This window comes from Rhizophagus irregularis, chromosome 10 (genome assembly GCF_026210795.1).
Source record: "Rhizophagus irregularis chromosome 10, complete sequence".
Taxonomy (NCBI): domain Eukaryota; kingdom Fungi; phylum Glomeromycota; class Glomeromycetes; order Glomerales; family Glomeraceae; genus Rhizophagus; species Rhizophagus irregularis.
This window is the reverse complement of record NC_089438.1, coordinates 2,734,139-2,878,317: the sequence shown is the minus strand read 5'-3', so window position 1 is coordinate 2,878,317 and position 144,179 is coordinate 2,734,139. Positions and strand designations below refer to the sequence as shown.

General features: G+C 25.4%; 33 protein-coding genes across 34 annotated transcripts; 21 read left to right on the top strand and 12 right to left on the bottom strand.

Moving 5' to 3' along the window:
- Window positions 1–3,027: 3,027 nt before the first annotated feature.
- Window positions 3,028–6,433, top strand: OCT59_002138 (uncharacterized protein; the record flags this gene model as incomplete). The annotated part of the gene is made up of 5 exons (XM_025323772.1): window positions 3,028–3,130; window positions 3,216–3,616; window positions 3,751–4,789; window positions 4,859–5,674; window positions 5,754–6,433. 5 exons carry the CDS (start codon window positions 3,028–3,030, stop codon window positions 6,431–6,433), a joined length of 3,039 nt encoding a protein of 1,012 aa, XP_025189949.1.
- Window positions 6,434–14,095: 7,662 nt separating this feature from the next.
- Window positions 14,096–14,683, top strand: OCT59_002137 (uncharacterized protein; the record flags this gene model as incomplete). Its single annotated transcript, XM_025323773.2, has 1 exon — window positions 14,096–14,683. One exon carries the CDS (start codon window positions 14,096–14,098, stop codon window positions 14,681–14,683), a length of 588 nt encoding a protein of 195 aa, XP_025189950.2.
- Window positions 14,684–14,942: 259 nt separating this feature from the next.
- On the top strand, window positions 14,943–16,268 carry OCT59_002136 (uncharacterized protein; the record flags this gene model as incomplete). The annotated part of the gene is made up of 6 exons (XM_025329311.1): window positions 14,943–15,141; window positions 15,214–15,843; window positions 15,934–15,972; window positions 16,054–16,086; window positions 16,175–16,198; window positions 16,261–16,268. The coding sequence occupies 6 exons, from the start codon at window positions 14,943–14,945 to the stop codon at window positions 16,266–16,268; spliced, it is 933 nt and encodes a 310-aa protein (XP_025189951.1).
- A 2,986-nt stretch (window positions 16,269–19,254) lies between these two features.
- OCT59_002135 (uncharacterized protein) lies at window positions 19,255–20,622 on the bottom strand (the record flags this gene model as incomplete). Its single annotated transcript, XM_025331020.2, has 2 exons — window positions 19,255–20,133; window positions 20,203–20,622. 2 exons carry the CDS (start codon window positions 20,620–20,622, stop codon window positions 19,255–19,257), a joined length of 1,299 nt encoding a protein of 432 aa, XP_025189952.2.
- Window positions 20,623–24,205: 3,583 nt separating this feature from the next.
- OCT59_002134 (uncharacterized protein) lies at window positions 24,206–27,170 on the top strand (the record flags this gene model as incomplete). Its single annotated transcript, XM_066144300.1, has 6 exons — window positions 24,206–24,257; window positions 24,344–24,373; window positions 24,519–24,916; window positions 24,999–26,061; window positions 26,128–26,949; window positions 27,034–27,170. The coding sequence occupies 6 exons, from the start codon at window positions 24,206–24,208 to the stop codon at window positions 27,168–27,170; spliced, it is 2,502 nt and encodes an 833-aa protein (XP_065995475.1).
- Window positions 27,171–27,250: 80 nt separating this feature from the next.
- Window positions 27,251–29,032, top strand: OCT59_002133 (uncharacterized protein; the record flags this gene model as incomplete). Its single annotated transcript, XM_066144299.1, has 6 exons — window positions 27,251–27,866; window positions 27,935–28,567; window positions 28,692–28,727; window positions 28,816–28,839; window positions 28,921–28,941; window positions 29,013–29,032. 6 exons carry the CDS (start codon window positions 27,251–27,253, stop codon window positions 29,030–29,032), a joined length of 1,350 nt encoding a protein of 449 aa, XP_065995474.1.
- Window positions 29,033–30,759: 1,727 nt separating this feature from the next.
- On the top strand, window positions 30,760–31,053 carry OCT59_002132 (uncharacterized protein; the record flags this gene model as incomplete). Its single annotated transcript, XM_066144297.1, has 2 exons — window positions 30,760–30,820; window positions 30,878–31,053. 2 exons carry the CDS (start codon window positions 30,760–30,762, stop codon window positions 31,051–31,053), a joined length of 237 nt encoding a protein of 78 aa, XP_065995473.1.
- A 540-nt stretch (window positions 31,054–31,593) lies between these two features.
- On the top strand, window positions 31,594–32,301 carry OCT59_002131 (uncharacterized protein; the record flags this gene model as incomplete). Its single annotated transcript, XM_025309746.1, has 1 exon — window positions 31,594–32,301. One exon carries the CDS (start codon window positions 31,594–31,596, stop codon window positions 32,299–32,301), a length of 708 nt encoding a protein of 235 aa, XP_025189955.1.
- Window positions 32,302–32,337: 36 nt separating this feature from the next.
- OCT59_002130 (uncharacterized protein) lies at window positions 32,338–33,441 on the top strand (the record flags this gene model as incomplete). 2 transcript variants are annotated; one of them, XM_066144296.1, is made up of 2 exons in its annotated part: window positions 32,338–33,145; window positions 33,209–33,441. In XM_066144296.1, 2 exons carry the CDS (start codon window positions 32,338–32,340, stop codon window positions 33,439–33,441), a joined length of 1,041 nt encoding a protein of 346 aa, XP_065995472.1. The 2 variants fall into 2 exon arrangements, with proteins under 2 accessions (XP_065995472.1, XP_065995471.1); XM_066144295.1 differs by having other exon boundaries at window positions 32,476–33,145.
- A 3,346-nt stretch (window positions 33,442–36,787) lies between these two features.
- Window positions 36,788–37,531, top strand: OCT59_002129 (uncharacterized protein; the record flags this gene model as incomplete). Its single annotated transcript, XM_025333383.2, has 2 exons — window positions 36,788–36,806; window positions 36,873–37,531. The coding sequence occupies 2 exons, from the start codon at window positions 36,788–36,790 to the stop codon at window positions 37,529–37,531; spliced, it is 678 nt and encodes a 225-aa protein (XP_025189957.2).
- Window positions 37,532–37,633: 102 nt separating this feature from the next.
- OCT59_002128 (uncharacterized protein) lies at window positions 37,634–39,903 on the bottom strand (the record flags this gene model as incomplete). Its single annotated transcript, XM_066144294.1, has 4 exons — window positions 37,634–38,538; window positions 38,626–38,725; window positions 38,795–39,481; window positions 39,565–39,903. The coding sequence occupies 4 exons, from the start codon at window positions 39,901–39,903 to the stop codon at window positions 37,634–37,636; spliced, it is 2,031 nt and encodes a 676-aa protein (XP_065995470.1).
- A 2,915-nt stretch (window positions 39,904–42,818) lies between these two features.
- Window positions 42,819–43,213, top strand: OCT59_002127 (uncharacterized protein; the record flags this gene model as incomplete). Its single annotated transcript, XM_066144293.1, has 2 exons — window positions 42,819–42,929; window positions 43,094–43,213. The coding sequence occupies 2 exons, from the start codon at window positions 42,819–42,821 to the stop codon at window positions 43,211–43,213; spliced, it is 231 nt and encodes a 76-aa protein (XP_065995469.1).
- A 2,158-nt stretch (window positions 43,214–45,371) lies between these two features.
- Window positions 45,372–45,614, bottom strand: OCT59_002126 (uncharacterized protein; the record flags this gene model as incomplete). Its single annotated transcript, XM_066144292.1, has 1 exon — window positions 45,372–45,614. The coding sequence occupies one exon, from the start codon at window positions 45,612–45,614 to the stop codon at window positions 45,372–45,374; it is 243 nt and encodes an 80-aa protein (XP_065995468.1).
- Window positions 45,615–47,203: 1,589 nt separating this feature from the next.
- OCT59_002125 (uncharacterized protein) lies at window positions 47,204–48,000 on the bottom strand (the record flags this gene model as incomplete). Its single annotated transcript, XM_066144291.1, has 8 exons — window positions 47,204–47,217; window positions 47,299–47,328; window positions 47,411–47,440; window positions 47,521–47,550; window positions 47,631–47,670; window positions 47,742–47,781; window positions 47,862–47,869; window positions 47,989–48,000. 8 exons carry the CDS (start codon window positions 47,998–48,000, stop codon window positions 47,204–47,206), a joined length of 204 nt encoding a protein of 67 aa, XP_065995467.1.
- A 1,483-nt stretch (window positions 48,001–49,483) lies between these two features.
- OCT59_002124 (uncharacterized protein) lies at window positions 49,484–51,116 on the top strand (the record flags this gene model as incomplete). Its single annotated transcript, XM_025333384.2, has 4 exons — window positions 49,484–49,537; window positions 49,625–50,029; window positions 50,163–51,019; window positions 51,098–51,116. 4 exons carry the CDS (start codon window positions 49,484–49,486, stop codon window positions 51,114–51,116), a joined length of 1,335 nt encoding a protein of 444 aa, XP_025189962.2.
- A 3,474-nt stretch (window positions 51,117–54,590) lies between these two features.
- On the top strand, window positions 54,591–60,706 carry OCT59_002123 (uncharacterized protein; the record flags this gene model as incomplete). Its single annotated transcript, XM_066144289.1, has 14 exons — window positions 54,591–54,879; window positions 54,964–55,596; window positions 55,673–55,705; window positions 55,800–55,829; window positions 55,911–55,949; window positions 56,150–56,547; window positions 56,619–57,720; window positions 57,788–58,612; window positions 58,692–59,525; window positions 59,610–60,245; window positions 60,362–60,400; window positions 60,472–60,507; window positions 60,611–60,634; window positions 60,696–60,706. The coding sequence occupies 14 exons, from the start codon at window positions 54,591–54,593 to the stop codon at window positions 60,704–60,706; spliced, it is 4,929 nt and encodes a 1,642-aa protein (XP_065995466.1).
- A 948-nt stretch (window positions 60,707–61,654) lies between these two features.
- On the bottom strand, window positions 61,655–63,334 carry OCT59_002122 (uncharacterized protein; the record flags this gene model as incomplete). The annotated part of the gene is made up of 6 exons (XM_025312359.2): window positions 61,655–61,746; window positions 61,822–62,127; window positions 62,572–62,683; window positions 62,761–62,980; window positions 63,243–63,249; window positions 63,322–63,334. The coding sequence occupies 6 exons, from the start codon at window positions 63,332–63,334 to the stop codon at window positions 61,655–61,657; spliced, it is 750 nt and encodes a 249-aa protein (XP_025189964.2).
- A 3,171-nt stretch (window positions 63,335–66,505) lies between these two features.
- Window positions 66,506–67,383, bottom strand: OCT59_002121 (uncharacterized protein). Its single transcript, XM_066144288.1, has 4 exons — window positions 67,244–67,383; window positions 66,898–67,170; window positions 66,774–66,776; window positions 66,506–66,681 (listed from the first exon to the last, which is right to left on the bottom strand). The coding sequence occupies exons 1-4, from the start codon at window positions 67,296–67,298 to the stop codon at window positions 66,641–66,643; spliced, it is 372 nt and encodes a 123-aa protein (XP_065995465.1). The 5' UTR covers window positions 67,299–67,383; the 3' UTR covers window positions 66,506–66,640.
- Window positions 67,384–75,054: 7,671 nt separating this feature from the next.
- Window positions 75,055–76,830, top strand: OCT59_002120 (uncharacterized protein; the record flags this gene model as incomplete). The annotated part of the gene is made up of 7 exons (XM_066144287.1): window positions 75,055–75,274; window positions 75,479–75,639; window positions 75,723–75,744; window positions 76,261–76,488; window positions 76,576–76,587; window positions 76,670–76,717; window positions 76,823–76,830. The coding sequence occupies 7 exons, from the start codon at window positions 75,055–75,057 to the stop codon at window positions 76,828–76,830; spliced, it is 699 nt and encodes a 232-aa protein (XP_065995464.1).
- Window positions 76,831–81,771: 4,941 nt separating this feature from the next.
- OCT59_002119 (uncharacterized protein) lies at window positions 81,772–82,113 on the top strand (the record flags this gene model as incomplete). Its single annotated transcript, XM_025323776.1, has 1 exon — window positions 81,772–82,113. One exon carries the CDS (start codon window positions 81,772–81,774, stop codon window positions 82,111–82,113), a length of 342 nt encoding a protein of 113 aa, XP_025189967.1.
- Window positions 82,114–85,609: 3,496 nt separating this feature from the next.
- On the bottom strand, window positions 85,610–87,099 carry OCT59_002118 (uncharacterized protein; the record flags this gene model as incomplete). The annotated part of the gene is made up of 5 exons (XM_025323777.2): window positions 85,610–85,804; window positions 85,878–86,003; window positions 86,069–86,216; window positions 86,290–86,368; window positions 86,442–87,099. 5 exons carry the CDS (start codon window positions 87,097–87,099, stop codon window positions 85,610–85,612), a joined length of 1,206 nt encoding a protein of 401 aa, XP_025189969.2.
- A 157-nt stretch (window positions 87,100–87,256) lies between these two features.
- Window positions 87,257–88,629, bottom strand: OCT59_002117 (uncharacterized protein; the record flags this gene model as incomplete). The annotated part of the gene is made up of 2 exons (XM_066144286.1): window positions 87,257–87,801; window positions 88,011–88,629. 2 exons carry the CDS (start codon window positions 88,627–88,629, stop codon window positions 87,257–87,259), a joined length of 1,164 nt encoding a protein of 387 aa, XP_065995463.1.
- An 89-nt stretch (window positions 88,630–88,718) lies between these two features.
- OCT59_002116 (uncharacterized protein) lies at window positions 88,719–89,611 on the bottom strand (the record flags this gene model as incomplete). Its single annotated transcript, XM_066144285.1, has 2 exons — window positions 88,719–89,519; window positions 89,591–89,611. 2 exons carry the CDS (start codon window positions 89,609–89,611, stop codon window positions 88,719–88,721), a joined length of 822 nt encoding a protein of 273 aa, XP_065995462.1.
- A 5,184-nt stretch (window positions 89,612–94,795) lies between these two features.
- On the bottom strand, window positions 94,796–97,318 carry OCT59_002115 (uncharacterized protein; the record flags this gene model as incomplete). The annotated part of the gene is made up of 6 exons (XM_066144284.1): window positions 94,796–94,804; window positions 95,047–95,884; window positions 95,949–96,431; window positions 96,498–96,720; window positions 96,793–96,828; window positions 96,949–97,318. 6 exons carry the CDS (start codon window positions 97,316–97,318, stop codon window positions 94,796–94,798), a joined length of 1,959 nt encoding a protein of 652 aa, XP_065995461.1.
- A 378-nt stretch (window positions 97,319–97,696) lies between these two features.
- On the top strand, window positions 97,697–98,639 carry OCT59_002114 (uncharacterized protein; the record flags this gene model as incomplete). The annotated part of the gene is made up of 4 exons (XM_066144283.1): window positions 97,697–97,756; window positions 98,026–98,341; window positions 98,409–98,429; window positions 98,497–98,639. The coding sequence occupies 4 exons, from the start codon at window positions 97,697–97,699 to the stop codon at window positions 98,637–98,639; spliced, it is 540 nt and encodes a 179-aa protein (XP_065995460.1).
- Window positions 98,640–103,761: 5,122 nt separating this feature from the next.
- OCT59_002113 (uncharacterized protein) lies at window positions 103,762–104,547 on the top strand (the record flags this gene model as incomplete). The annotated part of the gene is made up of 7 exons (XM_066144281.1): window positions 103,762–103,813; window positions 103,891–103,932; window positions 103,995–104,060; window positions 104,125–104,172; window positions 104,252–104,317; window positions 104,384–104,452; window positions 104,540–104,547. 7 exons carry the CDS (start codon window positions 103,762–103,764, stop codon window positions 104,545–104,547), a joined length of 351 nt encoding a protein of 116 aa, XP_065995459.1.
- Window positions 104,548–105,810: 1,263 nt separating this feature from the next.
- Window positions 105,811–107,332, top strand: OCT59_002112 (uncharacterized protein; the record flags this gene model as incomplete). The annotated part of the gene is made up of 3 exons (XM_066144280.1): window positions 105,811–106,061; window positions 106,141–106,489; window positions 106,676–107,332. The coding sequence occupies 3 exons, from the start codon at window positions 105,811–105,813 to the stop codon at window positions 107,330–107,332; spliced, it is 1,257 nt and encodes a 418-aa protein (XP_065995458.1).
- Window positions 107,333–109,905: 2,573 nt separating this feature from the next.
- Window positions 109,906–110,246, bottom strand: OCT59_002111 (uncharacterized protein; the record flags this gene model as incomplete). The annotated part of the gene is made up of 2 exons (XM_066144279.1): window positions 109,906–110,099; window positions 110,174–110,246. 2 exons carry the CDS (start codon window positions 110,244–110,246, stop codon window positions 109,906–109,908), a joined length of 267 nt encoding a protein of 88 aa, XP_065995457.1.
- A 1,905-nt stretch (window positions 110,247–112,151) lies between these two features.
- On the top strand, window positions 112,152–113,661 carry OCT59_002110 (uncharacterized protein; the record flags this gene model as incomplete). Its single annotated transcript, XM_066144278.1, has 3 exons — window positions 112,152–112,402; window positions 112,482–112,770; window positions 113,017–113,661. The coding sequence occupies 3 exons, from the start codon at window positions 112,152–112,154 to the stop codon at window positions 113,659–113,661; spliced, it is 1,185 nt and encodes a 394-aa protein (XP_065995456.1).
- A 3,194-nt stretch (window positions 113,662–116,855) lies between these two features.
- On the top strand, window positions 116,856–118,346 carry OCT59_002109 (uncharacterized protein; the record flags this gene model as incomplete). Its single annotated transcript, XM_066144277.1, has 2 exons — window positions 116,856–117,999; window positions 118,132–118,346. 2 exons carry the CDS (start codon window positions 116,856–116,858, stop codon window positions 118,344–118,346), a joined length of 1,359 nt encoding a protein of 452 aa, XP_065995455.1.
- Window positions 118,347–121,718: 3,372 nt separating this feature from the next.
- On the top strand, window positions 121,719–122,783 carry OCT59_002108 (uncharacterized protein; the record flags this gene model as incomplete). Its single annotated transcript, XM_066144276.1, has 5 exons — window positions 121,719–121,749; window positions 122,273–122,374; window positions 122,474–122,515; window positions 122,590–122,640; window positions 122,722–122,783. 5 exons carry the CDS (start codon window positions 121,719–121,721, stop codon window positions 122,781–122,783), a joined length of 288 nt encoding a protein of 95 aa, XP_065995454.1.
- Window positions 122,784–124,010: 1,227 nt separating this feature from the next.
- OCT59_002107 (uncharacterized protein) lies at window positions 124,011–127,306 on the bottom strand (the record flags this gene model as incomplete). Its single annotated transcript, XM_066144275.1, has 6 exons — window positions 124,011–126,187; window positions 126,272–126,331; window positions 126,497–126,602; window positions 126,687–126,862; window positions 126,939–127,002; window positions 127,085–127,306. The coding sequence occupies 6 exons, from the start codon at window positions 127,304–127,306 to the stop codon at window positions 124,197–124,199; spliced, it is 2,619 nt and encodes an 872-aa protein (XP_065995453.1). The 3' UTR covers window positions 124,011–124,196.
- Window positions 127,307–129,853: 2,547 nt separating this feature from the next.
- OCT59_002106 (uncharacterized protein) lies at window positions 129,854–134,349 on the top strand (the record flags this gene model as incomplete). The annotated part of the gene is made up of 5 exons (XM_066144274.1): window positions 129,854–130,078; window positions 130,161–130,236; window positions 130,315–130,493; window positions 130,598–130,922; window positions 131,125–134,349. The coding sequence occupies 5 exons, from the start codon at window positions 129,854–129,856 to the stop codon at window positions 134,244–134,246; spliced, it is 3,927 nt and encodes a 1,308-aa protein (XP_065995452.1). The 3' UTR covers window positions 134,247–134,349.
- Between the last annotated feature and the right edge of the window lie 9,830 nt (window positions 134,350–144,179).

Here is a 144,179-nt window from a genome sequence, read left to right as displayed (position 1 = left end):
CAGTTTGTACAATGCAACCATTTTCTGAACTTTTAGCCCAATTTTTTTTTGGGTTTTTTGGTCGAACGCCAAAAAATAACCAACCAAAATTAGATAATTTCTATTTACGTGACATTTAAGGAAAAAATATATATCAATATAAGGAGTTCGAACTAAATTTCAATCTAAAGCAGTTCAATTTGCGATCGAAAATAAAAAAATTTTATTGGATAATTTTGTACAACAAAATCTGACCGAAAAATGCAACCGACCGGAAATGAACAGGGCTATTGTTTTAAAAATTTAACTGATTAGGCGAAAGTTTTAAATATGATTTTTATTTCCTTAAATGTTTTTTTATAACATTAAAAAAAAAATTATAACATGTTCTTTCAATTCAGATAATTATTTCTAGGAAGTTGCGACAGGGCGGATTAGCGTTAGGAAATTCGTCACATTTTTCACCGCCTATTCTAAGAACAGAATTTTTTACTATGAAAACATTATTTGTCATCCACTATACATCACATGGTATAAGGGGTTAAAGTTAGATTTAGTAGGTTTGAAAGAAATTATATATAATAACAGTCATTAATTTTATTTATTCTTCACTTTAAATAATATATTAATATAAATATTGAAGATGAAATAATTTTTTATGCGTTTAAGAGCTAGGAAATAATTTAATGACTAATGAGTGTATTTAATCACAAAAAAACAAATAAAACATGTATATATTTAAACAAAATGATGTACCTTTTTAAACAATTCTTGATAAGAACCATTAATTTGACTATTATAAAAATAAATTATATAGTTAAACCACAATAAGATGTTGATAATTTTGAAAATGTAAATAGGAATTATTATTAGTCCTAGATTTTATCTTTACCTTATTAATTTGATTCATCTAAAAATCAGACAAAATGTTATGTATGAATAAGAAAAAAAATTATATTAATATTAAAACTCAAAAAAATTTACCTTTAGAGTTAATACCCAATTTAGTAAAATCGGCAAGAATCTATTTAATACATAAAGTTTTTATTAGTATTTTTTTTTATTTAAATATTTAATATTTTAATCAAAATACCTGAAAATTCTGTGTCAAATAAATCATCGTAATTATAAGCATTGTTTTGGTTCGAGCAGATTTTTGAAATCGAGTAATTTACACAGCTTCACTATGCGTAACATTCTCTTCATATGAGGTTGAAGTATTTGATATCTCTTGATAATCTTCACAGTAATAATCATTAATAAATTTATATCAATAATTTATTACAGTATACAACTAAATGTAACCCGTTGCTTACCGGAAACTAAAAATAATTAAATTGTATACGTGGTATTTAAATTCACATGAACATTTTACCGGTCATCACAAAAAAATTGGATTTTCAAAAATGGTTAACCTAAGACGAAATTTTGCAAAAAATTAATTGAGAACATTACCTCTTCACCTCTATTATTAAAATAAATAAAATACTATGCTCCATATTATTTACTTATGCATAATAAAGAAAATTATAAAATTTATAATGTAAAGGCAAAAGCCAAATTTACACCTTTTTTCTGAGAGGTTAGATTGATGGGCATACAAACGCTCAAAATCCAATCTGTTGATCCGAAGTCAATGGAATCTGTCGATCAAAATTTCTAACTATAAAAAAAATATGAAATACTGTAGATCAGGAGCAGATGAATCACACAAATTATTTACACAAGTTAATCTAAATTGAATATCGGTTATAAAACAATTTTTGTCCGAAGCGTTAGCGAGAACTATTTACCATACTGTACTAGCAAAATTTGTTTTAACACCCGTTTTTGTCCCTGTCACAACCGACAATTTTATTTCCTTTTTTTGAATATGTATCGCGATTTATGCAACACTACCTATATGACCCCAAATAAATAGTATATGACACTTAGATCACGTAACACTTGCGAGTTATGCAACGCTAAGGAACTTAAACTGTTTCTGTTTTCCTGGTTTAGTTACATAGATTCTTTAGCTGTTGGTCTTTGATATAGATCAGCCTATTAGCCAATTTACTTAAAACTTTTAGGGTTACTTTCCTGAGTCCTTCACATATTTTCTTTGCTAAGAAACTCATCATGTCCATCCAATATGGCAATATCATGAAAAGTTGATATTCTCAGCCATAATTATACCAACACTATAAATATCAGTTGATAAACTATAGGGCTTTCTTCTGAGAATTTCTGGGGCAACATATACCATACCCGTATATTTTATTTGATTTTTGTTTATTGGTCCATTCTGTATGATATTTCCAACGTGAAAATCTTTATGAATAACTCTTAATTTATGTAAATTTTTAATATTTTCCGGTAAATCACATAACAAAGAAATTTTATCTGTCCAAAAGAAATTCTCAAATTACTCGAAAGAATACTCCTCAAATTTCCTTTATTTGCAAATTTTATAATCATAATAAATTCTTTTGTTTTTGGATCCTTAATTATTCCATAAAAATCTAAGAATTGTAAGTATTGACTTCTTCCTAATTTATATAAGTTCCAATGTATTTAATCTATATATAATAAATAATAAATGTAAGCATGTCAATATTAAACAAAACGTATAAATATAATATGATACATACCCATTTAAATATTCAGCTGACATATTCTGTGATATAATTTTTCGAAGCAACTTTCTTAGATTCAGGATCTAATTTTTTTCATTATCTTCATAATAAAGTGAGTTACCATCTAGCCAAGTCGCAGAAAAACTTCAGCAAATCCGCCTTTAGCAATTTGTCTTAATCTATAAACCTATATATATAGTGATTGGCGTTATGATTGCGCTTCGTTGATTGATCGTCGAATATACATAATATCAAACGCTAAAAACTCCGTGTGTAACAATAACAAATGAATCAAGTTTTAAGTGGGACATGAATTGGTTGTACAAATTTTTACAAGTTATAAATTATAACAAAGTTTTTAAATGATCTACAATTTTGTGCATATCTCGCATTACCTTAACGGCACTTAGTAGTTCGAATAATACGAATAATGGAGCTGAATAAAAATAACGATTCACAGAATTTCAATAACCAAATTTTGAACAACAAAGTTGTTGTTGAAGAATCACAAACTTTATTGGAAGAGAGCGAAGGTATTGCACTTTATTTTTCGAAAATAATTCAAGTGCTTATTAATGTACGTAATCCGATTTAACTTTTTTTAAAAAAAAAATTTAGAAGGATTGAAAGAAGTGAAACCAATATATGGAATATGCATGAAATGTAAACAGCCAAGAAGTCATTATCAATGGTGTCAACCGTGTGAACGAAAACAAATTGAAGAAAATCTCACAAAATGGACTAGCGGAAATAAGGAAATTGATGAATTTCTTCAAGAAACACAATTGAATTCTATAAAACCTCAAACTTTCCTAGAATGGATTCCTTTTGGCAAACTTGAAAATATAAGTATTTTATGTACAACATCAAGAAGTACGGTATATTCAGCTTTTTGGAAAGATGGACCAAGAAAATGGGACCAGCAAAACGAACAATATAAGAGATCTGGAATTCAAGTTATCATCAAATTATATAAAGATAGCAATGATATTGATCAAATCAACGAAATTCTAAACGAGGTAAGATTAATAATCTAATTTAATTATATAAATATTTATTAAGTAATCGCACAATGATTTGAGTGCTAATTCTTTCATTATTCCGATGCGTAATATATCTTAACTTTGCATGTATTTTCTTTTTTTTGGTATAGCTCAAAATATATTTAGATTGTCACGCTCAAGAATGTGGTTTTTTATTTCAATTCTATGGGATCTCTAAACAACCTGACAGTAATGATTATTTTGCTGTAAAACAGTTCCCTCAAAATGGTTCACTATTAAATTACATTCCGCTTAATTTTGATAGTTTATACTGGGAGATGAAATTACATTTACTTCTTTGTCTTGCTGAGGATTTAAAAGTATTACATGACGCTGGATATGTTCATAGATATTTACACCCATCTAGCGTATTAGTATTTGATGATAATTTTTGTGCCATAGGAACATTCTCAAAATGTTGTAAAGTCTCATCAAATACAGAAGAAATAGTTGGATGGTATCATTATATGGCACCAGAATACTTGCTTCAAAGTCCCTATACAAAATCTAGTGATATTTATTCATTTGGGATGATAATGCATACTATTGGAACCGGAATTATTCCTCATCGTCCATTGTGCATTAGTCAGTCTTTAAATCTTGATATTTGTTTGGGACTAAGACCACATACTCCACATAATATTCCAAAAAGTTTCAAAGACTTAATGGAAAGATGTTGGAATACTGAACCATGCTTACGTCCTAATATCCATGAAGTGTACAATGTTTTATTGAACTTGTGGTCATCAATTTATCATAATAACCACTTAACTTCATTAAATTCGAAATGTATAGAATTTCTTGTTGCAGATAATAATGAAGATTATTCAAAATCTAATTCTCAAGAAATAATTACTCAAAAACCAGAAAATAACAATTTAGAACCGTTAGAAATGATCAAATATATTAGAGAATCTAGTTTAGTTAAAGTTTTTAATATTGATGAATTAACAATGATGACTCCTATTAATAATGACAAATTTTGCAAGATTTCAAAAGCCACTTTGAAAACAAAAGAAACAAATATGATAGTTGTTTGTAGAAGAATTAAATGTAATCAATTAGATAGACCCTTTTTTCATGAACTAAATAAGCGCAAAAGACTATATTTATGCTTAAGAATCTTACGTGTATTAGGCATAAGTTTAGGTAGGTTTTGTCAAATTTAGCATTTTTATTGCTTTATGATAACAAATGTTCATTTACTATTTACTACAGATAAAAATACCGAAGAGTATTTACTCGTTATGCAATTTGCTGATAGTGGAAATTTACGCTGGTATCTTAAAGATCATTTTTCAAAATTAACTTGGAATGATAAATTGAAATTTTCTTATCAAATAACTGAAGGTATAAAATATCTTCATGATGAAGATATTTGTCATCAAAGTTTGCATTCTAGAAATATAGTAATACATAGTAATGAAGCTAAAATCATCCTTTATATTATGAAAAGTATAGAAACTGATTATTTGAGCGTTTCTGATGAAATGATTCCATACGTTGATCCCAAACTTTTAGAAAATCAATCTTATGAATATGATAAAAAGTCTGATATCTATAGTTTGGGAGTTCTTATGTGGGAATTAACTAGTGGTTATCCTCCTTTCATTTATAATGAAGCTGAAAATCATTTAGTAATCGATCTAATAAATGGGCATAGAGAAAAGTCAATTCCTAAAACTCCTAATGCATACTTGGATCTATATGAATCATGTTGGGATCCTGAACCAAATGAAAGACCATCTATTAATCAAGTTTTCAGCAAATTAGGAAAAATGTATACTCAAACCAATACAAATTTGAAAATGTCAGAAATAATTAATTTGATTAAAAATAATTTTTTAGTTAGAAGAATTATTAATATAGGTGAACTTTCAGACATTAATGGAAACACTACTTGGAAAAAACAGGCGGTTATTTATAAAAAATATAAATTTGATCAATTAAATGAGGCTTTCATTCATGAATTAAAGATGCATAGAAAATTGAATTTTTATTCAAGATTTGTACAAATATTAGGAATAAGTTTAGGTAAGTTCATATTACCATTATTTATATTTATACAATACATACCCCTATAATGAATACCCATTTATTATTTCATTTGCAGATGAAAGTGCAGAGGAATGTTTACTCATCATGCAGCATGCTGAAGATGGAAATTTGCGCCAGTATCTCAAGAGTCATTTTTTAGAATTAAGTTGGGATGATAAAATAAAATTATCGTATCAAATTACCGAAGGAATAAAATATCTTCATAATGAAGACATTCTACATCAAAATTTAAACCCTAACAATATTGTAATACATAAAAATGAAGCTAAAATTGTGCTTGATTTCGTAAAAATTACGGAATCTGGTTACTCTAGTGATTATGGAATGATTTCATATATTGATCCAAAACTTCTAGAAAATTATTCTTACGAATATGATAAGAAGTCAGATATTTATAGTTTAGGCGTTCTTATGTGGGAAATAACTAGTGGTTATCCTCCTAAAACTGAAAATATTTCAAAAAGTCATAATATAGATGGTTGTAGAGAGACTCCAATTCCTGTTGAATACTTGGATTTATGTGAATCATGTTGGAATAATGAACCAGATAAAAGACCATCAATTAGTCTAGTATTTAATAAGTTAGTTGAAATGAATAAAAATTCAGCATCACAGTTTATTAATTTAATAAAAAAACACACTAGGATTATTAATAGAAATGAGTTATTAGATATGGAAAAGATCGACGGAGGTCATTTTGGCATTATTTCAAAAGCTACCACCCCATTAGCCTGATCGGCAAAGGATATAACCTTATCCATCGTGTCTCAAATGCATAGGTTATATCCTCTATGGAAACCACGGTTTTTATTGGCCAATATTAAGCAGTGATCATGTGACCTTATCAACGCGGACATTTTTGCCCTCAATATTTTGAGGACATTTTTGTCCTCACAATTTTGAGGAAATGATTTTGTCCTCACAACTATGAGGACATGATTTTTGTCCTCGCAACTATGAGGACATGATTTTTGTCCTCGCAACTATGAGGACATGATTTTTGTCCTCGCAACTATGAGGACATGATTTTTGTCCTCGCAACTATGAGGACATGATTTTTGTCCTCGCAACTATGAGGACATGATTTTTGTCCTCGCAACTATGAGGACATGATTTTTGTCCTCGCAACTATGAGGACATGGTAATTGTCCTCGCAACTATGAGGACATAATAATTGTCCTCACAACTTTGAGGACATGATATTTGTTCTTGCAACTATAAGGACATGATTTTTATTCTCGCAACTATGAGGATATGATATTTGTCCTTGCAACTATGAGGACATAATTTTTGTCCTCGCAACTTTGAGGACATTTTTGTCCTTACAACTATAAGGACATGATTTTTGTCCTCACAAGTCACAACTATGAGACATTATTAATTTTTTGTCCATGTAATTTAAGGACATTTTTGTCCTCATAATTTGAGGACATTATTGTTCTTGTAATTTGAGAACATTCCTGTTCTTGGAACTTGATGACATTTTGTCCTCATAATTTTGAGGACATTGTTGTTCTTGTAAATTTAAGGATATTTTGTCCTCATTTTGAGGACATTTTTGTCCTCAAAATCTTGATATTTTCATCCTCATAAATTTGAGGACATTTTGTCCTCATTATTTTGAGAACATTTTTGTCCTCATATTTTTGTCCTTGTGACTTTGAGAACATTTTATTCTTGTAAATTTGAAGATATTTTTGTCCTCAAAATCTTGTTTCTTAACATTTTTGTCCTTATAAATTTGAAGATATTATTAACCTTGCAACTTTGAGGACATTTTTGTCCTCACAATTATGAGGACGTTTTTGTTCTTGTAACTGTAAATATTGTTAATTTTTTGTCCTTGTAATTTTAAGGACATTTTTGTCCTCATAAATTTTTGTCTTCATGATTTGAGGACATTTCTATTCTTGTAACTTGATGACACTTTGTTCTTGTAGTTTAAGGACATTTTTGTTCTTATAACTTGAGGACATTTTTGTCCTCATAATTTTGAGGACTGTTGTCCTTGTAAATTTAAGGATATTTTTGTCCTTATAATTTTGAGGACTGTTGTCCTTGTAAATTTAAGGATATTTTTGTCCTTATAATTTTGAGGACATTGTTATCCTCATAATTTTGAGAACATTTTTGTTCTCATATTTTTGTTCTTGTAACTTTGAGGACATTCTTGTCCTCATAATTTGTATATTTTGTTAATTATTATATAATATAATTTTTTTTATATTTTAATTAATATATTATATACTATAGTATTAGAAATTACTTTAACATTACATATATTATATATATAAAAAAATATACTGATAATTTTAAAATTAATAATTAATATATTTTATTATTTACTATATTTTGCTAATTTTTACTTAATATTTTAATTAATATTATTAGAAGTTACTTTAATATTACATATATATATATTGTACTAAAAATTAATAAAAAATAAAACATACAAATAAATTTAAAATTAATAAATCATTTTTTTATTAATAATTATATTTTACTATTTATAATATACATACTGTATAACATCCTATTATTTATTTTATTTGTAATACTCTTAAAAAATTTTGACAAAAAAAAAAGTTTATAATACAATGTATGATTTTAAAAAATAATGTTATGAATGTAATCTTACCTACTTTGAAAATGACAGATAATTTTAAATACTATTTTTGACTTATTTAATAAAAACATGCAAAGAAATTTCCTTTTTAGAAATTTGTATAATCTTATGTAATAAATTTTCCATTTTTAGATTTGTGTAATATTACATAATGCAAGCTGGCCAATAAAAATATACCAAATTAGATTATTATAAATAAAAATATATAATAGGTTATTACAATTAAATTTTTTTTTTTTTTTTTGCTGCAGCACAAATAATTCCTTATTAAGATTTTAAAGAGTTAAGCTAATACAATACACATACAACTAAGTTACAATTAAATTTAATAATTAATAAATATAATAATTTATTAACAATTAATTTTAAAATCATTTATTTTTAATAATTATAATATTTCCTTATAAATTTTTAATATAATATATATATATGTAATATCAAAATAACTTCTATAATATAATATTAATTATTTATTTATTAAAATAATAAAATATAAAATTTCTAATTTTAACCAAAGGGGAAATTCCTTCTGTAATGAATTAGAACTAAGTGACAAATAAGATTTTTAATAATAAAAAAATTTTTTATTCCTAAATTAATTAGCAAAAATAAGGACATATATAAATGTAGGTTTAAGTTTGTTTAGCTAAAATATAAAAATTTTTTCCTAAAAGAGATTTATTATTGCTTATTTGATAACATAATTTTAAAATAGTCAGATATAATTATGTGTAGCAAAGTATTAAATTATTAATAGTTAGATATAGCAGGATAGATTTTTTTTAATATATATAAATATACATTTACATTTTTTTACATTAAAAAAATCTAATAAAATATGTAAACAAATTTATAAACATGTTTTTTTTTAAAAAAAAATAGTAACGTGCTTTATTAATTTATAAACATGTTTGTGTAAAAGAAATTTACTATTTTTAACACAAAGAATAAGTTAATTGTATATGTGATACAGGAACCATTTTTAGATGTGATCGTGTAACGTGTTTTTGACAAACAAATACGCGTCTGCATAACATTAAAAATATAAAAACATATACGCGTCTGTGTAACACAGAAAAAATATAAATTTAAAAGAAAGGGTAAAATAAGTGTTTTTCTGTTTTTTTATAATTTTACACTATAATTTTTGTAATAATCAATAAAAGTTATTTCATTTTTACTTATTAAAAAATTTTTTATAAATATTTTTTTTAATAAATTTTACAGTAAATTTTAAAAATAAAAATTCCGCGTATTGGTAGCATTACAAAACATGAATAAATCCATAAATATCTATTTAATCATGATAAAAATTTATATATAGGTAGATTCAAACCTGCTGAACAACTTTACTTAAGAAGGTTTCGGATGTGTCCTTTGACTGAAGTGCCTAAATTACGCTCTGAAGTCACAGAACAGATATATGAAAATATTTATAAGAAACATTTATTAGTTGTAATATTACAAAAAAATAATAATAGCTTTATCCATGCATTATTTCAAAAATTTTTGTTTTTTTTAGTTTTTTTTTATATACTGTACATATTTTATAAAAAAAATTATATATATATATATATATGTGTCATATAATAAGTTGCTAAGTAGTATAAAAAATTTATGGGTTAGATAAAAGTTTGCTTAGCAGACAAAAAATATTTGCTTATTGACCTTAGTAAATTTTAAATTTTTTATCTGACCTATATATATATTGTTTGGGTTCTACTATAGGGTGTGATATATTGTAATAAATAAACCTAACTTCTAATCTAATTTTAATCTAACCCTAAAGTTGCTTGTCAAAATTAGTGAATTTTGTCATATCAAAATTGTTAAAATTATTTTTACATTTTGATCAATTTTAATAACTAGAATAATTTTGTTATTTCATTATATCAAAATATTAAAATTATTTCTACTATTTTGGCAATAACCTTTTTATTTTCGACAAGCATTTTTATCTAACCTAACCTAACTCTAATCCCTACTCTAATAAATATTAGGAAGAGAAATTTCCCTTCTGATTAAATGTAGTTATTTTCATAAAATGTAATAATTAATAAAATACAATAATTTATAATTATTTGTATATGTTTTTATATTAACATATTTTTATATAAATCATTTATTGATTTTAAAAAAATTATTTGTATTTTTTTATAAATTTTTAATATAATATATATAATGTAATGTTAAAATAACTTCTAACATTAATTAAAATATTAAAAAAAATTATATTAAAATTAATAAAATATAAGAATTAATTTTAAAAATTATTTGATTTATATAAATTTTTAATGTAATATATATTAATCATATATACTATGTAATGTTAAAGTAACTTCTAACAATATGTAATATTAATTAAAATATTAAAAAAAAAATTATATTAAATTTAGCAAAATATAATAAAAATAATTTGTATTTTTATAAAAATTATATTGATTAAGAAAAAAATATTTTTTTTTATATCTGCAAAATGTTGCATTTTCATTTTTTTGGTAATTTTTATATATTAATTATGTTGATCATTTCAATCACATGATTTCATTAAGATTTTCCATTTTGGATCCTGACAACTTACAAATAAATTAAAAAAAAATTAAAAATTATTTTTATTTAAATAAATATATATATAATATTTTGTTACATATTTTATTTATAATATTCTCTAAAATAAAATGACAAAAAAAAAGTTCGTAATATATTAATATATAATATAAAAAATAATGAAATAATATATTTTTGTCTTTTTTTGCAAATTTATTAAAGATGACAAAACTGGTTTTAGATATTATTTTTGATTTATTTAATAAAAAGCATTTTTTTATTAAATAATTTGCAAAAAAATTTACTTTTTTTGAAAAATTGTATAATCTTGTATAATAATTTTTTTGGGATTTGTGTAATATCATATGATATGAATTGATAAATAATAACTAATATGCCATTTTAAAATATTACAAATAAGATATATAGTATGGTATTATAATTAAATTTGTCTTTTTTATTTTTATAAATTTTTATTTTTTTAATATAATATTTATATGTAATGTTAAAGTAACTTCTAATAATATATAATATATTAATTAAAATATTAAAAAATATATATATTACATTTAGAAAAATATAATAATTAATAAAATTATTGATTTTAGTTTCATGTAAATTTTCTTTAAATAAAAAATATTGCTTTCTTTGAGTATAATTTATTAAAAATAAAATTATTGATTTAAAAATTATTTGTATTTTTATAAATTTTTAATGCAATATATATTATATAATATTAAATTAATTTCTAATAATATGTAATATATATTAATTAAAATTATTTTCATAAGTCTTTATTTTTACAATTTATACAATATAATATTAAAGTAACTTCTAATAATATATATTGCATTAATAAAGAAATATGTTTTTTTTGCACTTGCGATATATCGCATCTTCTTTTTTTGGTAATTTTTATATATTAATTATATTGATCATTTTGATTACTGACACTTATTAAAATTTTCTATTTTTTAAAAATCCTATCATGAGACTTTATGCAATTACTATATTTTATAAGAAATCTTATATTATGTATATTTTTGACTGCTCTACAAGTTTTCTTAATATATTAAAAAGGATTTAGAATGTCATTTTTGACTTTTATATTTAATATATTATAGGAGTGCAGCATAATACAGATGCAATAAAAAATAAATCCTTAATTAAAATATTAAAAAAAATTATATTAAAATTAACGAAATATAATAATGATTAATAAAATTATTGATTTTAGTTTCATATAAATTTTTTGTAAATAAAATATATTGCTTTCTTTAAGTATAAATTATTTATTTTTGTAAATTTTTAATGCAATATATATCAATATTATATAATGTTAAAGTAACTTTTAATAATCTGTAACATATATAAATTATTTTATTTTATAAATTTTTATTTTTAATATAATATAGTGTAATGTTAAAGTAACTTCCAATAATATGTAATATATATATAAATTATTTTATTTTATAAATTTTTATTTTTAATACAATATATATAGTGTAATGTTAAAGTAACTTCTAATAATATGTAATATATATATAAATTATTTTATTTTATAAATTTATTTTTAATATAATATATATAGGGTAATGTTAAAGTAACTTCTAATATATATATATATATATATATAAATTATTTTATTTTATAAATTTTTATTTTAATACAATATATATAGTGCAATGTTAAAGTAACTTCTAATAATATATAATATATTAATTAAAATATTGCAAGAAAATGGCCAGAAATTAAATCATTTTCTAAGGAAGAAGGGAATGAACTTAGGGCATTAAAACCATAGTACTGTAATGTTATATATTTTCCATTTTTAGACACTTGTAGAGTTGTAGTTAATATAATTCTGGATAGAATTTATTATTCTATATGAATCGATTGATGTGACCCTAATTGATCCTAATAAAACATATTTTGTGAATAACTTTTGATCTAGCAGTCCAATAGCTAGTCCAATATATTAATTAAAATAATGCAATACATACTATATTAAAAAAAAATTATATTAAATTAGCAAAATGTAATAATTAATGGAATATATCAATTTATTAATTTTAAAAATTATTTTTATTTTTTATAAATTTTTATTTTTCAATACAATATGTATTATGTAATGTTAAAATAACTTAGTAAAAGTATCCATTAGACATACAATGAGTTAGTGGATAAAAACTGTTGCCTAATTTAGATAGAACATATAGATAAAACTAATCTCAAATATTTAAGTGGAAAAATGTCTTCAAGTTACAAGGTAAAAATGCCTTCAAGTTATGAGAACATATAAGAACAAAGATAACCTCAAGTTATGAGAATGACAATGTTCTCAAAATTACAAAGACTAAAATAAGGATAAAATATCCTCAAAATTATGAGAAAAAAAATATTCTCAAAATTATGAAGATAAAATTGTTTTCCTCAAAATTACAAGAATAACAATATTCTCAAATTATGAGGACAAAAATGTCCTTAAATTATGAGTCTTCAAATTATGTAAACAAAATTACAAAAACAAAAATGTCCTTAAATTATGAGAACAAAAATATTCTCAAATTGTGAGAGTAACAATATCCTCAAATTTATAAGGACAAAAATGTAAAGATTTTGAGAACAAAATGTCCTTAAAATTATGAGAATAAAAATATCCTCAAATTATGAGGATAACAATGTCCTCAAAATTATGAGGACAAAAATATCCTAAATTACAAGAACAAAAATGTCCTCAATTACAAGGAAAAATGTCTACAATTACAAGAACAGAAATGTTCTCAAATTATGAAAATGACAATGTCCCTTAATTACAAAAACAGAAATGTTCTCAATTAAATACAAAAATGTCTTCAATTATAAGGACAAAATTGTCCTTAATTATAAAAACAAAAAGTCATCAAATTACAAGAACAGAAAATGTCTTCAAATTACAAAAATAGCAATGTCTTCAAATTTACAAGGATAACAATGAGAAAATAATATCCTCAATTACAAGAACAAAATTGTTCTTAATTACAAGGACAAAAATGTTCTCAAATTACACAGAAATGTTCTCAATTACAAGAACAAAATTGTTCTCAATTATGAGGACAAAAATGTCCTCAAATTATGAGGATAATAATGTCCTTAATTACAAGGACAAAAATGTCCTCAAATTATGAGGACAAAAATGTCCTCAATTGCAAGGACAAAAATGTCCTCAAATTATAAGAACAGAAATGTCCTCAATTACAAGGACAGAAATGTCCTCAATTAAGGATAAAAATGTCTTCAATTACAAGGACAAAATTGTCCTCAAATTACAAGAACAGAAATGTCCTCAAATTATGAGGATAACAATGTCCTTAATTACAAGGACAAAAATGTCCTCAAATTATAAGGACAAAATTGCAAGGACAAAAATGTCCTCAATTGCAAGGACAAAAATGTCCTCAAATTATGAGGATAACAATGTCCTCAATTGCAAGTACAAAAATGTCCTCAAATTACAAGAACAGAAATATCCTCAAATTACGAAGACGGAAATGTCCTCAATTAAGGACAAAAATGCCTTCAATTACAAGGACAAAATTGTCCTCAAATTACAAGAACAGAAATGTCCTCAAATTATGAGGATAACAATGTCCTTAATTACAAGGACAAAAAAAGAAATGTCCTCAATTACAAGGACAAAAATGTTCTCAATTACAAGAACAAAAATATCCTTAATTATAAGGACAAAATATCCTCAATTGCAAGGGCAAAATTGTCCTCAAGTTACAAGGACAGAAATGTTCTTAAATATGAGGACAAAAGTGTCCTTATAGTTGGACAAAAATCATGTCCTCATAGTTGCGAGGACAAAAATGTCCTCAAAGTTGCAAGGACAAAATATACTCAATTTACAAGGACAACAATGGCCTTAATTACGAGGATAAAATTGTCCTCAAGTTACAAGGACAGAAATGTCCTCAAATTATGAGGACAAAAATGTCCGCGCTTATAAGGTCACATGATCTCTGCTTAATATTGGCCAATAAAAACCGTGGTTTCCGTAGAGGATATAACCTATGCATTTGAGACGCGATGGATAAGGTTATATCCTTTGCCGATCAGGCGAATGGGGTGAAAGCTACGTGGAAAGATACAAAGGTTATTTGTAAAAAATTAGTGAATAATGAATCAATTTGTAATAAACCAATTGAAGCACTTCGTCATGAATTAGAAATGCATAGAAGATTGGATTTTTGTCAAAGAATAATACGTATATTAGGTATAAGTTTAGGTAAGCTAATATAATTTAGAAATATTATTACTTATCATGATAATTAATATTCATCTTCATCTTTTATTACAGATGAAAGTACAAAAGAATATTCACTTATAATACAATATGCCGATAGTGGGAATTTACGTAAATATCTTGAAAATAATTTTTCGACATTAACTTGGAATGATAAAATCAAATTGGCTTATCAGATTACTGAAGGAATAAAATTTCTTCAGGGTGAAAAAATTCTTCATCGAGATTTACACTCTGGAAATATAGTAGTACATCAAGGAGAAGCTAAAATCATTGATCTTGGTATAGCAAAAAGTACTGAAACTCATACAAATATTCATTCAGGTGTATTTGGGTCACTTCCATATATTGATCCTAAAATTTTAGAAGATCATACATATAAATATAATTATAAGTCTGATATTTATAGTTTAGGAGTTCTTATGTGGGAATTATCTAGTGGTAAACCTCCCTTTTTCGGTGAAAGTGAGAGTGTTTTAAAATATCGCTTAGTATGTGGCCATAGGGAGAAACCAGAATCTGATACACCCGATGAATACTTGAAATTATATATTTTATGCTGGGATTCTGATCCAGATGCAAGACCATCAATTAGTCAAGTTTTCAATAAATTAGTTAAACTAGGAAGAATGAGAGGTATTCAAGACTTTCAAGATATCAAATGTGACGATGATGGTATGCAAGGTAAGAACATATCAATGAAAAAAATAATAATTTGCAAGTGTGATTATAATTACCGTATACTAAAAATAATATTATCATTATGTATTAAAGATATTCAAAATGACAATGATAATGATCTTGATACACAAGGTATGAATTTTCTTTACTAATAATAATCAAATTTTGTAAATAGTAATTTTATTTTTACTTAATAATGAATTTCTACAAAAGTGAATACGGAAGAGAGCATTTATGATGCAGCAGGTAATTGAACAATACATTTACTTTTTGTTTAAATATTGTTTAACTATTTATTTACAATTGCTAATTAATTATATAATTAAATTTATAGAAGATGATAATTATGATTTAGACAGTAAGTTAATTTTAATAACTTATTGTTTTAAGACATTAACTAAATAATTCTTATATTTTTAGTTGATTAAAGTGGCGAAATACTATTTATTGGATGATTTTTACGTAACAGGTTTTTGTTTACATTTAAAATATAGAATGATACGGAAATGTTTTTATTTTTCTAAAATATTTGTGTTAAGTATTTATATTTAAAATTGGGCTTACAAATGTAAACTTTAAGTTTCAGTTTATTTATATATTTTACAAGTTTACAGAAATAAATTCATATCATATTTAAATATTTGTATTCATTCAATGGGAAACGACTTTTATTAAAAAATTACAACTTGCATTGGAACCTGATGTTTTTAATTAGTAAAAGAATTATTTATTTGTTTAATTCACTTAAACAAAGTCTTTTATAAGTTGTCCTTTTGTCACGAACTTTGAACTTTCATTTAGGCTTTACATTCTGAAAACTTCAAATATTTGCATCAAAAAATCAACATTTTTAACACTATTAAAGGGAATAGGTTATTTATTTACAGATTAATGAAATCAAACTTGCCATCTCGGAATTAATTGTTGTTGATCACGAATTCCTTATTCGCGTGTTTATCCTTGCAATCCAATTGTGATTATCCAAGACAACAAAAAAAAAGTAGGGAGTACCAAAAAAAAAATCGTGTAGATCTTTCCTTTTTTAGATAATTTTAGATAATGCCAGGCAAAATATATTACCTATTTTAGTAATTGACTGTCCTGAAAAACATGCGTACAGCTAACCTGATATATATTCCGCTTATCATGTGTTTTTAAGGATACGCAAGAATTTTTTTAAAAAAATTATTATAGAATTCGAGTCCATTTGATAATTTGATAAAAAGGTTTAATAAATTTAGTATCACATTTCTTTACTCTTCGTTTATCTAAAAAAAATATATTGTTGCATAGTAATTTATTATATACACACGTTTAAGCAATAGTTTATTGAAAGTTTACATCAGATAGATAAATAAGGTAATGCAGAATTTAGTTTATCATATATTTATCTGTAAATGGTTTATTTAATTTTATTCGATGTAAGGTTAGCCCATTGGTTAATTGTAGTAAATTTAATGACAACGTAGGAAAACTGTGCCAAATTTATTGATATTGGAAGAGGGAATTATATACTATATTGAATATCAAGTTTATTAGTATTATAAATCATTTTAATATGATATCGTATGAACTAACATAGTGTTAAAGCACATTATTAAATTTTTTATGAGTGTTCAAACTTCAAAATAGACCTAACAACAAGTTCACTAAATATTAATAATTATTACAATGTGAAAATTATTCTTCTTCAAAACAATAGAAGTAAAATACCATAGTGGTACAATTAGCTGCATTTCCGAATGAAGTAGATTAACTTATTCATAGTAGCGATAGGTAATCAAATTACCAAAGAAAGGAAAGTTGGTAAGCGACATGAGATAATTTTTTAGTTTCATGTCAAAGGTTTGTTTTGATTTGATCCGCCCATTCAAATTTTTACTTTTTAGGAACAAAATTTTTTATTATAAACCAAAAAAGGACTTTTTTGTAAAAGAAATTTTTAATATTTTTTCTCTGAGACATATAAGTGCATAAAATATAATATACAGTAAGTACCCTGTAAAAAAAGCCGATCCGTTTTTATATTCCATCTTTTTTCCATAAAAGCTTATCTTCCCGGAATTAATAACCTTATATCACGGAATTTATCGAATTATTTACATTTTCCGTAAATGGAACCGTGAAAGGCTCATTTTTACGGAGTTTTTACAGAAATAGCAGATAAAATTTTTTACAAGGATAAAAAAACAAAAGCAATAGTTCTTACGATATTATTGATGGTAAGTTAGTAAAGACTAATCATCACTATCTTTGATATTTTTTGACTCAGCTAAGATATGAAAATCGAAAATTTTACAATATGTATCGCCTTATTAATGCATCATACGAAGAATGTGTTAAAAAGCAAACCATAAAAGAAGTCATACTTCCAATAAAGGTTTAGAGCCGTATATCATCAGATAAATACTAACTAACTTTAAATGTGAACTTTTTTACAGCTTTTGACAATTGTAGCAACTATCTGAAATTAAAATCATAAATGTTAAAACAAGTTTAACATTTGGTTTTGGTTAAGTCGGCGTAGCTACAATGGTTTTAACTTTTATTGTCTCGTATGACAGTATAGGACCCAGAAATATATATAAAAGGGTCAGGTTTGAGTTTGCGTATTTTGAACTAAAAAAATCATGAAAATCTTTCCTTTTTTAGATAAATTTTGATAATGCCAGTCAGAATTTATTTCCTATTATAGTAACTGACTGACATTATCATAATTCCGGCCCTGAAAAAATGCGTACAGCTCATAGTAAAAAATTTTTTTCATCACCTGACCCCTATATATATATTTCTGGGTCCTACAGTATAAGTTAAAATTAACTTTTGTATACAATAATCATTCGATAACAATACATTCCAAAATTGTTTTCATTATTGAAAAATAACAAAATGCAGTAATAAGATCAAATTTTCTATTGATTATGAAAAAGAGTTTATTGTATGTAGATGTTAGTGATTTAGCAAGTTAATTTCAATAGTGTTGGTTTTTTGCTTAAATATTTACATATCGCAATAACTCAGATCTTAGCGTTGGTACTTAATAATATTGTAAGGTTTATAATTTATTTATTTTTTTAAGACTATTACAAATGCAATTACATAAACGTTTGTACTCACATATCTGAATCTGATTTATTTATCTGTTCGAAAAAGGTATGTAAACAATCGTATTTAAATGTGGACCCTACGATTGATACCTTTTAAATTGTAAAAAAAATACAAACAAATAACTAATAAAAACAAAATTTAAAATATTTGAAGTATTGAAATGTTTAGCTATCTATATAATTTTCATCAGAAACCTCCAAGTCGAATAATTGTAAATCTAGGCATTCAAACCGCAATCCATAAACACTAGTTAGTAATTATTATTAAAATTATTTAAAATTTATAGTGTGGAATATAATAAATACCTTAATTATCCTCTTCATCAAGATATGACGTAATTATAGATGAATTAAGAGCACTTGTTAGATCAAATGTAAGTAATCTACTTGTATATATAGCATCAAGCTCTTTTTCGTATGAAGTTAAAATGTTTGGTATCTCTTTGTCGGCCTCTTTAAATATAAATTCAATTTCTTTTCTTTTATAACCATATTCTTCTTTTTCTTGATAACCTTTATAATAATAACCATTCATAGATTTATGCCAAAAGCTTATTATAGAATATAATTCTTCAGCTGTTGGTCTCTGATTTGGATTTGAATACATGCATATAAGAGATAACTCTTTATAAATTACTGGAGTTCCTTTCCCAAAGTCCGGCCTGAGTCCGGTGCATATTTGTAATGCCAAAGACTGATCATGTTCTCTTTTATGAAAAGGTGGTTTTCCAGATGATAATTCAGCCATAATTACACCAATACTATAAATATCAGAAGAAAGAGTGTAAGGTCCTCCGTATAAAATTTCTGGGGCGATATATGGCAATACTCCACATATTTTATCATTTGATTTTTGTTCATTTGCTGGACCAGAAAGTCCAAAATCAGTAACGTAAGTTGCAAAATTATCTTGTAGGATATTTCCACTGTGAAGATCTTTATGAAAAATTCCTAATTTATGTAAATTTTTGATGTTTTCTAGTAAATCACATAATAAAGATATTTTATCATTCCAAAGAAGATTTTTAAAGTTATTCGAAAGAATACTCCTCAAATTTCCTTTATTTGCAAATTTTATAATCATAATATATTCTTCGGTTTCTGGATCCTTAGTCATCCCATAAAAATCTAAGAAATGCATATGCTGACTTCTTCCAAATTTATATAAGTTCCAAAGTATTTTAATCTATTTTATAATAAAAATTTAAGCATGTCAATATTAAAACAAAACGTATAAATATAATATGATATATACCTCATTTAAATATTCAGCTGAAATATTCTGTGATCTTTTTAATTTTCTCAAAGCAACTTTCTTAGGTTTAGAATCCAATTTTTTCCAACCTTCATTATCTTTATAATATGATGAGTTACTATCTACCCATATCGCAGAATAAATCTCTGCAAAACCACCTTCACCAATTTGTCTTATGTCTATAAACCTATTATATGGTATCCATTCGAGGAAAATATCGTCAATATTTTGTCTTGCATTATAAATTGTATCTTTTATAAACTTATCGATATCATCATTTCCGCTAGTCCATCCTTTCATTATACGACGAGGATCGCATTCTTTGCACCATAAATTTTCGGTAAATGATTTATTACAATATGAACAATTATTTTGATTGTCATTTACTGCTAAGTTATTAAATTTAGTTACTGTATCCATTTTTTTTTTAAAAAAAAATAAAATAAATAAATAAAATATAAATGAAATTATTAATAACCCATACGGAATAATTTCTCCGATTAGTATAGGATCATGTGATCAAGTGTTCGTGTGTATCGTAACACAAAGCTTCCTGCATGGCATGGTTCAACAAAATGGTCAATCAAGCTTTTCATTTCCAAATTTGGTTTACAAAGAATTTTTGTGTGTCAGGTTGGTGGTACAGCAGTGACAAATAATTGGGGACAAATAAATTTTGGACCACTCAAAAGAGAGAAAATATGAACAATGCAATCACGTGATATGCGACGGTTAAACATCTACCCCAGTATCGCCAGAAAATTTTTTCACCCCCACGTGACTTTGGCCGGCATTATGAGATTTGGCTGGAATTAAGAAATTATCCATGTGTCGAATAACGTGTGACGAATAGGATTTTAGACACCGAAAAAAATCTAAGTCCCCAGAATACTTATAAAAAATGAGAAAGTGGAGGGATGTGACACGAGTGACAAATTATTTAGGGTCACGTGGGGGTGAAAAAATTTTCTGGCGATACTGGGGAAGATCGGTTAAACAATTTACCCAATCATTTTCCACTCCACGTGATTTTAATGGCGTTTAAAATTTAAATTGGCTCAATTAGTTTCACGTGTAATATTTATCTTAGAAAAAAAACCACAAAAAAAGAAAAAAAGAAAAGAAAAAAAGATATATTTTTCTTAAAATATTATATAAAATAAAATTCTTTTATTGCTTTTACAGTAAAACATCTAAAAATAACTCTCTCATTCTCTCACACTTTACTAAATTTAATAAATAAAACAAATTAAGTATGCGTAGAACTGTCTATGTATTAATTTTTATCAAGCTAGCTTGAGTATTTATGGAGTAATTTGAATTTTTTACAATCAAATATTTTTAAAACATTATTGTCTTTAAAAAGTGTTTATTTATTTGTTTAACAAAAGTACTAAAAAATTACGCTATAAAGTGAAAATACCCACCCGCGAATAGTACTGTAATTCCATACAAAAATATTAATATTTTTGCAAATATTCAAGATATTTTGATAAAATTAATATTTAAGTAGTTCTATACCCGCTGAATAGCATTATTTAAGCTTCCTAGACCTACTTCATTTAACTAAGTGTCAAAATTACACTATAAAATTAAAAATAAATGTAAAACAATTAATTTTAATCAGAAAGACATAAGCAATATCCAATGAATAAATACTTCCATACCTGTTAAATAACCCTACTTAGTCCATTCAAGTCTATCATTTCAAATTAATAATATAAATTCTAAAAAATAAATAAAAAAAAACGCGTTTAACGTAAATAAAATCATTTACAGCTTCATAAAAGTATTATATACTTAAGCCTTTCAAAAATTTTTATTTTTTTTATTATTTAATGAATTTTAAAACATTATTTTAATGTGAAAAAAAAGGAATAAGAAAGAAGGAGAGAGAGTTTTGTTATAATGGGTAAACAATATTAGTAAAGCTCATCATGCCACACAACATTTAAATAATAATTGTTTATGCATTATATATGCATTATGCCTTCTTGAACATAAATTCAATTTTTTTTTGAAATTCATTATGATATTCTAAATAGTTTAAATAAAAAGGTATGCTGTAATGTTATTCAAATATAACATTGTGTATTCCCTGAATGTTAGTATATACACTACTAGTACTACTAAATGTATTTTCGTCTATTTATTTGAAAAATAGATTAGTTTTTATGAAGCGTTAAGCCGTTAACATGAGCAAGTAATTTTATTTATGCACCACTCTTAGCTTTACAAATAAACTGAAGCTAAACATTAAATAAATTTATTTTCATTACCAGAAATTTCTGTCAATTAATAATGAATCTATTAAGCCCATAAAAAAACTTTAAAATTAACATTATAAAATATAACGATAATATTTTACAATTTCTCTTCACAAGGATACATGAATTAAAGATTTTATTAAATTACTAAACGTAATTACTCTATTAATATAGCATCGGAACATAAATTGTATAATTATTTTGTAAGATATTTCCAATGTCTAATTTATGTAAATTTATAAGATTTATTGATGAATTACATAAAGAAATGTTACCTATCCAAGAACATTGTTAAACCACTTGAAAGAATACATTTTAATTATAAGTTTCTTATTTCCAGGATCCTTTGTCATATCTAACACATATAATGTATTCTAACCTAAATGTTACATAATAATTAAAGCATGTTACGTTAAAACATTTTTACAATACATACTGTACCTCCTTCAAATACTCAGCTGATATATTTAATCTTTTCAAGGCAAATTTCTTAGGTTTAGAGGAGTCCAATTTTTCAATTTTAACTATTACATAATATGATGGCAGAATAAACTCTAGTGTACCACTCAAATCTACTAAATGACACTTGTTCAATAAATATGTCATCAATATCTTGTATAAATTGTATCTTTATAGGATTATTAATATCAGAATTTCATCCTTCCATCATACAACTAAGGTCGACAATAATTTTTAGTAAATAGTTTTTTTAAAAAAAATTACAGAATTCACGCTATTAGGATGGCGGAATAATTTCGAAATACTGTACGGGCCGAGCGCTAGGTGTCACGTTGAGTGTACCAACAATTAATTAAATCAAAACTTATGTAACGTATCATATAAAAGTTTATTATTAGAAATTTTTTTGACGATCATTATAATTTATTGTAATCACTGTTATTGTTTTCATTCCAATTCTGTGAGACGCTCCAATTAGTTGTTTTTTTCACATGATACCTCCCTTTTCAAAAAAAAATAAATAAATAAATAATTCAAACCTTTTAGCTTTTTTAGATACTTCTCGATAAGAAAAAAAATGTTTTTCTTAGTATTTTTCAAAAAAGCGAGGTATTACGTTATTCTTTGGGTTCTCGTATTTGTCTAATTGCACTAAGACTAATAATGCATGGTTTATCGAATTTTAAAATTTTTAAAATTTTAATGGCTTCTATTTCAAAGTGTGCGCAGATAAATTACTTTCTGAGATGTAATTTATTAATTTCAGAAAATAAAGTTAAAAAATCTGAACTGATGAATCTAAAATACCCAGTATTCATTTCATAACCGGCATAAATTAAATCATTTCAAAAAAATCTCTAATATAAATAAACGTTTATATGCTTACATATGTTATGATTTAATTAGTTGATGGTACACCCAGTGTCACGTGTATCTTCTGCGTAAATTTTTGATCTTCAATGGAATTTATTGGAACTTCTACTACAATCTTCCTGATCAGCTCGATCATCGTTCTTTTTGTAATACCACTTGAACGCCCCTTTTTTTATACAGTAGATTTAACCTTTTTAAGTTCAGATCTTACTAAATTTAAATCTTTCCGTACTGATCCTACTTCATTAGTTATTCCCCTATTTTTCTGAGTTCCGTTTCCTTTTTTTTGTTCTTTTGCTACGTCTCACAAAGCCAGTTGCGAAGGTGTCTCTATATCCTTTCGATACATCTTATAAGCTATTTCTGCATTACACTTTAATAAAAGCTCTACTGTTTTCATATTCATGCACATTCAAGGTATTCAAGATGATAATGATAATAATGTTGGTACAAAAGGTGGGAATTTTTTTTTTGTTAATAACTGAAATGAAATTTATAAAAATAGTAAGTAACTTTATTTTAATAATAAATTTCTACAAAAGTGACTGCAGAAGTGAATATAAACGATGCAGGTAATACAAAAGTGACTACAGAACGATGTGAATAACTAATATAAAATAATTGAACAATGCATATTATTTTTTTTAAAGCTATTTAATTTTTTAATCTATAAATTTTAATCATTTGCAAATACGATTAAAATTTATTCATTTTTAGGAAAATTGAAAAAAGGTTTATACGGAACATGTATAGAATGTAAACAGCCAAGAAGCCATTATCAATGGTGTCAACCATGTGAACGAAAACAGTGTGAGAAAAAAATTAAAAATTGGACTAGCAGAGATAAAAAAATTGATGCATTTCTTCGAGATGCACAATATAATTCTACAAGACCTCAAACTTTTTTAGAATGGATTCCTTTTGATAAACTTGAAAATATCTTAGATATAAAGTCAGAAAATAAGACAAGTACAATTTATTCGGCTATTTGGAAAGATGGACCAAGAATATGGAACCAACAAAACGAAATATATGAAAGAATTAAAACTGAAGTTATTATCAAATTAAATAAGGATAAAAATGATGATGTCCAAATTAATGAAATTTTAAATGAGGTGATTTAATAGTAATTTGTTTTAATTGGAATTTCATCTGTTAAAAAAATAATTTGTTTTAACTATTATTATAATTATATAGCTTAAAATATATTTGGATTGCCATACACAAGAAAGTGCTCTATTAATTCAATTTTACGGAATCTCTAAACACCCTGTCAGCAATGATTACTTTATTGTAAAACAATTTCATAAAAATGCTTCATCATTAACAGATTACATTTCTCATAACTTCAATAATTTAAACTGGGAGATGAAATTGCATTTACTACTTTACCTTTCCGAAGATTTAAAAGCATTACACAATGCTGGATATGTTCATAGATATTATAAGCATCCATCTAGCATATTAGTAGTTAATGAGAGCTATTGTGCAATAGAAACATTTTTGGAATGTAAAGCTCTACCTTTATATACAGATGAGATGGATGGATGGTATTCTTATAAGGCAACAGAAATTTTGGTTCGACAACCTTATACAAAAGCATGTGATATTTATTCATTTGGAATGATCATGCATGCTATTGGAACTGGAAAAATTCCTCCTTATTACTTCCCATCACGTTTTAATCATTTTAGTCGAGATATGAGTTATGATATTTGTTTTGGATTAAGACCACATATTCCGGATAATATCCCAAAAAGTTTCAAAAACTTAGTAGAAAGATGTTGGAATACTGAACCAGATTTACGTCCTAATATTCATGAAGTACACAATACTTTATTGAATTTATGGACGTCAATTTATCACAACAAATACTCAACTTCATTAAATTTGATGTGTTTAGATTTTTCTGCTGCGGACAACAATAAAGATTATTCTGACTCCAATACTCAAGAAATAATTACTAAAAGAGCAGTAAGTAGTGATTTAGAAACATCAGAAATGATCAAATATATTGAAGAAAATAGTTTAGTTAAAGTTTTTAGTATTGATAAATTAACAATGATGACTCCTATTAATAATGACCATTTTTGCAAGATTTCAAAAGCTACTTTGAAAACAGAAAAAACAGATATTATAGTTGCTTGTAAAAGATTTAAAAGTACCTTATTAGATAAAACCTTCCTTCATGAATTAAAAATGCAACATAAAAAATTATATTTTTGCTTAAGAATTCTACGTGTATTAGGCATAAGTTTAGGTAAGTTTTTTTAGCTCAAGTATTTTTATTGCTTTTAACAAATTCTCATTTGTTATTTATTTGCAGATGAAAATACTAAAGAATACTTGCTCGTTATGCAATATGCTGATGGTAGAAATTTACTCCAGTATCTTAAAGGTCATTTTTTAGAATTAACTTGGGATGATAAATTAAAATTTGCATATCAAATTACTGAAGGTATTAAATATCTTCATGATGAAGATGTTCTTCATCAAAATTTACATTCTAAAAATATATTAATACATAGAAAAGAAGTCAAGATTATACTTGATATTGCAAAAAGTACAGAATCTGATTATTTGAATGAAATGATTCCATATATTGATCCCAAAATTTTAGATGATCGGTCTTATGAATATGATAAGAAATCAGATATTTATAGTTTAGGAGTTCTTATGTGGGAATTATCTAGTGGTAGACCTCCCTTTATTTATAGTGAGACAGAGAAATCTTTAGAAATTCAATTAATAATAAGTGGTCATAGAGAAGAATTAATTCCTAATACCCCTAATGAATACTCGGACTTATATAAATCATGTTGGAATCCTGAACCAAGTGAAAGACCATCTATTAATAAAGTTTTTAGTAAATTAGGAAAAGTGTTATACACTCAAATAAAAACAAATTTGAAGCCAGAAGAATTGATCAATTCCATTAGAAATAATTATTTAGCTATAGTTGTTAATATAGATGAATTATCAAATATTGATGAAAATGCTACTTGGAAAAAAAAAGACTGTTCCTTTCCAGTAATTTGTAAAAAATATAAATGTGTCCAATTAAATGAAGCTTTCATTCACAAATTAAAGATGTATAGAAAATTCAATTTCTGTTCAAGAATTGTACGTATATTTGGTATAAGTTTAGGTAAGCTCATATACTGTAATCGTAAATATTATTGTTGTTTATATTTATATAATGAATATTCATTTATTATTATTTTATTTGCAGATATAAATGCTAATAAATTTTTACTGATTATGCAACATGCTAATGGTGGAAATTTACGCCAGTATCTCAAGGATCATTTTTCAAAATTAACTTGGGATGATAAAATGAAGTTAGCATATCAAATTCTGAAGGAATAAAATTTCTTCATGATGCAGATATTATTCATCAAAATTTGCACCCTAAAAATATAGTAATACACAAAAAAGAAGCTAAAATTATGCTTGATATTGTAAAAAGTATAGAAACTGATTATTTGAATAATTATGAAATGATTTCATATATTGATCCTAAATTTCTAGAAAACTATTCTTATGAACTTGATAAGAAATCGGATATATATAGTTTAGGAGTTCTTATGTGGGAATTATCTAGTGGTCATCCTCCTGAAGCTGAAAATATTTCAAAAAATCAAATAATTAATGATTATAGAGAAACCCGAATTCCTAATACCCCTAAAGAATACTTTAATTTATACGAATCATGTTGGCATTCTGAGCCAAATGCAAGACCAACAATTAATCAAATTTTTAATAAATTAGAAGTAATGAATAAAAATTCAGGGTTAGAGATGTTTGATTTTATTATAAAAAATAAATTAGTTAAAGTTATTGATAAAAGTGAATTATCAGATATGAAAAATATTGATGGAGGTCATTTTGGCATTATATCAAAAGCCAAATGGAAAAAAACAAATAATTATGTTATTTGTAAAAGATTAAAAAATAATGAATCAATTAGTAATAAGCCAACTGAAGCTTTTATTCATGAATTAAAAATGCATGGACGACTGAATTTTTGTCAAAGAATAATACGTATTTTAGGTATAAGTTTAGGTAAGCTCATATCAAATTATCAATATTATTCGAATTGTAATAAATTAAATTTTATATTTTATTTATAGATGAAGAAACAAAAGAGAATTTACTCATAACAGAGTATGCTGATGGTGGAAATTTACGGATGTATCTTAAGGATCATCCAGAATTAACTTGGGATGATAGAATCAAGTTGGCTTATCAGATTACTGAAGGAATAAAATTTCTTCAGGGAGAAAAGATTCTTCATCGTGATTTACACTCTGGAAATATAGTAGTACACCAAGGAGAAGCTAAAATTATTGATCTTGGTATTGCAAAAAGTATGGAAACTCAAACAAATATTCATTCGGGTGTATTTGGAGTAATTGCGTATGTTGATCCTAAACGATTAGAGAATTATTTATATGAATACAATGAAAAGTCTGATATTTATAGTTTAGGCGTTCTTATGTGGGAAATATCTAGTGGTAAACCTCCTTTTGCTGACGGAAATATTAGTGAAAATCTTTTAAAGTATGATTTAATAAATGGACATAGGGAAGAACCAGTACCTGATACACCTGACAAATACTTGAAATTATATAAATCATGTTGGGAACCTGAACCAAACAAAAGACCATCAATTAATCAAGTTTTTAGTAAATTAGTTAAATTAGGAAGAGAGATGAGTATTCAAGACTTTCAAGATATCAAATGTGATGATGATGATATGCAAAGTAAGAACGTTTAACTTGCAATAATAATTTTTACTAAAAAGACATTAATTATTAACGCGATAAATAATTTTTTAAATTTTATTTTATAAATAATTTATTTATTGTATGATAAATTAATTATTAGGCATTCAAGATAATGACAACAATACTGATGCACAAGGTAAAAATTATTATTTTAAAATAATTAAAATTATAATAAGTAGTAATTTCCTTTTTTTAATAATAAATTTCTACAAAAATAACTACAGCAGCAAATATTAATGGTGAAGCAGGTAATCGATCATATTACTCTTTGTTTTGAATTTTTTTTTATAATTTCTAATAAATTATTTGCATAATTAAATTTATAAAAGATGATAATTATGATCTAGACGGTAAGTTTATTCACAATAACTTTATTATTTTAAAATATATAGAATAAATAATTCACTTTGTTTTTTTTTAGTTCCCAATGGCACTATTTGATTCAAATGATTAAAATAACTATAGATTTGATCATTATACTCTGTAAGTTCATAATTTTTATTCAGTAAAGTCATTAATTAAATACAGTATATATAGTAGATTACTATTAAAAATAATATATTTTAACTTTTTTGGGTGATCAGCATAATAATCTTTATAAATGTAAACTTTAGATTCGATGTTTATATATATTTACTTACAAATTTATGAAAATAAAATTTGATTTAAAATCAGATTGAATGAAAATAAAGTAAAAAACAGAAGCATCTGATTATTTGATGAGATTAACCTCGCTACTTACTTTGATCTCATGCAAACTTAAATAAATTGATTCTATTAATAGTAGAGAATTGTCAGTTGGAACGTTTAAACGAATCATATATTTATTAACCGCTCTGAAATTTGTAAATTTACAAACATATACACAAGTCATATTGTTTTAATTTTTGATTGTAGGAAAAAAAAGAAATGAAAATCTATAATTTTTTAGATAAATTACAATTAGGGATGTAATTACAATTGATTATTGCTACAAAGTCAATTGATAATACTGAATAAATTTAATATGAAATAAAGTTTCTGGCCTATTTGCTAATAAAGAAATACTAAAGAAATAGTATCAAAGTCACATGATAAAAATAATACATACAAAGGTCATATGACAAAAATGTATATTAATTCCGGATTATAGGAATTCTCTGAAGTGTAAGTTCATCATATCTTTGATGGACAAGGACAAAAGATACACGATAGTTTACTTTAGTTCGCAGGAAGACCTTAATAATTTATAAAAGCCGAGCACCATTGGAAATCGCACACTCTGACCAAACAATCTAAAAAGTCCAATAAGGACAAAAAGCAAAACTCGACGTCAAGCAAGGGGAAGACCACGGGTACACAACCAAAGTCTTTGACACGTTCGCGCAATAAATCCAAACCTCAACAAAGGACTGATGACACGTGTTCCTTGCTAACACAAATCCTGAAACTTCTGGTGAAATAGACCGTCAAGTAAAATAGGACCCATGGCAGATGTTGTCTCGGATTTTTTTTCAGCTTTCGCTTTTTTTATTTTCCCCTCTTTTTTCTCATATTCCTGGTCCCAGTGCGTTATTTTTTTTTCTTTTTCTTGGTTCAGGTGGTCCTTCCCTCAGGGAGGATCATCATGGTTCATTCATTTCGATAACCAAGGTGAACACTGTCATTTCTTGGCAGTTTGGCTCACAGTCTCTGGAAATTGCTTGTGGTTCTATTATATACGTTGAAATAAAAAATAAAAAAAATAATATCCAATTGTACCAGTTTGGTTATCCAAAACATTTGATGATCTGCAAGATCAAAAACACTTATAACGAATTTCACGATATAGTGAATCTTTAATGTGGCATGCATTTATTTATATGAAAATAAATTTGTTATACTGAATTTTACTAATAAAATGCAGTATAACATGAACGAAGAAAAACTTATAACTTATAAATTCATTTATGTAAGTGACCCTTTTATAACGAATCTTTTTTTAATATAACAGATTTTTGCAAGACAACTTTTAATATAAAGGGCAGTTTGATCTTAGTTTTATGAAGTTTTCTCAAATAAGTAATTTTACCACTTTTAATTTGTTTTACCAAAAGATGGATGATTATGTTTTGAAGTTTCATGAGCATGATGTTCTACAAATGTATTGATTACTTCTATTTTACTGCATTATACCAAATTTTTCCGCTATGTGCACGAATACAATACTGAAACGCTTCTTGCTCGAAGAGACTGACACCTGGGGAAAAAGTAGATCAAAAATATAAAAAGACCGAAGAAATTCCTAATCCTTTCGCGGTCTCAAAGAAGATATAAAAGAAGGTAAAAAGCGGGTTATAGGTAAACAAGGTGACAGAAGTAAAGCGGAAGAAGAAGAGAGTGACGAAGAAGAGTGGACAGTAAGTATCAACAAAAAAAGAGGAGGTAAACCTGGAAGTTATGGAAAAGGTAGAGGAGGTAGACGTAAACACATTAACAAGTAGTTTCATTGTAGTTGAGAAGTATTTTAAGTTAGACGTGTGGGGACTAAGCAAGAGATTTTGGTACTTGACGCCATCAATTTCAATGTATTTCTTTCGTTTAATCTGTAATTTGTTCTTAATCGCACTTACATAATAAAGAAATGCGTTTACGCGAGTTGTCAAAAAAAAAAAAATTCCGCTATAACGAATAATTCGTTATCAGTTATAGCATTAACGTATTACTGCTGTTTTCATAAGACCTGAGACAAAATAAATTTTTGAACCTGACATTTTTATGGGCACGTGATCCATGATTTGTAAAATAACAACTGAACCGCAGGTCTTATGGTCGCCTACCGATTGTAAATCACGTTAAATCACGTGTAATTAAGCACTTGTTTTTACAGTATATCAAAAATTCCTTAGTTGTCAAAAAAAACTAATCTAGGTAATTATTAGAAAACTCTTCTGGACGATCATTCAGACCAAAAATTCACAGGAAGAAAAAATTTAAAAAATACTTTGTTTTCTAATAAAAATACTTTTAAAAAAGTCAAGGAAATGGAGTCATACCTACACCAGGACGAGTTCGACTCAAAAATACTAAGGGAAGTCAGCACTTTGGTGAATAAAAATTTCAAAAATGCAGAAACAAGGTCGTCAGAAAATTTGCAAGGCGAGCTTGATAAAATTTTTTTCAGAACGCTGCGAACACATAAAGTAATAGCAGATATAAGTGAAACTACGGGGATAAAGGGAGAGATAGTGAAACTACTCTTAAGAGGTTGCTTAAGATATGCATATAGAGAATATGATAATGACGTTAAACAGATAGGAAAACAAAATACTAGGCTTCGTTCATGGCTGCGCCAGGCGCAGCAAAAAAATCAGCCACATGAAGAAGTACCAAAAAAAGTAAATGATAGTAAGTTTAAAGAACCTATCAAAATTCAGAATGAACAAAGAAAAGTTGCAAAAAAGAAAGAACGTGGTAAAGAAAAAGTTAAGGAAATTGCACTACCTGAACCGGTTGATCAACAGCCGATCGTAAAAAATTCAAGGGGCGTATGTGCAACATCACGTGACATAATGTTTTACGATATACCAGCGCGGTATAGTGAAAATGAAGTGGTTTCAGCCATTAAAAATATAGGTAATGTCCATAGAATAAGGATTAAAAAGCACTACAAATACCAATCGGTGAGAGCTGAAATCAACTTATTTGAGGAATATGAAAGTGAGTCTGTTAGAGAAACATGGAAGGTATAACTCTTAATTGGAAATAGTGAAAAGAGACAAACCGCGATGCAAGTTCGTTGGTTTCCAGGACAAAGTACAGTTAAATCTATAAAAGAAAAATGTAAGTGGAAGGCATACAAAATAATTCGTTCGAGTTATTATCAAGATGTAGCTAGAAAAAATTACTCTTTTAAGTACGGCAAAATGGCGCGTTTTGGAAAAAATTTAGTATTTCTTGCATACTTTAAAGACAAAGATCAGTTGGACGCAGCTATGGCATTAGACAAAGGAACAGACGATACTTGGATTATTCATGGTAAGGGTTTGGGCAATCAATCGGCAGAGATCTCAAAAAGGGTCTCAAGTAGAGATTTGGTCAGCACTACGCCAAGAAATAATGGAAAAGCAATGCCTGCAACAAAAGAACAAGCTATGGCCACGTCGACAATTATAGATAACGTTAGTACAGATGAGGTGGTTGACGTAGTAAATAAATATAGGAAAAATTTATTAGATGAAGTTCCACAAAATATCACGTCAACATCAATAAAAGATTACGCCTCGCCAGAGAAAGTTGTAGACATAGTATTGGATTTAAGAGCAGAAATAAATAAAGAGTTGTCACAGGATGAAAAAGATGACGAAAAATGGATTGACCGATGTAGAAATGGATATGCCGTGCTAGTTACGGATTTAAAAGAAAGAAAGAAGAAGATGGAGGAAGCAAGGGTGGAACGTGATACGCTACAAAAGAAAGTGGACGAAGCTCAAAACAAAGAGCAAGAAACAAAATCCACCAAAAATATTAAACAGGTATCACCAATAGAATTACACGAGTATAAATCAATAAATGAAACATGTAGCAAGAGGCTAGGTGAAAAAAAGAAAGAAAAGATTTTTACTCCAGAATATATAAAGTGACTAGATGGGATGATAGATACTTACAAGAAGGTGTTAAAAGAAGCAAAAGAAGCTGCAGAACAACGGAAATGCTTAAGAAAGAAACAAGGTGACCGTGTAATGGAGGAAGAGGGAATAGAAAGTGATAGTGATGAAGATGAAGAAGATCAAATGGTGGTAAGTACAGAATCGAATAACAAAAGAGGAGGAAAACCAGGTAGTCGCGGACAAGGTAGAGGAGGTAGACGTAGATTAGTTAAAAAGAAGTAGTTTCACTTAATATAGACATTGTATAGTGTAAATAGGTAAATATAATTTATAGATAGATAGTTTTTCTTGTAGTTGTGTGGTACTTTAAGGGGATCGTGGGTTGACCGAGCGGTAGGCCGAAGCGCCCGGTATGGAGAGGTTGAATCAGTGCTTGCACTGGTTACTTCAATGTGATTCTTCAGGTTGATTTTGTAAATGGTGCGCTTTTTACGAATTTAATAAAGAGGTTTCACATTTACGCGAGTGAAAAAAAAAAAAAAAAACTAATCTAATAAAAAATGTAATTATGTATTAATCAAAAAACCACCTTTTAACAAAAATAACGAACTAGCAAGTAAATTTATAACTCACAAATTAATGAAATAAATAATGCAAATAATAATTTTGGACTTTTTATCAAAATTTGATTATTCCTTATCGTTATACGTTATGTGCTATAAACTTATGGCAAGGTTAAAAAAAAATCTGCTGTACTTGATGAAAAGAAAAGGATATTAAAAGAAAGCAAAAGATAATGAATTAACAATAGAGAACATAACTGCAGTTGCAGATTGGAGAGGAAATAACAACACACGTTGATTTTAAAGAAGGTTTAGTGAAAATGAGGAACATTGAGAAGGAGAATTTACTGATGAACTGATGAAACGTATAGATCAGAAACTAGTGAGGAAGATGAAAATTCCGGGGAGGATGATGAATTATCAGAAATTTCTTTTAAATCAAAAGCTAAAAACAGTCCTGCAAAACGGGATAAAACAATTCTTAGACATTTTTAAAAGAATTAAATGAATATATCAAGCAACAACTAGATCAATGGATCGAATATAATGATTATATTATCAGGTAAATGATAAGAGTTTAGGTACTCAACTATTAGATGAAAAGGACTGGGAAGTTTTTTATTGGAATATCAAAATTCAATTCACATAATAAGGAGACGCTATAATTAGGTCTAATGAAAATGAAAATGATAAAATTTATACATGAAGGTATATGATATAATATTAATACATAATAATAATTTATGCTTATAATTACTTTATTCAGGAAAATGGTGACATAACTAATACTACTGATGCTACTACCGATACTGCACAATCATCAAGAAAGAAAAAGGAAAGATCAAATACTATTTCAAAAGAAATGAATCTTTCTGATGAAAGAACTAAAATAGCGACAAATAATGTCGTTAACTCAATAAAATTATTGTAACGAATATGATAGGGCGTGTTACGACTGTTACGTTATCGGATCACGTCATTTACCTTAACACCACAATATTTACCTGGGCCGCATCAATAGTAAGTTTTTATTTATAACATTTAAATTTATATTTATTTTTCTTGTTTGTGTAGTATATATTTAATATTAAAACTTATAAACAATAATAATTACAAAATTTAATTTAGGAACATAATTTAGCAACCCACCATATTGGTAATAAAACGATAAAAAGTAATAAAAACATTTCATCCCCACCTTGAGCATCTGTACCACAACATACTTTGTTTTTGCTCTTCTAACTAATTTTTTTCTAACAAAGATATAATAAATATTTTTTTTCAAATCAATGATCTTTTTATTATGTATATTCTGCTCTTTACAAATAAATTAGGTATCTAATAAAAATTTTCGCCTATAATGATTTTTAAAATCTTTTCTATATAGTTTTAATTAAAGTAAATTGATTTTTCAAAATAAGATTCGCCATCATAGGCGTTATCTATGAAAATGCTGCTATAATAGAAAATTCAGGATCAGGACAAGTTTCCATAAAATCCTTATTTCTTTTAATCCAACTTTTTACTGTAGAAAATGCTAATTTTATTGGATTGAAATCAAGAAAGTACGGGAAAAAAATAATACCCTACAACCAACACTTTTAATTACATTGATCAATTATTCATCATGGTGTATTTTAGCGTTACCCATCACCAATACACTGTTCTTTCCAGGGCAAGGATTTATAAAAGGTGACTATAAAATTAAAAATAATTAGAAATTAAGAAATTAAATCATCAGAAAAACTATACATTTGCACAAACGAAACGTGATCACAAACGTGATCGCAAAGTTATACGATCGCGAAAAATAAAAAAAATACTTACAATTTGAGATAAAACAAAAGAACAAAATCTCTCTTTAGGACAACGACCTTTCATAATTTCACATGCAATGAATCCATCTAATGTAAACGCAGGTAAAATAGTATACCTAACGCCTCTCAAAAAAACAATCTTTTGAGATATTCTCTGATTTTTAAATGAATATCCATAAGTCCGTGATAAAGATCTTTCATCTTTAGAAGTTTCATCCAAAAAAATCAATTGTTCTGCTTGATATTCTGTACCATCAGTAAAAATATAATCAGCTCTTAGCAATTCTTTCTTTTACAGCGTTTCCAACAAGATTTTTAAAATAATAATGGATTGATTAATAATTTTAACAATTTTATAATAGTTAAAATATACGAAAAATACAATATATACTTAACCTTCTTTCTTGCTATTCCACAATATTTTAAAGATCTCTAATCTCCATAAATCGGGTATAGAAAATTTTTTTCCAGTTTATTAATCATCTCTCCAACAATTTCATCCAAAATAATATCTTGTAAAAATTTGTTATAAAGTTATTTATAATAACCAACCCTCATATCAGATCCACTAAAAATTTTTCTCCCTTCTACTTGTTGCAAAAATGGATTTGTTACGCACCTACATTTGATAACATTTAAGAATTCATATTTATATATATATATAGCGTACTGTTGGAATAAAAATTTTAGCAGTTGTGAAATTTCTTATAAATTATAGTCGTCACAAAATAAATACACTACCCTCCACCTTAAATCCTCGCTTATAATACGTCCCATTCCCTGAACAACAACTTTGATTAAGCTAATTAAAGTGTGATTCTTGTGTGAGCTTATACAGTATTGTAGTTTTGGACTTTTGGTATGATAAAGTAATTAAAGTATGGTTTTGAAGGTAAAACTATAAGTATAGAGTTTATTTTATAATAAAGAATAAGTGAAACTTGCCAATATTATTTAAATACATTATTTTTTAGTTTCATGAACGTAAACCATTAAAAAATTTTAGGATTAGATTAACCATATCGGCTAACTATCAAAATTGGGCCTAATTTTATATAGTAATTTTGATCAACGTTACACAGCTACAATTAGTAAAAAAAAAAATTCTCATGATCAAATTTAGCGAACGCACCCTTAAAAAAAAAATAACATATTAAAAAACGCGTCTAACCGATGAGCGCAGTCTAAAACCGATGAGTTTGAGTAGTGGAAGACCAGTAGAAGGCAATTGGCATCTCGCAATTTCGAATGTTACCAGTTATTAGTTGTAAATAAAATTAGTTTTTGCAAAACTATTTTTTATTTTTATTAAAATATTTTATATTTTTTTCAGATTCAATTACTAATATGTCAACACTTACAACGTCTTTTACTACTTCTGCATCAGAATTTATCTGTCCTACTTGTCAAAAAAGATATAAGAAACAAGGTGGACTTTCACGGCATTTGAGTATTGTGAAAAGATATAATATTTCACATAGTGATTTGGATAAATTACCAGAAACAAATAATGAAAAATTCAAAAGTATTCTGGTTTATTTAATTCACCGCAAACTTCCACATGGATTTAAAAAGGGAGGTCGTCAATTAGTGTCGCTTGCATGTACTGAACATCAGTTTTTTGATATTTTCAAAGGGTATATCCATCATCATAGCAATAAAAATGTCTACAAGTGTATTTTCCGAGGATCTGCTGGATATCAAATATTAAGTGAAATCTTGAATAATCCATTGTGGGGTCGAAAATTTTATGATGAAGAACAACAAACTTATGTTGTTTTATTTAATGATCCACCTGAGCATTTGAAAAATAATCCACTGGCTATTGCAACTCGTTGTGCTACTGAAAGTATAGCCACTCATAGACGCAAATCTAGATATAATCCTGGAGAAGTTATTATTGAATGGAAAATTAAAGGTGAAAAAGATGCAAAAGAGAATTATTGTGAAGCAGGATTTATATACATACATTTTTGGGTGAGACAAATCTAAAATTTTATTGTAATAGAAAAAAAAATTATATACATATGTTTAGAATTTTTTCTTTTAATTAGAGACAATTTTTTCAATGTATATAAAATGTATTAAAAGAAATTATAAAATGTGAATATATTGAGGTTTTGGATAGGAAAGAGAGATGTTATTTTGAGTATAAAATAAAAGTCGGTTTTCATGTTCCAAAATTTCACAAATTGCTGATGTTTTATTTTGAAATTTTCCGCCATTCTTGAGAGTTTTCTTAAAAAAATAACAGACATGATCGTGATTCTTTTTTTCAACAGCACTACACGAAAATGCATTTAATCCCCACCTTTTATGGATAAGCATAAATTCCCAAACATGTGATACTAAAACATGTATATAAGGGGTTATATCTGATGATCGATAAAGTCCTTGTTCTAAAATAGTATTAGTTTTGGAATCTATTACCGTTTTTTTCAAAAATAATTCACACCATACTTTTGCTTTTAAACGAAAATATTGTGGATCTGTTGTTTTTTCTCCTAAAAGATCATATAATTCAGCAAATCCATCCCACAAACTTTTAATTAATGCGGCTCGTTCTGGATCAAAAAGTTTTGTCAAATTAAAGTTTCGAAGAACACAAAGCTTATCATCACCCATTAAGGAAGTGTAATTCCAATTATTAGTACCATGAATATTCCAAAACTCAAACCTGATTTTTAAATTTTCCATCTCCTTAATTATAATATTCCAAGTTATGTCATTAAATAATCCCTCATTTTTGATTTCTTGTAAAGCTAACTCCCATAAACGGTCAGTAATACGTAACATTATATGAAGTTTATCTGGAACATGATTTTTAAGTGAAATCATATTGAAAAGTGGAGGTAATTTATGACCAGGGTATGCTGTTGGATTTTCATTTAAACTACTCATTAATTTACTAATTGTCCAGTCATTTTGCCCATTTCCACGTTGATTTTTTGTTATTTCACACCATGGGCAAAAATTATTGGAATTTGCAGCATTAAAACCTAAACAGGTAGCGAGAAATTTCCAATCTGAGCTAAAAAAAAACTCAAAATTTCAAAGAGTATTATTGATAACTATTCCTACATTACTCAGTTCTTGCAATTCCTGAGTAAGAGCATTTGCTGCAACTTTTAGAGTTGGATAATTTTCACTTCCCGGAAATAAGATAGTTGTATAATGGTAATTGGGCTTACAAATGTTTATTGAATCATCCAATAGTGCTATGGTAATCATCACATGCTTCACCTTTCATCCTACGTTCCGCCCATCACCAGATATTCGAAGATGAATAGTTGGTATTGCAGGATCTAATATTCCCTTTTCAACATATGATGGTATTATACACTCAAGAATTTTTTTAACACTTCGGTAAGCACCTTTTCCAGTTGCATTAATAACTTGTTCAATAATTAATGGATCAGTTATATCAGGTTCTTCCGAAAATCCTTCTTGCATAATGGTAGAATTTAAATCAATGAAATTAATGGGTATTAATTCTTCCATATATGCATTAATCTCTTGACGGGTTTGAGAAATAGCATATTCTCGTGGTAATATTGATTCTACAGCTGCAAGATGACGATATGCATCACGAGGTATATTTTCTACGTCTTGTACATATGCAATTGATTGCAATTTTTGTTTTTTTTTAACATAATTCTCATCACCAAATGTTACATGGTATTCTTTATTTTCTACAGTAAAATCTATAGCCTTTAAAACTACACGATCTTTGGGATTGTAAAAATCTTTAATTGTATTTTCAAAGTGCACCTGTTCTTTTTTTGCAAGACCTTTTGCACGTTTAATTTGTGTAGTTTTGCTTGATTCTTTATGAAGTTTCAATTCACGTGGTCTACCTTTGCGATTTCTATTAATGCATTTTAATTGAAGTCCAAAAAGATGAACTCCAGAAACAGCAGTTCTCCTATCCGGTGTTATAATCTAATAAAGTATATATATATTAGAATACCTTCTTTTATGATTTTTTTTAAAATTTTCTAAATAATAAACATATAATAACTTACTTTGTGTAGTTCAACAGAAGCATCAAATGGTGATTGAGCTGAAAAAACTTGATATTGTAAATTATCTCCAAAACAAATTAAGTAATGAGGTTTTTCTTCTACATAGTAAATAGAACATTGAATAGTACGGCTGTTATTAGCCCGACCCCAGGTAGTTTTAATAGTATAATTATCAGGTATAGGAAAATAATTAGGCGCTTCAGTATAATTCACAGCCGGTGGGTAGATACCTTCTTGAATGACAATATAAACAAATTTTCGGTCACCATAGTATATTATTTCAGGTGAAATAGGGTAATTTTCTTCTTCATAAGGTCTTTGCTGATTAGAATTTGACATTTAGAAAGTAACAGTTTTTTTGACGCGTTAAAAAAAATTAACATGATATAAAAAATTGTACAACGGATCTACAAAAATGTGATAAGTACGGTAATTAAAATTCAGTACGAGTCTCAATATCATATTTCTTTACTGCTATAAGAGAAAAATCGAAACAATATATAAAAAATTTTGTGTCATTGGTGTTACCATAATGTCAGGTGATTTGACTATCATTATGATTGGTTTACAAAATTTGGGGTTATCTCAAAAATTTAGGGTTAGGGTATAGATTAGCGCATATGCGATTGCGATTTTCTGATCATTTTGTTTAAAGAACCTTATAAAAATCAAATGAAAGTGATCAAAGCTAAACTCATAAGACAATTTATAATTTATTATAATTTACAAATATTAAATTAAATACAAGTTAAATACGAATTAATAGTTTTTCTTAAATATAATTGATATTGATTTTAATATTCATATTTCATTAGTAATATATGCTGATATTACGTTCATTTATTAGACAGCGATATAAATTTAGGCTCAATATTAATGTTTATATGACTAGTTAAATCTTTTCTTAAAGCGATCAAAGGATTGATCAATATTTACGAGATTAAGAAAAGCAAAAAGGTTTAATTATAAAATCGGAAAAGATTTGAAAGTCGGCAGTATATCGCAAGTGAAAATCAAATAAAGGGTTATGTATTAAAAATCATATTTTTTTTTACATTTTTTTTATTTAAATTAGAATGTATAAAAAAATTATGTATTCAAAATATAACCTTTCGAATAAACCTAACCTTTCCTAAAAAAGTTAGTGTTTAAACTAAAAATGAATTTTTTATGCTACAATAAATCACATGACATTCCATATGTATAAGCGATAACAAGTGATCTTCATGTATTTTTCTTCTCACTTGGCAACCTTATGGGTTGAAAGAAAAATACGGATTAGTGCTTGTCATTTAATTGATTTTATTTTTTTCCGGTGGGGTACCTGTTCCTCTATTGGTAGTAATTCAGGATCAGTCTATATAACAAGAAGTATGGGTCCGTCCAGATCTTTGGGTGGATGATGGACTAAAGGTTGGGCAAGGTCTTTTAGATTCTATGTTCTCTTAAATAGTCTTTCCGGCTTCACATAAAATAAATAAATAAATAAATAAAATATTTTTCTTCTCACTTTTACGATTAACCGACGCTTATCAGTTTGATTTTGTAATTATCATAATAATTCAAAGAACAAGATCAATTCATCCATTTATTAATGTTTACAAAGTGGTTACAAAGTCACCACACTTTACGTTAAACATAATAAAGGTAGTTAAGTTATCTAACTTTTTTTATTATTTATTTATTTCAAAAGTCGAATTTTCTGAATTCAAATTATTTGATTTACTAATAAAGATAATTATTCTCCTAAAAAAAATTTTTTGAACAGAGATGGTCCTTTAGAAAATGGACATTCTTTAATGTGCAAACTTTCCGACATCTTAAAAACACAAGTTTAATAATACATTGTCATCATCATATTAATGAATAATTATTATCGAGGAAAATGTAATAACAAGTTGTATTTGCAATTTTAGTGGATGTAAAGAAGAAATTTATTAGGAACATTTCTTTGGTTATTAGTACCATATCGTATAATAATTATAATGATAAGGATAGGATTTTTATATTAGAGAAATTATATATTAATTCAATCCACTTGGTTATCTTCAAGCAAGACGAAGAGGTTATTTAAGATCAAACCTCAAGAAGTTATTCATCCTTCTACAATAATATATCTAATGTAAGTGAAAAAAAAAAATATTGGAAAGTGTCGTAGTGTCGTAATTCACAAGGCGTAGTACTAATCATTTTCTTAATTTTATATTTCGTGCGATCCATATAATAATCGTACGATTGTTAGACCCAAATTATACTATGGCAGAAAACGAGTGAAATTAACTCAACATTTTTTAAAACAGAAAAAAAAATGTGATTAACTAATGAAATATTTTTTTTTTGTTTAATCGATCAAAGTTGGTCAAGAGAGTTAGTCATTGGATTAGAATTATTCAGCGTTAACGTTAAAGATCCATTAGCATAAGTAAGTCTTTATTAAATTTAAATTAAATTAAAAAGAAAAAAAAAATTTTTTCCCGTTTTTAATCTCTTCTCAATTTTTTTATCAGTTTATACAATTCCAACAAAAGAATCAAAGAATAAATTTACAAATAACAATAGAAGTCCACCAAATATATATAGTAGATATAATAGATTTGAATTGTTAATATCGCCAATATCAATATTGTTCCCATTCGCATGGATGACAGTGGATATTAATGATTTAGATAAAGCGAACTCAATTCGTAGGATACATAGTTTAATTTGGGCAATACGGGTAATGATCTTTTTAATAAGTTGGATTTATAATTGGTATAATTATTATTTATTGTTATATGGGATCGTATTAAAGAATTAAAACGTAAAGAAATTGTTAATACTTCTGATATACAATGGGCCGTTTCTACTCTTAAGACGTGCTGCAATTTATGTAAGTACCACGTTGATTTAAGTGTCACCTAAAAAATTGTTTTTTTCTCAAAATTTCTTTACTTCTTTCTTTCTAGTAATGTTTGCAATTTCTTCATTAGTAATTTTAATAGTGTCATTCACATATGGATATTTTCACCTATCATACATTATTCAATTATAATACGAATATTACATACGAATCGTATGGAATTTTGTAATACCCAATATTACAAATTTTGTTCAATTTCTTTCATATACAAGTTATATATCGCTTCTTTCTTTACTATTTAACCCTCCCGCAACAAGAATAATAATTATTTTTTTTTATAGTAATAAACCGAAATTGGACAATAATTAGTAAATTTGCATTAACGAGTGCAGCAAGAAAAGATGATATAAGAGGGATGGATGATTCCTTACGTGATGATGAATCTTTAATAGGAGGTGGTGGTGACACGATAACAACTACTTCTCACATAAACACAACCACAACTACACCCGCGTTGACATCACAAGTATGAATAATATGGATCATTTTAATTCTAGGCTGAATGATGCTGAAATAAATTCAATGTTAAATAATACTTAATAAATTAAACCTAGTATTGAAACAAATCATAATGAAGCGTATAAAAATTAAATTCAAGGAGATCTTTACCAAGATCTAATCTAGTTATAGATTTTAACGTCTACTATTGGAGAATATTCAAGTGCTGAAGAGACTCAAGAGAGTAATTCAATACATCCATCATTTTTACACCAAAACATGATTGTTCCTATTTCCAGATTGATTAGATAGTACTATTTTTAGTAATGTTAGTAATTGTAAACATAAAAATAGCAGCATTATAAAAATAAGTGCGAGAACAAATACGAAATTACGAATACTAGTATTAATGATAATGATACTTCGAGTAATTTATAAGATTTCAGTACACATTAAACATCTAAAATCATAACAGATAATTGCTGAAGAAATTCTGATGTAACTCATCGATCAATCATGACATCGGCAAGTATAGTATGTCTCATGAAATAATCTACTCAACAATATGATTTGTAAAATACTACTGCTGCGTATGTATAGTAAATAATTATTGTATGATAATTTATTAAACTCTTACACGAAAAATATTATTATTATCTTGCTCATTGTTTCACGCGAAAAATATACTATAACTATGGATATTGATTTTGCTTATAGAGAAGACGTCATTTATGAAAAGGATCTTATTGAGGTATTGTTATGTGAATATTTATAGTAATCAAAGATAATAATAATAAAATGTTAGAACAAACTTTCTTCTTTATTAACTTCTTCACAATCACTTGGCTATAAAAATAAGTGGGCTTTAAAGCTTAAAGAGCTTGAATATCGGGAAAAAGATTTAACTTTTAGCATTAAAAGAACGTGAACTTGCTTTAAGGGAACGTGAAACAAAAATAATTGTGAAATGGATAGTTAGTTGAAATTGGCTAATTAAGAATTAGTATTAACTACTGAGCAGTCACCCGTTGCTTCGCACTGGGACCAATGAGTTTGTTTAAATAGAAAAATTTAGTATTATAATGTAATACTAAGTAAATTAAAGATGGTTGCAGTAGTTTTTTGTTTATAATTAGGAATTTAATATAGGTATTAATTAGTTGACAAAGAACAATAAATAACATGTATTAAATTATATTTATAATATTAGAATGATATCAATTATATTTACAATAATGTAGTTATTTATATATATTAATGATTTGACGTTTGAGTGTAGAATGAAATTTGGATTAATTAAGGAATCATGAAAAAATAATTATCAATAAAAATTGATTAATTTTTTAGAAGCCCTATAAAAAAAGAAAATTCAGAATTTGTCCTGAAAAGTATGGAAAATGTCCAGAAATTTTCTGTGCGTCCGGAAAACATTTGGAAACGGTCACGTTTTGGAACACTTTCCGGACGCACAAATTCCAGACATTTTCTTGACACTCCAGAATTTGTCCAGAATTTGTCCAGAATCGAGTGTCCAGAAAATGTTCCCAAACATGGCCGTTTCCAAATGTTTTCCGGACGCATGAAAAATTTCCGGACATTTTCCATACTTTTCAGGACAAATTCCGAATTTTCTTTTTTTATAGGAAAGTATTTTCGAAAAAACTTTAATATTATGGAAATACTACAAATATTTTTATTAATTAATTATAAATTTTATAATTATTTCTTATTATTTTATTCTATATTACGTCAATCTTAAACTTATAACCAATTTAGGAAAGATATTTGAACATTTAAATTTATTAGAATCTGTTCATTTCATTTATTATTATTCTTTTGATACTCATTTTACTTGCTAAATTATTAATTTAATTAAACTATTTGAATTAAAATCTTTATTCAAAAATCTGGCGATTAGGCCAGACAAAAAAAAAAAATTTAGATTCTCGTGACCCGGCCGGGTCAATTTTTCGAAAAATGGAATTTTTTTTTTAAAATTTTTATCACGTAATTTTAAGTTTTTGGCCAATGTACGTAACATATATAAAAAAAATGCCGGCCGGCCATGTCATTTTTAAAATTTTATGTTATGAGTATCTAAAAAATTTTTTTTCCCGGCCTTATTTATTTTTATTATTTTTTTTTTTACAACTCGCGTAAGCGCATTTCTTTATTATGTAAAGTGCAATAGGATAACAAATTACAAAAATTAAACAAAAAGAAACACATTGAAATTGATGACTGCAAGCACCAACAAGCGCTAACAATCTCTCCATACCGGGCGCTTTGGCCTACCGCTCGGTCTCCACATGTACGATCACCTCAAAATACTACTCAACTACAGTTAAATTGTTTGGTAATGTAATGAAACTACTTGTTAATGTGTCTACGTCTACCTCCTCCACCTTTACTATAGCTACCAGGTTTACCTCCTCATTTTTTGTTGATACTTACTGTCCAACCTTCTTCATCACTTTCTTCCTCTTCCGCCTTCTTTTATTTCTTCTTTATCAGAAGATGAGACCGTGAAAGGATTTGGTATCACACCTGTTCTTCTATACTTTTCCGCCACTGTTTCTTTCTCTGTCAGTCTCTTCACGCAAGAAGCGTTTACAGTTTCGTATTCGTGCATCTCAACAGGAGTTACTGGTTTAATACTTTTGTTCTCCACTTTTGCTGCATGTGCTGCTTTAGCTTCTTCCAAAAGTTTCATTTTTGTTGCCCGACCTTATTTAGAGAATTTGAGATATGGATTTGTGTTATAATAATCTATTATTAAATCAACAATTTCTTCAATTAATTAATTAATTATAAAAGATTGTAAAAATATTTGATTTTTATGAATTTGAAAATCAAAACTATTTATCCAGCGTTCAATTAACTGAAAAAAATCTTAATCATCTTTCTACTAACGTCGGTCAATTTCCTACATGTTATATTGATTTTTTTTTAAAAAAAATACTACGGCCTAACGGTTTTAACAAAAATAATTTTTCAGTTTGGGAAAAAAAATTAAACCTAAACGGGAAAAAGAATAAGAAAACAAAACTGAAAGAAAAGGGGAAAATTAACTGAAATTGGATTAGTTGATTGGAATGCACACAGAAAGTTTTTGACCATAAATAGATCAGGCGGTGTCACGGGTTTTAATTATATTTCAAATCCAAACGTACGTCAGATAAATTTTTTTTTAATTATTTAGATTAATAAAAATTCACTTAATATGGCAGTTGAGTATAATTTAATATAAATAAAAAAAATATAAATATAATACTTTTTTCGTTTGAGTATAGTTAAATCATACTCACTCAAATATCGATTTCACATCATACTATACTTACTCGACACTCCTTTTTGTCTTACCGATTACTGACTACTACTACTGTAATAAGTCCCATATAAACATTGAAATAACCCTGATATTAATGATTATTTGAATGCTGATGGAAAAAAAAAAATATTATTAGATTAATGGAAACACATAAATGATCAACTAAGCATCCCGTATCTCCTCTTTTGGAAGAAAAACTTTGTTAATATCTAATTTATAAAGAAGAGTTTCTAGAATAAAAAAAATTATTTATTTTAAATTGTATTAATTTATTTATATACAGTTACCCCTCTCTACAGCAAACCTCGATATAGCGAATAACACGATATAACGGATCATACAGTGTGGTACTGATTTTAAATATGAAAAAAACCTTGATATAACGAAGTTTACTATTTATTTACCATATAACATAGTACGAAGTAAAGTGTATGAATTTCTTATATAAAAATGCCTCTCGATATAACGGATTTTTTTTATAACGAATTTTTTTCAGTTATAACGAAGAATTTCTTTATAATTAAATGTAATTATTAATAAATATTGATGCATTATGACATTAAATATCACCCTGTGTTTTATATTTAAATTATGGATCAGGATTGTATCAGGATCGTATCAGGATTAATAATTCTGGCTATTTTATTTAATATTTAGGCAGAATTACATTAATTTACATTAATTCGGTTGTATTAGGATTCGATGTGAATTGTTATTAATTTATATTTATCACAGGGGTAAGGACACTCCTAGTTAAATTAATATATCATTAATAATTTATTTATTATATAGTCAGTTATTGTTAAACAGCATTCCTACAAAAAAAAGGAATTATAATAAACATTTTTATATAGAACACTTCAGGAAGCATTCCTTATAATAAAAAAATAAAAAAAGAACATTAGTAAATGTTCTTAAACGAAATTAAAAGAAAAAATTGAGTTGTCCCACTTACTTCTTATCTCAAGCGTTCATTTCGAAGTTTCTACAATAAAAAAAATAAAAAAGAATATTAGTAAATGTTCTTAAACGAAATTAAAAGAAAAAATTGAGTTGTCCCACTTACTTCTTGTCTCAAGCGTCCATTTCGAAGTCCCTACAATAAAAAAAAATAAAAAAGAACATTAGTAAATGTTCTTAAACGAAATTAAAAGAAAAAATTGAGTTGTCCCACTTACTTCTTGTCCCAAGCGTCCATTTCGAAGTCCCTACAATAAAAAAAATAAAAAAGAATATTAGTAAATGTTCTTAAACGAAATTAATAAAAAAAATTGAGTTCCCCACTTACTTCTTGTCTCAAGCGTCCATTTCGAAGTCCCTACAATAAAAAAAATAAAAAAGAACATTAGTAAATGTTCTTAAACGAAATTAATAAAAAAAATTGAGTTCCCCACTTACTTCTTGTCTCAAGCGTCCATTTCGAAGTCCAGGAAGTTCCCTATAATAAAAAAATAAAAAAAGAACACTAGTAAATGTTCTTAAATAAAAAAAATTGAGTTCCCCACTTACTTCTCGTCTCAGGCGTCCATTTCGAAGTCCAGGAAGTTTCCTACAATAAAAAAAAAAAAAAAGAACATTAGTAAATGTTTTTAAACGAAATTAATATAAAAAACCCCAGTTCCCACTTACTTCTCATTCTAGGCATCTATTTTGAAGTTTAGAAAGCACCCCTATAAAAAAAAGATTTAAAAAAATGTTAAATTATCGGTAATCAGATCAACAAGTCACATGATCTGTATAACCGATATTCCTATACCGAAGAATTCATTATACAATACCGAATAATTCGTTATAGTGTTAACGAAGTTGCTTATAACGAAGCCCTGATCAGCTGGAACCTAGGGTTCGTTATATCGAGAGGGGACTGTATGTATGTTTTTTATTATTTATCTTTATTTTGATGGTGTGAGTTTTCCTTCAATTTTTTTTTTGATATATTTTCTTTTGTTTGGATTTCTCCAATAATATATACTGTATGTAATACATGCATTTGTATTTAATATAAATATGTAACCACTATACATGCTGCCCAAATTATTTTGGAATGCCATAATTATAATTTGGGATGCCATAATTCATTTAGTTTATATATAATTTACTATGTAAAGTGCCAAAATAATTTGGGATGCCATAATTGAATTTGGGATTTTACTTATAATTATGGCAGCCCAAAATAATTTGGGTGGCATGTATAGTAACCACGATATTTAAAAATAGACAAAATAAACTTTTAATTCTCTTAGAGAATATATGTTATCACATATTAATACTTTCCAAAATAAAATCATTTCACTCACTTTAATTTACGTAAACATTTATTTATTAATATAAATGAGCGTAGTTTTTGTCTTAACATCTGTTATCATATGTTATTTTACCAAGAATATAATTATTATTGAGACAGCTTGTGTTGTCACAGTACTGCGTATACATTTGCAATAAATGGGTTACACAGCATTTTTTATGATTCTTGTAGAACGTCGGTTTTAGACGAGCAGCCTCAGTATTTTCAATTATGAGTGTGTTACTTGTACTCATTATTGGTTTTTGTCTTTGCAATTTAGAATATAAAGAAGAAAAAAAGTATCAGTATAGTGTATTTGAACCAATTCTATAATCGTTAAATTGAGAAATATTATTTGTAAAGTATATTGATTTTGTAGCAAACTTAAGTGTAACAATAAGGATGCACTATCTTATTAAAGTAACCATTACAAGTTAGATTACTTAGAACAATATTAATTTTTTTTTTTGTGATGATATTTATCTATATTTGGTCTTGTACAATATTTTTTTTTCTGCATAGTTTAAACTTAGTACAATGGTTGTACAAATCTATTTATATTTTTATATTTATTTTAGGGAAAAAAATATATATATATATTTTTTAAGAATACTGATGAAAGAAAAAATTTTCTCTCTTTATTGTAATCATCGGGACAATAATATATTAACTCAACGTCTTATGCGTAAGAAGACAAATACATCTATACAATAAAGATACTACATCCTGTGGTGACTACAAAACTAAACTTACTAAACAAAGATAAAAAAAGCCTATCTAAATCCTGAAAAAAAGAAAGTTAAAAAGAACTACGTTTACTTTGCTTAACTACAAATTTTTGTTTAACTAAAATTTGTGTATTTTTATTTGAATTTTCCTTATAATTCTGGGATTTTTTATTTGATTAAATTATTCGCATATATAGCCAAAATTAAAATAATACTTATATAATCCAAATTAATTTAGTATGGAAAAAAAGCAGAAGAATTTATGGAAGAGAGTTATTTTCGATGAATATCAGGTAATATCAATTCACATTATTAATAATTAGAGTATATTTGATTTTTATAGTTAAATAATAATTTTTTTTTTTTTTTGATATTATCAGCTCCATGTCACAATTTCTACTATTAATTCAACTACTGAATCAGATGATGCAGATGAAAGAGTAGTTTATCTGGAAGATTTAGAAAAAAGAAAACAAGTATATGGAATATGTGGAGAATGTAATGAACCTGGCACAGGAGAATATTGGTGTCAACCTTGTAATGCTAAAAGATTTAAGGATAACTTTAAAAATTGGACTAGTGGAAATAAAAATATTGATGAGTTTATACAACAATCGCAACTTAATGCTACACATTATTATAAATATTTTGAGTGGATACCTTATGAAAGATTTCAAAATATCACTTATGTTGCCAAAGGTGGTTTTAGTAAGATTTACTCAGCTGAATGGCCTGAAGGACATATTGAGTATTGGGATATTGGAAATCAACAATGGTATAGAAAAGTAAATGATAAATATGTATTGAAACGTTTGATTGATTCTTCTGATATTTGTTCAACTATTTTAAATGTGGTAATTTAATTTATTTAATCTATACTTGCATTTATTCATTAACAAAATTTATTTTATCAATTAGGTTAAAGTTCATCTTCAGATTTATACTTATAATATTGTTCAATGTTACGGAATAACTTTAGACCCAAATACTAAAGATTATATAATGGTATTACATTACTGCAGCGAAGGAAATTGGAGGAATTATATAAATAGTTCTAAGAATTATATAGATTGTAAATTAAGAATTGATATGTTTATGCAAATTGCAAGGGGGCTTTTAGATATTCATAATGCTGGATTAATCCATAAAGATTTTCATTCAGGTAATATATTAATATCTTATAGAGGTTCATTTATAAGTGATTTAGGAATGTGTCAACCAGCAATAAAGCAATCAGTTAAAGAAGAAGGTATTTATGGAGTATTACCATATACGGCACCAGAAGTTTTACATGGATATCAATATACTAAAGCAGCAGATATTTACTCATTTGGAATAATAATGAATGAATTTCTTTCTGAAGAAATTCCTTTTAATGATATTTCTCATAATGAATCCTTAGCTATTAAAATATATAAAGGACTTAGACCAACAATTTCTAAAGATGTACCAAAATTACTTGCAGACCTAATTTCTAAATGTTGGGATACCAAAATAGAAAATAGACCAACTGCTAATGAATTGTATCAGATTTTAGAAAAATGTAATAATGAGATTTGGAATGTTGAATTTAGTAAATATATTCATGATGATAAAAATAGTCAAAATAGTGAAATTTATTCTCAAATAAAAGAATTTGATAAAATTGGAGAGATAAAATTTAATAACAGGTCAAATGAAGATAAATCCAAAATTACTCAAACACATCCACAAGCTATTTATACATCTCGGTTACTTAATCCTTATACTGAAGGACTTGCAATTGATTTTACAGAGTAAGTAATATTCACTTAAATCTTCTTATTTTCAACTTTCTATTAATAAGAAACATTGAAATTTTAAAATATCAATAGGTTAGATGATGAAAAATGATCAGAATTAATTTTACTACAAAAATTATCAACTTATTTTACTTATTTTCTGCTTATTATAAAAAATGTATTTTATTTATTTTTATAAATATTCATTATAAAATCATGTTAAATATGAATTTCATTATATTTTGTTTCAACACTGATATAAAGTATGTGTAAAACTTTTTTAGTTTTTTTGAACAATAAAATTAATACAGTTTTTGAAATGAGTTTTTTGTTGTTATGCATCATCAATTATTCCACTTTCTATGGCTTATTATCATAACTATAAATAAAATTTTTTCATATTTACTTTCTAATCCTGAAGAAAAAAAATAAATTAAATACTTATATATTTACATAATTCATATTATCATGACAGATTATGAAATATCCTAAGCATTACAGTATACTACTTTTGTTAAACTTATGTAAGTTGTCAATAAAGAGAAAGGATATTTATTTATATATAAGTGCATAAAATAAAGGAAATAGACAAAGAAATTTCAAATTACACCATGAATCATACTACAGTATGTTATAATTTCCATGTGAACAAAGTCACGATACAAATTACAGAGACAAACTGTTCGTAAGACTAAAGTAATTTTAAACTAAATCGTGAACCAAACTGCCAAATCTGACAGCACCACCCTGGTGTCAAAAAATAAACCTGTAGAGGGACATGTCTGAACACGTTCCGCCCACTACGCATGAGAGTAAAAGGCTAAGGAAAGAAAAAACAAACTACACACTAAACAAAATATAAAATTAAGTTCTTTTGACCGAAGTCACTACCTGTAAATACTGTTAAATGTAGAATGTTTCACACTATTCTATATTGTTTTGTAATGTTAATGATGTAAATATATGTTACTTGTCTAGTGTAATTGCCGAAAAAAATTAAAAAAAAAATTAAAAAAAAATATTTTAGATTAGTAGCGTCTTTACACAATAGATAGATTTTTATATACGCCTATACTATATACTAGTTGAATATTTGTGTTTAGTAATTTAACAAGATCGTTAATCCATCTTCATAACAGTTATTATATTCTACAATGTCGATTCAAAGTATTTTTATGGGCTTAATATATTCACTATTAATTGACTTGGAATTTTCTGGTACTGAAAATACATAAATTTATTTTATTTTAATACTCGTTAAATTATTTGTAATCTATTTGTTATTCGTATCATTTTTCATAACAAAAGAGTGGAATAACAATATATAAATTGTTAATAGATAAGTAAAAGAAAATTTGTAATAGAAAAATTAATCAAGATCCAATAATTTGTAATTACTAACTACTACCAGTTTTGTTATTTAATTTGAAGTTTACTACTTAATGGCACTATTGTGTACATAAACTCTTTTTTTCAATAATAAATATTATGATTTTTAGCTTATTCTGTTTCCTTGAATATATGGCAAAACTTAGACATATCAATTAGATTTACCAGTTTTTTGGTTTACTTATCAGTAACGTTAGTGAAAACATCACATTATGTCTTTACAGTACCACAAAAATTTTACGTACCACAATTCCTGTATGTAAAAAGTCTTTGACGACATTTTAAATTTAATATCATACAAAAAGTAAACCTGTAAAAGTAAAAATACACATTATATACTTTAGTTACCTAAAGTTTGCACCAAGTTTTATTCAAATACGGACACCATTCATTTGCGATCAATTTTAGGTTTTTAATATATCCAAATTACAAGAATCTTTATATATATACACGATATGAATATATAAAATAATTAAAATAAACGAATAAATATATTTGTAAAAATTTGAAATTATTAAATATTTAATAAGCCTTATTAGAAATAAAAAAATCTTAGGTTAAGAAAATTTTATTATAAAAAAACATTTATTTTTTGGTTTGAAAAAATTAAAAAAACTAATTTTAAAAAGAGAAAACAATATGCTATTTATAACCAGCGATAATAGCATCAGCGAGATTCTTTCATATGAAGTTTAAATGTTTGGTACCTCTTTGTCAACTTCTTTAAAAATACAGTAGCCTTAACTTATTTCCAACCATTCATACATTTATGACCAAATTTGTTTAAGTCCGTTATATATTTCTAATGCTTAGATAATGGCATATTTTCTTTTATGAAAAGATGATAATAGGCCATAATTGTACAAATATTATTAATATCAGAAGAAAATTATAGGATTCTCTATTACAGATAATCCAAAATCCGGAAAATAAGTTGCATATATTTCGTAAAATATTTCCATTGTGAAATCTTTTGATAATGTTTTAATTTAATTCTTCTAAAGAATATCTTTAAGTCATTTTATCTGCAATTATCATGTCGATCATAAATACCTTATTATCCGGATCTTTTTTTCATTCCATAAATATCTAAAAATAGATAATACCTACTCTTTCTAATTTATAAAAGTTTCAATGTATTTTAATCAGCATGTTACATTAAAACATTCTTACAACCTCCTTTAAATATTCAGCCGATATATAATGTGATTCATTTAATTTCAAGGCAACTTAGGTTTAGAATCCAATCTTTAACTTTCATTATTACATAATATGATGAATAATCATGTTGCAAAATAAATTATAGTGTACCATTCAAATCTATCAAATAGTACCTATTCATAAATTGTATCTTTATAGGCTTATCAATATCAGGATTTCATCCTTCCAATCATACAACTACCACAATAATTTTTAGTAAATTGTTTTTTTTTAAAAAAGAATTAGAGTTTACGCTATTAAGATGGCGGAATAATTTCTCCAAAGTCTGAAATACCGTACGGGCCGAGTTCTAGATGTCACGTACATCTGCATAAATTTTTGTATTGGATTGATCTTCAATGGAACAATGGAAACTTCTACAATCTTCCTAATCAGTCGATCATCGTTCTTTTTGTAATACCAATTGAACGCCCATTTTCTTCTAACCTTTTTAAGTTCAGATCTTACTAAATTTAAATCTTTCTGTACTGATCCTACTTCATTAGTTATTCCCCTATTTTCTCCGAGCTCCGTTTCCTTTTTTGAAATATTGACGGGAGTTCTTTGTTCTTTCACAAAGCCAGTTGCGAAGGTCAAAATTTTATTCCCTAAGATCTTTATATCTTTTGATATATCTTATAAGCTATTTCTGCATTACACTTTAATAAAAGCTCTACTGTTCCATATTCAATTGTGTTTCTATTTATAGTTTCAAAAAATTTAAAGCTTTGCAGGCTTTCTAAAAACTTTATCTATTTTTCCTTAAACGTTCGTACCGGTAGACTTCCAATACTTCGAAAAAATTTACTAAAAAAGAATTTGTTTATTATAAAAGACATCACTAAACCTTTTTTGTGTGTAATACGACTCAATTTTTAATTCTTTTTTTAAATATTTTGCCGAGAGTATCAGCCGTTTTTTCTTGACTTTTCCTTTAGCAAAATTTTGGTCAAGTGGTCAGTGGAAGTATTTCAAGACTTTTAATAAATCAGAAGAAATGAATGAAAATTCAGAATCGGAATTGATTGATTTTATTATAAAGTACAAATTAGTTAAATTGATTGATGAAAGTGAATTATCAGATATAAGACCTATAGATGAAGGTCATTTTGGCATTATTTCAAAAGCTATGTGGAAAACAACAAATAATTATGTTATTTGTAAAAGATTAAAAAATGATAAATCAATTAGTAATAAGCCGGCTGAAGCTTTTATCCATGAATTAAAAATGCATGGACGACTGAATTTTTGTCAAAGAATAATACGTATTCTAGGTATAAGTTTAGGTAAGCTTAAATTATATATCAACATTATATATTGACATTATTCAAAGTGTAATGAATGAAGATTCATTTTAATTTCATTTATAGATAAAGAAACAAAAGAATATTTACTCATAACAGAGTATGCTGATGGTGGAAATTTACGGCAATATCTTAAGAATCATTTTTCGGAATTAACTTGGAATGATAAAATCAAATTGGCTTATCAGATTACTGAAGGAATAAAATTTCTTCATGGAGAAAATATTCTTCATCAAGATTTACATTCTAAAAATATTGTGATACTCCATGGAGATGCTAAAATTATTAGTCTTGGTATTGCAAAAAGTACTGAATCTCAAACGAATCTACATTCAGACGTAATTGGAATGATTGCATATATTGATCCTAAACGATTAAAGGATTCTTTTTATGAATATAATGATAGGTCTGATATTTATAGTTTAGGAGTTCTTATGTGGGAACTATCTAGCGGTAGACCTCCTTTTATTAATGACATAAATGAAAGTCTTTTAAGATCAGGTTTATTAGCTGGACGTAGAGAAGAATCAGTACCTGATACACCTAATGAATACTTGATATTATATAAATCGTGTTGGGATCCTGAACCAAATACAAGACCATCAATTATTCAAGTTTACAATAGATTAGTTAAATTAGGAAGAATGAGAGGTATTCAAGACTTTCAAAATATCGAATGTGATGATGATAATATGCAAGGTAATAATATAATAATAAATAATATAATTGAAAGAGCAATTTGTGCTAAAATATATATTAACAATGTACGTTCAAGGTATTCAAGATGATAATGAATTTAATAATGTTGGTACGCAAGGTATGAATTTTTTTTTTGTTAATAATTGAAATAAAATTTATAAGTAGTAAGTAACTTTTATTTTAATAATAAATTTCTACAAAAGTGACTACAGAAGTGAATATAAACAATGCAGGTAATAATTGAAGTAATAAAAAAAATATAATTAAAAGAGTAATTTGTACTAAAATAAATATTAATATAATATGTATTCAAGATATTCAAGATGATAATAATAATAATGTCAGTGTACAAGGTATGAATTTCTTTTTTAATACTAATTAAATAAAATCTATAAATAATAATTTCTTTAATAATAAATGTCTACAAAGTGATTACAGAACTAAGTGAATATAAAATAATTGAACATGCATATTATTTTTTTTAAAGTTATTTAATTTTTTTAATCTACAAATTCTAATCATGTAAATACAATTAAAATTTATTTATTTCTAGAAAAATTGAAAAAAGGTTTATATGGAATATGCATAGAATGTAAACAGCCAAGAAGCCATTATCAATGGTGTCAACCATGTGAACAAAAACAATGCAAAGAAAATTTTGAAAATTGGACTAGTAAAGATGAAAAAATTGATACATTTCTTCAAGGTGCACAATTAAATTCTACAAGATCTCAAACTTTTTTGGAATGGATTCCTTTTTATAAACTTGAAAATATCTTAGATATAAAGTCAGAAAGTAAAACAAATACAGTATATTCAGCTATTTGGAAAGATGGACCAAGAATATGGAACCAACAAAACGAAAAATATGAAAGAATTGAAACTAAAGTTATTATCAAATTAAATAAGAATGATGATGATATTGCACAAATTAATGAAATTTTAAATGAGGTAAATTGATACTAATTTATTTTAATTGTTTGTTAGAAATAGTATTTATTATAATTATTATAATTATATAGCTTAAAATATATTTGGATTGCCATACTCAAGAATATACTTTATTGGTTCAATTTTATGGAATCTCCAAAGATCCTGTCAGTAATGATTATTTTATTGTAAAACAATTTCATAAAAACACTTCATCATTGACAGATTATATTTCCCATAACTTCAATAATTTAAACTGGAAGATGAAATTGCATTTACTACTTTATCTTTCCGAAGATTTAAAAGCATTGCACAATGCTGGATATGTTCATAAATATTATAAGAATCCATCCAGTATACTAGTATTTGATGATAAATTTTGTGCAATAGAAACATTTTTGGAATGCAAAGCTCTGACTTTATTAAATACAAATGAAAAAGGTGGATGGTATCCTTATAAGGCACCAGAAATTTTAGTTGATCAACCTTATACAAAGGCTAGTGATATTTATTCATTTGGAATGATTATGCATGCTATTGGAACAGGAAAAATTCCACCTTATTATTCTGCATCCCATTTTAATCATTTTAACCATTGTCTAACTTTTGATATTTGCTTTGGATTAAGACCACTTATTCCAGATAATATTCCAAAAAGTTTTAAAAACTTAGTAGAAAAATGTTGGAATACTGAACCAGATTTACGTCCTAATATTCATGAAGTATACTATTCTTTATTGAACTTATGGTCATCAATTTATCACAACAAATACCCAACCCCATTAAATTTAATATGTTTAGAATTTATTGCTGCTGATAAGGATTATTCTAAATCTAATTTCCAAGAAATGATTACTCAAAAAGCAAAAAATAGCAATTTAGAATCATTAGAAATGATTACTAAAGAAGCAGAAAACAGCAATTTAGAACCATTAGAAATGATCAAATATATTAAAAAAAATGATTTGGTTAATATTAGAAATATCAATGAATTAAAAATAATTCCTCCTATTGATAATGACCAATTTTGCAAGATTTCAAAAGCTATTTTGAAAATAAAAAAAACAGATATTATAGTTGCTTGCAAAAGATTTAAAAGTACCCAACTGGATAGAACCTTCTTTTATGAATTAAAGATGCATAAAAAATTATATTCTTGTTTAAGAATCTTATGTGTATTAGGCATAAGTTTAGGTAAGCTTTACCTACTTAAGTAATTTTATTGCTTTGTAACAAACTTTCATTTATTATTTATTTACAGATGAAAATACTAAAGAATACTTACTCATTATGCAATATGCTGATGGTGGAAACTTACGCAAGTATCTTAAAAATCATTTTTTAAAATTAACTTGGAATGATAAATTAAAATTTGCTTATCAAATCACTGAAGGTATTAAATATCTCCATGATGAAGATGTTCTTCATCAAAATTTACATTCTAAAAATATATTAATACATAGAAAAGAAATTAAGATTATACTTGATATTGCAAAAAGTACAGAATCTGATTATTTGAATGAAATGATTCCATATATTGATCCCAAAATTTTAGATGATCGGTCTTATGAATATGATAAGAAATCAGATATTTATAGTTTAGGAGTTCTTATTTGGGAAATATCTAGTGGTAGACCTCCCTTTATTTATAGTGAGACTGAGAAATCTTTAGAAATTCAATTAATAATAAGTGGTTATAGAGAAAAATCAATTCCTAATACCCCTAATGAATACTCAGATTTATATAAATCATGTTGGGATCCTGAACCAAGCGAAAGACCATCTATTAATCAAGTTTTTAGTAAATTAGGAAAAATGTTATATACTCAAATAAAAACAAATTTGAAGCCTGAAGAATTGATCGATTCCATTAGAAATAATTATTTAGCAATCTTAATTATTAATATAAATGAATTATCAAATGTTAACGGAAACATTACTTGGGAAAAAAAAGACTCTTCCTTTCCAGTTATTTGTAAAAAATATAAATGTGACCAACTAAATGAAGCTTTCATCCACAAATTAAAGATATATAGAAAATTCAGTTTCTGTTCAAGGATTGTACGTATATTTGGCATAAGTTTAGGTAAGCTCATATAATAATAAATATTATTTTTATTTATGTTTATATAATGAATATTCATTTTTTACTATTTTATTTGCAGATATAAATGTAAATGAATTTTTAATGATTATGCAATATGCTAATGGAGGAAATTTACGCCAGTATCTTAAAGACCATTTTTCGGAATTAACTTGGGATGATAAAATAAAGTTAGCATATCAAATTACTGAAGGAATAAAGTTTCTTCATGATGCAGATATTATTCATCAAAATTTGCATCCTAAAAATATAGTAATACACAAAAAAGAAGCTAAAATTATGCTTGATATTGTAAAAAGTGTAGAAACTGATTATTTTAATGATGATGAAATGATTTCATATGTTGATCCTAAATTTCTAGAAAACTATTCTTATGAACTTGATAAGAAATCGGATATATATAGTTTAGGAGTTCTTATGTGGGAATTATCTAGTGGTTATCCTCCTGAAGCTGAAAATATTTCAAAAAATCAAATAATTAATGGTTATAGAGAAACCCGAATCCCTAATATTCCTAAAGAATACTTTAATTTATATGAATCATGTTGGCATTCTGAGCCAAATGCAAGACCAACAATTAATCAAATTTTTAATAAATTAGAAGCAATGAATAAAAATTCAGGATTAGAGTTGTTTAATTTAATTAAAAAACATAAATTAGTTAAATTTATTAATATTGATGAATTATCAGATATAAGATATATTGATGGAGGTAATTTTGGCATTATTTCAAAAGCAATATGGAAAAAAACAGATAATTATGTTATTTGTAAAAGATTAAAAAATAATGAATCAATTAATAATAAGCCGACTGAAGCTTTTATTCATGAATTAAAAATGCATGGACGACTGAATTTTTGTCAAAGAATAATACGTATTCTAGGTATAAGTTTAGGTAAGCTTAAATTATTTACCAACATTATATATTAACATTATTACAAGTGTAATAAATGAAGGTTCATTTTAATTTCATTTATAGATGAAAAAACAAAAGAATATTTGCTCATAATGGAGTGTGCTGATGGTGGAAATTTACATCAGTATCTTAATAATCATTTTTCGGAATTAACTTGGAATGATAAAATCAAGTTGGCTTACCAGATTACTGAAGGAATAAAATTTCTTCAGGGAGAAAAAATTCTTCATCGAGATTTACACTCTGGAAATATAGTAGTACATCAAGGAGAAGCTAAAATTATTGATTTTGGTATTGCAAAAAGTATGGAAACTCAAACATATAGTTATTCAGGTGTATTTGGATCACTTCCATATATTGATCCTAAACGATTAGCGAATTATTCTTATGAATACAATGAAAAGTCTGATATTTATAGTTTAGGCGTTCTTATGTGGGAAATATCTAGTGGTAAATCTCCTTTTGCCAATAGAAATATTGGTGGAGATCTTTTAAGACATGATTTAATAGGTGGGCATAGGGAGGAACCAGTACCTGATACACCTGACGAATACTTGAAATTATATAAATCATGTTGGGATCCTGAACCAAATAAAAGACCATCAATTAGTCAAGTTTTTAGTAAATTAGTTAAATTAGGAAGAATGAGGGGTATTCAAGACTTTCAAGATATCAAATGTGATGATGATGAAGTGCAAGGTAAGAATGTTTACCTTGCAATACTAATAAATTTTACTAAAAAAAAAAAAAATTAATAACGTGACAAATAAATTTGTTTAAACTTTATTTTTTATTTACGATAAATTAATTATTAGGCATTCAAGATAATAATGTCAATGATACTGATGCACAAGGTAAATTATTTATAACCAATTAATCATATAAGTAATAATTTCTTTTTTTAATAATGAAAATTCTACAAAAGTGACTAGTACGGAAACGAGCAATAATGGTACAATAGGTAATCGATCAATACATATATTTTTATTTTAAATTTAAAATTTTTTTTTTATTTATAATTTCTAATTATTTATAAATTGTTTATATAATTGAATTTGTGGAAGATGATATTAATCATGATTTAGACAGTAAGTTTATTAACAATAACTTTATTATTTAAGATATAAAATAAATAATTTGTTTTTTTAGTTCCTGGATGACATAGTTGATTAAATAACTATAGATGGACCATTTTACTCGGTAAGTTCCTAACTTCTATTTAATTTGTACAGTATATACTATCATATTCTTACTATTAAATACATTTTCACTTTTTCAGACGAATTTATGGCCAAAATTTTTATATTTATATAGTCCTTATAAATGATGTATCTTTAGATATAATGTTTATATATATCTTACAAATTTATGAAAATAAAATTTTTACCATGGAATCTGAAGTTTAAAAATTGATTTTATTTTATTTAGTCCAATTCTTTTTATTTTCATTTATTTATATACTGTAACTTCTGGATTATATATTTAAGCTGATTATGAATACAATTTCTAAAGGTCCTTTCCTGTTAAATTTACTATACATTATAAACCGCTTTAAAGTATTTATCAAGATCCAAACACATTCTGTAAATATTCATGATAAAAAAATATACAAATTTTTGTTACTAATAATGTATTTCAATTTTTTTTTTTATTTTTTACTCTTTCGATATTTTACTTATTAAAAATTTTTTATCCAATCTTAAGATATAATAATTCGTGCTTTCCATAATTAAAAAAAAAGTATTTTAACAAGTTATCAATATATTTTAAATAAAACCCAATAATAATGTTTATTCAATAACTAAAAAGAAAGAACTATTTAAATTATAAACTAAGAAATTTGTAAACATTTTACTACTCTAGTCTTAGTGTTTAAATAATTCTAAATATAATGAAAGAAAATGTATATATTCAATAGTTGTTATGTCAGTGCTAAGAAACCTGCAAAACATATTATTACTATAACCTAGGTGTTTAAATAATTCTACATAATATGATTAAAAAAACAACAATAATAATCAAATATCAATTGAAGAGCTATAATAAAACTTTAAAAAGTTTTATATAAATACAAATAAATTTCATCTGTATAAAAATATGTAACAAAATTAATCCATATAAAAATAATCATTCAAATTACAATTATTCATACTCATTTCAGATTCAAGAATTTCATTCAACTTTGCACTATTATTTACATCTAAATAATAATAAATAAATTAATTAATTTCGCATAAATAATTTACAAGATTAATTTTTATATTTTAGTATATACCTAATAATTTAGTCAAATTTGAATGATACGCTTGTGAATCTTCACTTTCAGGAATTTTATTCAATTCTTTATTAGTAAAATTAGATAAGAGACTTGTATAACTTGCTTTAGGATGAGATTTAGTAGCAAGTTTGTTATGTCCAATTGGTGCATTTATAAATTCCAAAACATTACATTTTAACTCTTCATTAATATCTTCGATTTTCTTTCCATAAGGGAGAAAAATCCATTTTTCAATAATATCTAAAACTTCTTCAGAAGATGGTCTGTTTAATGGAACTTCATTCCAACACTTTTTCATTAAATCTACGTAACATTGTGGAGAATTTTTAATAATTTCAGGACGTTCACCGTTACAAATACTTAAACAAAAATCCATATCATGTCCTCTATTATTATATGGTGATATCCCAGACGTAAATTCCCACATAATCATAGAAAAACTATATATATCACTAGCTGGAGTATACGGGTTGCCTTTTAAAACTTCAGGAGCCATAAATGTCATAACACCATAAATATTATGCTTTTTCAAAAACGATTTTACAGGTCGACATAGTCCTAAATCACTAATATAAACTTTATCTCCATTCTCATCATTATGTAATAAAATATTGCCATCATGAAAGTCACAATGAATAAGATTTTGATTATGTATCTCATTAAGCCCAGCAATAATATCATGCAACATATGTAATTTTTGTTTCCAATTATTTTCGACTAATTTTGTTAAATTTGCTCTTAAATTACCCATGTTTGCACAATCCATTGCTACCATATATCTTAATGTATCTGGATCTTTTGTAAATCCATAAAAATTAATGATTTCAGATGAATTTAAGCAACTTTCATGATATTTCCACTATAAAAAAAAATAATAATAATATGAGTATAAATTATAATTTAAATTAAAAAAAAATAAATAATATACTATCATACTTCATTTAAAAATTCATTTAAACTATTATCATTTAAATCATTATGACATTTTAAAATTACTTCTCTATCTCCATTATTATTTGACCAAATAGCTTTGTATACAGTACCAAATCCTCCTTTATCAAGATATTCAACATTTTTAAATTTATTATAAGGAATCCATTTTAACCTCTTTTCAAAAATAAAATCATCTATAATTGCATTTCCACTTTTTCCAAATCTATAAATTTAATTTATATTAATTTATATTAAAATATATATTAAAATTTAAAATTAAAAAAAAATATTATTATTACTTACTCTGATGAAATTAAAATATAATTTTTTAAAAAAATAAACTTAGTTTTTGTATAAATTTGTATATAAATTAATTTATAATTAATGACTTACCAACTAATGTAATATTTTTTTAAATATAATAAATTCAGTTAATATAACTATAACTATTATATAAATATATAACAATAGATATAAATAATAACTTACATGCTACATTATTAAATAAAAAATTTGATTAGTAAAATACTTAAAATACTATACAAAGTAATAGAATTAAATAACTTATAACATACATTCTAAAATAAGTCACAAAACAATTATTTAAATAAAGAACTTGGTTAGTTTAAATTATATGTAAAGCCATTCCAAATTAATTTTTAGTTTAACATCCTTCCCTTCAACTTTAGAGTAAATTAAAACATAACATATATACCCAATATATTCAAAGCAACCTTCTCTTTCTAAAATTTAGTAGTACTAAAGATTTCCAATTTTACCAAAAATTTCCAAAATTTAATTATCATATTTGTTTAAATTATTTAAATTATTTCATCAAGAAAGGATATTAAACTAATTATTAGTTTTAAATGGCCTAAATATTATAATATATAATAATAAGTAACTTAAAACTTACGTTCTAAATAAATTATCAAATAAAGAATTTAATTAGTTTAAACTATGTAATATTACATAAATATATATTAATAGAATTAAATAAATAATTTAAAACTTACGTTCTAAATAGATTATCAAATAATTTTAAATAACCAATTTAGTTAGTTCAAATTATATGTAACATTATATAAATATCAATAACAAATTAATAAATAGCTTATAACTTACGTTCTAAAATAAGAAACCGAACAATTATTTAATAAAAAACTTAGTTAGTTTAAATTATATGTAAATATTATCAATTATTTACCTTCTACTGTATATTGTCAAACAATATTTTAATAAAATGTATTTAGCTTAAATTATATAAATTAGTATATAAATATAATAAATTAAATAAATAACTTAGCTTACTATCTAAAATAGTTATTAAATAAACATTCAATAATTAGTATAAATTGCATAAATAAAATAATATAATAATTAAATTAACTTACTATCTAAAATAAAAAATCGAATTAGTTTAACTTATTTATGATTATTATAAAATAGAAGTAATAATTATTTATAACTTACAATCTAAAATTTTAATAAAGAATTTGATTAGCTTAAATAATATAATTTATAAAAATTTAAATGAATAACTTACAATCTAGCACAATTATAAATAAAAAATTTAATTAGTTTAAACCAAACATTAATATTATATAAATATAATATAACAAATAGATACTAATTTATGACTTACAATCTAAAAAATTTTAAACAAATTTAATCAACTTAGTATATACTAGTATATATATAATAAAATAAATAAATAATATATAACATACCAACTGAAAATCATTAATAATTTTTTAAATAAAATTGAATTAGTTAATTATATATAAACATTATGTAAATATAATAAAACTTAATAAATAATTTATAATTACCAACTATAGTAAATTAAGTATCCAAAAAAAATTGTTAATTCAAATTATATATAAATATAATATGTAATTATAATTAATTATAACTTACTTCCTATTATTAGTTATTAACCAATTTTTTTTAAAAAAAAAAATTGTTGAAATTATATATGAATATCATATAAGTATATAATAAATTAAATAAATAATTTATGACTTACTTCCTGTATTATCATTAAATTTTAAAATATTAGTTAATTTAAATATCACATAAGTATATTAATAATAAGTATAATAAGATTAAATAAATAATTTTATGACTTACTTTCTATTATAAAAATAAAATTTGAAATTAAATATTTAAGTTATTTAAAATTATATGTAAATATAGTAAGATATAATAAATTATATAACTTACGATCTAAATAATTTTTAAATCAAGAATTTAGATAATTTAATTTATATATAAGTATTATGCAAACACAATAGAATTAATAGATAATTATAACTTACGTTCTATTAGTATTGATTATTTTTTAAATAAAATTTAATTAATTAAATATATAATATAAAATAAACTGAAATTAAGTAAATAGCTTACGATCTGAAATAGTTTAAATAAAAAAATTTAGCCATTTAAATTAAATATAATAAATTAATATATAATATAAATTTACTTACTGACTAATTATCAAACAATTTTAAATAAAAAATTTAATTAGTTTAGATAATTGTACATAAATATTTTAAATATAAAATGAAAATTTATAGCTCGTATAGCATACCATCTATAAATGTTTTATAAAAAAAAATTTAGTTAAATCATATTTTAATAAAATTAATTAATAAAATTATATAACTTACGATCTAAATAATATTTAAATAAAAGTTTAATCAGTTTAGTTAAAGCAATTAAATACATATATAATAATAAATTAAAAAATTTTATAAATATAAATGTGATTAATTTTATATAAAATAATAACTTGTACTTACCAACTAAAATAAATTGACAAATAAATTTTAAATGAAAAAATTAATTATATGTTAATATAGAATTGCAACAAAATTAATTAAATAACTGAACTTATTTAGAACTTACGATCTAAAAATAATTTTTAAATAAAGTTTTGGTTAATTTAAATTCATATTAAAATGTTAATATATGAATAAATAACTTATAACTTACTGACTAAAGTAAATTGTCAAAATAAAAAATTTAAATATATTAGTATACTCTATGTAGTAACTATTCTAATATAACATATAACTTATGACTTACAGTCTGTAAATAAAACTTAAATTAGTTTATATATTAAAAATAAATTAAATAAATAATTTATAACTTACAAACTAAATAAGTCATCAAATAATTTTTAAATAAAAAATCATATTATTTTAAATTAAAGTAAATCTAAATTACTAAAATAATAAAATTAAACAAATAATAATTACAATCTAAAATAATTTTAAATAAAAACCTAGTTAGTTTATATTATATATGAATATACATAAATAAAAGAATAATTAAACAAATAACTTACCTCCTATATTATTAAACAAATTTTTAAATGAAGAATTTAGCAATATATATATATATATATGTAAATATAATGATATTATTAATAAATATCCTACCAGCTAAAGTAAATTACCAAATAATTTTTATAAATAAAAATTTAGTTAATTAAATTATATGAAATAAATTATTACATTATTATATAAATCATAACTTACAAACTACTGTATTATTATTAACTATACATAAATAAAGAACTACAGTTAATTAAATTTAAAATGTATAAATAAATAGAAATATAAAAAAGATACAATAACTTACACCCTATATCATTATTGATTATTCATAATTTTAGATGAAAAATTAGTTGGATATGAATATTACAATGTATATTTAAAATTAAATATATAACTTACAATCTAATTATTCAAATAAGGAATGTATTATTAATATGAAATATTATAAATATCATATAAATATAATAAAATTAAATAACCCACCATCTGTAGCAACATTAATTATTATATAATTATTTAAAGAATTGGTTATTTGGATTTTATATATGACAGTAAAAATAAATAGCTAGTAACTTACTAACTATAGTATTATTAATCATTAAATGAATTATTTAGTTATATGTAATATAACAAAAATAAGTAATTCAATTATAAGATAATCTATTAACTTACGAGCTAAATTATTTAATATATAATATAGTCAGTTTAAATTATAGTTGTATATTAGGGTATAATTATAGATAGTATTTAATTTATTTACAAATAAAAATTTAATATTTCAGCTTGTTTGATATACCTTCAGATTCCTTGGTACTACTTCCTTCAAATTCTTTGGTGCCACTTTCTTCAAATTCCTCGATATCACTTTCTTTAGATTCCTTGGTACTACTTCCTTCAAATTCCTCAATATTACTTCCTTCGAATTCCTCAATATTACTTCCTTCGAATTCTTCAATACTACTTTCTTCAATTTTCTTGGTATTACTTCCTTCGAATTCCTCAATATTACTTCCTTCGAATTCTTCAATACTACTTTCTTCAATTTTCTTGGTATTACTGGAAACTAGTTCTATTATATTGTAAATTTGTTAAAATTTTAGAATTCAAATTTGTATTAAATGTACATTCTTATATGATTTTACCTTTATCTTTACGTATACGCTTTTTTTTTCTATATTTACTTAATCTTTGTCCCATTTTTTCAAAAATTCTCCCTAAAATAAATTAAAATGTTAAATATCTTATTAATTTATTTATTTTTCAAATAACAACAGATTATAAATAGGGAACGGGTATTATCTGTTATTATTATTAATATTTATGCAAAATGCATTATGTTGATCACAAGTACAAGCATTGCATGTATACAAACAAACTTTGCACGTGTCAACTATCAAGACTAATTAGTGCGCAGCAATAATCACAAATCAGAAAAAATTTTCTTAATACATATAATACATAATATATATACTTCTAAAAGTCGTTAAGAAAGATAAATCTTCGGCTACTTTACAAGTTTACTTAGAACGACAAAAGTGTTTTGAATATCATTTTTGATTTTTTGTATTTTTGTTAAACCACCTTGGAAATGATCGACAAAGACGATAAAAATTAGTTTTTATATTACTGTAATTAAAACTAGAATTCCAACGTTAAATAAGAGCAGTTAATGGTACATTAGTATAGAATTTTGAAGTTTTATTTTAAAGGAAAATTTAATATATTTTTTGAAAAGTGTTATGCTACAACGAGGCAATACGGCACATTCCACTAAAAATTAAATGGTTTAATAAAAGGATTTAACAAAAAAAAGTACTTTAGTTATTTAAAAACAGTTCTGGTTATAAAAAAAGAAATTTACTGGTTACGACTACATACATTGTATATTTTCTTTTGAAAAATTTTGGTTAGCCATAAAACACAGCTATATTAAACGTAATTTGTAATATAACTGCAAACTACAGCAGTAAATTTTGTTTTTTTACACAAGAGATCTTTGGATCCGCTTTGGTTGCATAGATTAAAAAGATCATTATGAATTTCTCTTGTAGTAACTGCGTCACATGCAACGATAACAGTTTTTTTGAAATTCAACGGTAATAATATTCTGACATTCTGTAAGTAACGTTCTAATTATAATCCAATTTTATTACAAATGAAATAAACTAGATATATTTTTATGATTTTTATGATCATAACACAAAAATGTTATCTGTTATGTGAAAAAATTAAACGAAAATTTCAACGGTTATACCGTACGCATTTTTTTTCAATTTTTCAAAATATCATCCATCTAATAAAAATAAATGTACGTTAATTTTTTTAAAAGGACGATGTTATAACATTCCATTTTTTTTATTCTTTAATTTTTTAATGAAACGTTTTTTAACGTTTTAAAATTTATTAAAAAATTTATTCAAATATTATACAGTAACACGTTTCATATTTCCTTGAATACGCTACATTTATAAAAAAAAGGATTAATTTTTAAAATATTGGTAAAAATAAAAGAAAGAAAAAATCAGTCAAATATCTTTTAAAGGTGGCTAAATATTTTGCTTTTACCAGTAGGGGCATAGGTGATTTTTAGCCAAATCCTACAAACTACCCATTTGAGTATTAGCTGTGGATTTGTTTTTAGTTCATTAATTGTGACATGTTATGTTATAGTGGTGCAGACTTTTGAACCTTATGTAGTTACGTCATTTTTTTCAACGAGCGTCACATTGTCGTATGACGCCATAAATGACTTTTGCCATATGGATTTTATAGACTTTTAGACTTTACAGAAACTTTTGACGTAATTACTTTTAAATTTTTTAGGCTTTATATATATAATAAATAAACTTTAATATACTTAATATAAATAATATAAACTTTTTTTTTTACTTTTTCGAAATTTACATACTCCACTAATAGATCTACAAATCCAATCATTCAGGATGGAGAAAATGGATTGCGTGAAGAACTAAATATACCTAATACTAATAAAAAAGTTAATAATAATATGGAATTTAATCTTGACATAGTTGATGATGTTTTAAATACTAGATTAGAGTAAATTTGTTTACATGCTATCATTATGATTTTATATTCTTCGTTTATATACTAGTAATAGTAAAATTGCATATAGAAGAATGTTAAATATTAAAAGCAGCAGTAATTGTTATTATTTTTAATTATATATAAATATGATAATTTATTCAATTTTAATTGCGTCATACGTCAAAACTGTATGAAGTTACGTCCATGATGATACGTCACTTAAGACCGCATTACCATCAAAAGTTTGCATCGCTAACGTGTTAAATGTATTTTTGAGTTGTGTATTTATTTGGTATATGATTGCAAAGTAAGCGATTCATTGTGATTTAAGATCGTAAATCCCCTTTTAAGTAAATCTATTCTGTTATTTTGTTTTTGTATATCATAATCGAAGTTGAATGATGAAGTTTGGGATTTAGCCTTTTAGGTTTGTAAATGTTAAAAACTTTAGCTGTTTTTTATTAACTATTATATGTATATGATTAAATTGCACGTGTATTTGCGAAGAAGGAATGATTATTAATCATATTAGTATTGTGATTGGCGCTTTTTTTTTTTTTTTTTTGACATACGAAATAATCATTGATATTCATTTACTATATGTATATAAAAAAACTAGAGATACGAAGGGAAAACGTAATTTTCCACCAAGATTTTTTCGTTTTCCATACATACATCTTTTTCATGCCATTTAATCATTATTTTTTTAACTTACTAATTCATTTTCATGCATAATTGTGAAATAAGCGAAAGGGTAAAACAAAAGTTAAACAATTATATCTAGTTTCAATTTGGCTTGATGTGGCAATAACTTTTTTTCTAATAAATCAGTATAATATACGGTATTTTATTAAGGCGGCTATTATTCGTGTTATTCGTCCCCACTTTTGTTATTCGTACCCATCTGTGACAAATCATGTGATTGGACGATCTACAATCAAATTTTACCGCGAAAATGAAAATTAAAATAGTTTAGAATTTTTGATTTATCACATCAATAGCACTCCCAGAACTTCATTTTTAGAATTGTTTAAGCATAATTTTATTTTTATAAGTCCATAAATTAAATATTAAAGAATAAAGAATAAATGTATTGTTATGAATATTCTTAATTTCAAATTGTGAGAATCATGTCCAGAATGATGGCAAAAAGTACATTTTTTCATTACTTGATCTACTAGTAACTCGAATTCAGAAGGATCTCTTCTGGTTGAGCTAGTTTGCCATTTAACTCTCATTTATCAAAACTTCTGGCGCAATAAAATTAATATAACGTGATTGTAGATCGTCCAATCACATGGTTTACTACGGGCGGCCTTTATTAACGACTTAAATTATTTTATATCGGATTTATGAAATAATAATTGAGTTTAATATATACAAAAAAAAAAATAATAAATAAATTTAAAAAATTTCAGAATTATCATCAGAGTATGAAAAAAAAACTAAAAATTAATTCCAAAATTATTTTCTCTAATTATCGATTTGCTATGAATTTTCTCACTTTAATAGCGAAGAAATCTATCAATTAAAAAAAAAAGTATTTAATATAATATTATTATCCAATTGAATAACAATTATCGTATAAGCTTTCAAGGTTTTTCCTGAAAAATAATTATTGCATATTAAGTGATACAAAAGACCGATCCGAATATGAAAATATTTAATTTGATGCGTCTTTAAAAGTAAAATATTTGATTTTTTTTCAAGATATTTTTTAATTTTGGAATGAGCAAAAGACAAAAATTATTAAATTTGTAAATATTGGAATTTTGAAATTTTTGATTTAAAAAAAGATATTTCGACGTTATAGTTGCCTCAATGCGTATCCGATATTTGATCCGGATATCCGGCGAATATCCGTGCTATATCTCCGGATGACGGATAGATGGAATGTAACTCTAGCAATAATAATGATAATATTTCAAAATCTCATCTCCTATTACTGATAACGATTGAAATAAATACGGATCAACATTCAATAAAGCGCCAATTGTGTAAAAGACTTCACTCAGAACAGATATCCTTATATATAATTAGCGCAATTTCATTGGTGGTTCAAGACGTATCGAAACTATATTACTATAGCATATGTATTATTTCCTAGATTCTTAGGCATCATAAAACAAGCGCTTTAGTCGTAGAAATAAATATCGACGAATTGCCAATCCGTTTAAAATCAGCACTATCATGAATTTGATGATTGCACAATGCAAACTCCCCATTTACCATAATAAATGTGCAGCTTTTTTTGCTTGTCCTATTTTTTAACAATTTTAATATTTATAAACCTACCACATCTGACACGCGTACAATTTAAACTCCTTTTTTACAATAATAAATATGCGACTTTTTAGTTTATTTTTTTTAAATAAGATTTTACAATAGTGTTTGTGTATTTATTTGTTAATTGACTGCGAAACGTTCGATTTGTAATGTAATGCCGGAATTATCTAGTGAATTTGGGGCGCAGTATTATATTATATAAATTTTTATGGTATTTTTATTAACTGCGGTCCGGAATGACGTTAAATTATCAGATAAGTTCAATTAAAAGTTACATTTTAGTATTATAACTCCTGTCACATGAGTATAAACTGGAACGTGATTAGATCTACAAATTAGTCATGTGAATGAAAACGAGGCTTGGTAGAAATATTATTTGAATAGACTACTAATTAAAGAAAAATGATCAACGTTCATAAGAATTATAAAAGAGAGAGGTAACCAGTAATTAAAGAGGGCAATATATTTTCCTATTTTACCCATTATATTATTTTTCGATTCTTTTGCCTTTTCCTTATGATGAAAAAGTGCCACATTAATTAATTTTAATGGTCGATAGAGCGTATATGAGGGGAAACAATCGAAGTTTAATTCTAAGATTTATTTTGATAGAATAGTGTAGTATGATTATTTTGTATATAATAGATGATTTATTATCAAATAAAGGAACATTTTTGTCTTGAGCGCTACAGTAATAGCGCCGATCTTAGATGGATCAGTGATTAAAGGATTAACGTTATTCGTTCAAAAAATACTTCGTTAGTTATACGAAGGTTTTTGATATGAAGAGATTAAGTTGGGCTCTTTTAGAGTGTTTTCTTAATTTCATATGTATTTCTAAATTTACGATGTAATTTGGTTTTTTTTAAATACAATTACTAATAAAGAAATACGTTTATCGAAAAAAAAAAAATATTCGTTCAAAAATCGTTTTTTCTGTGTGAACTTGTGAAACATCAAATTATGTAAAAGAGAAAGCTCTTCAACCTCAAGTAATTCATTATATATATATGATATTTGTAACTTGTCAAACGAAACCTATAATTTACTCCTTCAGTTCTCTTTATTGTAAATTATAATACATCTACAATTAAATTAGCGAGAAATTATTGCTGCGTTGTATTTGTTCGGCTAGATTTTTGCTGATAAAAATGTAAAAAAATAAAGTTGATTTTTATTCCATAACGTTTTTAAAAATGTTTGAATGATCAGAATGATCCTTGATTTCACAAATAAAAAATAGCTCTCCATGATAAATCCGTCATAAATTTACATTTTACGTTCTTACCAGGCTGTGATTTCAAAGAAATTTGTGAAAAAATACTAAGCAGGGAATAAAACACATTTACTACGAATGGTTTTTCGGACAATTCCATAATATTTCGGTGATCAGTTACTTTGAGTAATTTAATTCAGAATTTTTACATTAAACCCTTCTCTTAAAATAGCTACTAAAGAATCATTGAGTTTTCTATTATCCCTTAAACGGTAAGCAATTGTACCCGCAATTTTACTGAAAATCCAACTCTCATCTAATTTATGAAAAATAAAGTTATATTAACAAAATTATTTTCCATAATAACTTAAATCATATATTATACAGCAAACATTATCATTTATATATTAGAAAATCGAAAATTATCCATTAGTCAAAAGTTGCATTTTTAACATAATCAACAAAATTTAAAAAATTTTGTAATTTCACTTTGACGATTTTATTGAATATGTAGAATTTGTTATGAGGAAAAATTTTTATTATTATGTTTAGAAGTAGAATTTTAACTTTATACAGAGCTTTGATAAAAATCTTATTTTTTATCTCTAATTTGTTCATTATATTATATAAAATTTTCATAAAAAAAAAAAGTCATTAAAGTAGTGAGAAAAGTTTAGATTTATTATATAATTAATGATCAGCGGTCAGAATGCAAGTCAATTTGGCTGCTTATATTAACAAACTTTATATTTGAGTACAATTTATTTTTAGAAATTGCGGGCAAATTGCACGCCAACCGTTTCAGGGGATTATCATTCCAAGTGGATAGTATTATTTATTTATTTTACGTAATTAGGAAGTGAGAAGATTGAACGTATCCGCGGATTTGACCGGATAATTGGTCAATTTCTCATAATAAAAAATTTTTTTATTAAAAAAAAAAAAAAATCAGAATTCAAAGTGTAAATGATTAAAAAGTGAAGCAGACGGGTGAAATGATTTTATAAGAAATTGTTCATATATTCGATAGTTTATAAATGAAAATGATTGGCCGGAGACTGAGAAAAAGTTTGAGAGTCAGGTTAAACTAGTTCAAGCAGACAAACAAAGCAGACAAACAAAGCAGGAATTTTAAAAGAGATGACTAGCAAGTTGAATTCATTTCCAACAGGAGGTCTATAGTCATCCTACCTTAAAACTTTAGAAAATACCGACACAACTATCAAATCTATTTACGAATTTTCACATAAAAAAGCGAAAATAAAATTTTTTTTTTTTTGCACGATCAAGTATTTTCTACTGTTGTAATAAACAAATACCTTCTACATAACAATACCCGTACTAATCATACGATTGTATGATTCTGTTTTTTCCAAAAAGTACTTTTAATTTCGTTATATAATTTTAGTTGGATCACCAAATGTACGGAATGATCGTTCTATTTTAAGAATTTTAAGATTAAATTACAGTAATACTGTACTTGCGTTTAAAATAAAAATTAAAATAAATTTGGTAAAATCGGTAGATCCAAATAATGAAAATAATATCATTAAAAAAAAAAATCTGAACCAAAAAAAGTATTTTTATTTAATAATTTCGGCTGAAATTAATTATTTAAACTTTTTAATATCATAATATTAACTAATCAAAAACTTATTCAAATATGGATTAATATTACGCCATACGAGAAAGAAATTTTTGCAATCATCATATTTTTTTTTTTCCTGGGCTGATTAAAAAAAGATCACATTTAATAAAATACAATCATCTATATTTACTTTGTGTTGCGCGTCTATTGTGAGCAACCATTAGAACGAATTAAAAATTTTTAAATTTTTTTTATTGATTTATTTAGTTATGTTGCAACACTTTTGTGTGAAAAAAAATCATGGATAAACCAGAAAAATCACCTTTTCGTAATACTGGTGTAACATAATTGCGTAAAAAAAAAAAATTTAACGTTTATATAATTCATAAACTTTAAAAAAAAAAAGTATATAATTTAAAAAAAAATATTGATTGTTCGGTTAAACGGATAAACTCATAAAAAGGAATCAAAGGTTCAATAAAATAAATAAATAATAAATATGAATAAATTTAATTTAATATGTATATATATATAAGCCCATTCCTTTTTTTAAAAACAATTAAGTACCTTAAAGAGAATTTTTGTTTGTGTAAGGTTACGACCACTTTATGATTGTTCACCGATTACCGGTTCATAATAATTCCGGGTCCGGAAAACATTACCAAATTAATTCGCAAGGTTTAATTAGTTAATTTATTATTATTATTTTTTTTTTACAAAAAAAAAAAGGAATTTAATTTACTTCCTTTTTTTTTCGAATAAATTTTTTCAAAAAAAAAAAAAATCCATATGTAAAAATAAATAAATAAATATAAAAAATGGCTACTATTCGTAGAGAAGTTATGAATGCTGCGTATGACAAAGCATACGCTTTAATACAAAATGATAATATGCACATAAGGTTTAGAGATATAAAAGAATTTGTTCTTAAAGATGAAACTCTTACAGAAGAAGAAAAAATTGAAGTAATAAAAAGGTTTGATGGTGATTATGATTATTTTAAAGTTGTTGAGAATGATGATAGGGTTAAACGAACATGTGAGAATTGTCAAGAAGAATGTTTGGCAACATTATATTGCGAATTTTGTGTTAGAAAATATTTAAAATCACGATTTTCAGATTGGACATCTGGAAATAATACCATTGATGATTTATTAAAAAAATGTCAAGAATCTTCATTAATACCATATATGATAGTTGAATGGATACCATATGATAAATTTATAAATCTTCAATTTTTAGCTAAAGGAGGATGTTCAGATATTTATACAGCAGATTGGGAAGAAGGAGGTTATAAAGAATGGGATATTAAAGAAAGAAAATTGAAGAGAGCTGGTAAATGTAAAGTAGTACTTAAAAAATTAGAAAACGTTGAAGACGCAGATAGGACTTGGCTTGAAGAGGTAATAATTGAAAAATTTCTTTTAAATTTTTAAATGTAACGATATAACGTTAATTTAATTTAAATATACTTATTAATTAATAGGCGACAACACATTTATTTATTAGTAATAAATGGGGTAGTATCGTACAGTGTTATGGTTTAACAAAAGGTCCAGATAATAAATTTATGCTCGTCATGAATTATATGGATGTAGATTTAAGAAGATATTTACGACAAAATCGAAATCAAATTAATTGGAAAACGAAAATTCAAATTATTTTTGAAATAGTTAAAGCACTTTGTAGAATTCATGAAGAAAATTCAGTTCATAGAGATTTACATTCTGGGAATATATTATATTCAAAAGAAAGGAATGATTGGTATATTAGTGATCTTGGATTTTGTGGACCAACTCATAAACCATTAAAGAGCGTATATGGAAATCTTCCTTATATAGCTCCAGAAGTAATTTTTAAAAATAAATATACTTTTAAATCAGATATTTATTCAGTTGCAATACTTATGTGGGAAGTTTTATCAGAACAACCGCCATTTTCTAATATTAAACATGGATATGATCTTGCGTTTAATGTCGTTAATGGGATGAGACCAAAAATATTACCGGGAACCCCTTCAATAGTTAAAAAGTTAATGGAAGAATGTTGGGATGCAAATCCAGAAAAAAGACCTGATATTCATACACTTTGGGAAAGGGTTGAAAATATTAATAAATCAATTCATGAAAATAGTGATCATTGGGAAACTCTTCATATCGATAAAAAATCTTTTTCTGGAAATGAAATGGTTTTTAGCAATAGTAAACTTTATACATTTCATGATGTACCTCAACCAAAAAATGCCACAGAAGGTAATAAATAATATTATGATTTTTGAAGTTATTTATTATTAAATAATTATTAATTAAAAATTATTATTTTTTTTTTTAATTTAATAGAAGAACAGGATGGTAATTATCAAATATTCTATTATTTTTAAATATAACGAAATATAACTAATATACTGTATCTTTACGTGTTATAATTTTATAGCTTATTATACTTCCCAATTCAATTTGCATATTTCGGATTTTCCAGATGGTAAAGTATACTTTACATTATACCGTATTTACCGTATTTACTGTATTTACTGTATTTTTAATTAATTAATATTAATAATTATTTTTTTATCGTTATTTTTTTTAGATATTTAAATTGAAAATAATTAAGAGGTATAATATTTTTGGACGTACATATATATATATGTGTGTTTTTTATTTTGAATTATTTAAACACTTAAAAGATTTAAGGTAATAATATCGATACAAAAAAATATTCGATATATTTTTGCATGATATATTCTAAGTTTGTAATTTAAATAATTCGTTTATTTTTTTAAAAAAAAATTATTTTATAAAAATTATTATATTGTAAAATGATTGTTATTAAAAATTTTATACTTGTATATATAAAAATATTTTTGTAATTTGAAAAAAATCTGATCGCAAATGGACGGTCTCCGAAAATTTTGGAGCAAAACTATCTAAAATTATATGTAATGACTGTATGTGTATTTTTAAGTTTATTTCCAGATAAAATAAAATTTAAAGTGTCGTCTACGACTTTTTACATGCTGCTATTATGATATATTTTTTAAAAAACATACGAGTATTAAACTAACGAATATTAAAAAAATTTATCACATGATTAAGAAGTTTTTTAAAATCATCACAGATCTCCAACCGTAACATGTGATTAATAATGCACTGCGGCGGTACGATTTAACTGCGGTTGATATGCCAATGTTCATTTAATGACCAATATAGAAATCGTACTAACCATAATAAGATAAATTTTTCTTTTTTTCATTTTTAATTTTTCTTATTTGAGAAACTATAAATTTACGGGGGATTTCAAAAAAGAAGCTTTGTCTTACTCCTTATTTTACTTTTTTTACGTTAAATTTAGTCCGTTCTATTTTTTCCTGTTCAATAAATATAATAAATATGTCATATAAATTTGATTCCGAAGTTTTGAAAGCGCTTGAAAAATTGCTTAAAACTGAAACTAATTATGATGTTATTATTCAAGTCGGGAAAGAATCGGATACTAAGGAATTTTATGCGCATTCTGGTTTTCTATGTTGTAGATCCAATTATTTTAATTCGATCATTTCTGCAAATGATACTATTAAAATTGATGGGAAATATATAATTGATATGCCAAATATTACTCCTCAAGCTTTCGATGTTATCATCACGTACGTAATTAATTATACATTATATCATTATAAAATTATACTGATATTTTCATAACTTTTTTATATTAATTTAATATTTTTTTTAAATATAGGTATTTTTATACTGGACATATTAATATGATAAATAAAACTGGTGCTGAAATTTTAAACATGATGATCGCTTTTGACGAATTAAAATTGAATCAATTAATTAAACTTGCCGAAGATTACCTTATTGAACATCGTAAAAAATTCTTACAAAATGATCCGATTGAATTTCTTCAAATAATTAATTCTCATAAAGTCTTTAATAGTAATATACGAGAATTATGTTTAAAAAATATTTATTCAGATCCTAATATTTTATTTAATTCGGTTAAGTTTATTAATTTATCAGCTTCTCTATTGGAGATTATCTTGAAACAAGATGATTTAATTTTAAATGAAATTGATGAAATTAAAATTTGGGAAAATTTAATTAAATGGGGATTAGCGAAAGATGAAATTCTTGATGAAGACGTTTCGAAATGGAATCAAGAAAAATTTAATATTTTTGAAAAAATCATTTATAATTTTATACCATTAATTAGATTTTATGATATATCTTCAGAAGATTATTTTAATAAAGTTAAACCTTATGAACAAATTTTATCTAAAGAATCACGAGATGATATTATACGATTTCATATGACTCATAAATCATTACTCAATAAATATTCGAAAAGACGTTTAAGAAGGGATATTGATTCTTCATTAATTATCACAGGCACAGTTGATTCTTCATTTATTAATAAAGAACATATTGTACTTTTTGCAAATTGGATTGAAAGAAAAGGTAATAATAGGTATAATAGTAATAATATTTATGAATTTAAACTCATTTTACGTGGTAGTCGTGATAGTTTTGGTTCTAAACCATTTCATAATAAATGTGATAACAAAGGAGCAACTATTACAGTTATAAAAATTAAAAATTCGAATAAATTGGTTGGAGGTTATAATCCCCTTGATTGGGGTTTACGAAGCAACTTTGGTTGGAGTGGACGAAGCAGTACTCCAGATAGTTTTTTATTTTCATTTAATGATAATAGAAATGTTGGTTCAGGTATAATTAGTAGACCAATTAACAATAATGGTACTGTAATAAGTGATCCAAATTATGGACCATACTTTGATAATGATTTATATTTATCTATGCAATATGGAATATGTTATTCTAATCCAAAATCTTACGCTGATATTAATATTCCAAATATTCTTGGTATTGATGATTATGAAGTGTTTCAAGTCAAAAAAGAGCTTCACTCAAAATTATAGGAATATTAATGTTTATTTAAATTAAAAGATATATATTTATTTGAAAATAAAGCTATTTTTTTTACTCATTTTTGACTTTGAATATACTGTATTTATAGAATTATATATACTATATATAAGGATATAAAAATTTAATCTATGATATAATCAACTTAAAGCTTGTACTCGAATCAGAATTTGAGCGCGGTCAAAAAAAAAAACTGACAAGATTAATCATTCTGATTTGACGCAACCCGGAAGCGTAGATTAAACGTGACGCAGATCTGGAAGCGTGGGTCGAACCTTGAAAAACGTGACGCAGGCGCCAGAAGACTAGATTGGAAACTTTAATTTTAAAATTCAAAATGTTAAATGTATGTTATAAATCATATAAAATATTTTACTGCCCTGACACTGCCCTGACGTATTAAACTCTTTTTATATATATGTTTACTTAATAATTTGTTGCTAGTTCAAAATGATCAGCATAAGCGCATGTTGACGTTTGTATTATTGCTTGTGTCTATAAATTTACACGCAATACAACAATTTTTACGGAATTACGGTTCGAAATAATCATGGATATTATTTTATTTAAGCAATGTAGTAAAACGTGACAATACTTTGCCTTCATTGAAAAAATATAATAGTAAAATAGTTTAAAATACGCGTTATTATCGAAGAAATTTCTAATTTGAGAAAAAAGATAAAATGATCTTATAAACAAATTCATGAACAATAATTCCGGAATAAAATATTTACTGTTGATTTCTATCTTTGTAAAATAATATATATATATTTTTCTTTTGTTATTAATATTAATATTAATTATTAAAACGAATTCTTCAAAAATAATTTAATTCATTATTAACACGGGTGCAGAACCACAATATTCATTTAAACGTGAAACGACTGAAACGTGATGCCGGAAGTTGGTAAAAAGTTAAAACCAAGTACTAGTGCAACATTTGACCGATGTAAATAAAATATTTCGATAAAATTTGACACGGTAATTAAACTAAATGTACCTAATATTATATTACTTAATATATTATACATACTTTTCATATTATAATATTTTATTTAGTAAGCATATTCATTGTCATTTATCTCAAATAAAAAAAATCAAATTTAGGAATAAAATTAATCATTCCATCAAATTTATTATCAGGTCTCGCTAATCAAGTCAATCTAAGCTAAGTCTCTGTTAAATAACAATATTTTATATATTTATATATATTTATTTATTTATCGATTTTCTTGTATTCTTTATACTAGTTGTTGAAAGTGAGGAATAAATTTCAATACTTTTAAATCTATGTAATATCACGTCATTCACGTGATGTGGTTATTAAGTTCAGCCTGCACTATTGTAAGTCCGGCCAGCATTAATTTGATCTACGAAAATATACTTGTAAATTATTATTTTCACGAATGACGCGATTATAAAATTGATGCGAGTCTACATGGTGGTTATTCATATTAATTAATATTAAATGATTTTCATTTTAGAAATAATTTTGCAGGAAACTTAAAAAGAAATTAAAAAAAATAATATTAATTATCGTACAGTATTTTTTATGACGGCGCTTTTGACTTTTCTTTGATTAAAAAGAGTAGGTAATACACGTTACAATATGTGCTGTATATTATATAATAATAAAAAAGTAATCTTATACTTATTCATCAATGGTCAAATATATTTACCTATACATAATCGTACTCATATAACAATAATCAATCGCATAATTGAATTTTTGATTGTTTATTATTAAGTATTATATAAGTTATCAAATGTATCAGTCTTATTTATTTAATAAATATATTATGACATTGCACAATATGAAAGTTATTATCGTTACAGCTGAAACTTAATTTCTTAAATATGTAGTACAGTGACAATTACAACGCAGTTACTGAAAACAAGTTTTTGCAAGGATATTATTTATTGTCAATAATTTTTGGATAAATTATCTATAAATTATTTATATGTAAATTTTTTAATAAAAAAAAATCATAGTATGTTACTTTTCAAAATTATTATTAATCTAATGCAGAAAGGGGGAAAACTTTCGTTGATACAAATAAAATTATTATATGTATAAGAACGTGTAAATAAATATAAAAACTTCTTTATTTTATATAAATTAAGTAAATTTTAGTAGTTGATTTACTAGTAAATTTGTTTTCATGAAAAATTTCAAATATAGCGGAGTAGAAATAATTGGAACACGCAATAAAAAAGAGTTCATTCAAAGATTCCGAAAAAGTCAAACGGAGACAAATTTACAATGGATTGACAAAGAATTTAATAATTGAATTTACTTATTCAAAGATCACAAATTGCCGTGAACGACTTAAAGACTATCTGAAGTTTTTGAATGTAAAAAAGAAGTAAGTCCTATGCATAATAAAATGAAATCAGCAGTATTCATTACTACTTCTGTTTAATAGAAACGTGCATATAATTTTTGAGAATAATAAGAATAATAGTTCATCTTTTCCTTTTTTTTTAAAAAAAAAAAGGTTTAATTATTTCTTGCTCATTTTATTCCAATAAAAAAAATTCAAAATAAAATTAAATCATGTCTTTCATTTTATAATTTTATCAATAATTTTAATGACACTATCACCAATAAAATCATCCATTACAATTAAAGAACCGCCACTTGTAATCGCTCCAAGACCAATCGTGTTAAATACAGATTGTTTTGAAGATAACACAATAGTCGTTCGAATAATTCGTGTAAACTACACAGATCCTCCCAGAATTTGTGTAGAAGAATATTTGTCAATTCGTATAATTTATCCAATTGGAACTGTTAAAGGATTTGATCTTTCATCAGATACATTAAATATACAACCTTTTAATTTTTGTTTCCTTCCAAAAGCAAATCCTCTTAGATTTTATTCCGTAAGAAAAAATTTTTTGTTAATGGCTTATGCAAAGTTGAAGATGTAAACAATCCTTTCACTTATAATTATTGGGGAATGATTTATATCGACTTAAAGGAGTAATTTACAGGTAATATAATTAGTACCCGCTGAAACAATAGTAAAGACAAAAATCAATATCAAGTATTTAAATTGCATGATTGATTTTATGTACAGTATGTTATATAAAATAATTAATTCGTTGTTTCAGTTGTTAATTTGTTTTATATGAAATTTCTTAAAGTATTTATATAAGAAAATTTTCTATAGTAACACGTGTTTCATGATTTCATATTATTACCAATGAGTATTTTTGCCACGTTTTTCTACATCACGTCATGTTAAAGTCTACTATTGAAGGGCAGAGCACTTTTAAATTATAATGTGAAAATGCGAGATGTTGATTTCAATGAATTACTATTTTGAGCCGCAATCGTCGTAAAATTGTTGTTTTATTAACGAGGGTGAAGTAAAGGAGATGTTACATCACACCAAATTAAAATAGGTATGAAATGTACTATGAGATGAGCAACTTGAACTCTTGAATTAACAACTTGAAATATGGGTCAAAAGCTTTGATGACGTAAATGCAAACCGGAAACCGTTGAAGTCCGTCGCTTATTGTGTAAATACAATAATTATTACGTTTATACAAACAGATTATTGTAACGCAAGTTATTCCCAACAGATGTTACATCCAAATATACACTTATTTAGGCCAATTAGTAATCAATACATTTCAATTGTTTAAAAAAAAAAAAGGTTTATTAGAAAATAACAAAATAATTTTTGTATAAATCATTCTAGTCTAGTTACGGTGTAAACATTTGTTTTTATTTGCTTTACATTATTATTAATAACCGTTTAATATTAACGAATAAGTATAAAATACAAGTTTTTTACAAAAATTATTTTCACAAGGCTTTCAGTTACAATCGTTTTCATAATTTAGATTGTGAATAACAAAGAACGCACGTGGCTGTGAGAGATAAAGTAGATTTTCCAAGACAGTAGATTAACCGCTAAAGGAATGTGGCTGTGTTATTCAAATGAAAATTACGTCATCTATGTGGACAACTTAACGCCTTTAGTAGATCATTGTGGAATAATTATGCAAGTCCAACCTTTGATTTATTCATCTAAAAAATAATATTTAAAGCGGCAGTGTTCTCCTCCCTTTACGAATTATATAAATAATGTGTAAGTAAATTGGTCATTGAGTCACTTGAGATTATAATATGATTTTTAACTTGCCTAATATTATACTCTCCTATGCGTAGACTATGGACTAATAAAATTCATTCATTATTAGGTTGCGTTTGCTGCGGAAGTACTGGCAAGACATATGGAGATAGTTGTCACTGTGTCACGAGATGTGGTGAAGGCGCTATAAAATATAAAGAAGCTTGTGAAAGTTGCGGGAAATGCTTTGCACATTGCAATTGTCGTAAGTAATAGTTCTTAAATTTTTCACATTTTATGTTACATTTTTGTTATCGAAATCTCAAAGTGACTCAATGACCTGCTACAATAATTAAGTCGAAACATTTTAAATAAAACCATTTTAATGTGTAAGGTAATTGTAATTCAGCATCTTACATTTGTTATCATCAACCATTATTAACAAATCAACTATTCGTTGGAATAGTGATAAAATAATAAGGACATTTGTTCATCTACTATCAAAAATCATTTTAAGGCTTTTTATTTTCTCCTAAATTTTTATCCATATAATGGATTGAACCAACTTGTTAGTATTACATCAAAGGAAATACTTTTAATGCAGTATTTTTCTTCAGTGCACTAACCATATCAGATTCCAATAAATGTTACTTTTCTTATGACATTAAATAGATGCAATTTATATATTACGTTCTTACATAATTTTATTAGTTCCTTCCGTAATAAAAAACTTTTTTGTATGGAATATAAATAAAATTAGTTAATGAATAAATTATTTTATCGTGCATCAAAAAAGATAAACATTATACTCTCCCTATATAAATTAAAAGTTAATTGACGATAAGTTTATAGTTAGCCCACTCTATATCCTCTATAGTCTGCTCATAATTAGGGTGGTGGCGAATTGAAGGTTAAAATGGAGTTAACAAATTGTTTGTGTAACATAATTATTGGTACGATCTCGTTTGTTTTTTAGCAGTTTAGAAATTTTATTACTTCTTTTTTAGCAATATGCATTTTTATTTAAATTATGATACATACTGTATATTTTATTTAAAATATACAAATATATGGAGTTATAGACTGAATATAAAATAGATGCTATATCTTTTCTATCTACCAAAGCCCACTATGCTCTCTACTAGCCGTCTAGCCCCATAAAAATTTTTTTAGAAAATTGATCACATATCTCGAGGAGTCTTTTTTTTTGGAATGAAAACTAGAAAGATCATTTATCCAGAAAATTTATATAAGGTAGGGTTGTGGTACCATCTAAAGTTCACTATATAAAATATTTATTACCGAGTACAATATGCAATGATATATAAATCCTTCTTTAGCCTGGCAAAAAAAAAAATATTTAATATTTTTTATCCTTTTACTAAAATTGATCCTGAAATATAAGCAATATTAACCTCAAATCAAATATTATAAAAAGAAGAAACCATTCAGTAAAATACAGAAATGCAATACAATCATTTTTTATAATTCAAATTTTATGGTAATACAAACCTTTGTGCTTCATTAAAAATCTGTGTTGCATTAATATTTTCAGCTTGATTAGAAACTGATTGGTTGGACAATTTCCATATTATTATTATATATTAGCAGTTAGGATACGTACATCGCGATTTTCATAGTGGAAAACGTTTTATAAGAATTTTTCAGAATCTTTTGAAGAAAAAAATAAAAATTCAAATTATAGTGTTATACCACTGAAAATACGATATATTATTATCACGTAATGAATTTTTCGATATTAAAGGAACTCCAAATCTAATTTAGATTTAATACTGATTTAATGATAAAATGTTGAGATAATTCACCTTTAAATAGATCATATATTAATGAAATTATTGAAATTAAAACATTCAATGGAATTTAAATGTTGAAGCATTTTACTATAGCAGATCTAAATTCCTAAAAGAAAATAAAGATTAAAATATACATTTTATAATTTGTTAAATAAAATTTATTATATCAAATAAAATAATATGCAATACATTTTGTTTTAGTGATGTTTGTCGTAAATAATAAAACATTGGCTGCTAGATTTAACTAATAATCTTGTTATATTCTAGTTAAAAATTTGAATAAACGTTTTACATAATATTCTATCACTTGCTATAAAGTGGAGTTACTAACATTTTATGAAGTATCCTACACCATACAAAATTTTTGTATATTTTCCCAGGAGTAGATAGTAAATTTCCAACATGTATATTTTTCAATAAAAAATTCCTGAAACGAAAGATTTCTTTTATAGATAAAATGGTTAAATTGTAAAAAATTTTCAAAATATGTTGAATAAAACAAAGTGGCAATTTAAGAAAAGTAAATGATTATAAGTTGTTAAGGATATATTTTAAATCAAGTAAATTTTCCATTTCTTTTCTTGAAAAATACTTATCTTTGAAAGTTTCTGGAACATTTGAGAAAAATTTGTGATAATCTGGTAACAAATAACTCATAAAACTCATGTCAGGAATGTAAGTTATTGTGTTTACATAATAGTCATGTCGAATATATTCTATTTGCTATGTGAAACAAAAATAATATTATATTTTGTTCTGAAAGGAAATTAATTTGAATAAGTAAATAGGAACATACCATTTCAATAGAATTTATTTCAATTGAAAGTTTTGAAGTTCTTATTGAAATCCGATATTCTATCCAACCTAACCCCTCAAGTTTTGATACATCTTCATGTTTTAACATATAATCTTCTTGATAATTCTATAATTAAGTTAATATTAAATTAAAATTAAATAAAATAATAGAAATTTAATTAATTAACTTACGCGATCAATAAATTTTATGAAGCAATCCTTGGATAATATTTTTTTAACATTCATTTTACAAATATAATACGTATTATATTTACTATTTATCAAAGGCAAATCCAAACAAAGATTTTCGTTTTTAGAAGATATTACCTTTCCTGATAAACTTCAATTTTAAATTATGATTAATTTGTATTTAAGACAATTTGACTTAAAGCATTATTATGAGTAGACTTTACCTGCTTATATCACTTTCTTTAAATTGACGAAGATCCCCATTCAAATTTGTAAGATTTGAAACAAAATATACTCCATGTTCTAATGAGTTTAAGATATTAATCAACAATTAACTTAACTAGAAAATAATAATTGATTTGAATAATTTTCTTACCTTTATACATATACATATATTTACCAACTTCATCGACATTGATAAGTTCATTATCATTTTTGTTGACAATTCCAATATAGGTAAAATTCTTTTGGTAAATTACATAAACTTCATATAAATATGACCTAAAGTCTGGATGATCTTGTATAAAATAACTAATAAATGCCAAGTTCTGTATATTATTTAAAGCTAGTTTTGTTTCACTATACTTTTTTAATTCAATATAAATTTTGCATTTAACGAAATGTAGTAAATTACTTTCATAAATATTACGATTATTAAGAATTTGATTGATTTTTGTGATTTTTGTTAATATATTGTTTAAATCTTTAGAACTATTTTTATTTAGTAAGTATTCTAGATGAAATGACTGAATCTTCGCTAAAATATTATCAGGATTCAATAATTCTGCACACTTTTTAAATGATATTTTAGCATTATTAATATCATTCTTTGTATAATATGTTAAACTTTTAAGATAATATGCTGAACTATTTAATGGATCTAATTGTATAATTTTATCAAGATCTGATAATACTTTGTCATATTCTTTAATAATATAGTATGTAATAGCTCTCCTATTCAAGTTATGAATGTTTTCTGGATCTATAGTATAAGCTTTTGTAAAGTATGATATAGCTTTTCTATATTGTGTCATATTATATAAAATTTCTCCATAATAACATAAAACCAAAGAATCCTCCTTATTGAGATTTAATAATTTATCTAATAAATTTAAAGTATTTAAATTTAAATTATCTCCTTTTTTTTCATAAGTGTATGCACAATTTTTAAGGCATAAATAATTATTTGGATCATTTTTTTAATGCAATATTATAATTTTCTATAGCTGCTGTATAATCATTACGTAATAAATAACTATTTCCGAGTAATATATATAAGTTATTTATTTTTGCTTTTTGATTTATTGACATATTTAAATTATCTATTGCTTCATCATATTTATTTTGTCTAAAAAACATTTCTCCACAAATAAAATAAGCAACTGGTCTTTTGGGATTTAAATCAATAGCTTCTTTTAAAAATAAGTATGCTTGTTCATAATCGTTAAGACATCTATAAATATACGCTAAAATACATCTTAAAGAATAACTTTTAGGAAAAAAATTTATAAATTCTTTGCATAAAGATTCAGCTTTTTCATAATTTTTTTCATTTATTTCTTTTATAATATTTTGATATGTTGGATGTTGTTTTTTTGTAATTCTTGAAAGTATTGGGGATGATATTTTTGAATTTAATTTAATAATTGAATTCATAAATTTCTTTTTTTTAGTTAATATGAGTTCAACTTCCGAATTATCTGAATCATCACTATCATATGATTGATCGGAATTTTCTAATTCAATTGAAGGTAAAATATGTCCAGATTCAAAAATTTTGTATATAAATTTTTATAAATTGAATTTTGTGGTAAATATCTAATATCATTATCTTCAATTTTTTCTCGACAATTAGGACATATTTTTTGCTTTAATTTTTTTAAATTGCTTAATGCTAACATATGTTGGCATTTTAAAATACATAATTGATCTGTTGGTTCACTACTAATTGGACAAGTAATTTCATCTGCTATAACATCTAAAATGTTAGAATTTGATATTTGTTCTTTCTTTAAATATGAATTTTGATTTAAGTTTTTTCCTTTTCCTTCTTTTCCTTTTCCAGTATTATTACTTAGAATTTTTAAATCTTCAAGGTATTTCTCTTTAACAAAAGTTAATAAATTTCGAAATTTTTCTAAAGAATCTTCCAAATTATTTTCACTTAATTTTTGCGTGTATTGATCAAAATCAATTTCAATCATTGAAAACACTTTATTATCAATATTATATAAATGTAATAATAATTCAATAGATTTAAATTGGATAAAACTGCTTGGTGCTCTATTAAGTGATTCAATTGCTAAATAATAACAAAGACCATATGTTGCTATTAGAGATGATCTTTGGATAAGATTTTGGGCAAGATCTAATATTCCAAACCATAAAGTATGTGGTAGTGCTATAGGTTCATTTCCAGCAAGTTCATTTAAAAAACCTCCAGTATTTTTTAAAGCTTTAGCGACTTTATTTGATACTTCATCAAATTTTGTTTGAGAATCTAAAATAGATTTGTCCGCAGCATCAACCCATTCTCTTTCCAAAAAGCTCCAAATATATTCCATTAATACCAATTCTCCAAATTTTTTACTTATAATCTTTTCAGAACTTCCAGACCAAATGAAAAGATTATGTTGAATTATTAACATAATTCTCAATCTACATAATAAGATGCTACAGGATATTTAAAACTTAAACTTTGACGTATTTGAGTAAGTATTGATAAGATTGAACAATCATTTGGAAGATTGACTCCTGCTATTGTCAGAATTCCTGGTGTAATATTCAATGCAGTCTTAAGCAAGTCTCTAATTCTTCGTATAATTTCTTGAAACCAAGTTTCATCATCACGTAAACTATGAAGAGTATCTCGTAAATGGATTAATAAAAAATCAATATTATAATTACGCTTTTTAATAATTTGTTCATCTTGATTATTGTTTTGTTGATTGAATTGATTAAAATTTGACCTAAAATTATTATCAAGTCCTATTTCGATAACCTGAGTTGTTTTACGATGAATTTCTGCAAATTTTGCTAAAGAATTATAAACTTTATCTCGAAGTTCTTTACTAAGTACTATTGGTGAAAAACAAATTCGTTCTAAGACTGTCACCCAAGTTCTTAAATGTAACTCTAGTCTAGCCATACTTTCTTTTGTATAATAATTAAATGGAGTGGGATCGATTAGAGTTTCTAACGAATTTATTAAGGATTGAAATAAAAACTCATTTTGTAAATTTTCAAAAAGTAATTTAAGTGCATACAAATAACTTGGTTTAGTTAGATTTTTTAGAAGTTCTTCTACTTTGTCATCTGGAGTAATGAGTCCATCCTCTTCTAATTTAAGAAGGATACGATTGTTGGACACATTTTCATACAGAATCGTTTTATATGAAACAGAGTCGTTATTTTCTAAGCTACCAGAAGCAGTATTGGTAGAAGAATTTCTACTCTGTTATTATATAATGTTAGTTTTAATGATATGCAATTAATTAAATTTTATATTGTTTAAAAATAATTTACCTGACTTGAACTTCCTTCCATATTTTTTATTACAAAAAGAAGTAAGAAAAAATTTTATTATACATTTTGATTATATATAATTTTACTTAACTCTGTCGGTATGTAACAGGTAACACAATAATTGGCTATTTTTTATTTTTATTTATTTGGTTAAACATCATTTATAAACAAGTCACGCGTACACAATAGATCGGCTAGGTCTTTCCTTATTTGATAATAAGCAATGTAGATCTGTATGGTATATGCGTGATATTTAACCCATACAACTACATATTATCGTACTAACTTTTACATTTGAATTGGATGATGGTGCATCTTTTTGAATGAAATGTTGGAAGTACAAGTGCACGTTATTGTGTTACATACATTTTGTAATTTTACTTAATTCTGTCGGTATAGAATTAATATGGAAGTTAGGTGAATTAATATTTTAAGCAATATTAAAATTTGATTAATTGCAAATCGTGAGGACTTATTTTATATAAGGCCACACAAATTCGATTTTTTGGTTCACTTCACCCGGTCGGGTCACTTTTTCAAATTAAAGTTTATATATAAAAAGTTTATCATTTATTTATTTATTTATTTTATTTCAGAGAGGAATAAAAAGTTTATCATGTGATCAATACGTAATTTTATTGGCGGATAAGTTTATCACGTGGCTGAGAACTTATGGAGCGAAAATAAATTCTTTAATTACCCTCCCCTTTAAAATCCAACCAGTCAGATGTCCCGATTTTATATATAAACTAACTGTTAATAAACAATAAACCCCGGTCCCAGGTCAATTTTAAATTTCAATGTTACGTGAACCGAAAAATTGAATTTGTGTGGCCTAATATAGAGTGGAAATTCTTTTATCAATACTTAGAAAAATTAGATGAACGGTAAATGAAGTTTACAATATCCTAGTTAGCATAAATAGAAAAGTTAATATAAATTATAGGGTAATCAATGGATATTATTTTTCATTTAAATAAAACATAAAATTCAATAATATGGTAAGATACAAATCTTTTAGAAAATTTGGTAATTGAACAAGTGAAATATTTATTAGGTGAATTTATTGAAAATAAAAAGATTAATAACTTAATTGACAATAATATTAGTGAATTTGATGTACGGCAGTTTTCATGTAATAAAAATTGAAGATTTACATAATAAAATAAAAATGAAAGAAAATTTCTTGAGGAATTAAAATTAAAGAGTGATTTGTTATCGCTCAGACTTGAATTTGAGGTGATTAATTTATTTTTATTTGTTAAGTCTGGGACACACAAGTGTGACTAAATGAGCCAATCTCAATTTTTGAGCGACGGACATCTTTGTAAAGCCTTTGTATAAAAATAAATAGTCTATCGTAGTAAATTAATTTAATTTTTATTTAGCCAAAAGAGGACCTCAATATATAGCTTTTAAAAATTGTTAATATTTTGATCATCTGTTGAACAAGTTAATTAAGTTAATTATAATTACTAAAGATTTCTTTATTAAAAATCAACACTAATTCTCACAATTATAATTCTTCAGGTATTATATGGGAACTTGTCTGGAAACTATGTGTTTTAATCTCGAAAATTCTATTTAGCTCTTCTAGTAAATTTCCATTTAATTAAATTTTTATTTCACTTTAGACTTTAGTTTAGGATAACTTAATAAGAGAAGAACATGTAAATTAACGAATCTATTGATAATACCATATTTTTGATACTAAAATTTACGTCGTTCTTTCCGATACCCAATTTTTTTTCTTTAGATAATATACTTGATCATCACTAAATATTAAAGCACATTATCTCTCGTAACTCCAGGTTATTTGTATCACATAAAAATATAATAAATTTATCTGATTTGATATTAAATAAAAAAAAAGGTATCGGCACCTGATTAAATGTATTCTCAAGTCGTTTTCCATTTCATATAATATTTATTATCATTTTAAAAGAAATACATTTAAAAATAAATACGAATAAGACGTTATATAAATTTGAACCTGAAATTTTAAAAGTGCTCAAGAAATTAATTAAAAACAGAAATATAATTATGATGTTATTAATCATGTCAGAGAGAGGGACCAAAATTTCATGTACACTCTTTCTTTTAATTCAACTATTTTTAATTTAATACTTACTACGAAAGATATCATGAAAAAGATGAAAAATATGTTATTAAGAAATTAAAATTAATGCATTTATTCTCAATAAAAAAAGCTTTTTATTGTTGCTCATGAAGTGAAACTGACTGTAATTAAGAATGATATTGCAACAACAAGTTCAATATTAAAAAATTTAGCACAAATTAATATGGAAAATAAAATTATAATAATGTTTAAAGTAGAAGTTTTATCATTAAAGCATTTGAATAAATAAAAATAATGTAATTTTATATATTTACAATTAATTGAATATAATAAAAAAAGGTTATTACCCATGAAAAAAAATAGTCTATAAATATCATGGGAAAAAAGGTTATATCTAAAATAATTAAGAAATTATTACAAATCAAGTTTCTATATAAAACAAATTTTTTTATTACCTATTCATTTATAAATGTTTTTTTCCCACAATTAAATTTAAAATATTGTTTTTTCATACAAAGTATTAGGGTCTTAAAAATAGTTAATAAATTTACGTATCATTTAAAAATGTGATTTTGCTATATATACGTAACAAGAGAAGAAAATTGTATAACCTTTATTGTCCAAAGCATGACTTTCAAGTACCATCATCTGTCATGCCACATGTGCCAATGATATCTTGTAATGATGTGCCCAACGGTTCCCGTCACCTAGAATTAATTACTTACAAATGTAGAGACCATCCGCACCTTTACGTGCATGATTTATTAAATCATTGCCACCAGATGGTATGCAAAAAGTAAGTTTTATTGGTTAGTAGCAAAAATACGTTTCCAAGTTCAAAAATAAAAATGAATATTTTACGAAAGAAAAGAATTTCCAAGTAAATTTTAAGTAAAATACTTTCAAAACCTATTTAAATGAAAATAAAATTTTAATGGAGCCAATTAAAATTTAAGCTTCACCTTTAGAATTAATTAAATGATTAATAATTCAATAAACGCATGGTAACAAAAATTTCTAAAAATACAAAAACCAAATTTCTATCGGATTGAACTTCTAAAATATTAACACATTGATCACACAAATGGTAGTTAATGATAGTAGTTTAACGTCATTCCGGACTAAACCAATCACCTATGATAGTATAATATTTGCTGTATGTTATTATTTAATTGTCTATGCTAATATTCGTGTATACCAATTTGTTCAAAATATAGATTATAATTTATCATATAACTTGGGTGAGTATCAGATTTCTGGCAGAAGGCACCAAATTGTTACTATCAAATTGCGTCAGGATCACGTAATAGTAACAGAAATTCGTGTTGTGTTTATTGTAAAATAAAGTGTATATGTGGATTTAAAGTTTATATGTTTAATTTTTAAAGTATAAGTTTATTCAAAATAAATAATAAATTAAAATAATGAAACAATACAAATAAATAAATACTAATTCATAAATCATAATAAAAAGATAGAATATTGCCGCCTCCACTGGCGATCTGCAATATTACTGATAAAACTAAACTAAAAATTAATACTCAATAAAACCTTCTTCCTCACTGTTCGCCCATTCTATAAATATTGTTTGAAATTTTGGTATAAGTTATACTACGTGTAAGTTAAACTTCGTATAAATTACACTGGGTGTAAATTAAATTTAGTATAAATTATACAAAGTATAAATTACACTGTTACACTGCTGATCACGGGAATCTTATACTAACCTTCGATGTGGCGCAGATCCCCGTAACAATAACATATGTAAGTTTTACTCAATATGCGGTAATAGTATTGTATATCTTACCAAAAGTTATCAGTTCTTGAAGTCCCTCATTAGCCCATGCTATTTTGCCCAAAAAATAAAAACTTTGCTTTTTAAACTATCTTCCTAAAAACACACATAAGTGTTAATAAATAATAATAGATATCTTCATTTAAAAACAAAATGAAAAATTATTTCATTTAAATTAATTAATATTCATATTCTATGTAAAAATCACTAAAAATTAGTTTTTATTTAAGAACAATACGAACTGACATATTGCTTTTACATAAGGGACAATTCTCTAATGCACTCCGCGTTGCATTGGGGTGTGCGGTTAACTAATTAAATCAAAACCATATGTGGACCCTATAAATTTACATTGCAACAATAATAATATTGGTTCAATTATATTTTCCTAATCCTATTATTATTATACTATACATACATACAATAATATAATGATAAATAAATCATTGTCTTTATTCTCTTTTAATTTTGGGCTCGTATTTCACCTGCCTTTTTCAATTGGCGATCACGTCGTGGAATTGGAGGCATTACCGTTAAAAAATCCGAAAATTTGATAACTTTGTATTTAATTAGCATTTGAAAGATAATGTAGCAGTTTCACTTTTTTTGAAAAACACTAAGGAGAAAATTTTTTCCTTGTGTAGATATGTCTGAAAGTGTTACTTTATTTATTTTCGAGACACGAAAAATCTTTTTTGGAAAAAACAAACTGTTACATGAAAGAGATAGTGATTTAAAATATTTTTATGGAATCTGGGGTGTAAATGATAGGAAGAGTTTAATTTTATGGAAGTATAAAAACATATCAATTTAGTATGGAATTTATTGTAAGACGGAGTTAATCAATAGTTTAATCAGAAAAATCTTTAATAGTAAAATTTATAGGTGTCCAGTGTCCACATATAGTTTCGATAAATTTTTACACATCGGTTTTCATTTCCGAAATTTGTCCAGAACACGTGATTTTCTATCGTCACGAATATATGATTCATAAATAATTAGAAACATTTTAGTACATATCAGTATCGTGGTCTCGCATAGACGAAAATTTTGTAAATATGAATGGGTGAGAATCTCGTAATCTCGTAGCCAGAAAAAATAGCACCGGAAATGTAAGAGAACAAAGAAATGATATCCCGCATTATTGGCCTACCTTGAAAGCGTTCATATATTTCTGAAAATCATTTATTAATAGATCTGGGCTTCGAAATTTTTGAAACATGCAAAGACTTTTATATTGTATTCACTTTTTTGAATCGCAATACAATAAATGGGAAAATGAGCATAATGCTAATTTAATTGTAATATATATAACACAAAGAAATATTTTCTACATTTTCTATATTTTACAATACAACTCAAATATTAAAAATAAGCTAATCAAGTTAATTATTGTAATTGAATAACTTGATCTGTGATATAACTAAAAGTACCAGAGTCAGATATATATCGGGCGCTCATTCGTACATTTTCAAACTTTCGGTCGTGATAAAAATGAACAACATTCACACTCTCAAACTTTCTATCATTGGGTGGCCAATGGGGATTCTTTGTTGCATCATCCTCACACGTAAAATTTACTATCCATTTGTCATCTGCTGATAGCATTTCTGCATAATTGAGCACCCTTTCAAAGTGTTCGTTAAGTTCTTTTTTATTCGCAGATGCTAAAAGCTCGAGAACAACTGTTTGACATGGAGTCATAATAGTTATATCACTATAATAATGTTTGTCTTTTTCGTCATTATCAGCGTGATCTATTAGATGCCACTGTCCAGTGACCTCGAAGTTACATTCATTGACGATCCAGTTCACCAGGATTCTATTTAGTTCTGTATCGTAAACACTCTCTCGAGGAACCATCCGATTTTGACGACCACCTACTTTCACAAGCGCAGTTTTAAATGATCTCTTGAAAGCATTACAAATAATAGTTTTATCAAAACAACGGATGGACTCTATTAAAACATCAAGGACTTTCAAGTAGTCTTCATCAATTCTGGGAACTGGAATGGTTGGGCAAGATTTGTACAATAAAGGAATAACCTCTCGCCGAACTAATCCATCAACAAAAATAGACGACATTCTGTAACTAAACTCGGTATCACTTTTCCTTATGAGCACCCCCTCGACAGTTAAGAAATCTGCTAGTCTTCTTTCATTAATTATATTAATTTGTATAAAATCGAAAAATCCTATAAATACAGATCGGAGAAAGTCTAAAGCTTCCTTAGCATCAGGCCTAAGGAGATCGTCAACCATCTTTTTAAATGTGAGATACATAATCATACTATTAAACATTAGTGAACTGACGAGAAACTTTGACCAGAGTTTGAAATCAAGACTTCTTCCTTCGTCAAGTTTCTTTACTAAGGAATAACTGATAGCCTTGCCACAAAGGCAGACGAGGCCAGCATGCCTGTCAAATAACAGAAAACAAATTTAGTATTGATTTCATATTACTTCCGGTCAGCTTCACATACCCGTTCGTCCGTTCATAAATATCCTTAATGACCTCCGGAGCAATGGTCAATTTGGCGTCTTTCCCATAAGCTTTATATAATGACTCCACTTGTGCCAGAGTGAAATTTGGGTTCCTAAATGGCTCCTTAACGTTGAATGGAGAAACATTTATTTTGTCTGATTTCAGAAATAAAATACTTAGAGGACCGATGACTACAGAAGACCAGAGTGCATAGGATCTTTTTGTATTTTTAATGCTACGAATTGCTGCAAGGAATGAGGATTTAACGTCATCTTTTGCTCCAAATAATTCATCATACTCGTCAATGAAGAGAACAACTTGTTTATCATTCCATTGTTCTTTCCGAAACTTTAGCTTGAAATCACTAGCAGATTTGACATCGTTTAATCCAAAGTATTGGGGAGAATCAATATATAGTTCAACGCCTACGCATGTCCAGAATGTGTCTATGGTATCCATATTTACTCCTTCAAAAGATATACTGTTCCGAAGAAAAAAAAATGTAAGCAACAGTTATACTGAATGCAATTTACTAAATAGAACCTACTAAATGCAAACATAGCCTTTGCTTTCCAACTCAATCTTAGCTTGATCCACTCGTGTAGACTTCCCGGAAGCCCGTGCACCATATAAAGCTACAAATTCTCCTTTCTGAATCATGGCATAAAGTGGTCCACTCGATTCCGTTGGATCAATAAAGTATACTAATTTACTCTCTTCATTTGAAATGGTACTATTAACCATCCATTTTTTTCTTTTTCCACTTGTTGCTGTAGAGAAACATTTGTAAGAATGATAGAATGAAATATATAGTTATATATAGAAACGAGAACATTTCTTACTTTCTACTTCCGTGTTCCTCCTTTTCCTCCCGAGCTCTAATGGTTGTAATAACAGTCAGAAAGCATATTCGATATTATTAATAAATGACGAAATATGTATCATTGTTTCAATTGCAAATTTCTTGTTCGAGAGGTAAAGCATTGGGAGACACTTACCAGTGTCGGTGGGGACTATGAAGATATGAATGTGCCCCTTTTTAGGATTTTTGTCTTCGTTATTGTTATAATATTCATTGAGATTCGACGTAGCTTCCATCTTCTCGCTCCTTTCATGACTTTCAATATCTTCTGCAGAAAGGTTATTAACTTCATAAGTCTTGAGTTCGACTTTCCAAAGATTCATTTTGGTTATTTTAGCTCCTATAACTTCTTTTGTGCGAGAAAGTTGCTCTTTTAAGTTTGCAACGGTCATATCAGTAAATTCGACCTTGATATTTTCATTGCTGAGGAAAAAATTGCCAATAGGCACATTGATAATATCATCAGAAGTTTGTCCCGAAATCAAACAATTAAGTGAGAATATCATTTCGTTACTGTAAAAGCGATAAGTTTTTTAGTAAAGTTTCAAGAAAATTTGAGAAAGTTTGAGAGAAGTCTAAATATATATACTTTATATATCATCGTGATATAAACTTTTTGTGGCTTATTGATGTAATACAGCAAATGATATAGATACTCCGACAGAATTACAGAATTGAATAAGTATAATAAAAAAAAGTATATGAAAAAAAAAATGATTAATACAGTTTTATCATTACTCATTAGATTTTGATTCTCCGATTGACCGTATTTGACTAATTAAAAATAAATTAATAAAGCGCAGTAAGTAATCCCGTACCCGTGGTGTAACCGGAAATGTGTGACAAATAGAGATAAATATAAACAACGCGTCTTAACCTGTTCCATGGGGTATACGCTTCGCACGTCCGTATTGTGCAGCTGCCTGCCCGCAGCTGCCCCTTATGTGATTTTGAGCTAATCACGTGCAATTAATTATCAACGCCTCAACGGCACTAACGAAAAAAATGTTGCGGAACCTACACTTCGGCACTTAATTAAACGTTGAAAAAACTGAGAATAAAACAACTTAGGAATTTCTGGTTTTTTTAATATATACTATTCTTTCTTTAACAAAATTTTTATTGACATTAGTTGGTAAGTTTTTTCACTTTTCTGACGGAAAAGAAATTCTTTGTTGTTTTTTAAGTATGTTAAACATTTTCTTTCATTTAGGAGACTGAATCAAAAACTTTTTTGGCAAAATGCCTCGTACTAAAAAACCTCGTGGTGTCAAATATAGTAAATCACGAGCATTTACTAATTCCAATACTTCAGCCTATATTTCTTGAACTAACTTATGATTCAAATCCTACCGAATTTAATTTGCAACAAAGTGATGATGATGATGTTAATGATGATTTTATTGATGAAAGTATACCTGTTGATAGTGATGATAGTATTTATAGAGAAAAGCAAACTCGTTTGAATAAATCCTGGCAGTCAATTCGTGTTCAACTTAAAGAAGTGTTAATTGAGTTGGAAAGTCATTGTAATGTTGAAGAAAATATGTCTTTATGGAAAATGTTATAATAATGAACGATTTAAAATAATTACAGTCGATTGTATTTATTTTGAACGTAAGTTGATTGTTATTTGTAAATATTTATAAAAATTTTATTAATTTATTTATTTGTTTGTTTCTAGATGAAATTAAAAAACAATTGAATTTGTGTAATTGTGAACAGTCTAATTTTGCAGTTGCGTTAGCACGCAGAGAAATATTTCCTGCTTCTCCTATAAATCCATTAATTGCATTTGAAATAAAATTATTAGAATTTGCAGAATAACTTCTATTAGCACAAATATCATATGAAAGTTTTTGTATTGCTTTAAGACATATTCATGATAATAAAGTATGTATAAAATAATTATATTTTATGAATTTTAACATTTTTAACAATATTTAATTATTAATGATATTTAATTAAAATTTATAGCTTAGTAGTCATAAAAATATTTTTAAACCTTTTATGTCTACTTTTAGACAATATATATTAGTTAAAAAAGAAAAAATTAAGTTTTTAACAGAACAAGTAGTTAAGAAACCTAAAGTTTCTGTCCTGCATGTCCATTAGTAAGTATTTATTGATATTCTTAATATAAATATTTATATATACTTATCTTATATCTTTATTCTATTTAGAAAAATTCATGTAATTCAGGTTCTTTAAATAGATTAACTGTATGTTTTGATGGATGTTTTCAATTACGATGATTAAAAATTTGTGGAAATGATAATACGGAAGAAGATTATTATTCTAAATATTTTATGGATGATAAATTTTTTGATTTTGAAAAATTATATTTACAATATTTACAAAAAGAAAGTTCTGAGGTAAATTTTGATTAATAAATATTAAAAAGTTGAATTTAAATTAAATATTAAATAATTAATAATATGTTAGGAAAATGATCCATGTATGAAAGCTTTTAAGGCAGTAAATGAAAAAAATTCTAAAATACTTTCAAATGCATTGGATATTAGTGGAGTTGTTGGTACAACATGTAAACATGGAATTCCAGTGAAATTTTTAAATATAAAAACAGGAGAAAGGTATTTATTTTTAAATAAATATTATATTACTAATTATTGTTATATTATTAAATTATTATTATTATTAGATTAGTATATTCTTTATTTTTATTAAATAATATTTTAGATAAATTTGGATCACAAATTAATGTAAAGGTAAATTATTTATAATATTAATAATTAATATAAATATATAATTAATTTATTATTAATATTTTTAATATAAATAGAACAAACTAAATGAAACATCTTTACAATTAAAAGTTAAAGATGTATGGTATGCAGTTTCTGTATTTCATGCTTATACTCATGAAGCTTCTTGTCATGTATTTATCATCCAAGAAAAGAGAAGGATTTTGTCTTACTGATGGTAAATGGTTAGAAAGACTTTGGTCATATTTGGAAAGATACAAAAACTACTACTTCAAGTCACCATAAATTTATACTTTCATTAGTATTAGATCATTTTGCAGAAACCAGAATTCAAAAAATTGGTAATTATTTATAATTTGTATGTATTTTTATATATTAATAACTTTATTATAATTGATTTTTAAGTCAAACATTAATTAAACACTATCAGCATGCTTTAGAATTAAAAGAATTTCATAAAAAGATTTAAAAAAATTAGAATTGCAAAATTATTTTTTAGGTACTATTAAATCATCTTGGAAAATAATTAAAGATGATTTAATTAATCCAAAATATCAACCATTACCTACTGTTTCTTCTGATATTATTTTTGAAAAAATAATATTAAAAGAAAAAATTGAGTAAGTTAATTAAATTTTTTTTATTTTATTTTTATAAATATTCTAAATAATTATTTATAATAAATATTATATATTTTAGGAATGAAATTAAAAAATATAATAATCATAAAATAAGAAAAACATTAATTTGGGCAGTATTAAAATATGCTTAAACAACTTAATAAACTTGTAAATTTTATTGAATCTTATGAATCTCAATAAGATGATTCAATACAATTAATTCCTAATAATCCTGAATATGAAAAAATGAATCAACATTATTATGAACTTGATTTGCGTATTTAAAAAGGAAAAATATTTGAACTTGCTTTATGTAGAAAATTAGAAATTGAAAGAATATATATAAAAAATAGGTATTTTATTATTTTATTCAATAATAAATTTTTTTTTAAAAAAAAATTATTAAACGAAATTTTTTTATTTTTTTTTTATTTTACTTTTTTTCGGTTTTTTAAACCGAAATTTTATTATTTTTTTTTATTATTTTTTTATATTCTTATCGGTTTCTTATACCGAAATTTTTTTTATTTTTTATTTTATTTACTCTTTTTCGGTTCTTTCTTTCGGCTACCTGATAAAAAATATCCGAATTATCCGATCGCTATAATTATCATCGGGTTAAAATCGTTTAACCAATTCTGGTCAGAATGGTCTGATGCTCAAACCTCAAAGCGGTTTAATTACAACTAAAAATCTTAGCAACTGCTGATATAGAACTTTACATTAGTGATAGTTTATTGTACATCATGTAATTGCAAGTGTCAAAAAAAAAATAAAATAAAAATAAAAATCTCCAAATAATAATAATAATAATGTACCGAAGAACAAATTGATACGATTTATGTAACAAAAAAAAAAAAAAATATTTATGACATGTAACGGTTTGTTTCAAACCACTTTATAGTGCTATTAAATCAAACTATAAACATATTTTTTATTAAAAAAAAATATTTATTTTCCTTTTAATATTTGTTTCTTCCGTTATAATTATAATATTTAAATAGACATCATATAAAATTTGTTGAAATTTATTAAGCTAATTATGATGTAATCAATCAAGGAACCTTATTATAAGGGCTTTTTTTATGCCGCAGATCCCAATTACGAAAATAATTCAATAAAATTCCTTTATAAGGATATGCTTAATGAAACATTATTTAAACATTATCATTTTCCTAAAATTATTTTATTAATTTTTTTTTTTATTTATTTTTAAGTTAAAATCATTATTGTACGAGTTTTAACGGCAAAAAGTGGTAAGACTTGATGATAGATCAGCATAAAAAAAAATGGGCTAAAGCAATCATGAAACATTACACGGAATTACACAGCATGTCATTTATCCTTTTAGTTATTTATAATTAACTAAATACAGAATTGTGTACAATACAAATCATTTGATTTGTTACACTTTTACACTTTCAACTTATAAAATTTTTACACATAACTAAACTGCGTAGTTTATAAACGAACAATAAAATTTATAAAAAGTTGTTTGTAATTATTTATTGTTATAATATTTTCTCTAATTTTTATCCAAATATTCATGTACATAATCAATTTATCTTAATTAACGTAAAAGAGAATTTAATTATCTAGATAACGCTTCAGTTTAACCTTTTCTGGAAAAAAAAAAAAAATTTACATTCAAGAAATTAAACCAAATTTATGTTTTATATTACTTTGTTGTTAAATTGCTTGTTTAATTTGATCTAATTATTTATCAAGTTCATATATTATGTTAATCTATATATAAACAGTATTTAGAATTATTTAATATGTTATTTCATATTATAATAAAATCTTATGAAAATTATTACTTGATCATGTAAATACAGTAGTATCCTCATACTGGAAACGAACATTATAATTATTACAATGAGATTTCTTAATTTATTAAATCTAATAAACCTTATTCAAATGAAATACTATTATGTAAATCAGTACCACAGGCTCGGGTAGTACATTTTTTGATTTACAGTATGTAACGTTCATTAGGTTATACAACTAACTTGATAAGTCAAGTGTTATGACGTTATGACACCAACTTCGTTCTGAATTTTTTTTTTCTTTTTTCAAATTTATTACTTTAATAAAATTTAAGCATGTCTGATATTCGTGTAGAATTAGTTTATGTTGCAATTCACAGAGTAATTGCTTTAATAGATTTTAATATTTACAATAATATACATAAACAATATGAATTTAAAAAACAAACAATTCTTGTTGATGAATCACTTACAGAAAATGAAAAATCCGAAGCAATAAAAATACTAACTAGGTGGTATGATGAAGATAAAATTAGGATTAATGAAGGAACAAAAAGAATTTGTGAAATTTGTAACAAAGAATGTTTAGCTACATTGTTTTGTGAGCATTGTGTTCGGAATTATTTAAAAGCGAATTTTTCAAATTGGACATCTGGAAATGATGATATTGATAATTTAATAAAAGAATGTCAGGTGAAAGCAATTTGTCCAAATAAAATACCAGAATGGATTCCATATAATGAATTTCGAAATATTGAATATCTAACAGAGGGCGGATGTTCTGAAATTTATACAGCAGAATGGATTAATGGAAGTTATGATGAATGGGATTCTGAAGAACAACAATTCAAAAGATTTAGAGAGCAGTATGTAGTACTTAAAAGATCAGAAAATGTTGAAAATGCAAATCAAAGCTGGTTTGAAGAGGTTTGTAATCCAGATATTTTAATAAGGTAATAAATAAACTTTGTACTTTAAAATTTTAATACATTTATTTTATTTTAGGCTAAGTCCCATTTAAATATAAGCAATAAATGGGGAGAAATTGTCCAATGTTATGGATTAACAAAAGATCCATCAAATGGAAGTTATATGCTCGTAATGGATAAAAAGGATATAGATTTAAGAAAATATTTACAACAAAATCATCATCAACTTACATGGAAAGAAAGAATTCAAATTGCTGCTAATATAATTTTGTCACTTGGCAGAATTCATGATGAAAATGCAATTCATAGGGATTTGCATTCTGGAAATATATTATTTACGAGTTACTTTAGTATTAGTGATCTTGGATTTTGTGGACCTGCAGATAAACCATTAAAAAGTATATATGGAAATCTTCCTTATGTAGCACCTGAGGTTATTATTGGAAAAGAACAGACTTTTAAATCTGATATTTATAGTATTGCAATGATTATGTGGGAAATTTCTTCTGGTCAACCACCATTTATTAATTATGAACATAATTATGATCTTGCTATGAATATTGTTAATGGTATAAGACCAAAAATTGTATCAGGAACTCCTTTAGAATATAAAAATTTGATAATGCAATGCTGGGATGCTGATCCATCAAAAAGACCTGATATTAATACACTTCGCAAAAAAATAAATGATCTCAATTACTTTTATCAGAGTAAATCAAATGAATCATTAATTCGATCACAAGAAAATAATAGTTTAGAAATAAATAGTAATATCGATAGTCTAAAAAATTATACGAATAGTACAAGTAAAGTTTATCATTTTGAAAATCTTCCCGAACCAAGGAATGCAACAGAAGGTAATATACTAGTTATTTACTTTCCTAGTTAATTGTTTAAAGAGAATAATGTGTGTATTAATGACATTATTTTTCATTAAAATAACAGAAGAACTAGAAGGTAATAATAAACAAGTTATTTTTAAATTTTCTTATTTTATAAATAATAAAGATAATTAATTATTTTTGATCTTATAGCATTCCATAGTAAATCTTATAACTTTTACATTCCTGATAACAGTAAGTATTATTAGATTAATATTAAATCATGTGCGTTAACTAATTAAATTCATGTTTTCTAGTTGATGATTTTGATAAATTAAATAATCAGAAGAATAGAACGTCAAGAATAAGTAGTATATTTAAAGGTAATTAGACTAATATATATTTTTATTATTTTAAATAAATAATAAATTTTATTAAATTATTTAGTTAATAGTAAAAAGTTATTTAAAATATTTAAAAAGAATTCAAAAAATGGCAAGTAAAAGTAATAATTAATATGTTAATTTAACTACTTAATATTAAACATAACTAATTTCATTAAATCTTTTACTAGATGTTCAAAATAGTAATTATTATAGAGAAGAAATAATGCAACAACAAAGAAAGAATATTGATATTGGTATGTAGAATAATTATTTGTAATCGCAATTTTTTTTTTTTAATTCTAATTTTTATTTTAATATAGATGAGGATGAAGTACACAATAATCCTAATCTTCATTCAGAAGAACAAGATGAATTGGAAATTCCTGATAGTAAGGATTTATTTTATATCAATGCTGAAATATTATTCGACTTTTAAATAGTTATTAACTAAATTTTTTTTTAAATAATGTATTTAGATATTTAGATACAGATGTATTTTAAAGACACTCTTACAACTGAATTTTTCTTATTATAAATTATTTAAACCTAAGACTAGAGTAATAAGATATGACATCTTTTAAGATTCTTAGTTTGTAATTTAAATAATTTATTGTATTTATTTATATTTTAACATATAATAAAATAAGTATATCCAAATTATATTTTAGTTTTGATTTTAATTATTACGAAATTTTACCAAACTTTTTAATCAACATCAATGAGCGAATTATATAAATATAACCTAATTTTTTTTTTTTGATAATGATAAGTCAAATAAAAAAATAAAAAATAAATCAATCATTAATAATATTTATCAAAGTTTTTATGAGCTTTACTTATTTATAATACATGACATTTATGACATTTTTTGTTAAAGAAACCATTACATGATTCAATTTAAATCTAATAACTGTGAATAAATTCTTTTAACAACTAGGGATGCATTGAACTGAAGAGAAATCACTACCATCATCACCGCTTGTAATACCAAATTAAATCAGTCTAAAATTATACAAAAAGAAAAAATTGTGGTAAAGTAAGTACGATGCTATTTAATAATAACATGCTCAATTATTTATAATCATTTAATATAATAAGAATTCTCAAATAGCAAAAGCTTTTTAAAAATGTTAATGTTACATTTATTTTCATTTACTTTTAATATAGTAACTGTAAATTTTTTTTTAAAAAATTCTTTTCAATCCTCAAAAAAAAAACTGATTTTAGAGACTGTAATTGGTCAGCATAAAATATACTTTATACTTTGTGTATTATTTTATTGAAGTTCGAAAAATCCTAACGAATATAGTTAAAATTTATCGTCACATTAATATTATGGACCAGTTCTTCATTTAATTGCAAAATAAAAAAAAATAAAACGTATTTTATTACTTTATTACTTCTGAAAATGATTCTATCCAATAAACCTGATGTTTATTAGTTTCGCGTTATTCGCCAACATTAGTATTTAATTAAATGAAAAAATTAAAAAATATATATATTTGATTATGATTCAAATAAATAAAATGGTAAATGAATCAATAAATAACTTTTCAAAAAATATGGGTTTTGACGAAACAATCGAAACATATACTGTTTACATGTTGGATTCGATCTGCCTAATATATTTGTAATACTTGTACGTAATATTTGTGACACAAATGTTAACCTGCAAATTTAAAGCTGATCGTACGGTTAAAAAATTTTTTTTTTTTTTTCTTTTCAAATTGAATTGTACCTAAAAAAAATGTCTATTCAATTTTTTTCAAAATTAAGTCAAAGCTATATTGAAATTTTGGAGGATAATGAATATTATGATGTTACTATTGAAGTTGGTGAGGATCCAAATGTAAAAATATTTCGTGCACATATAATTATTCTATGTCACCGTTCTCCATTTTTACGAAGAATTTTAAATTCAAACAAAAAGAACAATGATGTTTTAGCTCATATTAAATTATCAAATATCTCACCAGAAATCTTTCAAATTATTTTAAGGTAAATTAATACATGTCATAATAAGTTTAAAATGTCAAAAGTTTTAATATTTAAATTAATCTTATATTTTATAATATAGGTATCTTTATGGTGGAATTCTTTCATTAAATGGACAAGATACTTTAGATATTTTTAAAATCTTAATTGCCGCTGATGAGCTTCTTCTTCATGAATTAGTTGATTATTTACAAAAACATTTAATTGAGAACTATACCGGGTGGATAGAACAACATTTTGAACTAACATACCGAAAAAGTTTTCAATCTAATAATTTATTAGAACTTCAACAATTATGTGCAGATTTAATGGCTAAAACTCCTGAAAAAATATTTAAATCACTTGATTTTACTTCGTTACCCGAAAAATCGATAATATCACTTATTAAAAGAGATGATTTACAAATGAAAGAAATTGAAATATGGGAACATGTATTAAAATGGGGACTTGCACAAAATCAAACTCTCATTTCAGATCCAGAAACTTGGACAGATGATAACTTTAAAATGATGGAAAATACTTTACAAGTTTTTTTACCTTTAATTAGATTTTTTAGTTTATCATCTAAAGAATTTTTATACAAAGTGAGTCCATATAAAAAAATATTAAACCATCAGCTCTACAAAGATTTATTAAATTCTCATATGGATCCTGATATTGAACCAAATAACAACATTCCACTTCCCAGAAACTTAAAAATAAGTAACGTTATTGAATCAAATATCGTTAATTTAAATATAATTTCGACTATTTCAAGATGGATTGATAAAATTGATTGTAATAATAAATTTTCACTTCTGAGAGAATTATATTTACAATACAAATTTAAATTATTATTAAGAGGTAGTCGAGATGGATTTACTCCTAGAAAATTTCATGAATTGTGTGATAATAAATCTAATACTGTTACATTTATTAAAGTTAAAGGAACTGATGAGATTCTAGGTGGATATAATCCTTTAGTATGGAATTCTTCTAGTGGTTGGGGTCAATCTTTAGATAGTTTTATATTTTCTTTTAAGAATAGAGATGAGATTAAAGATTTAATATTAAGCTATATAAGCAATATGAATCGTGCAATAAATTATTATAAAACTCATGGTCCTTCATTTGGTTATGATGATCTTAAAATATCATATAATGGTTGGTCTAATGATGTGGATCCATTTAATTATAAAAAATGTAAACAAACAGATTACGAGAAAAGGATAAGAGATACCGAAGAGTTTTTTGATATAGAAGATTACGAGGTATTTCAAATCATGAAAAAATAAGAAAATGAAATATTATGTATTAAATATTACTGTTATTTGATTTACGTAATAAACTTTTGATCTTTCATTTCTTGCTTATACAATAATAATTTTTATCTTAAAAAATAATAAAAGTCATACAAAAAAGTGTTTTGCTATTGTCCTTGAAACATCTTACTACTGAGAGTAACTACTCTAGTCTTAATGTTTAAGATGTTTAAGATAATTCAAAAAAAAAAGTAAAGAGAATGAACTTTAAAATATAGTAAAAAGATTTGGTAATATAGTTATTTTTAAAATCAAATAATATTTATCATTTAATAAATCCTTCATTGTCTACTATTGAAGATTATAAATTGTTACTTATTTCATTTTCATATATATAAAAAAAATTTATTATTATAAGCATATATTTCATATTTTGAAATTAGTAGTTTGCAATTATTAAAAATTGTAAATTGTAGTAAAAACTCATATAAACAAACACCGTTTAATTATAAACTACATAAGTTCATTAGTTAGCTATCAGAGTTTAATTGAAGCATATATTAAAATGTGCTAAATACACTTGAATACTTTTAATTATCACACCGGTATTATGTATATACCGATTGGATTTTTTTATAAATTACTCCACCGGTATAAAAAAAGAAGTATAAAAAAGTATAAAATCAATCAGTGTATACGTCATACACAATGAGATATACAGTTCTCGAAAAAAGTAATCAGAATTACAAAAAATGCAAACCAGTGCTTCAAAATTTCCAAATTTGTTGATAAATGTGTAAATATTACGTGTATAAAATTTCAGCTCTTTATCTTGTTTCCTTGTCTCAATCTATTTTTTTTTTAATTCGAAAAAAAAACCGTTAAAAATTTAAGCAAAGATTCGTTGGACTATTATCTTAATATTAGTTGAAAGAACTAAAATTCAAAATTAGATTTAAAACATAATAATTATAAAGTATTATAATAAAAATCTACTTAATACTAGATTTAATTTATTTGAAAAGAATGTCAAACTAAATAAGCTTAATGCTTTTAAAATTGGTTTTTTTAAATGATTTTTGAATCAACTTTAATTACAATTTACCGAAAAACTAACTAATTAAATGACAAAACAATTATTAATAAATTAATAAAAGCTTATAATATTTTTTTTAGTTATTTTTTCAAATTAAAAGATCGATTGTGAGACATAGAAATAAGATAAAAGGCTAATATTTTGTATGTACAATCTTTGCACACTTAGCAACAAATCCGCAAAATTTGAAGTAGCTTGGCTCGAGACGGACGATTTTTGGATTTAAATATAGAATTTGCGAAATGATCAGCTGATGATCACATGCTTTTTGCTTAGTTTCAGAGTTTGAGAGCGGCTCGGCTCAATATGCGAGCTGGCTCGAGCTGGCTCGGCTCGTACGGAGCACTAACTGAAATTAAATGATTAAATTTAAATAATAGTCAATGTTTATTTCCGTATTAAAATTTATGTCATAAATTTTAAAATAATAACATATTAATTTACAGCAACAAGCTATAGTACAATACATACCAAGATGTAAGAAGTAGCAACATTAGAAAAAGAAAGAAATTTAACTAAAAGAGATTTAAAGAAAAGGAAAGATTTTGAAAGGGAGTAGAAGAAATGGAAGATAAAAAAAGTAGAAAAGCGGGAAAAACAAAAGAAAATAATAATAATATAGAAAAATAAATAAAAAAATTAAATTAGTAACAAAAGATAAAATGATACATGAAGTTACTGAAGGAAATTCTATAGGAAATAATTGAATTATATTTTAAATTAGATTATATAATTATTTTAGATATTGTAGTATAGTATAAACTTAGATAGAGAATATTATAATGTATTTTATTTTATTTTCTAGGTGTTAAATAATTATGTAATCAAATTTTAAAATTGTTCTTAATTAATAAACGCGTTACTATTTTTTTTTTTTTTAAAAAAAAAAAAATACAGTAGATAAATTCCTTTCTGAAATTTTAAAAAATCTTTTTTGAAAAAAAATTTATAAATTTAAGTTATTATATATTTTCAATATTTATATAATTCTAGAACGAGCCTTTTATTTTATATTTTACAAATTTACAATGCAAAATAAGATGGATTTATCCATATTTTATAACTCAACTTTTCATGACAAAAACACCATAATTCTTCTACCACTTTTCTATGATCTTTCATTTTCGCCAAAGAATTAAAATTATTATTATAAACTCCTCGTAATAGCTCCCATATTCTACTTAAACTATTGACTACTGATATAAAATTCGAATAAAATCCATATTGATCGTTCTTAAAATTTTAACTTCTTCTAATTTTTTTTCTTTTAATAGTTCCTCTTCATATTTGTATACAGATTCTTCACAGCTTTCAAAGTTATTTTATTACATTCTCATAACCATACGTGCTCCCAATCCTCTATCTCCTTCTTACATCTTGATTCCATTAACTTCTAGGACGCTATATGTTGGCAATTCCTTGATGAGATTTTTGATTTTATATGTCCTATCTTTTGAATCTTCGTAACTAAATTGCCAAAATGAAAATTTGTTGCGATTGCTTACGAATTTTAAGGTCCTATACCAATCAAACTCGCATTTAAAGTTAAATAAAAAAGATCTTCCAGCTTTCCACTGTTTAAAATCTCATTCTTCCAAACTGCTTCCGTACACTTCTTTCTCCATCCTCCATAATTACCAGCAATTAAAATTCTTTTCCAATACAAATTGAACTCATTTACCACTAAAGCTTCTTCTATAAATTCTAAAAGAAATATTTGTACATTTTTTTTTGATTAATTAAAAAAATCTAATAAAAAAATAAAATGTTACCCATACTTATTATGTATTCCTTTCTTCTAGCTTCTTTTTGAATTATCAAATCTCTCCTAATTTCTTTTCGTACAATCATCTAAAAATTTCATTTCTTTTACGTCCAAATTCGTTATTCGATTGACATAAAATATCTTCAATAAATAAAACTTCTATGTAATATCACTGCCATTACATATTAGTAATAAACCAACTATCAAGCTTCTCAAAAGAACTTCATATTCGTTACATTTTTGATCTCAAATTTGGCAGTAAATCTTATTTCCTTTCTCTCTTCATTTCCTTCATCTCTTATTATCCAAGTTACTAAATAATCAAAAATTCTTCGTCCATTCCCTAGGTTACCTATTATCTTACTCTTAATTTTTAAACAATCTAAAACTAACCAAAAAACTTTACGTCTTATCCCAAAATCTTCCCTTTCATATATACTATTTTTTAAAATTTCTATAAAATCATTCTCTGCCTTTATTAAATTATCGATCATCTCTATTCTAAAATTAAATTCTCTATCTCTTTTATCTTCTTCTGAATAATTTTTAACCCATTTATTTTTATCAATAATATTACGCAAAGTTTCATATGGTTTTATATTAAATCCTTCTAATCTTCTTTTAATCACTCTAATATTATCTTTTTCTAAATATATTAAACATTTACCTTTTCTTTACCTTTTTTACCAACATTTCGCTCACAACCTTCACATTTAATCAAAAAAGGAGAATTATCCATATCAATTACGTCTTTCCTCGGAACTAAATGTAAACCCAATCTCTTATAATTTTTACTTTGAGATTTCTTTTTATCTTCACCAAAAATTGGTATTCCTTGCTCATCGTTCCAAGTTACTAAACTTTTTTTCGTCACTTTCTCATTTTCATCAAATAATTTCATATGAATTTTTCTCTTATCAAAATTTTTGATTAAATATTTTTCTTTTAATTTTCTCGTTCCCTCTTCCGTAATTTCTTTTTCTATTATCTCAAATCATTTTGGAATTTTACCATTAAAACCTATCTCATTTTCTACACAAAAATGTTCCCATTTCATCAATCTTTCTTGATCAGCTTCTAAAATTTGTTCTAAAAATAAAATTCCCTTCGCTCTCCTTGATGCGGCACTTCTTAATATTTCCCTTTCTGGTAATAAATCTATTCATTGCATATACTTATATCTTCTAATTTTAATAAATTAATTGCATCTCTAATCCAACAATTCTTGCCTTTAAAAGGTTTGCTATCTATATCTCCTATACATTTTGCCGTTCATATTCTCTTTTGCTCTTGTATCATTTTCAATACAGATTATTAACTGGCTGATAAAGAAATTCCCATCCCATACCACATCCCTGTAAAAAATGTTGATCCCGACTGATCCGTGGTTATCTTTCCATGTCTTTTCCGTGAATGTATCATTTCATGGGAATTTTTTGTAGCCTTAAATAAATGGAAATTTTCATCTCTCTAACACGGATATTCGTGAATGTATCATTTTCACGGAATTTTTACGAAAGCCACGGAGAAATAATGGAAATATTCGGATAAAAATTTTTTATAGGGCATAGTTAATGATAATTGCAAATAATAGTAAATATGCCATGATGTCATTTGATTGAAACACTTTAACGAATGGGAGCTAATGTTATCATCACATGCTGGTTAGTGGAAGTCTTCATTTGATTGTAAAATAAAATGGTTTTATTGCTTTATTCCTTCCGAAACCGATTCCATTAACTTGATATTTATCAGTTTTACTCTATTCGCCAGTTTAATTAAATGAAAAAAATTAAATAAAATGATAAGTGAATCAAACTTTTTTTCTTTATTAAAAAAAAAAAATGATTTTGACAAAACATATAAGGATCTGATCTGCCAGTGATCTAATATGATATGTAATATTTGTGACACAAATGCTTAATGCAAATTTAAGCCGATCAATACGGCTGAAATTTTTTTTTTTTTTCAAAGTTGAATTTTACCTAAAAATGTCTATTCAATTTTTTTCAAAACTAAGTCAAAACTATATTGAAATTTTGGAGGATAATGAATATTATGATGTTACTATTGAAGTTGGTGAGGATCCAAATGTAAAAATATTTCGTGCACATATGATCATTTTATGTCATCGTTCTTCATTTTTACGGAGAACTATAACTTCAAACAAAAAGAATAATGATGTTTTAGCTCATATTAAATTATCAAATATCTCACCAAAAACCTTTCAAATTATTTTAAGGTAAATTAATACATGTCATAATAAGTTTAAAATGTCAAAAGTTTTAATATTTAAATTAATCTTATATTTTATAATATAGGTATCTTTATGGTGGAATTCTTTCATTAAATGGACAAGATACTTTAGATATTTTTAAAATCTTAATTGCCGCTGATGAGCTTCTTCTTCATGAATTAGTTGATTATTTACAAAAACATTTAATTGAGAACTATACCGGGTGGATAGAACAACATTTTGAACTAACATACCGAAAAAGTTTTCAATCTAATAATTTATTAGAACTTCAACAATTATGTACAGATTTAATGGCTAAAACTCCTGAAAAAATATTTAAATCACTTGATTTTACTTCGTTACCTGAAAAATCGGTAATATCACTTATTAAAAGAGATGATTTACAAATGAAAGAAATTGAAATATGGGAACATGTATTAAAATGGGGACTTGCACAAAATCAAACTCTCATTTCAGATCCAGAAACTTGGACAGATGATAACTTTAAAATGATGGAAAATACTTTACAAAATTTTTTACCTTTAATTAGATTTTTTAGTTTATCATCTAAAGAATTTTTACACAAAGTGAGTCCATATAAAAAATTTTTAAACCATCAGCTTTATAAAGATTTATTAAATTCTTATATGGATCCTGATATTGAACCAAACAATAACATTCCACTTCCCAGAAAGTTAAAGATAAATAACGTTGTTGAATCAAATATCGTTAATTTAAATATAATTTCGACTATTTCAAGATGGATTGATAAAGTTGATTATAATAATAAATTCTCACATCTGAGAGAATTATATTTACCATACAAATTTGAATTATTATTAAGAGGTAGTCGAAATGGATTTACTCCTAAAAACTTTCATGAATTGTGTGATAATAAATCTAATACTGTTACATTTATTAAAGTTAAAGGAACTGATGAAATTCTAGGTGGATATAATCCTTTAGTATGGAATTCTTCTAGTGATTTGGGTCAATCTTTAGATAGTTTTATATTTTCTTTTAAGAATAAAGATTTAATATTAAGCTATGTAAGCAATATGAATCGTGCAATAAATTATTGTAACGCTTTTGGTCCTTCATTTGGTGTGAATGATCTTATAATATCACATAGTAGTATACTTAATGATAAGAGTCCATTTAATTATAATAGATGTAAACAAAAGAATTATGAGAAGAGGATAAGAGATACTGAAGATAAATTTGATATAGAAGATTACGAGGTATTTCAAATCATGAAAGAATAAGAATATATTTCAAATGAGTGTCATTTATTTTATGTTTAATTTATTTAAATTACACGATAAAATTTTTATCTTAAAATTAATAAAGTCATAAAAAAGGGGTTTTTTGCCATTGTATACGAAACATATTACTACTCTAGTCTTAGTGTTTAAGATAATTGAAAATAAAAAAAGTAAGGAGAATGAACTTTAAATATAGTAAAAGGATTTGGTAATATAGCTGTTTTTTAAAATCAAATAATATTTATCATTTAATAAATCCTTCAATCCTCGGGTAATTAATGAAGATTATAGATTGTTACATATTTCATCTCCATATAAAAAAAAAATTTATTATTATAGGAATATATTTTATATTTTGAAATTAGTTCTTCGGAATTCGCAATTATTAAAAATCGTAGTAAAAACTCGCATAAACAAACACCGTTTAATTATAGATTACATAAGTTCATCGGAGTTTAATTGAATCATATATTAAAATGTGCTAAATACACTTGAATATATACTTTTAAACAGTAGATTAAATCAGAACAAATATTTGTATCTTAATGAATATGCCATCTTTCTCGAATTTAATAAAATAAAGTAAGAACGTTAGTTTTATATTAATTAATGAACATAATTAAAATAAAATATTGAGAATTTTCTTTTGCGAAAAAAAAAGATATTAATTTTTTGAGATAAATTTTTTTACGAAAAGAGAAAGGGTAATTTCAAAATGGAAAGTGATTTCCTTTTCTAGTAAGGATGGTTAGTATACTAACACAAGGTTACTCACAATTGTGGTGTAATGGCGTAAAATTCTTGAATATCTAGAGGAAGATAAAATATTTTACATTCATGTTTGTTAGTTAATCGTATTTGGTGTTAGTTCTATTAGAATTTTAGAATTTTAATACAAGATGCGGAGATTGAGAATTTTTAACCACATAAAAAACGTACAATATCATGATGAATGTCCAATAAATGTCAAGTAAATGTTCGGAACGGGTCGATTGTCCGAACGAAAAAACCGAGCAATGTTTTAACAATATTTTTTATAGGGAATTCATTTAATTCATTAGAAGGAAAGTGTTTAGTTACAAACGAAATTATCAAAATGTTTACAAATCAAATTTCTTTGAAAAATTGATCTATCATTGTAATACATTTTTCTTTATTAACTTTCCTTTCACTTATTTCCCTGGGACGAGATCTTTAATAAGAATTATATTGCAGTTCAAATCTTCCTTCTAATTTTTTTTTATTTATTATCACAAACTTGTCACAATCTACAATCAATTTCTAAAGATTTTCGAGGAAATTTCAAAGGGTTAAGCGAATTAATCTCTTTACAGAATAATTTAAAAAATTTAACTTTGAGATCTTTTTATGCGAGTTGGATCAATATTACATCTGATTTAACAAAACACTCTAAAACAATAACTAAATCACATCTTTTTACTAATTATAGCGAAGTATCTTTTCTCTCCTTTTCTCAAAAGAAAAAAACATTGCTGATTTTTTAAAAAAAAGAATTTTATCGCAGAATCTCGAAATTTTTTTTCAATATAAATTTTACGTTTACTTTTGTATGTCGACAATAACGCAAACGTCACTATACTTGCCACCCATTTAAATGGGCTGGGACTCCCATCTTTATCATTCATACTCAAATTTACAAAAATTATATATTCATTTGTAACCCTTACAGAAAGTAAAGCTTCTGTTTGAAATTCATAGCAAGATTCGAATATTTGAAAGTTTTTAAAATGTAGATTCGAATATGATTCGACTCTCACCTGATATTCGAATCTAAAACGGATATTCGAATCTCAAATGGATATTCGAATCTCATGTGATTTTGAATTTATTAATATTTACATTTTTTTTATAGTAACTTCGTATTTCGCAAAAAATTTTATTAAAAATTATATTACAAAATATCAAGCAAATTTATATTTCTCTTTAAAAAAAATTGGTTTTTCTACTTTATATTTGAATCACATGGCATATTCGAATCTATGTAACACATTCGAATCTATATAGCATATTTGAATCTACTGGCATATTCGAATCTACGTGACACATTCGAATCTACTGGCATATTTGCAAACGAATATTCGAATATTCTAATTTCAAACGGAAGCCCTACTTTGAAGATTTCTAAATATTTACAGTATATTAATTATCTTTATTACAAACTTTAAAATTTTCTTTTCAATGTCCAAAACCTGAGTACATTATTAAATTTTTAAAAAATCTCTATATGTATATATGTAATATTGCTTTAAGTTTAACAATTGCTAATTTTTGTTCTCGATAGTGACCATTCCGTTTTTACAGACTGGCAACGAATTCGTATACAAGAAAATCCTAACGAAATACCAACTGGATGTATGCCTCGAACGTGAGTTGCAATTAAAATAAAAATATTAAATAGTGCTTTCTCCAAATCTTAAAATCTTTTTTTGTAAACTTTAAAGATGATGAATTAAATATGTTAAAAACTATACTTATTAGTTGTCATTTCTTAGAAATTATTCAAATTTTATATGGAGAAAGTTACTTAGATAAGGAAGTATTAGAAACTATTGTGAATTATTCAAATAATTTTTGCGAATTAAAAAATACATTATATTTCAATACTAGACATGCCTTCGAATGGAAAAACAGATCATCAAAAAAATACTTTATTTTTTAGTTAAATATTGTGCTTTATTATAATTATAATGATTTAGGATATAAAATTATGAAAATAATTAAAAAAAATATGAACGTTTAGAGATATAGATAAAGAAGAAGAATTAGATGAATATCATTATTATTAGCTTTTATATATATTAATTGTTTCTATTAAGAAATAAGAAAACTAGGATTAGAGCTTAACATTATAACATAACGTTTACTGCTTTGTCATAATAAAGTATTATTCTATTTTTTAATAAAAAAAAAAGAACCCTCCAATGAAATGAAATAAAAGTTTCATATTTTAATCTGATATGAAAATCTAAAAATTTAATTCCAATGATCCAAATTACTGATAATGTGTCATTTGGGTCATTTCTGACAAATGACCTAGTCATTTTAACAATTATATATAATTATTTAATCACATTGACATCAGTATTAGTTATGATTACATATATAATTACAGATATTTATTTCAATTTTACATAAATTGAGTTTAATTACCAAATTTTTTTTTTTTAAAAAAAATGGCTTATCAACTTGTAGATGATTGCTTAAATGAAATTTTTGAATATTTAAAGAAAGATAAAAATACTTTACATTCATGCTTGTTAGTTAATCATCATTGGTGTAATGTTTCTGTTAGAATTTTGTGGAGAGATATTTGGAGCTACAAAGTTATTGATCATAATAGAGTGGAATCATCAATTCTTAGTACATTATTTGCTTGTCTTCCTAGTAAATCAAAAAAAATCTTACAAAATAATAAAATTTTCATTTCACCACCTACTTCAAAATCACCACTATTCAATTATCCTGAATTTTGTAAAGTTCTTTCAATTAATAAAATTCATAAAATAGTTTTAAATGACTTTAAACCACCTAATAATAACATTAAACATAAACTATCTAATAATAAACAACCATTAAAGTATAGTAGAAAACAAATAGTCATAAATGAAATAATCAAAATGATTTCAAATCAAACTTTGAAAAAATTGATCCATAATAATAATAAATATAAACCTAATATTAATTTCAATTATTTTTCTGGATTAATAAATCTTTCAGAATTAAATTGCAATACAAACCTTCCTCCTGATTTTTTTTATAAGCTTTCCCAAATATGTCACAACTTACAATCAATTTCTATAAAATTTTATAATCATGATGTTTCAAATGAGTTAAAAGAATTAATCATTATGCAGAATAATCTAAAAAGTTTAACCTTGATAGCTTTTAATAATTCATCTTGGGAAAATCTTTTACCTACTTTAACAAAATACTCTAATACAATAACAAAATTACACCTTTTTAATGATGATGATTATGATTACTATTTACCATTATTATCATTTGTCAAATCATTCTCAAATTTACAAGAAATTATATTTTCATTATTGAATTTTATAGATTTTGAACAATTGCAAAATACTAAATTTCCCAAATTAAAAGTTTTGAAATTTCCTGATCAACATCCAGATTCTGAATATATGATAAAATTTTTGGAAAATAATGGAAAAAATCTTAAAAAGTTTTATTCATGTCAAAATGGAGATACTTTTAATTTATCTATTTCTAAGTTTTGTCCAAATCTTAAAAGTCTTTTTATAAGTCCTGAAAGAATTAGTATATTAAAAACTATACTCGAAAATTGTCAATATTTAGAAAGTATTTAAATTAAATGTGGACCATATTTAACTAAAAAGGAAATATTAGAAACCATTGTAAATTATTCACCGAATAATTTTTGTGAATTAAAAATATGCAATTTCGTGCTTTTTGATTATATATATCCAAAAGATTTAGAATCATTTCTCATGAACTGGAAAAGTAGAGTATCAAAAAAATTACTTTCTTTAATAATTATTAAAAGTGAGAATTATTATAATAATGATTTTGAAGATGATAATGAAAATATAAAATTAATTAAAAAGTATGAAAGTTTAGGTGTTATTAAATTTGAGATTAAAGATTATAAAGATATAGAAAAAGAAGAAGTAGATTATTATAATTAAGCTTTTATGCATTTTATTTGCTATAAATTTGAGAATAAATATTAATTTAGGATTAGTAAGATTAAAATAATAAAGTAAAGTATTGTCTAAAAAATGATCGAATGAGTTTTTAGTTGAAAACCTCTAATGAAAAAAAGATTCTTTGGTATATAAAAAATCTGATTCTTAAAGCATAATGCAAAAAAGTTAGTTATTCTAAATATTTAATTATAAGATATGAAACAAAAATTTTTTAATATTTTAATATTGTCAACTTATGAATTTTAATACATTTTAGAATAAAATAAAGAAAATCTTTTGTTAAAATCTCTCAGTATAGAATCAGTATTTTCCTTTATTAAAATGCCAAGTCTAAGCAAATTAATAAATTCATAGAACTAGTTAACAATGTATGCATTTAATTAGATAATTATTATCATTTATTTATTTACTTTATTCACAAATTTACAAGAAACCAAATTTTTATTCAAACCTTGGACATTATTAAAAATTAGATAATGTTTAAGTTAAAAGTATTCTTTTAAATTGTTGCATAACTTTTACAGTGAATTAAAGTAACATAATTTACATTCATATACTTTGCAATCTGGGATTTGTAATAATATGATTATAGTATATATTAAATAACAGTAGATAATTTTTATACATGATCATAAAATCTCTTTTTAATTTCTTTAAAATTTCTAATAAGATGTATGTGCTTTTAAAATAATAAATAGTCAATTTTACAATGTAATACCATTGAAGTATCATCAAAATTGGATTGTAGTAATAATGATGGTATTTCTTCTGGGCTAGAACATTTGGTATCTATATATAGCTAACGCTGCATAAATGCATAACATTGAAAAACTGGTTGGATTCTTTAATCTAATTTAAAAAGTACGTGGTTTATCTTTAGGTCTTTGAAGGCAGTGTTAATTGTATGTTAAAAGAATCCTATATTGCAATTTATCATCAACTAAATACCCAAAAATTTGTCATATAATGTCAACAACAGAAGTATCTTTACCAGAGCTTAGAAGTGCTATTTCACTGTTCTTTCTTTTCAAATATTCTTCATAACTTTCATCATCACTCAAATATAAAATTCAGTGAGTTTTTGCAGCTTGCAGCAACTCAGCATCATAATGGATAACTCTCTTGTCTAATAATAACTTTCCAATTCACTTATAAATAAAACCAGGATCTCTAATAACACAATCCTTCTTTGATATCTGCTTGAAATCTCTATCAGCTGTTCTGAAGTTGTGATAATATGTAGATTGTTTAATATGTTGTTCTTTAATATTACTCCTCCACTTTGATATAACTTTTATTATATTTTTTTAGATATACTATTATTTAATGCTGTCATCAAATTCTTAATACTTGATTTGGTGGTTATGTGCTCTTCTTTAAATAGTTTGGTAATAAATAGATATTTTTCTGTGTGAGAAAGAAATTGTTAGCAGTGCATCTTCCAACAGATCTTTACAATAACAAGTTAAGACACCTGAAAAGAGAGTTTGGAGTGGATATCAAGTGTGTTAAATTCAGGTAATTCTTCTAAGTAACCTGCCAATAGTGGATCAACTTAATATTTAACCAATACTTTCTGAAAGTTACCCTTCCTTTACAAAATAAAAAAAATGCAATCAAAAGAAATTGTATACAAATTTTCCTTTATTTAGTGGTGTTAACAGCTTTATTAAAATATTCCACTTTGATACCGAGATCTCCAACCCTTTGGTTATTTGAACCTACTTGATTGAAGTTATATGGAATTGAAACCTCATCTAGTACTTTTGTTCTGATAATGCTGCTGAAATCACCTGCTGATCAAATGTGTGGCACACCATCTGACTTTATTTATATACTGCATCAGGCTAGTGTTGATGTTCAACATAAACTAATGTTTTGATGTCAGTTCCTAAAGAAAGTACATAGCTATTTTCTCCTTTAGAATTAACAAATCTTTACCAACAACAAAGATAGGGCACCTGGATAGATAGATTGGAGTGGATACCAAACATTTTGGATCTCTTAAGTAACCTCCAGTAACTTTGGTAAACTGTTCAGCTTTGTATCCAACCAACACAAATCTCAAGAGCCAACATAGGAGTTATCCTTTCTTTGCAAAATATAAAAAACACACCCTCTTTCAAAGACTCTTATTCTTTTCAACCAATAACTTTTCTGCCTCTAAAAATCAACTAGTACTCAAGATTATCAAGAGTTTAAAGAGGTCAATTCAACATTTTCATCATTTCATTTCTTTAGAAACCTTTGATATAGCAGTTGGAGTAATTCTCCAAATAAGAGGTGAGTGGTGAGTACTAAGAGAAAAAGCATTAGATACTATAAAGACTGAAAATCTTTTATCATGTTAAATGACATTTGCAATATTTCCCAGGATGGACAGAATATTGTTTGTAAGTACTCATGGCTGATGTTAACTATTTTTTCAGTATTAGTTGCCCCTTCGTTTTTTTGGACCTAGTAAGTTTATTGCACCAAAACTCTTTAATGTGAGAAATCTGTGAGAAATCTTTGCAACAAAAAATAAGAGTTTCTATAAAATATTATTATTTGTTAAGTTTAATTATAAAAATTAACCAATACAACATGTCAAAAATATTAAATTGTTTAAGCTTGAGCTTTTGTAACTCTAACTGCTAAATAGAACGTAAAACTTCATCATGTTAGGGTGTTGCAAGAAGCTGCCTCATTTTAATAGTCCATGAAAAATTAGAAGCACATGACGATCAGATACACAAAGGGCATTAAGGATCGGTTGTATATAAGGACTAATAGAATTATAAATATTGAATATTTTGTACGTATGCATGATATAAATTCTATTTAAAGCGTAACGTATAAGCGAAAATGTTGACTGTTACAGGCCTCGTATAAGTCTTGTAACCTATCCATAAAGGGTCATAAAGGGTCCTTGTTGTACGTTTGATTGTTTTCTAAATTAAATTTTCCAGTTTGTTGATTTTAATTCATTGCTATATCTGATATAATGAAAAAAATTTTTTTTATAAGAATATGTTCTTCATATTTACTTCTATTTCTTAATCACAATTATTATTAAATCAAAACTTATAATTACTATACTATACAAGCGATATAAGCAAATTACAAATATAAGAAAAATACAGATATATAACTTTCTTAATGTGAGTTTACGAATTGAAATTCAAAATTGGCAAAATTGGTATAGAGTAATGAAGTTGTTTTTATTGCAAGTTCATTAATCCCTATAAGAAATATGTATACGGAAAGGATACGTTTTGTATACATTTTATGTACGTTTCTATAGATTCCGTATACAAATTCCGTATATTTAATAAGCAATTCATTTTTGAACATTTTTTAAAAAAACTAATGTATACGGAAAAAATTAATCATACGGAATGTATACGGAATTTTTAAACTTAATATTTTTAGAAAATAATTTTACGAGATCACGTGATTGTTTATTGTTTTGTTATGATACGTTTTTTGTTTTTTTATATAAACCCTTACTTTGATGAGTTTGATCTTCCGATCTTCCTTTCTGTCTTTCCTTTTCTTCTCTTTTTTCGTCACCCCCTTTTAAAAAAACATTTTTTTTTTCGTACCTCACTTTAAAAATTTTTCTTTTTCATCACTCTCCTTTAAAAAAAAATTTTTTTTCGTTACTCCCTTAAAAAAAAAAAAATTTTTTTGATTTTATTCTTTTATTCCCACTCTTCTAAAAATTTTCTTCTTTCTATTTCTATTTCCTCTTTATAAAAAATTTTTTATTTTTCTAACTTTGACGTCCTCCCTTTAAAAAAAAAATTTTTCTTAACTCTTCTAACTTCGTTACCCTCTTTTTAAAAAAATATTTTTTTTTTGATTTATTCTTTATTCCCCTTTCTTTTTTATTTATATTTATCCCTTTTTTTATTTCATAGGCCAGCAGATTTTTTTTTGTGAGAAGATTCAGTTTTTTTGTAGATCAGTTTGGGAGTCCTTTCCTTTTTGTAGGATTGTTCAGGATTTTTTTCTTTTTTTAGGTCAGTTCAAATTTTCTTTTTTTTTTTTTGTAAGTTGGGTTCAGATTCTTTTCTTTTTTTTTTTTTGTAAGTTGGGTTCAGATTCTTTTCTTTTTGTAGGTTGTTTCAGTTTTGTTGCTTCAGAGTCTTCTTTTTTTGTAGGTCAGTTTTGGATTTATTTTGTTGTTTTGGTTTTTTTTTCATCAGATGCTTCATAATTCTTTTCATTTATGTAGGTCAGACATTCTGGAGTTCTCTTTCTTTTTTTGTAGGAATGCTGACCTTTGGTGACTTGGACGATTGCAGATACTATATGAAGGGGGGTTTTGTTTCCAATTAAGTTAGACGTTCTTTTTTGTTTTTTTTAGGTTGTTTGACTCCAAATGAACCTGAACTTATAGATAATTTTGGTTTCAATAGGTGGCCTTAATAAGGAGGGAATTTTCATAATGTATTTGTATTTTGTTTATTTTTTATTTTTTATTTAATTTAATAAAGTAAAATTAGATTTATATAAATATAATTATAGTAAACTGTAATACAAATAGTAAATTCAGTGACCAAATCGTATAAATTTCGTGATAAAATCAGTGATCAAATCATGTAAATTCCATATGAATTCCGTGCAAATTCCGTATCCAAACCATATTTTTAGTGATACGGAATTGTGCATTTTTCCGTATCCTATTATGATACGTTATTTCTAAGGAAAAAAAATCGTATAAAAACTTTATAAAAAACGTATCCAATTTTTTTATAGGGAATATTTATTTAAAGCTATATCAGATATATTTTTCCTTTTTATTAAATAATGTTCATTTTCATCCGTCGGAACAAAATAAATTTGTATATTTCACAATTTTCATGCTTGAAACTGTAAATTGAATTCTTGCTATATGAAAATTCAAATAATAATAATAATAGAAATTCTATCACATTTATATATTATTGGATGATTAATACAAATAATGGTCTAGTAGCATTGATGCTTTTTCCTTTTTTTATTTCCCCCTTAAATAACTGGAAGTTTTACTTTTAAGTTCGATAACCATAATGGAATTCGTAGTGCCGCTATTAGACTATTATTTGTTTTAATCAACCATTAATAATATTATTGGATTGATATATGCATATGAAAATTAATGAACGAACAGATGTAATTATAATAATATCCGATACATATTCTAAGTTAATCACATTTAATATTACTAATGATAAAATACAATGATCCTACCACAAAGGACTTCCTAAAAAATGCACTATGCTAGAGATTGCGCGTAGCACTATAACCAACTGATCTTATCGCAGGACCACAAATACCTACTAGTTCACCAACCTATGTCACTGTTTCAACCCACGCATAAATTTATACCGCTTCTCTACCTACAACTACTACAAAAACTAGGGTAAAGGGTGAGATTAGGATAGAGATCGGGGTAAGGATCAGGGTAAGCCGGTAGGGGATAAAACAGTACAGTAAATTTTGCGTGAATGTGTGCATATTTAGTTATAAACTTTATAAAATTTATGAATGATAAAAACTTGAATTGAAACATTTTGCAAAATTAAGTTAGATTCCGTGCCCTTTAACATCATAATTTCATATTACAATCATTCTTTATCAAATAAAATGACATGAATGTAAATAAAAGTTCAATTGATAATATTAAATTGAGAATTTATTATATTTTATCTTACAAGAAATACATTAATAAATATTAATAAAAATATAAATACTATATTTTAATATATAAAGTTTGATAAAAAGATTTTTTTAAAAAAAATTACATTCGTTTAATACATAAACTAATAAAAATGTTCGTTTATAAGGATAAATTTGTGGTCAAATCTCAAGAAAATCATATGAACTGTCTTCAATTGCTTTATGTTGAAGTCTGTTCAAATTATATGATGCTTCTTTATTTCCATTTTCATGTGCTCTTTTATACCAATAAAAAGCTTTATCTAAATTCTTACTAGTTCCTTCACCTTTTTCATATAAAGATCCAAGATTATTTTGAGCTCCAGGATTTCCTTTTTCAGCAGTATTAACGAATAATTTAAATGCCTCTTCCTTATTAATATCAGTACCAATTCCTTTATCAAAACAATTTCCAAGTCGAAACATACCATTTATATTTCCTAGATCAGCTGATTTCTTATAATGCTCAAAAGCTTTAAATTCATCTTGTTCAGTACCTATTTTGTATTCGTAACATCTTCCTAAATTATACAATGCTATTTCATTTTCTTTTGCTTTTTCATACCAAGAGAAAGCCATTCTACAATCTTTTTCAGTCCAATAACCTAATTCATATAATGCTCCAAGTTTAATTTGCGCTAATGTGTATCCTGCCTCGGCCGCGTCTTTATACAATTTAAACGCCTTTTCTTCGCTAATATCAGTACCAATTCCTCTATAATAGCAATTAGCAAGTTGATATTTTCCATCTATATATTTCTGTTCAGCTGATTTCTTATAATATTCAAAAGCTTTAACTTCATCTTTTTCAACACCTCTTCCTTGTTCATAACATATACCTAAGTTGTATTGCGCTATCACATTTCCATTATCTGCTGCTTTTTCATACCAGTGAATTGCATTTTTTAGACACTTTTTGGTTCCTTCACCTATTTCATATAAATGTCCAAGATTATTTTGTGCTTCAATACTTCCTTTTTTAGCAGCAATTTTATATAACATAAAAGCTATTGCTTTATCAACTTTAGTTCCAACTCCCTCATTATAACAATGAGCAAGTCGAAATATTCCATTTATATAACCTTGTCCGGCTGATTTTTCAAAGAATTCAAAGGCTCGTTTTTCGTCTTTTTCTGCGCCACCTATGCCATCTCTATAACAACAACCTACATTATGTTGTGCAATTTTATTTCCACTTCTCGCAGCTTTTTCGAGGTAAAAAATTGCACTTTTTCTAGAACTTATTCTTATTAATATTTGTCCAACATAAAATGTACAATGTTGATTAAATTTTCTGGTTAATAATGCCTTAAAGACCTTAACTTCTTTCTTCCCGAAAATATTTCTTGTTCTCCCTTTTTTTGCTGATTCTTTATTCAAATGAGTTGATTTCTCGTTATTTCTAATTCCAACACAGTATTTTAAATAAAATTGACCAATAAAATTTTTATTTTCTTTATTTTCCACGGATCTTTTATAACATTCAAACGCGAAATATTCATTCTTCTTCGTTCCATATCCTTCAATATAACAATTAGCGAGATAAACTTGAGCTATTGGAAAGTTACTTTTTGATGCTTTTAAAAATAATTTAAATGCTTTAAATTCATCGTCTTCTGTAACAACATTTAAAATATTATAATAATAAAATAATCCTAAAAGCCAAATATATTTTGCTTCGTTTTGATTATCCATAAGCCAATCAACGAAATTTTCTGCATTTTGATTTAATTGAAATATTTGTTTGTGAATAATTTGTTGAATTTTATCATCAATAACATGTCCTTCATTATGTTTTTCTATTATAATTTCAATTAATCTATCAACGGTTACAGAATCCAATAGATTTGTTGATTCTTGATATGAAACTCTTGATGAATTACTTATAGAAGCAGTAATGTTTTTAAAACTCATCATATTTAGCACTTCATCATCTATATCATCTATATATAGATAATTATCTAAGGTTAAATAATTTTCACTAGGGTTGTTCATTGTTAATACATTCTCTTCATAAGCTAATTCAACGTTATCGACTTGCGTTTGAGTTTCACTTTTAAAAGCGATATCTTGAAGTATTGAAACAACATTTTGTATATCCGGTCGTTCATCTGGTTCATATTTCCAACAACCTAATTAATAATAATAATTTAGTACTCTATATATTTTAAGACGAAAAAATTATTCAGTAAATATTACTATAAAATATAACTTACGTTCACATAAATCACTATAAACAGTAGGTGTTCCTTCAATGATTTCTTCCCTTTTTCCTCCTTTTATTTGAAACATTAAGCCCGCGTCATATTCTTCAGTATGGAATGGTTGTCGTCCGCTTGAAATTTGCCACATAATAATCCCAATACTATACACATCAGATTTTTTATTTAGTCTGTAATTTTTATCGTCAAAACTTTTCGGATCTACATAAGGTACTATACCATATACACTTGATGTACTACTACTTGATGCTTCGACAATTTTTTTTGATTGACCAAAATCCGCCAACTTAATTTTGTTCTGATGCACAAGTATATTTGCTGAGTGCTTTTAAAATTACATATAAAATTTGATTAATTCATTTATTCTTAAAGTTATGAAAAAAAAATATATTAAATAATTTATAATTACCAAATCACAATGAATAATATCGTGATTATGTAAGCAAGATATAGCACTTGCTATCTGAAACGCTAAGTCAAATCTATCATCCCATTTAAGTTCTTTAATATGATTTTGTAAATAATTTTGCAATGTACCACCGTCAGCATATTCCAGTACTAATGAACAATTTCCTAATATTGGATCTGAAACAAGATAAATAATATATATAAACATATTATAAGTTGGATTCAATTATGTATTTTATCGTTAAATTCTTACCTTTTGTGATACCATATAATCTTATAATATTAGGATGATAGTTAACTTCTCTTAGCAATCGTATCTGTAAAAATATATGTTTATATAAATTAAATGATTTTATTAATTGGTTCCATAATACCAGATACTTTTAATACATACTTTACCTCATTAACAACTTTTTCAAGAGTTATTTTATCATAATTAACATAATTAAAACATTTCAAAACAAATTTAGTATCCTTAATATCTTTTAATGTAGCAATTTTAATTCGTGCGGAAGAGCCGGTATCAATTTTTTCTAAAACTGTAAAGTCCGAATAATCGAAACGATCGTAATATTTATCTAACCAACCACTATAATCATTCGTGTCATTATCATTTGACATTGTAAGAATTTCTCCGTTTTTTTTTTGAAAAAAAAAAGAAAATTTAGTCTTCGTTCAAATATAAATAAAAAAAAAAATTTTTTCTGCAAAATCGGACAAAAATTCCGAATTCACGTGACATTTCATTGTTTGATCAACCGGTTAAACGGGTTTATTCCCAAATTAAGAATCTTTTGAATGTCATGCTGCATTATTGAAATTTCCAATCGATTTATCCGTGTTTCGATGGAAGATTCTAAAATTGATTTTTGTTTAAAGTTACGATGCGCAGAATGAGGGCTAAAAATTTTTCTGTGGGCGTCACCAAATTTAGTGATTTGAATAAAGTAAAAAAATAAATAAGTTTGCATGCTTTTAATTTTATAAAAAAATTTTTTTCGTGTAATGATGATATGTAGATAAAAACTGACATTTTTTAAGAAAATTGTTTTTCGTATTTCTTAAATAATCTTATCTAAAAGTTAAAATATTTATATAGAAATTATCCTTTTTTTTTAGGAAATCGTTCGGATTTCAACAGTAACGCCACAAAAATTTTTCGGATGATATTCCTAAACAAATAATTATTATTATTATTATTATTTTTATTTAGTAAAAAATTATCCATAATATTTTTTTTTAAAAAAAAAAAATTACCGTAATTAAAACTATGTTAATAAAACTGATGACATATAATAAAATTATTATTCGTAACCCGCACAACATCAATTTTTTCGAAAATTGAAAAAAAATTTTAATATGAAATCACATGATCTTAATGTAAAAAAAAAATTTTTAAATTTTTTGTGAAATTTATATAAATATAAAAATAAAAGCCAGTTTATTTTTAAATTTTTAATATGTTTAGTACAATCGAAAATTAATATTTTTTAAATTTTATAAATTTTATGTATTTCTAATTAGAATTTCCAACGTAAATAACGTAAATTAATGAAAGATTTATTGATAATATTAAGTAAATATAGTACATACTGTATATATTGGGAAATAGAATAAAGAAAAAATGAATTAAGAAGGCCAATAGGATTTCTTCCTTTCTGTGACCCCGTAATTTGTAAGCAGTCGTCATCATAAGAATGGTCATGTGACCGCTGATTATACGTTGCGTCGTTGCGGTGAACTTGGTAGAATTTTAACAACTTTCTTTTAGAATTTTTGGAAAAAAGGAATTTTCTTTCCTGAATTGATATCAAAAAGACCGTTATGAAAATACCTAATTTGAATAACCTAACTTAACTTATTGCAAAATCAGTAGTTTAAATTTTATTGAAATTGGTCGATTAAGCACTTCATATTTATCATTTACGCACGACACCAGAATACGACATATTTCGAAATAGTATAATTGTAGTAATATTTGATAATATAGTAATATAGTAGAATTATTGAAACGGTTTTACCAGATATATAAGGAAAATATTTCACACGAATTTACGTGGAATTTACATGGAATTTAACAATAAAGTGTCGAAAAATTAAATCCCTTTAATTTAATATACTGATTTTAAACTTATACAAGTATCATATAAAATATATATATACCGTGCGAAATCAAATTACATATATAACCCCATATGAGAGATAACAAATCAATTAAATCTCGAGGTTGCGCTCTTAGGAGAGTGTGATTAATTACGATATAATTACTATATACTTTTAAATATTTTTCTATAAGCGGAAGGAGTTATCTAACATTTTCAGTAAGGAAAAACTTCAGTTGTTTCTTTTGTCTTGGCTTGGTCAATTTCGAATTCAACTACACTAAACTAGATATCTTTCGTCCGTTAATAGTCGATTGATAAATTAGAAACTAAAAGCATTATTTTATATTAATTAGAAATTATTTATAAAAAAGTGTGTTATTATCAAAGTGAGGTCTTTAAATAATATTAGAATAATTGAAGGCTCGATTAATTTGAATAGATAGTCGAAACAAAAACAATTCTCAAAGATCTTCCTTACAAAATAAAATTCTCTATTATATAATAACGATAAATAAAAAATTCAAAATTTTTTTCTTTTTTTACTTTTTTTTTTCTAAAGTTCTTTTCCTCTATGCGGTGAATGGACGTTTTCTAATTTGTATTGCAAGGTTTAATACGATAGTAATTACCAAAATAAGCCCAATATGTCTTTAACTTCTTATCTATTATGGAGATGTCCGTTAAAGATTTCTTATATTCCAGATTGCTTCGAAACCGTACCCAGATTAGTTAAAAAAAATAAACTCCGACTGTGTAACAGTACTATGTATCAAATCGAGTAGAAGGCTTAGAACACACTTATAACTCGCATTTGGAATAAGCAATAATTTGGCCAATTAAAAAAAAGTACCGAGTCAATTCATTACACATTTTCTGTTGATTGCAAATCTTTCATAACAAATTAATTTTTTGTACAATCTAGAATGTGATCCTCGATGTACAATAGTCTGGAAGGGTGGAAACCTGTTTATCGGAATTTCCATCCGACCGATAAAATTGTTATAAATCAAATCAATTTTTTTTTTTAAAAAAAAAAGCACTTTTTTTTAAAAAAATCATTAAAATGACAACCGATTCTGATACAAAAAATTACGTTGATTGGTTAGAAAGATCAATCGCTAATGAACATATTAATTACTATGAATATTCTGATTTTAAAAATATACAGAATATAGGGAATGGTGCATTTGGAAGTATCGCTCGTGCTAATTGGAAACATACTAATACGTTCTTCGCTTTAAAATCTTTTATTAATCATAAATCAACTCTTAAAGAAGTCGTTAATGAAGTAATTATCATTGATTTCTTTCTTTTTTTTTGAAAATATAAGTTTTACTTTATTTAATCATATTTTTATATTTTTTTTTTAGTTAAAATTACATCGGACCGTTAATATTCATGATAATATATTAAGATTTTATGGTATCACAAAAGGAATAATGATCGGTAAGAAAAGTGGGAACAACATATTACATTGAAACAAATTAACAATTTTTAACATATTTTTTTTTTCATTATTTTTAGATGATCATCAAATTAACAATTACATTTTGGTTTTAGAATATGCTGATAGTGGTACACTAGAGAGCTATTTACATGATAACTTTGATCAACTCGGATGGGACGATAAACTAAGACTAGTGTTTCAATTATCAAACGCTATTCTATGTTTACATGAATGTGATATTATTCATCGTGATCTGGTAATACATCAAACTTGCTTACAAATTTTACTTTTTCAAAAAAAAAAAAAAAAAAAAATAAATCATAAAATTAATTATCAACTTTTTATATATGTAATTTAAAGCACGCGGCAAATATACTTATGCATCAAAAAAATATTAAGCTTGCAGATTTTGGTTTATCAAAAAAAATTGCCGAAGCGTCAAATAGTACATCAAGCCTACATGGTGTAGTACCTTATGTAGATCCGAAAAGTTTTGCCGATAAAAATCACAAACTAGATAAAAAGTCTGATATATATAGTATTGGAGTTATTATGTGGCAAATTTCAAGTGGATATCAACCATTTCATTACGAAGACAATTATGAATTAGCTCTTGATATACAATTAGGAAAAAGAGAAGAAATTATTCATGGTACTCCTACTGAATACAGTGATTTATATACAAGTAAGTAGTTTCGTAATCATGTTTAAAAGATCATAGATCCTAGAAAACGGAAATCGTTGTAGCGAATAAGATAAATCTATCGATGATGTCACGTGAGAGGATAGAGTCATTCACGTGATCGATCGCAGTACCTTCGCTCCGCTCCGGATAATAATGAATATAACGTTAATTCTCATTACTCTTATTCTACACAATTCTTTAGAATGTTGGAAATATGAACCGAGTGAACGTCCAAATATATTAGAAGTTGTTTCAATTCTTGAATCAATTATTTCGGAAAGAAAGTATGTAATTGATAATAATATTTATAAAGAAAAGGAAAGGTACTCACAATCATATTTGATAAATCCGTTATTAAATACTTACACTTATATGGATAGTTCTAATTCAACAGTGAGCAGAGAATCTATGGGTTTAAATGATGATTTGGTAATAGATAACATACCAAGTATAGTTTTATCAAATAGTAACTTAAGTTCACAGACTTATGAAACTGTTACAACCGATTCCGAAAATATTACAAATTCCTCATCAGATTCAAAACATCTATTGGATTCTATGAACCATGTAATTGTTGATAAATTAATTAAAATTTTAATTAAGAAACATAATCAAGGCGTCACTTTTGATCAAATTCAACAACTCATTAATCAACAAATATTAAATCAAAATATAGACAAACTTATTAATTGGTTATTAAAAAATCAAGGTTATGCACAACATAAGTGGGTTTTGGGATTGTTTTATTATTATAATATTAATACTAAAGAAAGCAGCAATAAAGCTTTTCAATTATTTTCAGAAGCATCAAAAGATAACTATTCATTGGCTCAAGTTTATCTTGCTAATTGTTATAATGAAGGATATGGAACAGAGAAAAATCAATATTTAGCATTTGAATGGTATAAAAAATCTGTGGAAAATAAAAGTATAATTGGGCAGTTTTATTTAGGTTATTGTTATGAAAATGGTATTGGAATTGAAAAAAATGAAAAACGTGCAGTTTGTTGGTATAAAAAAGCAAATAATAATGATAATACAACCGCAAAACTTTATCTTGCAAACTGTTACAGATTAGGAAAAGGTGTTAAAAAGGATGAAATCAAAGCATTTAAATATTATAAAATATTAGCTAAGCGTTATGAAATTGCTGATGCTCAATATCAATTAGGAAACTGTTTTAATGATGGAATTGGAACGAAAATAGATAAGGATCTAGCTATTTATTGGTATAAAAAAGCAACAAAAAGTGGAAGTATTATCGCAAAAGATATTCTTAAAGATAACGAGATTAATTCTCATAAAATATTAATTACAAAAAGGTTGAGTCAATTTGGTTTATATTATATTGGAAAATTATTAATAAGAATAAGATATGACAAAGCATTTCATTATTTTGAAAGAGCAGCAGAAATTGGAAATAAAGTTGCGTTACATAATTTAGGTTGTTGTTATAGAGATGGTATTGGTGTAGAAAAAAATGAAAGAAGAGCTTTTGAATTATTTAAGAAATCAGCTGGACAAGGTTATATAGATGGGATATTTCGATTGGGATATTGTTATGATAAAGGAGTTGGGACTAGTATTGATAAAGTAAAAGCTTTTGAATTATATGAACGTGCCGCTAAGAAAGGAAACCTTGGAGCTCAAAATAACCTTGGACATTTATATGAAAAAGGTGAAGGAATCGAAAAGAACTTTAAAGAAGCAATTCGTTGGTATGAAAAAGCGGCCGATAATGGAAATAGGTTATCACAGTATAACTTAGGTGTATGTTATGAAAATAAAATAGGTGTTGAGAAAAGTGATGATAAAGCATTCGAATATTATAAAAAATCAGCTAAATATAGACGTCCATATACATTAAATATATTTTATGGAAATGGAATGAATGTTGAAAATGATATTATTAAAGCTTTTGAATCTTATAAAAAAGCATCTAAACAAAAGTATATAGAAGCACAATATAAAGTAGCATATTTTTATGATAAAGGAATTGGAACCAAGTCTAATAAAAAAGAGGCGTATGAATTATATAAAAAGATGGCAAAAAAAGGAAATAAATTTGCACAAATTAAACTTGGAACTTTTTATGAAAAAGAAAAGAAATTTGAAGAAGCTTTCTATTGGTATAATGAAGCGAAAGAAAACGAAATAGCATTATTTAATTTAGGAAGATGTTATGAATATGGAATAGGTGTTGAAAAAAATGAAAATAAAGCATTTGAATGTTACGAGAAATCAGCTGATCAAGGATATACAGATGGAAAATTCCGGCTTGGTAATTTTTATAATGAAGGTATTGGTACTGAAATTAATAAAGTAAAGGCATTTGAATTATATGAGGAGGCAGCAGAAAATGGAAATAAATTGGCGCAAAACGCTCTTGGTTTCTTTTATGAAAAAGGTTATGGGACTGAAAAAAATGTGGAAACGGCATTCTTTTGGTATAAAAAAGCAGCAGTTAATGGAAATGAAATAGCACAATATAATTTAGGTATATGTTATGAAAACGGAATAGGTGTTGAAAAAGATGAAAATAAAGCCTTTAAATGTTATAAGAAATCGGCCGAACAGGAATACTTAAATGCGAAATATAAAGTTGCCGAGTGTTATTACAAAGGAATTGGTACTAAAATTAATAAAGAAGCAGCATTGAAATTATATAAAGAGACAGCTGGAAAAGGAAATAAGTCTGCACAAAACAGTCTTGGATTATTATATGAAAATGAGAATAAAATTGAAAAGAACGGAGAAATGGCCTTTTTTTGGTATAACGAAGCAGCAAATAATGGAAACGAAATAGCAATATATAATTTAGGCAGATGTTATGAATATGGAATGGGCGTTAAAAAGGATGAAGTTAAGGCTTTTGAGTATTATAAGAAATCAAATGAACAAGGATATCTAAATGCAAAATATAAGGTTGCTGAATGTTATAATAAAAAAATTGGTACTGATACCGATAAAAAAGAAGCGTTGAAATTATATAAAGAAGCAGCTGCAAAAGGAAATAAGTTTGCACAAAATAGTCTTGGATTTTTATATGAAAATGGGGAAGAAATTGAAAAGAATGATGAAATGGCATTTTTTTGGTATGAAAAAGCAGCAAATAATGGAAGTGAAGTAGCATTATATAATTTAGGAAGATGTTACGAACATGGAATAGGTGTTAAAAGGGATGAAGCTAAAGCTTTTAAATTCTATAAAAAGTCAGCTGAATATGGGTATTCAAACGCACGGCATAAAGTTGTATACTATAAAAATAAAGGAATTGAGTTACACGGGAAAAAAGTTGGTAAAGAATATGAATATTTAAGTTAAATAATAAATATAATAGCTTGTATTTTTTTTCATCTTCTTTTGAAATCCACATTGAATGTAGTATATATATTTAATAAATAAAAAAAATGTTAAATTCTCTATTATAATAAGTCTTTTCTTCAATGGTTTAATATATAACCCTCTTATCAATGAACAGAATTCCCTATTATATTAAAGAAAATTTCTAAGTTTACACGGGGTGTTTGTACACGGGTCATATAAATATAATTTTTAATAGACTAATTTTTTGTTTTTTAATTTGAAATTGAATGCTACCGACATTATACTCTTTTACTTTTTATTCTTATTATATTACAGATAAATATATGTATTTTCACCTGCTCTGCAAGTTTACTTAAGGCATTAAAGGAGGGTTTGAATGCCGTTTTTAATCTACTAATATGACCCGTGTTTAAACACCCCGTGTACAAATAGAAATTGCCTATATTAAAATTATGTAATTAAGTTGTGTAACAATTAAGGTGCCACACTTTTGATTTATTTTGTTAGGAATTTACTTTGCTAGATACTTTTTTAAAATTTTTAATTATTTTTAAATTAAGAAAAATTTGATCGGCAAATGATATAAAGCATGTCCGCTATAGCGAAACGGAAGACTACGAAAATACGAAAATGTAAAATTTGTTTATCCCATGCAAAATGTCCACATTTCGACATTTCGTGTTATTTGCTTTTTTGAACCCCTGAAATATTCTTATATAACACATATATACTGCGGCCTACAGTTGCGACCGGTTTCCATTTTCTAGTTTTTATTTAAATCAAAGAAAAACATATATATTCCTTCTAGTTTAATAATTTCTTCTATTATGTACAATTTTTTTTAAAGAAAAATATATAAAAGAAGAAAATAATAAAATCTTAAACCACAATAACAATTAATTATGTTTTTATTTTTATTTTTATTTTACCAGTAATTAGTTAGTGCACATATAATTATAAGAAATAACAAAATAAACTAAACTGAAAGAAGAGACAATAAATCTACTTCAATGGTGAGGTGATTACAAACGAAACTATTTAAAATCTTCCTACAAAAAAAATTAAAAAACTCCTATAAATGATCATTTTTTAGTTTTCATTCTGAAGAAACTCAGACACGTGATCATTTTTCTGAAAAATTTTTATAGGGTCTAACAAACTAAACATTTCGATAATTAACCCACTACCTCCCATTATCCAATAATAACAATATAACAATTAATTATATTATGTATAAATTAAAGAAACCGGACGGAATTTCCTTTTTGTGAAATTTTGTGCAACATAGCTATTTCAATTCGACATATCTATATCATCACGAATTTGCCGATCATTTATTGACATTGTCACATAAGAAAAGGTGGCTATTTTTATATAGATCCGATTATTGTCCATCAAAATAAAAAAAAGAGGGACATCCCCTGTTGCTGAAAAGCGACGTGAGACGATATTTCCTTTTTGGAAATTAATGTAACCGATTTGATTAAACATAACCGACGAGTGGGAGAAAAGCTACACAATTACACAATTCAAAAGAGTCTTAACGTGACACCACATGACTGCAATGATTTCAAATAATATAGATAAAGATAATACAACAATATAGTATTTTAGGACAATACTCATACTGAATTTTAAAAAAATATTGTTAACACAGAAACATGGTGAAAATATTGTCTGTATGAAATTCTTTTGTATGATGTGATGTTTCAGCTCCTAAAAAGTGCAAATAAAAATTTAACGTATTGTAGATCAATTACAATTGTTTTCCAAACACGGAGACATGCGTAATGCACACAATATTAAAAATTTTTCAATCCAAAAGTATGAAAAAGTATAAATTAGCAAAAAATTTTCTTAAGAAGACAAAAAATTAAAATTCAATCAATTAAAATTCAATCAAAAAAAAAAAATACTTTGATAGTTTTTTCGCATATTCAAACTCTTAAAATCAATTAAATTCTTTAAATTCCCTAACAAAATGAATCAGACTGAAGTTGTCATCAAACTATCCATTCCATCTATCGCAACTGCTGAAGCCACTGAAAAACCGGGCGATTCTGGTGGTTGTACAATTATGTAATAAAATAAAAAGTCTTACATATACGAACTTTTATCGTCAGATCTGATTGGATATTAAACATTTATGTATTGTTAAATAATCATTTGTCTATAGTTTATTTATTCGTAATAATATATTGTGCCTTATATATATATATATATCGTTAGTTTACTTGTGTTATTACTTATTATTATATTATCAAATTACTTAATAATTCTAGTCACCATTCATATTTTGTCTTATATTCTGTAATTAGGGACATGGTTTAAAACAATTTCAGTGTTTTAAAACATGTTTTAAAAAACACTTTGATATTATAAAAAATCAATTTTTATATAATAAAACGAAAAAAACTGTTTTAGAACATGTTGTTTTAAATTACGTGCCATACCTATCTGTATTTTATCGTTTGTGTATTCTAAAAATTACAAAAATAAATCACATCTTTAAATTCATTATTTAAAATGTTCTAAATTCTAATAATTTTGGTGAGTTTGAGGTTGCCTTAAAAGTTGTCTAAACCATATCTAATTTTCTAATAGTGTATACAGAAAATTTTCTATGCTGATCACGTAATAATCTTTTTGATGCAAAATACACAATATTTATTAGTAACGAAAAATTAATATTTTTGTTAGAAGATATAATTCCTGTAAAAGATTTATCTGCAATTTCTATATTTACGGAAAAATATAAAATCTATACATTTTGAGGCTATAAATCCTGTGAATGTAATACATTTACGGAAATAACAGAATAAAAAACACGGAATAAATTTATTATAGGGAATCCTATATTATTATTAAGATAAACACAAAGTTAATGATAATTAAAAACTCGATAAAATATATATTATAAGTGATCATCTAAACTCGAAAGTATAATTCTAATTAAAACTAATACTGTATGTTGATTGCTTCTAGTGAAAGGTTTCATTATGTAATATATCAACAGTAAAGAGTCCTTTTATTGAGCTGCGAAAAAAATAAAAGTTTATGGATGAAAAAAATTTATTGCTAGCTGCGAGTGAAACGTTAGGAAATGAGCCCGGCTGACGTTTGTTCTTTCTTGTTTAACGTATTTTTAAATATTTTACTTTTTCAGTTGAAACAGAACAATACTCAAAGGCAATACATAAAATATGAAAGACATCGAATTTTTTTATCACTTGAGAAATTTAACCGGAAAGTGACAAATTAATTGAATCATTGGTAATTGGTTCTATTATTTCCTTTGAATTGTCACATTTTCGTTTATTTTACTAGAATTAAAACCAACTTTGCTGTCAATATATGTTTTTTTGACAACCATATAACATCCATATAACAACCCTGTTATATTTATATTTTGTAATGATTTGCGATATGACTGCTATTATATATCAGTTGCCTTTGAGTATTGTTCTGTTTCAACTGAAAAAGTAAAATATTTAAAAATACGGTAAACAAGAAAGAACAAGCGTCAGCCGGGCTCATTTCCTAACGTTCACCCGCAGCTAGCCAAAAATTTTTTTCATGCATAAACTTTCATTGCAGAAACTTCATATTTTTAACAACGTCGACATTGCGCCAAAATCACGTGATTCATCCGTCGTTTTGTGCGTCGTTATTGAACGTAAATGTATCGCCACTACGCTTTTTTAATTTACCGTAAAAATGATTTCACTGTACCTATTTTGCTATTGTAAACATATAGTCAAAACGTAGTAATTTATTTTTTACAACGTTGTAAACACACTTTATTTACATATATATTTGATAAAGCAAACAATGTTATATATTACATACTACGCTAGCTATCCATTATTAAGTATTGATAATATAATTCTTTATATAAAATGTATAAAGTATCTGAACATAAAATTATTTAATAAACATGTTTTTCTAAAGGTAATTTGAAAAAGTCCAAAAAAATGAAACTTTTCCTTAAAACGAAATAATCCCAAGAAAGGGAGCCTCCTACCGAAATTCTACACATTTAAGAACTCCAAAAAACAATCTGTCCAATAACAAAAAGTTTTGAAGGAGCCGAGATCCAAAAAAAAAAAATAAAAGAAACATTAAGAATGTTTCTAATTAAAGAAAACAAAAAAAAGTAAGTTTCGCAAAGAAACTTACCATCTCCAGTCTCCAGGTACCCAATCAAAGCCCTTCTATAACTACAAAAAAAAAGTAAAAAATAAGGATATTTCCATACTAAGAAGTGCGTAATAAACATTGATATTAAATTTAATTAAAATTTATTTAGAATTTGACTTATACATACATTATAATTAGTGAATTAGTTTTAAAAGCATAAAATTTACAATAAATTTTACCCATTTCAATCTATAAATTAAATTTGATGGAGATTTATTAAGCGTAATTGAGATCAACAAATGTATAAGCTATTATTTATGGGCAATAAACTTCATGCAAATCATCCCACTTCGACCAGTGATTGTGTATTTGCATCAAAAAGATTTTTTTTCTTACGTGATCAGCATAGAAAATTTTCTGTGTACACTATTAGAAAATTAGTTATGGTTTAGACAACTTTTAAGGCAACCTCAAACTTGCCAAAATTATTAGAATTTAAATCATTTAAATAATGAATTTAAAGATGTGATTTTATTTTTGTAATTTTTAGAATACACAAACGATAAAATACAGATAGGTATGGCACGTAATTTAAAACAACATGTTCTAAAACAGTTTTCGTTTTATTATATATAAATTGATTTTTTAATCAAAATTTAAGATTTAAAATTTATGATAATATCGAAGTGTTTTAAAACATTTTTTAACACATGTTTTAAAACGCTGAAATCGTTTTAAAACATGTCCCTAAATACAGAATATAAGACAAAATATGTAATAGTGATTCGAATATTAAGTAATTTGATAATATAATAACACAAGTAAACTAACGAAATATATATATATAAAGTACAATGTATTATTACAAATAAATAGAATTTAAAAGTTGTAAACTATAGACAAATGATTATTTAACAATACATAAATGTTTAATTTCCAATCAGATCTGACGATAAAATTCGTAAATGTAAAGAATTTTATTTTTATTACATAATTGTACAGCCACCAGAATCACCCGGTTTTTCAGTGGCTTCAGCAGTTGCGATAGATGGAATGGATAGTTTAATGGTAACTTCAGTCTGATTCATTTTGTTAGGAAATTTAAAGAATTTAATTGATTTTAAGAGTTTGAATTATGCGAAAAAAACTATCAAAGTATTTTTTCTTTTTCTTTTTTTTTTTTGATTGAATTTTAATTTTTTGTCTTAAGAAAATTTTTTGCTAATTTATACTTTTTCATACTTTTGGATTGAAAAATGTTTAATATTGTGTGCATTTATGCACGTCTCCGTGTTTGAAAAAACAATTAGTAATTGATCTACAATACGTCGAATTTTTAGTTACACTTTTTAGGAGCTGAAACATCACAACATACAAAAGAATTTTCATACAGACAATATTTTCACCATATTTGTGTGTTAACAATATTTTTTTAAAATTCAGTATGAGTATTGTCCTAAAATACTATATTATTGTATTTTTTTTTTTTTTTTTTATTGTTTTATCTACTATATTATATTGAAATCATTGTAATCATATGGTGTCACGTTAAGACTCCTTTAATTGTGTAATTGTGTAGCTTTTCTCCCACTCATCAGTTATGTTATACAAACAAAAAATGAATAGTATTCCTAAGGAAATTTTTGGTTACATTAATTTCCAAAAAAAGAAATATCGTCTCACGTCGCTTTTCAGCAACAGGGGATGTTCCGCCTTTTTTTTATTCTGTAGGTACCTATCTGGACAATAAATCAGATTCAACGGTATGTTGATCTGTAGAATTTATATAAAAATAGTCACCGTGACAATGTCAATAAATGATCGGCAAATTCGTGATGATAGAATTGAAAAGATGTAATTTTTCTTTTTTTTTGATGACATTTTTCAGGTTCTGGCCAGATTCCTTCTTTTTGAAATATGAAAAGTATGATTGTTAGGGTTTATGATTGTTAGAGTTAATTAGCTTAGAATAGGAACTTTACTATTACTTAATGACTTATTTACAACTTCAAAAATAAAATTTTACTATAACTTTAATACAATTACTAGCAGTAGCCCGTTGCTTCGCATCGGGTATGCAGGTATGTATATTGTAATTATATTTGATCGTCATTTTTGATCACACGTTTTCAAATTTAGATCTTTGCTAAGAAAGTGATTAAATTAATTTTGATGGAAAAAAAGGTTACAGTATGTGATATATATCCTTTGCTAAAAACATTATTTTCGGTATAAGCCTAATAAGAGAATTATTATAGGCCTAGAATAGAAATAATTTAGGGCTATCATTCATCTCGTTAATAATGCTAGTAAGAAGATAACAAATGAATATTTTATGATCGGAATAGTTTAATTTCAGGCTTATTATATTAAATTATTAGTTTGATAAAAGGCGTTTGTAAGTATATTAAAAGACATTTATAATTATAATAAAATTCAATTATAACAATAATTAAAGACATTTGTAATAACATTTGTAATAATAATAAAAGGCAATTGTAATAATGATAATATTATATTACTAATTATTTAATATTCATTTATAATACAATTATCGTTGTTGAATTCTTATAAAACATTTAAAAATAGACTCGAGTTGATAATAAAGCCTCATTCAATTCATCGAGTAATATGAAGAATAACCTTGCATAATATCACCTAACCATGTCTGAGCCGCTTAAAAAAAAGAAAAAAAAGAAATTAGTAACCGTTATTAAAAACAAAAGATGGAATAAAACAAAAAAATAATACTTCCACTGAAGTCTCACGTCAAAAGAGTTGAAGAACTATTTAAAAAGAAAAAAAAACAGTTAGGAAATGTTTATCAAAAAAAAATTTCAAGAAAAAAAAGAACAAACTTACCAAAATGCCACATCCAGAGCCACCAAAAGAAACATCTAAAAGAAGAAAAATTGAGGCGTTAGAAAACACTTCGTTAAAATAAATAGTTAAGAAAAAAATACCCACCAAAATTTACATCAAGAAGTTTGAAGAATAAGTCACATAATAAGGAGAAAGAAACATTAATAAACATTTCTTGAAGATAGTTCAAAAAAAACTTCACCCCATCGAATTCTTATACATCCAAAGACTCGGTCTTCTAAAAAAAAGAAAAAATTGAAACGTTAGTATACGTTTCGTTAAGGAAATATATAGAAATATAAACACTGTCTGATTTCTTACCAAAATCATAAAGAGAACCGCCTAGATAAAAGAAAGTAAACGAACTGTTAGAAACTGTTCGTTAAAATAAAAACAATTAAAAAAAATTGAATAACTTACCAAATTCATGTTAAAGGAAACTGAAAGGACTGCCTAAAAAAGACCTACAAAAAAGAAAGGAAACATTCAGTTAGAATGTTTCTTAAAGAAAAGAAAAAGAAAAATGGAAAAGTTTCGTAGCAAAACATACAAAACTTACCATTTTCTGATTTTTTTTTAAAAAAATAAATTTTTAATAAAGTTTCGAAGCATTTGCTTCGAAACTTACCATTTTATTTTTCTGAAAGAAGGGAAGGAAAAAGGGCAGAAGAAAGGGGAAAAGGGGGTAGAATTGAGGGAAGGGGAAAGGGTAAAAGAGAGGGGAGGCAAAAGGAAAGAAAGATGAAGCGAAAGGTGATAAAAAGAAAAAAAAATTAAGCTTTACCAAAAAAAGCTTAATTTTTTTTTTGCTATACCGCAGCTAAAGCTGCGGTAATTACTAATTTAATATCACGTGATTCACGTGATACATAATTTTATATAAATAGGAGCTTTTCCCCGAAATTCAAATTTTTCTTTTATATTTTTAATTGATATGTATATATGTGCTCATATATATACACACATATATATATCTAATATAAATAATGGTATATATTATTTGTCAAAGAATACATTATACTAAATATAATGTTAAGCCAAAACATTTTGCCTTGCGAGTTGCGACTTATAGAATCATTTACTTTAATTTAATTAATTAACTCATTTTATTCTTTATGAGCTCTGCATAATATTATATATTTTTATACATTTTAAACGTTTATTTTACACATTCTTTACAATTATATCTTTTAAATCATTTCACCTCTTGGAACTACTAGAGTAAGAAGCTTAAACTTTTTAGATGAATATTTGCTCTTTAGATGGATTTAGACGTTTGGTATATCGATCATATCCCTTATATTTGGCTATAACAGTATAAGTCGGAGGTGTCAATTGATATCATGTGATTATAAACAAAAATGAAAGTATTTATTTTTTTTTATTTTATTTTTTGATGAAATGTTTACTAATTGCTCATTTATTTATTTATTTTCTTTTTAGAGATTCTTTGAAGTACCTTAAGTATACTACTTTTATTAGAAACATTCTGGATTTATTAGTATGAATAGACTTGAGGTTAAAGGTCATAAGCTATCCCACCAGCTGGCAAAGTGTATGAAATTTCTTTTAATTCACGAAGAAAGCCTCACTAAAGTCATCTTTAGTGTAGGTCTAGTAATACATTGCCTTAATTGAGCGTGGCTACGAAGTTTATGATTCTTAAATAAGCTCCAACTATATATATATGTCAATATATCTTATGTTTAATTACGTTTAATTATACAAACTTTAATAAATTAATGTTATGATAAATGGCAAAGCCAATAATGGATTAATAAAAAATTATTGTATTAACATTCTTATTGCTTCTATATCGCTGAGTTGAATTGAAAGGATAAATTTTTTTTTTAAAAAAGTAGTCATTATTTAAAATTAAAAAAATTAAGGCTTCCGCCTATAGTCACATGATAGTCACATGCTAGAAGCATTAAAGTCGCTAAATATAAAACTCACTAATTAAGTAAACTTATTAATCTTATATTACTATACAGTATATATATTTGAAAATTCTTTATAATAGAATAATTATTAAGCTTGATATAATAAATGCACTTTATTTCGTCTGAAAAGCCTTAATTATACATAATCCTAAATATAGAATTATAAAATCATATATTAGCAATATAAACGTAATATAATATTTGCATAAATATAATGAAATTTTTAACAAAATTTTAAAAAATATTATTTGACTATTATAGACCTTTATTACGACCTATTTTAAGGCTATATTTGTAATTTTATATTATAGATTCCTTTATTATGCTTTTAATAGACTATTATATTAATAGTTTTTAATTAATTTAGCATATTAAAATGCTAATACAAAATTTCAGGATTTTTGCAAAGTCAGTTATAACTTTAAGTGTAAAATGTTAAATTTAAAATTTAAATAATTTCTGGAAGTCTTGACACAATTAAAATTTTTAATTTATAGCGTGGATGGTCTTTTTTAATTTTGGGAGAAAATTGCGAAGGTATAATTCCGGCCAGAATTATACAAATTTCCTTTTCCTGCATATCAGTAATTTGCCGATCAAGTGGTCTTAACTATTAAGAATAGATCAGGCGCAAACACATTAATCATATTAAATGTTACACCATTAGTAATTAACATTTGTATGATTTGTATGTCTATAAGAAAACGTAATAGATCAGGTGTAGAGGCGCAGATGAATAGACGCATTGCACAATTCAAAGATTATTTATACAGGCTAATCTAAACGTTAGTCACACAAACTACTATTTATTTACTATCAACATAATATGACTTTAATATGCATTTAATACAATTTGACTATAACTTAAATATACATTTAATATAACTTGACTATAACTTCAACATAACTTTACAATTTCTACAATTTTTGTACGACCCGGTGATGATCTCCTTAATATGTATCAACTTTATACATACGATCAACT

Coding starts and splice junctions, on each gene's coding strand:
- OCT59_002121 (XM_066144288.1), bottom strand. CDS start 67,298: ATGGGACAAAGATTAAGTAAATATAGAAAAAAAAAGCGTATACGTAAA. Junction 67,171..67,243: donor GCGTATACGTAAAGATAAAG/GTAAAATCATAT, acceptor ACAATATAATAG/AACTAGTTTCCAGTAATACC.